Raw genomic sequence first — 144,179 nt, 5'->3', positions numbered from 1 at the left:
TTAAAAGCACAGTTGTTGGAAGAAAGAAATTGGGATATATAACAGTAATATCCAATGATCATTGTTAGAGAGGAAATGGGCTTGTGGCACTCCAACTTTAGCTAAACCAAACTTTTACAAAAATAATAGACCCATTAAAAAAGTAAACAGCCATTGCAGAAAAACTGCCATAAATAAAACATATTGACAAAACATTAGCCTACACATAAAAAGTGGATGGTGCTTTGTGGACATAATACAGAATACACCTAAATACACTTAAGATTTAAAAGAAGAGTGAGAAGCTAATCAAGTATCTGAGTATTTTCTTCATGCAGCAAAGACTTCAGGCTCTGTTATGTTACTTGCCTTCTTTGTAGAGAACGTACAGTAATTACAGTCTTTGCTACATTTAACAAGAATTGAATTAACCAAGAATTAATACAAACCGTAGTGGCTGTCAGTTTGGATGCCACTTCAGATTTAAATTGATGGCAAGTCATTATTAACAATTTAGGCATTTAACAGATGCTCTTATCCAGAGCAACTTACAAGTGCAAGATCTGAATAAATGGCATGAACCCTAGTTAGCAAACGACAGGGCTTGGTGCCTGTCGAAAGATCCCTTCTGAGAAGAGGTAAAAAAACAGAGTGATAGGTAGAGCCAATGTCTCTTTCAGAGTTTATTAGTGAAATGTGTCCTGTCCATATCTTACATCCTTAACTACAGAGGTCTTACGTGAGATGATGATGAATGATTTGTGCTACCTTTGACTCAGACACCTTGCATACCCAGAAAGTTGGCTTACTTCCATCACAACATGAACCAGGTCACTGGCTGGGAAGCTTTGTGCTATTTTGGCAACAGAATCAATCACAAAAAAAATTAAAGTCTCTTGAAATGCAATTTAATTTGTTTTGAGTGTGTGTTTTTGTGACACATTACCATGTAAATGTTCAAATTGAACTCCTTTTCATTTTTCCACTCGTCGCCCGGCCTTTTCTTGATTCGCTGCCATAATATTACCTCAGCCTTGTTAGCCTCGACTTTTCTCATTTCCTTCACAAGTATAATACGCAGCTTGTTATTAAACTGAGGAAGGCCGCGAAACGCATTCATTCCTATTTATTTTTTTTAAGTACCAAAAGGACATTTCTGCTGGTGATCTTGGTCTTCTTTATCAAATTAACTTCTTCTGAATAGTGCACCAGGTAAATAAATTACTTGTTCAAACTTGAGCCATGCTCGCATCCTCTTGAGTATTATCATGTTCTTTAGAACCCTTCTTCAAGTCATGCTATTGGATTTCTGTCTAAATTATACGCCTAATTAAAAAATAATAATAATTTAAGAATAAAGGCTTTCGGTTTTGATATACAGCAGTGCAGTAAAGCACCCCAGGCATGTGCCTGTAGGGTCAAATTGAAACATGTTTTTCCCCACAGAACCATTTTTTGTACACTGCTAAAAATTAAAATACAGTCTCATGAGAGCTCATTGCTAGGCCTACAGCATAATGTCACCATTGTTTGAATAAATCTTGTCAGCACAAAAGGGAAGTAAGTAAATGCCAAACTTGGGAATAGAATCAATTACCTGTGGCTGCTTCTGCCACAGTAATTGCATTCACTCACTCCTATGTAATGTGGTAAGAGCGCTTTTCTCCCTACTTGTGATTTATTTTGCATCCATATCATCCAGGAGGATTCAAATTAATTCAGAACCAACTGGGTGGAAATATGGCTGAAACAGTATTGGGTGGAGTCTTTGGACTGTTGACTAGCGTTGGGTTTGCTGACATATATGAGTTTCTCTGTGTGATCGCTTCACCGCTTTGCACTGCACTAAAGTCTCTCAGCTCAAACCCTAAGCACTTTCTCACCTACGCAACTCTTAAACTGCACTGCCCACTGCACAAACAGTAATCTATATGGAAATTTTTCTCTGTGCATTCATCAGAATACTGCAATGCATTTATTGTCCACTGGAGGCCAAAGAAGATAGACCTTTGGTACTATGGGGCAAAGATGCTTCATGTTTATTAGAAGAAATATGTTTTTGGACGATGACGTTCCTGCAGTACTCAGATATGTATTGATTCACTGCACTCAGAGCAGTGAGTATAACAGTACATTCACACTTCCTGTTCCCTCAAAAGCCAAGACTCTGCACTGGTGCTAAAACAGATTAAGGTGCCATAGTCCCTTAGGTAAAAAAGGATGACATTATCTTTGAATTATGTCCCATATACACAGTTGGCTATGACTGTGACTTCTATTAAGACCCAAGGCACGTGTCTAAGTCAGCCATTCCACGTCTTCATTTACAGTTAGAATTAGGAGTCCACGAACACAAATCTATAATTCATAGCTAAATGTAAATGTTGGACTACATCCAACACTAATGTGCCTGCCCTGGTCATGACAGATGTCTCTTCCCTAAGCTAACATAAGTACATAGCACTCCACAAGCATCTGTGCCAGCATCTATGTCAGACGCTGCACATCTAACCTTGAGCAAACTGCTCAGTTCATGACTCAACATTACTTGACTTTTCATTGACCTTCTACAGTATTGGCCTGCTTTTGTATGATATAAAAGGACCGACATGCAACGCTCCACTGCTCACTGCTAGCCCCACAAGGTCTGACTCTGGGTAATTGATATTCATGCAAAACATAGATAAGATGCCATTGCCTTACCTTCACAAGCCACACACCACAGGCATACAGTGAATGAATCATTCAACCACAGGCTACAGCGGCTGGCCTTGAATCGCATGCCGGGAGAGACTGTAGCAGCTGTCACAGACACAAACGAGAACTCAATTTGCATCCTTGGAGAAATTCTTGTGAAATGGCTGCCTGGGCTCCACTTTTTTTCTTTTTCACCCATATTCATTCTGTTATGTAACTGGGTCTTTTTAATATCAATCATAGGGTCTCTGATGTTGAAAGACCCCAAACCACCCGGTGACCGCAGGTTGCAATTGGCACCAGCACATCTGAGTACATCAGAAGAACAGGTGTATAGGCCCTTGGGTGGCGCAGTCGTTAAGTGCCTGCCAGTGGGCACCACCGCGGAGGTTGTGGGTTTGAATACACCGTGGTGCATCCGGCTTTGTCGAACGTCTACACAAACGCATTGGCCCCATGTTCGAGAGAGGGAAGCCGGGCGGGGAGGGTGATAATAGTCACTGCAAGTAATCCTACGGGCTGGGGGCGGCACCTGTCAGCAGGGAGACTTGGGCGGGAAGAGTAGGACGAAGGTTCTTCTCTCCCGGTGGTGGCTCCTCACTAACAGATGAGTCAGTAGGATACAACAGCACTGCAGTGACAACACAGAAATGTGTGTGGGGAGGAACAACTAAATTGGGGAGAACAGGTATTAATAAATCATGGTATGCTATCACTGACTTTGTCAGTTAGTTTTCTATTTTTCATCTTTAAAGCTGCAATACTCAACTTCTTTTAGTGAATAAAATGTTATTTTGTCCAATCTGTATGGTAGAGTATGTTAATACATTACAACTAATCAATATCTGCAGTGGTTGGAGGTGGTCTTCCTGCTCTTCCATTAAGAAATGTAGTAGGCCAATTCAACCTTTATTTCTATGTAACCTTTATTTTAACCGCCCTGTGGTAAGGTAGGAACACAAGTGGTTAACACAAGGTATTGCCTAAAGCTCAAAGCTCAGTATCTGCCCTCCTCAAGCAGGTGTTCCCATCCAGAAGACCTGGGTTCAAATCCCGGCAAGAACATAAATCTTATGGATTGCAGCTTTGAGTACCAAAAAAAACTCAGTGAGTGTAAAAATGGAATGGTTCCATTTGTACACTCTCGGAGTTAAATTAAAACAAAGGATTTTACAGTGTAGGGACCTTAAAAGGACCCAGATAATTGATCCATATGAGACTGATGAATATAGAGGAGCGCATAGATACGACTGGAGAGAGTCCCTCAGAGAAAAGGGATCCTTTTTAGTTTCCATAGAACACAACCAGCCACTTTATCAAACTCAAGCAAAGATTATTCCACCTCCCTAGGCACTTCTCTGTAAGTAAGATATTTTTATAGGCCTCTCATTCAGCATTTATTCGAGATTAACCAAGCCTTGGTGTTCCGCATGCAAATCACAAAACGGCCTTTTGAAAATTCAATACCTGATGTGACAGTTTAAATATTGAATCCTCTGAAACCTACTTGGTATTTTTCCAGAGATGTAACAAGTGTGTTGAAGGGAGTCATGGGTTGACTGTCAATGTTTCAGGTAAGGTCAAATGAAACCAAGAGTTATGGACAGGCGTCCAGCTCACCAGTCACCAGGTGCAGCATACGTGCTGAACACGATGCTCGCCAGGGAACGCAACAGGCAGGAGCAACCCAAGTTTGCTTTCTATCCATCACTGCAGCACTGCAATTTACTGACACAGTAGGGAGGTGTCACAAAGAAAACAACTACAGTAGCCCAAGCAGGTAGCAGCAGAAGTAAAATGTCCTCAATCTGTTATTGCGGGGGTGGTGGGTGAGGAGATAAACAACTTTTCAGAGCAGGATTACTGTATTACTGTGTTTTGGACAGAATGCGTAGGCCTTCTCTCCAAAGGGGGAAAATAAATGGTGGCGTCAAGCGAAGCCTTTGTTCGTGAGAGATAGCTGTCCATGCGGCAGGCATAGGAGTGAGAATTCATCTGATCAGAAGATCACAGTTGTCAGTGAACGTTGTTAACTGCAGCATGGTAGGGAAGAGGATGGCTCATTATGGAAAAGCAAGCGCCACTGGCTATTTGAGCTTCATTGGCCAATCCAGATGGCTTCCCGTATGGCTAAACAAGGTGATAACCATCATTAAGGATTTGGGAATGTCATGTATAATGGTTATTTATAGGAAATAATGTGTCATAAATGTAAAACGTTGCTATGACTTTACAAAACAACCTTAGCATACAGGGAATTTAGACAAAAGACATTTGTGCAAGCTGGCAAGGTGTTTTCCACTTCCACATAGTGCATTATTGGAATTTCTTTGTCTTCAAGTACCAGTCTAATGTAAGGCTGCAACTAACGATTAATTCCATAATCGATGAATCGGGCGATTATTTAAACGATTAATCGATTAATCGGATTATCGCACTTATTAAGCAATTACCTTATAATGTTGAAGTTTTAGGCATGTTCTGTCTAAAAATAAAGACAATACAGATGAATAATTAATTTATATCAATCAATTTGTAGTTTTGTAGAAATATTAGACCTTAATTGTCGAATGTTTAAGCATGTTCTAATCATGTATACTTTAATTTACTTAACACTTTCCAATTTTTTTATTTATTTTTTAACATTTTGGATAAAATAGACAATTTTACATTGAATTAATTACATTCCATTATCGATTAATCGATTATCGATTAATCGATTATCAAATTAGTTGGCAACTAATTTAGTAATCGATTATTAATCGATTAATCGATTAGTTGTTGCAGCCTTAGTCTAATGCCATTCACTTTGCTAAACGGCGCTCCATTTCCATAATGAGCTGCAACACTATGAGTAAAATGCTACTGCTACAGTGCCCTCTACTGGTGATGTGGAGAGAGTAATTCCAGTTTGGTATGTATTCAAGTGTGGAGGCAGACAAGATGAAATCAAATACTAAATTCCCAATCGCCCACCAGGCTCCTCACATTTTGTCAGCCGTCATTTAAAGCAACAAATTGGTCTCAATTGCCCTAGCCTGGCAATGGACTGCTCTTGCTGCCTTAATGATTGTGCGGTTTCCCTAAAGGTCCAATCAATCATAATGTACAGTATCATTCATTCAGACTCCATGCGACTAAGGCAACAGAAATGATCATTCATTCACTTCCATGTACTTCAAGGTGCGATTCAATCCAAAAGTAAATCTATTTGTCATCCTACTTTAAAATGCACAAAATCTGTCAGTCTGTACTAGTTCATGTATCTCGAGAAACGCCATAATGACCGACTTCAAACTCTGCGTGCACGTCGCTGTATCTCCATATACAGTATGGGCATAACAGGGACACAGGCAGGTACAATGGGTAACAACGGATACTGCATAACTGGGTGGTGTGTGTGTGTGTGTGTGTGTGTGTGTGTGTGTGTGTGTGTGTGTGTGTGTGTGTGTGTGTGTGTGTGTGTGTGTGTGTGTGTGTGTGTGTGTGTGTGTGTGTGTGTGTGTGTGTGTGTGTACACTGAGAGAACAGGATTTGGGGGTTTGACACAATCCATTATTATGGGAATGTTAGTTTTAACTTGACTTGGAATACCAGTTGAGTGGGGTTCGCCATCTATGACTGGCAGAAACATTAGATAATCACAGTAAGGTATTTAAAAGTAATCTGAAAATATGACACATTGAAAATGTTTCAAAACACTGCAACCAGACGCTCGACCCTCTTGCTGCCATAGAATGGAAGTGAACTGAAGCTGGCGCTTCTCAAGCTCATGTGTGATTCGTGACCGTGCCCTCAAACAAATGCCTAAATACTATACTATTTGAAACAGGTATGACAGAAAGCACAGATTAAACTCTCTCTCCCAAATACATGATAAATCAGCTGCAGAGGTGCAGACACAATGAATGAATGACAAGGACATACAATTTCCCTGTCCTGAGCGATAACAGTGTGCATTACTGGTGTGATAATGTGAGCATGTGAGTGTATTTCACTTGTTCGTGATTCTTTATTTATTGTTTTTTTATTTGCCTGATGAAGACCTAGATTAAGGTCGAAACATTGCAAAAATAAAAAGTGAGTTTCTTGGAGCTTGAGAACAGTGTGACTTCCTTCTTCTTTATTTATTGTGAAATGCGGATGAAGATGTGGGAATTCATGTGCGGTAGGATGATTGTGCAGAGGGTTGTGTTGAAACACTTCCAGAAGTATTGACTCTTAGGAGGGTCTTAGTAGTAGCAGGGAGGTGATTATTATGTAATGTAGTTTGCTGATATGAAGTATATGTAAGCAAATAATGATAGGTGACAATTGCCATTTTCAACACTTTACCAGCAACATTTCAACTATTACTTAATGAAGTTTAACTGACTTGGGTAACTTTGGTATGACCTCACTTATAAAATCTTGTTTTCTGTTTTACCTCCTGACTGTACAATCAAGGAAATGTCTAATGGAATTCCTAGTGATTTGTTTGTTAAAAGAATGTAGTCAGTGACGATAAAACATGTGGGTGACTTTTGGGCTTCTTTTACATGCAGTGGCATCTTAATTCTTCAATAGGCATGTCTGAGCGAGAGAAAACAGTATGTAAATCTAACTGCATCATTACCTACCCTCTCCAATTAGCCTCTGCTTTGTTGGTCATGGAAGCCTTCAGGTAGCCATGGGACCCTGCCTGCCAGTCATGCAGAATCTCTCTAAGAACATCTGATGGAACAAAGACAATGTTGAGATAAATTAAATAAATATTGCTCAGTTTAGTTAACAGTTCCATTATAGCTACAGTACATGTAGTTGTTTGAGAATTCTTCAACATAGTGTTCTAGTCACACAGCAAGGTAACTGTGACGGTTGACGGTCTCCCATAGCAACCGCTCACTGGTCTCATGTGTTTAATTTGAAACCTTCAGCTTTACATCTCCTCGGTTTCTACCCCAGCTGCTGCTGAAATGTGCACATTTGTTTCCTAAAGTTAACAATGCTTTACCTTGACAAATGGAAAAGAAGCTCCTGGTTCCAGAGGCAAATTTTCGTGCTCCATAGGCTTATTCTGCACTCCATCTTCATGTCACCCTGTTGAACAAGGTGGATGAGAAGTCTACTGCAGCAGCATGTTTTGGTTTGGGCTGTGCATCCATGTCAAGGGAATAAAATAAGACTTGTTCAAAAGTCACCCATAAAAGTAGGCATATGCATGCCTTTGTTGTGTGCATTTGATGTTTTAATTATTTAAATTCGTCTTTGAAGTATTACATTCATAACAGTTTGGACCAGACCTCTTTCACAGCAGCCAATTTGATTGTAAATAGCTGGGTAAACAGATGTTGCTAATACTATCTTTTCCATTCACGTCCATATGGTGCTGCTGACATGTTGGCTCACTAGGCTCTGCAAACAGAAAACTTAATTATCATTGGTAACACCTGTGTTTACCCTCCTATTTTATATCAGTACAGCGGTTGTTAGCTGCATTTACACATCTCCCATAACAAAAATAGCAATAATTTGTGTTAACTGTAACTGCTGAGAAACATGTAGCATGTGTAGCCTATAAATGTTTTAGCTCGTGTGTAAATATGAATGACCGCCATTATCACTTTTTTCTAATACTATACTGCGGTCATTTATTAAAAGCTTTTGTCTTTCTCACCATTTATTTGTGACTCCTTATTTTTCGCTAACCTTTACAAATATTTAAACACCAAAAAGAGAACGTGGCGTCACACCATTGAAAGTAATAGCTGAAACCCTAGATAGAGCCACCTGTCCATTTAACTCAATGGACGGGGTTGGGGCGGTCGCTTGTTCTAAATTGAAGACGTGCGGTAGGCAACCTTGGAGAACGTTTAGCGAAGGTTAGCTAGCTTTGAAAATGCACACCTACTCCTCCTGCAGGAACCATGGATATGAGTCCCGTGGATGGGGTTCCGGACTCCCGTGGCCCATGGTGACGCCGCGCGGCAACCAGTAGGCAGGCCTCTCGCTGCAGCGCCCTCTACTGGTTAAACTACTCAGCTAGTGGGTTTCAAATACTGGCTAAAAATCTGAAATAATTGTTTTAAAACAAATTAAATAATGCATACAGACGATTTAAGTCAGTGATTGATTGATTCAGGATCTAAAAAAAACAGCATCTCATAGAAACATGGCATGATCACAGCAAACTGCTAATCCTCATATTTAGATATGCCAAATACGTGTTATTATATACATTTAAAAAAAACGATGTTGAATGTCAGTTACAGCCAAACAGTATGGAATAACAAAACCCTGTTTGACAACCTTTGTCACATCACATGAGTTCGAGATCATTTGTACCTCACTTTGCTCATAGGTTAATCGAGAAGCAGGTTTCCTAAGCAGGTTTTCTAGTTTTATATATATTATTTTTTAATTTCTTATATCAACGAATCGATTCAACACAAAACAGTTTTGAATAGATTTTTTTAAAAGATTTCTTTATAATCAACTAAATTGATATGGTCCTGATTAACCACTGCATTATACTTCGTCGTGTACAATGGCTTACAAAAATAGCCCACCTAGAAGCTCATAACACAGCATGTAGATCTGTTATTTTCACATTAAAAAAAAAAAACATTCATGAATCGTTAGAGGTTTGAAATCATTGTGATATTATCGCCCAGCCCTACAACCACAATGAAAAGAAAACTAGGGGGCATTTTTTTTTTGATAATGCTGATAATAATCTTGAAACCGTCAAGAGGAATCATTGAAGCACTCCAAAGACAACGGATAGGTTTACATGTACAAATGGCTTCTTTAATTTGTCATTAAATGTTCCAAGAACTTAAGAGACAAATGTACAGGAATATTTTGCCATTTTATTAATTTTTTTCCACATTATTGCTTTACAGTAAAATGCATCAGTTGGATATGTCCAGTATAGCAAGACAATACATTCATATAAGTTATACAGATGTCCTCAATAATGTTTCATAGGAACTAACTTTACATTAAATATATTATAATTATCATATTTTTTTATCATTTATTATTGTCGACAAACAACTCCCACATCACATTGAGCTCACAGTGCATCAGGTCGCATTCATTCAAGAGAAAATACATAGTTCCTCTCTGTGTTCTGTAGTCATATCGACGTGTGTTCTCTGTGTGCGCGCTCATTTTGTACACGTTTTGATACAATCTGGATCTTATGCAGAGCTACGACATTTATGGCATCTGAATTCTACTCGTTTATTTCATTTTTAAAAAGTGACTCGATAATAAAGACGCACGTCAAGAGGACCGGTGAGATTGTACACGGATGAGTAGAACAAATAGGAGCAGTGTGACCTGCTGTGCTGTTACCATGTAAACCCAGCCAAGGAGGACATGACCACACAGGTGAAAACACAGACCCCCGCCTGGCCAAGACCTTCCGTCCCATGTCGACAACTTTGAAGAAAATCAAACAAACCACTTATAACCACAAAAGGCATTCTGAATCAACCTAGGGTACAGCGCAAATCCCCCTATATATATATATCCTGTATATATATATAAAAATAAACTCAAACAATATTCAGAATGGCACAAGTAGACAATGGTCTCAGTGGAGGTTGCTAATAAACTCCAGCAGGACCCATCTAGAAGAATTCACGGGGTCGGGTACCAAAAGGTGGTGCAGGGCTGCGGTGGAGTCTTGGCTGCCCATTAGTAGGACCTGTGTGGTCACCTCCTTCCAAGAGAACACAGCGGTTGACCCCCTTATGAGTAGCAGCTTAGAGGCCCCCCACTTTTTGTGTGTTTAGTTTTGTTTTTAAAGTCTGCTCTCAAGTTCATCAAGGTAGACATCCAAAGTTATTTTTCTTGGAGGAGCTGACTAAAGTTCTTCAAGTGACAAAAGTCCCGAGGACCAAAAGTGTCCATGCGTTCCCTGTTGGAGTCCAGACTCCCACCCCCTCTGCTCCTTAAGCTAGAGTTTGGTGGAAAGTAATGCCCTTGCACAAGAGAGGAAGCGATAGGGGGAGGGAAGCAGGGTTAATTCTACCCCTGCACACCAGCAGTTAGTTTCAAGAACATTCTGTCCGTCTCAATCCTCAGGCTTGGTTCCTCGGCTGTCCCACGCGCACACCTGTGAGCTCGCACATTAATACTAGACAAACTGACATCACATCTCCACAGGATCCCCAAACATTATGGCAACCTTGCAGGGGGCCCTCCGTCATATACTGTATAATTCTTTACATTGAGATTGCATATACAAGTGCCCTTCTGCCAGCAGTGTGTCAGAGGAATTAGACATGTTTTCAACACTCAACGCTCCCTTTCTTCCCCACAGTAAACGTTTAGTCTCTGCACTCCATTCAGGACTCATCACAGGCAATTTTTGCATGATGTCAAATGACTGGAGTAGCTCGTAGCTGCCGGTTTTGTAAAGTGGGCGGTGGGAGGGGTGACCCAGAAGCCCTCAGCCTTTGCTGTGCTGTGGAGGAGTTGCATTTTAATGTCCCAGCATGCACTGCAGACAGAGGCGGGTGTGCTCACGGTGTTGGGAGGTTTTAAGTCTTTTTCTTTTTTCTTTAAGAATCAAAGTGCCTCAGTGAGAGAAATGGAGCGCAGGCCTTATACTGAGGACGCACACACTCCCCAAATGCACACATACCAAACATACTTTTTAAGACACGCGCGCGCACACACACACACACACACACACACATGGAAAATACACACTCACTGAAGGAAGCACTAGTTGATTCAGAATGAGAGGACGGCTTGCTGTTAAAGTGCAATATCTACATGGAATTCAAATCAAAAGACCACCACCTCCTGGAGCTGTTGAGCTCCAAGTTTCCCTGATAACCCTAGGTTGTGGTTGATACCGCTGCCATGCACACATCAGGTGGGTTGCATTGCCCCCTGGTGGCCTGGGGGTGACGGGTTTATACTGTAGCAGACAATGATAAGAACCGTCCCGGACCTTTGCGTTTATAATATATACATACATATATATATATTTTTTTTTTCTTACCGCAACTGTACTGCCTTGATGGTGGAAAAAAAGAAAAAAACACCTGATGCATTCCGAAGACTTGGAGCAGGTGTGGGTTTTCTTCTCTACTATTGTGCTTTTGGAGGAGTTCAGGAAATCGATACATCTCCAAAAGAAAATAATACTGAGCTTGAGCACAATAGTGTATGGAGTCGCAACCACCAGCCAGTTACCCCCTCCTCCCTTTGGAAAGGGGGCCAAATCTCCTCACAGCACAAAGCAAGAAAAGCTAGTTCAATGTGCAATTTGTTTCTGTGGAAAAAAAAAAAAATAGGCAAATGTCCCTATGATTGCAACAAACTCTTGTCTATATATTCACACTAGTCAAAACTCAAGTTTATGAAAAAATAAATAAATACAAAACAAAATGTATGTTTACAAGTTTTTACAACGTTGTGCAGTGGTGCATATACAGAGCGCTCTCCGCACAGTCGGCTCTGATTCGGACTGTGACTCGTTGAGACAAAGCTTCCTGACAAATGTCAATTCATAAAGTGAGAGAGAGAGAGAGAGAAGAAAAAAATAATAAAGAAAGACAGCAGATTGGATCAAGCACATTAGGGGCTAAGAGAGAGGGATTGCAGAGAAGGAGTTAAGTGGTGCGCCATCAGGACCTGCTCCCTGATGCCAAAGGCCATGCCAGGGAGTGGCAGGTGGGGTGAGGCCAGGTCCAGGGTGGAGGAGGGGAGCTGCCGAGGAGAAAAATCCTCCTCCAGTTGGTTTGAAGAGTAAGAGAAAAGGGATGGGGGGGTGTACTTTCCGCTTTGGGTATACGGTTAAGTTACTTAAGTCAGTAATTCTTTTGTAAAGAATTTGCTTTAAAAATCTGGTTTTGTATGAAATGAGATCCAGTGTTTTTTTTGTTTTTTTTTGATTTTTACACAGACTCTGGTTTGGTTTGTGGAACAGGCTTTGGGATGGTGTGTGGAAGTCTACAGCGGGTAAATTGTTGGAAAAATATTGACTAAAGTCCACAGGAGGCCTAATTCCAAAAAGGTCCCCTAACATCTAAAGCCATGCTAGAGACGGGTAAAGGTAACAAGAAGCACTGCGGGGATGGAGGGGAGTAAAGAGAAGAAGACTGCCAGGCTGGGGAGTGCTATAAAAGGACTGGCGCTGTGTGACAAGATGACCATTCAGAAACACGGAACGGTGTCCCACATTCCTACAGCAAACAGCCTCTTGGGAGGAAAAATGAGACGGAGACTTGAGATGAACAGGGACATGAGGAGGTCATAGTGGAATATAACAGGAGTCTCGGACCATGACCTTAGTGAGAGAAAGAGTCTGCAAACAGAGTGAGGTCCAGTGTTGTCAGGAGATTGAGGGGGCTTTGGGGGTGGGTGGGTTACGGATTTGGTTTTCCAAGGCGCGCTGCCGTGTTCTAGTCATCCACACACATGGGCAGGTTGACAAAAGTGAAGACGTTGTACTCGATCATGATGGAGAAACAGAGGAAGACGGCGTACAGGACCAAGACGTATATACCCAGCTTCACGTCCAGCCTCCACTTGTTCAGGTGGATGCCCCCCACCTGTGTACAAACGCACCACGTTAGAAGGACATGTGCATGCTGCAATAGTTTACACTTTAAGTTGATTTTGGCACAACTTGCTCAATTTTCATACCAATTCACATACTGTAGCATGGTTTGTATGTGCTTATGGATGTATTGCATGTCAAGCACAATGAGTGCTTGACATACAAACAAAACAAATGTTTGTATTAATGCTATACAAATAAAGTTAGTTTTGACTTCCATAACTTGATACCCAACATGACATGTGCAGTGTTAAAGCTAATACTCCACCAGGTACACCAGTATTCCACTGAAACGCTTCTCTGATAACCCTCTGTATCATATGTGATAATGATAATCACCAGTCATAGTTTGAGTCAAAACTAACTTAAATGTTTTAATAGAAAACTTACTTAAAAAATTACTGAACCAATAAATGGCAGTAAATGCTTGTTTGTTAAAGGATTGGGTTCTTTCATTACCCAACCTTGATCGTTAGCCTAACTGCAGTAAACATTAATTGTGCATTGCATTCACTTAACAAACAAGCCTTATGCTATGCACAAAAACGTACACAGCATTAATCAAGGATGCTATTCTGAACAACAGTCATACATGGTACTAGTTTTGTGTAAACATGAGTGTGAGTTGCTCACCGTGAGAGCCACTGATCCCAACAGCAAGACCACCGAGTACACCAGCCCCTTGCTATTAATCATGACCTACAGGACAGGACATCAACAGAGACACTGGTTTATAAACACAGGACCAATGGTTTTCAAACTTCAAGTAAAAATCACACTTTTTTCTTTATTCATCCATATGAAAATTGGCTGATGGGAGGACCGTCAGCCGTAGGGCGGAGCACGGCCACGTCACCATGACTCAGACATAACCATAAACAAACCTGATACGCCCATATATATATATATATATATATATATATATATACACATATAGGCATATGGAGATCTGGTTGTCCAGAGCCACAGATCCGACCGCTATGCCCATTATGGTCATGCACATATATGGGACTGAGTGACTTCAAATTCGGTGTGCATTAGCAAGGACTTGAGGGACAGGGAGTGCGGAGCTTGCTGTCGAGCGTTCGGATACGCAGTTGTCCAGAACTGCCAACCTGATAGATATATGATAGACAGGTACAACGGGTACTCTGACAAACCCCTTCGGATCCGCGGTGCGACGTAGGTGTGAACATCTAGCAGTGAAAATAGCCGATCTACAAGCTGCTCACAGTGTTGCAATGCGACACTAGACTTACTTGTCTCACAGCACACCCATTGGGAACTACTGCTATAGAGAACTCCTCTTATTCCTTCTCAGAGAACTCGGCTTATTCCTTCTCAAGCCTAATTTATACTCCGTAGCACAGCGATGTCGCTTGTGACAACTGATTTATTTATTATGCATTACATTGTGACTCAACGTGTTGTTACTTAGAAAAGGAGGTCTTAAGCTTCAGAATTCTAAAAAGTGCTTTATTGCTAGAGTTTGATGTTAATGCAAGATATTTATGTTGACAGTGCAGCGACAAGAACATAAACCACATGAACCCAAGAGTCCCTATTCTGGGGGCGAACATTCAGGCAAAAACAGCCAATGTACAAGCTCACGTGTGTAGATTGGGCATTTTCTGCGAAGTGATTTAGTGTAGAGGGGAAAAACAGGGGACCTAGTGTAGACCCCTGGAGACACCGGTTAATAAAGTATAATAGGCTTTAATTGGTTAATGATGAATGCATATCAACAAACTACATGGATGTACCTCCAGGACTCCCATGTAGTGCTCACAGGATTTATTTAAAGTATTTTTCAAGATCATGAAGGTTCACATAGAGCCTGTTTGCCAAGAGGCTGAAAATGTGGGTGTTCTGTTGTAAGATGCTGAAGACTCACAGTCCTAATTAATCATCAAGCTCGAGTAGAAACTGGTCCGTTACCTCTGATCCATAGCTGATACACATGGTCTGCATAGCCCAGGGAAGCCCCAGTCCCACCAGAATATCAAACACATTACTGCCAATAGTGTTGGACACTGCCATGTCACCCAGCCCTGGAACACACCACAGCAAATCACATTCACATAACTTTGAGTCAGGAACTTTTCATTATATTTTCTTATTTCTGGCTATTTGTAATGGGAGGTTTGATGTTTGCAAAAATTATCACATACCTATTGAGGATGGGATTATGGTTTGCGAAGATCTGAGCAATAAAGAGCATTACTATACAGAACAATAAAGAAACAAAACATTTATCAGATGTGTTACCTTGCCGAGCGACGATTAGACTTGCAATACAGTCTGGAACACTGGTTCCTGCTGCCAGGAAAGTGATGCCCATAATGACATCGGGGATGCCCAGAGTATAGCCAATGATGGTTACCTGCAAGTATACAGACAAACAGAGCTTACCTAGCTAGCTCCGTATGACTAAACATGTTTACTATACAGTATGTGCACGTCTTTAGTTAGTCTGTAGTCTGTCTAAGACCACTTGTCAAGCAAGGTGTTCAAGAAAATGAGGTTTTAAATAAGAGTCTAAAACCCCACTAGTGGATCCTAGAGATCATGCTGCCAATAGTATGTTTTTAGATGATCTTGTTTGGGACCCAAATGTCGGATGGTCAAGTGTCATATCATTAACAATCTGCACATTTGATTATGAGACGTCTGGTGTGTAAAGTTGACATTTTGGCAATAAAGGTGGCACTAGCAAAAAGGCCATGTGGTCAACAAAATCTTTTGAGCAATTGGATTCAGACAATTTTATTGATCCTAAAAAGGGGCAATCATTTGCAGCTTAACCAGTCCATACACATCACCATACACATCACTTAAAAAACCCACAAGCAAGGTTTTTCTGTAACAGATCAATAGAAGCAAACAACAGGAGTAAAGACAATAAAGCTTTTCATATAGTTCATATAAATAGCCAGATTTAGAGGAAATGCAGTAATTTGTTCCAAGGGACACATAATGCCGGCCTGAGGGAATTATAGTGAATTCACTGGACATGATCAGATTAGTTGATCATTCCTTTTACTTTCAGGGTTGTGTCAGTGTAGCTCAGTCGGTAGAGCACTTTTGGACCCCAAGGTTACGGGTTCGATCCCAGGCACCGCCAATTCAGCATATGAGTAGTATAGCTTGAGTAACTATTAACTAAGACATACAGTAAGTACTGGGAGCTGATGGAAGGTGTGCGCTCCACCTCAACAATCCAGCTCCCAGGGGTCTGCCAAGTGCATTGTGCAGGGGATAGATGCCCTCGTTGCTCAGCTGATACAGATGATAAGCCACTCTGACCTTACTTACTTCTGGGCCACCTGGTAAGGGAGCAGACTTTCAGAATACCATTTAGGCTATTCTTGTCCTTCACAGACAACTCATTAAACCAGCAAATAAATGAGAAAGTTAGAAGACTGGCCAAAGAGTGGCAACAGTGGTTTTTAGTAGGACTAAAATGGTGGACATACTGTATCGACAACGCCATCCTAAGAGCCACGACGCTAGGGGGGCTAAAACGCAACCGCAATGAACGGATTCATTTGAGTCAGTATCATTCTGAAGTCTCCCATTATCAGCTTTACTATGGGCTATGCCATTTCCTAATTCACTGTAAATGCTAGAAATCATTGTACACATTAAGCATTAAGCATGTCTTTAAGAATTTGTCCTTACATTCAAGTATTGTCACAATGTCAGCAAATGTGTGTTGCATTAATTCCCCCTCTCTGCCCCGAGCTTCCCATCTCTCCGCACTCTCCCGTTTAAATACATTTATAGACTCACCATCCAGACCATCAGATAGGAGAAGACAGCAATCCAGACAGTAGATAGGATAAACGAGGCCATGAAGAATTTCTCCCATCGCGGCTTGGCACAGTTGGGGATGGTGAAGAATAATACGAAGAGCAGAGGCCAGGAGATCAACCACTTGATCTTGCTGCCACAACCAGCTGAAATTAGACACGGCAGAGGAAGACAATCTTTTGTATTAATTCCTGCCTTTTCAATGTTAATACAGCTTTACTCAATTTAGATGGAGCGTATGAATTCAGCCGACAACAGATGCCCTTTTTTTAAAACACTAATAGTTAAGGATGGATAAAGTAGCTGTCACATTGGGAGCTGTCAAAGAGAACGATCATTTGAATACGAAGTCACGGACTAATTTCAAGGAAGGGATTTAAAAGAAATGATTACACAGTTTGCATGCATGCATGAAAGGCTCCCGTCACATGGATTTTAATTATTTTTTTCTTTTAAGTAAGCAAGGTTTTGGGCAATACAGACCATTGTGCATTTATTTATTTTTCCTACCTTCTGTTAACACCTACCCAGGTGTTTTTTTTGGATGTGTGTATGCTCTTATTGAAGAAGGGCCTCAAGCCTCAAAAGAAGCTATCAAAAGAAATATACTAGGAAGATGAAGCAGAGACTTAAAATGAGCGCTCAAGCTTTTGAAAGGGACATGTACTGTAAGCCATGAGTGTCCACTATGTGAATTCCATTTCCATGTATTTTGCATTTTTATTGCTTTGTTTTTCTTTACTCTGACCATATTTGGCTGTGGATCAAATGTAGCCCTATATTGCATATAAATTTCCCCAGGTATGCATTTTATGTATGCATGCACTGTAAAGTGCATGCATACAGTACGATGCGATGCAATGCCAGAGTGTGGTCTAGCTAGCTAACACCAACTTGGGACTCCTGAAACGTTGCCCTCCACACTCTCCTATCTAACATCAGGGTCTTGAGCTCTACAGTGTTGTTAGCTAAGCTGTCGCGCCGCAGTGCATTTACGTAGGTGGTGCGCTTCTTGCCTTTCCTGGCTTTGCCCTGGTACATAGTGCTAATTTAACTGTGAAAGTGTACAAAAGAAAGCAAATGGAAGTTTCCTTTTCTACACACTCAGTCAAATTAAGACTCAATATTTCCATTTGATTCCTTTTCTACACTCTCAGAGTTAAATGAAGAATCCGGATTTTATGATGTGCATCTGTTTATACCGTATATCCATACAAATACAGTATATCCATACATTCGTTTATCCAAAATTATAAGAGTCACATACCTGGAATATGAAAGGGAGAAATGGTGTCATTTTCATCCTCCTCGCTAGGCTTGTCCTCTGAGTCTGGCACATTTCCATTCTCGATGTCCACCTTCCCATCAATCACTTGCGTCTCCACGCCATTGGCTGCTTGGACCAACTTCTGACGCTTTCACAAGAGAGAAACTAAGTCAATGAGCACTCCAACAAACATTGAAAAAAATTACTTAAGTAGAGGACTCAAGTAAATGTACGTAGTTACTGTCGACCACTGTTAACGGAACAACAATCTCGTCTGTACCTCTGTGATGATGAGACGACTGGCCATGCGGAGGCGGGTCTTAGGTCCAAAGTGGCTGGTGACCATGATGCGGAGCCCAGCCTCTGGAAAGCGGAACTTGGGCGGGCTAGCGTGCATCATCTCGTCCACCATCACGACCGAGCCACGGCTGAACTCCTTGACAGGCTGGGGCTTCACTGGGGGTGGGGGGGGGGGGGGTGCGTATTACAATTGTAAAGTTAATCTCGATGGACTGTGCACATAACTGGTTACTGGAACTGGACTCGCATTCATAGAAGCAGATTTAACGGTAGTTCAAGGGTCAAGGTGTTTGTCACACATACTATACACCAGTGCTTTCAAAAGTTTTTGTGCCCAAGCCACACCAAAGTGCAAGTAAAAATCGCAAGGCACACCTGACTATCTATAACATCTCACGTGCTATGGATTTTCACTCAGACAAATGCCAAATAATAAGTCTTAAATGTACTTTTAGGGTATAGCATTTGACTCCATTAGGAAATGAGCGCACACAAAGTACTGATATAGTAAACTGGAAAATCATAGGTTTTTGTACACTTGTATATATTGCAATAATAATATGTGATTGTAAAATTCGCCATGAGTTTAGTACTACCTCTTACATGGTGCATGAGATTATAAAGTTCTACGCTTATTAGTTCAGCCCTAATTTAACTTATTATACATGCATGAATGTGCCTACATTAACTATGTAAACAGAACCAGCACAAACATTTCCTCTTGTGAAATTCATTACCACCCGTGAAGTCAGTGGGTTACTTTGGACCCCAGAGAGCAGCAGATTATAAGCAGCATGCAGGCAAAATTAATCACTCACCAACACATAAGCTCACACAAACACAGTTAACAATAAGTAACAGAGGTTTAGTAAGGCTAAACAAACAGGCATGTCAACATGAATGCAATAAGAGTAGGCAGGAGTGACCGAAGGCCAATAAGAACTGTTAAAATCACTTGTGGTAAGTTTTAGCTGGGTCAAAAAAAAAAGCAGGAAGGTACAGTACATACCGTAGTACAGTCGAGAGATTTGCCTGAAAGGGGATTTATACTGAAACTGACTTAAGGTTATTTATGTACTATGACTTCAGTACGCGTTGTCAGAGTACTTAGTGTACCGTCAGAGTACCGTCATTTGTGGGCGACAGCCACCTTTGCGTTGACTGTGCATGTAATTGTGGTGCACGCCGTTTCTGGAGAACCACTGATCCAACCAACTTCACACTTGGTACTGCGCTCCCTTGGGGCGTCAGCAATACACACGCCAAATATGGTATAGACGGCCGGATGGTTGACGAGATATGCGAAGGACACACATACACACCTTTTGTGGAATTTATAGAAATAACTATCCAGAAGATTCTCTCAATGGCTTCTGGCCATGGGATTGCATTTCCTTTATGTTCCAAACTCAAATCAAATCTCATGCAACGAAGAAATGATGGCCAACTTTTCCAGAATAAGAGACAAAAAGGTAATTGTTAAAATTCCCTTTAAGTAGGCTAAAACACGGCCTGGGCCGCTGGCGTAGCGGTCCAGGCACCTAGGCTCAATGTAGCCTGACAGCGCGTCGCGGGTTCGAGTCCCGATCCCGACGGCCTTTGCTGCATGTCACTCCCCGTTTCCTGTCAGCCTACAGTCCTATCCATAAAGGCATGAAAGCCCCCCACCAAAAAAAGGAAAAAAAAGTTGGCTAAACCAGCTCAGGTCAGTTATGCAGGAAGAGGAACAGCCCCGGTTATGTCACGCCCCCTTTAAAACCGCAGTCTTGCAGACCAGAGACCAATCACCCAACCCATCACCGCCAAAGCAGCACCATTATCACTGCAGCATAGCAGATACGCTGCGTCTCCCGCTAGGAATGCGTCTTGCGTATCCAAGCCTGTTTGGTTAGCCTTACCTGTTGGGAGTAAAGGCGATGATGGGTCGTCAACCCAAACATAGTCATAACTAGCATTACCGTCCTCCATCTCACTGCTGGCTGCCGCTGCTGCTGCGTTACCATTCGCCACGTTCTTGTCCTTTTTCCCCATGAACAATCTCTGTAAGGACTGGTTGAATCTTGGCACAAGAGAGAGCACGAGTCATAATCGGAAATGCTCAGCAGCCTTAATCCAAGGGCCAATTTTGAAAAATGCGTTCAAAGACTGTGTAAAGTTACCACGCATCAACTTTTGATTCATTTATCACTACCCTTTGCCTCCATTTGGTAAAGAAGATAGTAGGCTACTATATCAGACTATGTTCTATGCCTGTTAAAGATTATTTCAACCAGATAATACAGATTAAGTGGTCAATTTTGTACCCTCTGTACAAAAACATAATTTGGGGCACCGACTTGGTGCGATTCCTTTAGTGAAATGTTCCAAAAGATTCTCTTAGAATGTGTGCGTCAGCTGCTTTAGCTATCTGTGCCCATCTGTGAGTGGCAGTCCACCTTGATGACCCTAAATTGGTTATGACCAGTATAGGGAGCTAGGGATGCTCTGTGAGGCGCAGGGTGGATCAATTTAAGCTAGGTCATATGAACAACATTTTTAATGGTTATAATGCCCCTGCCAACCCTAGAGTAATGCGAAGTTGATTGTACATCAGTATGAAACTATGGCTAACCAAACGGTACATAAGATGCCAAGAGTTAATGGAGTAGTTCACCCAAAAAATTACTTATTTTCTATCAATTGCACACCACATGAAGCCTTGAATTCATGATTTTTTTTTAAATGTTGTCGCATTCCTAAGCTAATAATTTGATTCCTGTCTCCTACCGGCTAATGTATCCGGTAGGAGACACAAAGTAGATTATTTGTGTCTCCTACCGGAAATACACCCAGTCATCAAATTATTGGCTTAGGATTGCGACAAAAACAAATCCAAATCCATGAATTCAAGGCTTCATGGGGTGTGCAATTGATAGAAAATAAGACATGTTTTGGGTGAACTCCTCCTTTAAAGGTTGTGTAAAGAGTTCTTTGATATATATGGGTATTTTTCTTTGGAATGAGCTGCCTCTGTGTGTCATGCATGTCATGTCTCAATCTAGAGGAGAGGCCATGCACAATGGTCATCAATACAAACCGTGTTTGTACTGGGCAGATCCTCAGGTATGACTGTGTGAAACCACAACTTTAACTACCCTCTCTGGATATTCCTGTGAATATATTAACTCACTCGCCAAGGGATTTAAAAACGTTTGCAATGCCCATTTTAATTATGAATTACATGCACAACTCACTTCATGATGATGATGTATCCAACATACATAAGCACCAGTACCAAACTCTCCCACCTGAAACAGAGGAAGGCATGGGATAAACATACCACAGCTACAGTAAATTATACAGTCCTAGTGGTGTCACCAGGGTTGGGAAGTAATAGATTACATGTAAAGGAGTTACAATTACAAAGAAAAAAAAGGAAATAAATTGCTAATCAAAATGGTTGGCAAATACAATAGGGTTACTCTCGAATATCTTTCGACAGCAAAACATCACCATAATACAAAAACCTAAAATGATATTTCCATGCTCTAGTCTAGGCCAATCACATTTCCACATCTTGCAGGTAAATCAGCAAAGACCACAAGGCAGGTAGCAGTAATGTACAATTTTGAGTAAAAGATTCAAGGTACACAATTTTGAAGGTACTCAGTCAGTTTTGTGTAAAAGATTCTTTGTCATCATGTGTTGTACATTGCTCGATTTCATGGGGTGCATAATTATACTGTACACACTATACACTATCATATACTGTAGTGTACACACTACTTATTAAACGTTTAGGAGGGTAATCGATCATCTGTTTTTCCCAACCCTGTTTGTCACTAAACCTATGCTTAGTTTTGTACAATTTGTAATTGAAACTGAAGTCCAATCTTATTTAGCTAGTCACAAATATCACATGGGACATGTCGAATTGTCGATCATCATTTGACATTTTGTTTCAAAGTTATTCCTAGACCAACAAGCAGCCTGATATAAAATGTTGTTATATTTTCTGTGACTGTGTGAATGTTGGGTCCTGCACTAGTTCTTAAGAGTTATCTCCCAACCCTCTGGCTTCTCACATTTTGTTTTATAATGCCATTTTAATTGGTCCTGGGTCATGGGTGGGGATAAAGTGGTATGGATGACTCACTTACCAAACTATCTTCTCATCATAGATGAACTGTTAAAAAAAATGTTCAGATCAAATTATTATATTTTAGATGACAAAGTACAATTTAACAACGGATTAAAAGTAACTGCTGGTGACCATAAACTGTGTAATGCAGTCAACTTACAGCGATAAGAGCGATCACAGACAAGGTGTAATAGAAGGAGTCCCTGAAGACTGACCACCAGGTCAATACCACCACCTAAACAAACAGACATGGCCATTGGCCACCTTAAATCGTTATTGGCATTTCACTCTGCTGATGCTCTTTAAAGCATTTCACTTTAACCATGCACATGAAACTGTGAATTTATACTTATACCTGCTTCTATTTTTATATGCTGGACATGTTTTCCAGCTGAACGTGAAGCATTTCTGACTTCCGTAGTGCCACCTATCCATTGCTCAACCTTTTAATAATGCACCTTATATTGGATTGTGCCTTCCTGTGTTATTTGACTTGTTCTGTGCTCCTTTCTGCTCTGTTCTCTCATCCCTATTCTAACTCTTCCTGTAACTGCAATGTTGAGAGATCACATTAAAAAAAAAAAACTCTCACTATTTTACACCTGTAATTGTGATCAATTTGATTCTGAACATCGTTAAAATAGTATTACAAACAATAATATTGACAGTGCAAAGAGATGAAAAATAATTTAGTTTGGATACCAACATTGTGTTTGTGCGTTATGTATATATTTCAAGAGATAAACTCACTGAAGCAGATGGCCTGATTGTCCTTAAGAACTTGAACCCTAACGTCCCGATTGTGGGATAAACATTTGGCCAAAATAGCAGATCTATAAGCTCGCAACAACACTTGACAAGTTGTGAACTTGTAGATCGACTATTTTTTGGCAAAGAGTTTTGGTGTAGAGGGAAATAATAGCAGACCTAGTATAAAGCCCTAGGGGACTCCGATCAACTAAGTACCGTATATATTTATATATATATAGGGTTTAAAGTGGTTAATAATCAGAATCACCACAGGTTTACAGGTGTAAAGAAGTGGGTGAAATATTTTTTCTCGAGTGGTAAGAAGAAAAGAAAAGAACACAGGCTACAAACAGGTCAAAGCTGCATGTGCTGCTGTGCACTCCCGTCAACAAAGAATGCAGCAGCCGCAGCACAAAATCTCACACCGATAAAAACACACACACACCTGTCCAGCGAAGATTCCGCAGACGCCGATGATGCAGAGAATGTTGAAGACGGCTGAACCCACGATAGTGCCCACGCCCACGTCTCCGTGGGTGATGAAGACACCTGAACACAGGGAGGCAGCCAATCAAAATCAGCCGCAGACAACCACCATCTGCATCTGCCTGTGTGTGGGTGGGTGTGTGTGCCCGTGTATAGGCACCCAAGTGCACTCATGTATGTGTGCGTGTGTGCGTGTTTGTGTGTGTATACCAATGACAGAGGCAAAGAGCTCTGGTGCAGAACTGCCAGCTGCCATGAATGTAGCTCCAGCCACGTCCTCACTGAGGTCTAGTTTCTGACAGACGGAGGGAGAAAAGGAGCTGATTTGTCTAAAAACAAAAACAACGCCACCATACACACACAATGAAAGCAGGGTATAAAAGATGACAGCACTGAGAGAGGATGATGCCTCAGTACCTCGCAGATCTTCTCCAGCGATGTCACAAAGTAGTCGTCGCATATTATGGCGAGGGCCAGGAACATATAGAGAGTCTACATAAGAGAGAACAGGAGTTGAGTTTGGAATAGTGTGTGTGTGTGTGTGTATATGCTTGTGTGCACATACGCATGCGGCTGTCTACATACAGTGTACTATATATATATATATATATATATATATATATATATATATATATATATATATATATATATATATATATATATATATATATATACAGTGTATGTGTGTATAATATATATTTATGCACAGCATATATACAGTGTATATACTTTACACACAGTATATACTGTACATGCATACTCACATTGACAAATTAGCTGACTTAATAGACAATGGCGCTGTGAGATATTTTCTTACTCAAGGACAACTGAAGGACAAAGCTGAAGCATAGCCCCCATTCAAATGTGGATTTGTGGCTCATTTAAAACCGCCAATACCTCAGTTTTGTGCCAAGGTGCTTTCCTTACAGCGTGAAAATCAAAGCAATCTGCTCCGCACCCCCACACCATTGCGAGATGATTGGGGGGAAAGTGGCCCATTTCAGTAGCGTGACGTTGGGATCTATAAATTATAGATCAGGTTGTGACATCATAGCCTTACAGCTCACGTAGTGGGTGCTCTGCTCTATGCTATCCACAGGGGGCAGTGCAGGACCACAGCTGAAGTGAAACATTAGTGTGATTCCTCATCTCAGTATTGCAGCCTTGACCCAATATTAAACACACACCAATGTTTCAAAGAGAAGGCAGTTAAATTCACACAATACGACTTGCCATTAAAGTCACACTTGGGATAATCGCTTCTGTGTGTCTTTATATCTGATTCAGAAGCCCCGTGCAAATAAGTTAACAGAATATTACACACATACGACATACATATATATATATATTATATATATACAAAATAAATATATTATATATACGACATATATATATATATATATATATATATAAAATAGACACACACACAGTACATACAGACACATGCACATGATGGAGTAAGAACTTGTCCAGTCTGCAAAATCCAGTAGTTGCTGGGAGGTGGTTTTCACATGCTTATTATTCCACATAATAACCTCATAACCTAGCCATCACATTTAAAAAGGGTTCTAATAATTTGAGCCCTACTTATACAATTAAGGTGACAGCAGTTGCCAAGATGTCAAGGAGTATATAGTGAGCTTGAATATACCGTTTCTGAAAGTTGAAAGTTCTATGCATATTTTTCATTCTGGCATCCCTATTTTGGTCATGTCATTTGTCAAAAATTGTCGCACACAAAAAAAGCGAAAGTGTTGCAAACTTGTAGATTACCCATTTTCGCTATTCATTGTACGACAATTTATATAGGGCTTAAGTAGCTAATGTAGCCACTGAAACTACTACAGACTTGTATGCTGAAATGGTCAGAACAACAATGTTCTATCCAAAGACAGTGTCGAGTTTCTGCACCCCATTTCTGGAATCACATCACTCGTTTATTGGCCTTGGGGATGAAGGTTCTCTGCCAGGTATTGTCTATTGTATGGGCTTCTCCCCCTGCATTGTTAAAGCCGTTAAATCTGGGATGATGTCCAAATTCATCACAGCCAAAGACTGGGCAGATGACACAACCACTTTTGAAAAAAATCCTCCAATGAAATCCACAGGTGCATAGAGGATCACAGTCAAATCAATGGAGCTGAACATGGCCAAATGTGGAGGGCAATGCACCATTTCTAGTTGCAGAGCTAGTGTACACCTCCAATATATAATGCTGAACTGCTCATCCCAAATAAATAAGATTAAAAACAAAACAGAAAAAGGTATATCAGTCCTAAATCCCTGACCTTATGAAATTGTTCAATTTGTGGAAGTGGTACAGAAGGTTAGGTTTTATGGTTTGAGGTTTATTCCCATTAGCTGGCATCAAAATACTGAGTTACTTTTCCTGCAGAACAAAATATAATCCAAATCATATATTCTAATGTGCTAGCTCACATTTCCAATTGAAGATACACTCTTAAGTGGATGTGTGTATGAATGACCTACACAGGCAAGTTTAAACACTGCGACAGCCCACCAAGCCCGGTTTTAATTGTTGACTTGGGACTGGATTCTTGGCAGTGGTGGACAGTAACAAAGTAAATTTACTTGAGTACTGTACTTATGTTCATTCTTTGAGTATCTGTATTAAGTAAAAAATCCAAAAATACATGTTCAATTGTTTTGGATACTGACTTACACTCCACTACATTTCAAAGACAAATATTTTACAACATAGGAAGGGAAAAAGGACTTACGCTCCATTTCAAATATAGTGAAAATAAAAATAACTCTGCTATTTTCACCATTATTGATATGTATTTCTGGAAAATCTGAATACTTAAGTACTTTTAAAATCATGTACTTTCGAATACTTAAGAATGTTTTAAAAGCAAGTACTCCATTACTTTAACTCAAGTACACATTTGACTGAGGAACTTTCATTTGTAGTTGAGTAATATTTGAGCAGGAGTATCTATACTTTGACTCAAGCACTGGGGTTGAGTTCTTTGTCCACCACTGATTGTTGGGAGCAACAGGTGTGTGCCCTCTTACCGCCACAATGTGCAGGAGAATAGCCCCACTCCTTCTCTCATCAATGCTGAAAAGGTCTTCGGGGAACTCGTGTATTGCTGAGGAGATAGAGAGAGAATGTCACCGTCACTACACATCAGCCACATGACAGCGAGCTCCACAGACTCCACCCTACCCGAGTGTACCAAGTGACCCCATCATGTGTGTCATTTTTTAAAAGGAGAAGTTGGTCCTGGCAGGCTAAGGGCACATATACCATGAAACCAGCATGTGAACTACATCAGGTGTCATTTCCACTCAGTCAGTCCTGGCCCTCCCAGCTTTTCGGCTTTCCTGTTTCTGCCCACTGTGTTAAATTTACAAAAACAATTAGGGATGTCCGATATTGGCTTCTTTGCCGATATCCGATTTTGCAATATTGTCCAACTCTTAATTTCCGATTTCGATATCAACTGATAACGATATATGCATATGCAAGCTTTTTTCACCAAAACTAATGTCATGTAACAACAGCACATATCTCCCGTCGTGGAATTAACACATTATGCCTAATTTTATTGTGATGCCCCACTGGATGCATTCATAAATGCAACAAGGCAATATTTTCAGATTTCCGACGATTGAAAAATAAAATAAAAAGAATAGTACCGGAAAGTGTAAGCATAAAAAAGAAAAACAACCCTGATACGTTTCACATGTTCATAAACATCTCTACAGCAAGTTGGCAGTGCGACTCCCATCATCCCAAAAAAATTCAAGCTGAAGAACCGCACGGAAATCCTCAAGAGAGATGAACATGCGTTGTAGTGAGCGAATGAGCAAGCTCAAACAGCTGCTCTACATTTTGAAAAACAGAAAACATCCCGAGAGCACAGCATCTTCAGCTCACAAATTCACATCAACACGTCCACAATGCAAAACAGTAGAGATCAAAGGTACTATAGCCACATACTGTATGGAAAGGCTCTGGTACATACTGTATGTTCAACTCATTCAGAGACACGGTGCAGATATCTGGGACGAGCATGATCTAAGGCTAAGCTCATAGTTTTATTTTAACTTAATTTATCTTGGTTTGGTTCTCATCTCTATCTCTCCTGCGTTTCAGTCTCATTGCTGTTGCCATTACACCTGAATTTCTCTTTGGGGATCAATAAGGCTTTGTCTTATAATATCTTTAAAAAGGACCTGCCAGCTTTTTGACAGTGCCATTGTTTGGGGAAGGAGCTAAAACACAGGCAATTATCATTATATATTAATATCACCTAAATAATACAACAAAAACATTTAACATCAGACATTATAGACGGTATCAATATCGAGTGGGGATGTGCACTGTTTCAAATGAGCACTACATTAGTGGTTCCAGGCATACAACACTAACCAATGTCATCTATTCAAGCCCAAGTTATACAAGGCTCAGCCGTCACCGATCTCCTGGAAATCTGAGGCAAAAGCCAAGGCTATATTAAGAGCCTGAAGTCATACAGAATTAAAGCAAGCAGGCAGAAAAATCCTCCATGCTGAGGACCCATCATCCATCATCCAGAGCCCCAGCTGGGGCACAGTGTGACTATGGTACCACCATACGGCCTGCATCGCCGGCATCACAGCTACACCACAGAGCACCTGGCTGGAGACAGAAGTCAGCCGTCGCCCTTAAGGGAGGTGGGCGTCTGGAGGAATGGCCCCCATGTGACCTATTCTTGCTGTACCCACATGACAAGGTCATGGCTGTTATTTGGAACAGCCTACACGACTATTTTCGCTTGCACAGGCCATAACTACCAGGGTCGTTCCGAACAACCAGCCGCAATTATTTACTGGCTGATGCTTGGTCAATGTTATTAGATTGGTGGCCTCAAATTTGGTTGGTCCATAGAGCAGTTTTCTTGACATTTTTTGTACCCCTATTATTGGTTTCTGTCCAATCTGGCTAAAGGAAAGTGATCCTTAAACTCCTCTCAGAAGGTGTATTAGAAAGCAGAGACAATATGTCTCACATATGCAATATGTGTTTAACAGCATTTTATAAATGTGCTCATTGTCAATATTTACCAAATTCCTTTGGCATATACTATAAGCTTGTCTAAGATGCAGCACCTTCGTCCAACACAATGAAAGAGTTTTGGCACCTATTCAAACCTAGATTCAAAGTTATGGGTTACCACTTTGCACATAAACAAACATATTATGTGTGGCCAAAATCCAACAGTCTTTTAGCCAGCATAACAATGCTGTTCAAAACTGAATTTGGGCCTTTGACGCATATGGACTGAGGAATTGGAACACTGTTCACCTGAGACTCGTCAGTGCACCTGTCCCAACCTCAGTGTGGTCTGTTCTTCTGACATTTGATGACATACATGCATGACTGACTCAGCGCGCCTCTTGGAACACTGCACAGGCAGGGCAATTTACAGTACTTATTTCACAGGATAGAGCCCAAGCCCACTTAACCCCCCCCCCTCGGATTGTATACCATTACATCACATGCATGCAGTGATGTTCTGCAGTCGTGTCTATCTATGTGTGATTTCTGTTCTTTTGTCCAAATTATTTGTTCAGGAAATAGCAAAGGAAAAACTCATTGAATGCTCATTGCATGAAAGACAATAATCCATGACTGAGTATATGAGGGGTTTATAATATTTGAAATCTACAGTAACTGATAAAACCATTCAGGCGAGCATATCTGTGATTATTTCTGGGTGATGATGCACAAGATGAAAACAAATTATACCCGTGGCTGTTAATGAGCACATAACAGGGCAATAGGATAAAATTGTACACTGTGCTTGCAACAGCTTTAACGGGCTAAATCTATAAAGCCTTTGCTCATTTCATTTCTGACAGTTTTATATGGTGGAACGACACGTGTGGGCTTAGCACGCTGCTCTCGACCACAGGTGCAATCAATTATAGGATTTGTCAGCTGTGTCCTTGACAGGGATGGAAACATAACTGATGCTGATACAGTAGGCTAAAGACATATTACATTTATCCTTGCAGCTATGACTTTTATTTTTATTTTTCATTAGAACAACCTCTCCTGCTACTATTTACATAATGGCAGTTATCAGGCCTCTGTAGGTTTGCCCTGAATCAATCATTAAATGGTACAGACATCCCGTCTGCCACTGAAGATAACTGAATTCCAAATAAAACTGTTATCTTCGGTGAGCGATGCGGTCGCACGATGATAATGTTATTAGCCATGAGAGAGCGAACAGAGTTGAGAGGCACATTCAGAGTCACCTCGGAGGCTCAATAAACATTGAAACAGACACCATCTGCAGGGGTTCGCCCGTGTGTCCCCCTCAGCGCCGAGGTCAATCTAGACATGAACGTGCTTCCACAGCTATTTCTCTACGTGAGGAGGAGAGGTGAGAAGATACACCACAGAGGCAGCACAAAAGATCAGAACAGCCGTCTGTACAGTAGATGGAGTCAATTATGCAGCCCACGCACTCTCCCAGAATAGCACGTCAATAAATAGCTTCAATGGGTCAAGGTAAATATGAAGGTGAATATTTCACTCATTAATTGGAGAAACCACATCATAATGATGGATCATCCATTACAGAAATCTATGTAGCCATCAATATTTATTGCCACCCTGAGGACTATGAACTACCACTGGTCTACCAATAAATTGTGTCATGTTCCTACAAATGAGCCTGAAATACAAACATCGACTACATTGATTTGGTAAGTGACTAATAGGGCCATAATTAAAGCTACATTGTCATACTTTTGAAAGAGTTTTATTATTCAGAGGGAATTACCATGTACCCTGCAAGTCTACACAGTAATGTGAAATCCAGTTAAATACAGGCAGCAGTACAGTACCTCCTCCAAAATAAATACAGCTGAGCTACGCACCTAAGACTGCAAAACTTATTTTTTTGGGGAGAGGTAGGAGAGTTGAGTCCTGGCCTGGAGCACAAACAAAATCCAAGCTACACCTCTACTATATAAAGTTCAAGTTGTGGCAGGCGGAGGGCGGTGTCTGTGGGTCTTGTCTGTAGCAGGCATGTAGATATGCCCATATATGGACATACTGTATATACATGCCCAACGTCAGAGCAACTTGGAAAAAAACACATATATGAACTGGACAGACGTCAGCGCAAAAAACTTTGCGCTGTGAGGTAATGGTTATGCCCCATATGTGGACATGTCTGATGTCACAGTACGCATATTAGCGTTGTTGGGCAGCGTAAAATCGCTGTTAGGTTTATGTTGCGTGAGACGTCAGAGCTCAATCAGTGAGAGAGAAAGATAGGGGGAGGGAGTCGGGAGTTGAGGGAGTGAGGGAGAGGGGAAGGGAGGGAGGGAATATAAGAGAGGGAGATTGAGATGGGGATGGTGGGAAGGAGAGAGCCTATTCCACCCACGCAGTAACCCAGCCAATGCTGGGTACCGGAACCTGAACACGCTGAGCAATGCGTCGCTTGTCAGCGCAATAAACCCCGGCAACGCCAGACAACCTAATAACGTAGCACGTTTTCTGCTCGTTTAAAAATAAACCTCTAGACACCTGACTGTGCTTCTTATGCAAGAAATTAATTGCAACACTTCTCCTGTCCACAACCATGCACCCCCCCACCCCCAATCTCATAATCAGCCCCCGGGAGTAATTACTTGGTCCACACAGAGCGAGTCCTCACTCAAGAGGACTCGAGTGGGTTAGGTTTAACACAGCTCAAGCCAGCCCCGCAAACAGCGTAAACATTCTTCTGAAGCCAGCATCACTGCCCAACAGTGGCACAGGAAGTATAAGTTCAGTTATTTAAAATGGATTGACAAATTCTCTCACAAGCACTCATTTGACTCCACAAGCAACACTGGCCACTGTGGGCACATGTTCAAGGTCTTACACGTTGCATAGTAGAAGCAAAAACGCAATTTGCCAGCCACCATATTAAAGACAGAGCTGACTTTTTTTTTTGTAAATTTGTATAATTAATATTCCATAATCTGTTAATCTTTCTGATGTATGCCCTGGCATTGCGTAATAGAGATCAGTATATGGTAGAGTCTGCTGTCCCAGACCTGTGAGAGCAGTGATCAGAGCTAACACCAACCCCCTCTGTTAGGGCTCAATAGCATTAAGGTGTCCAAGTATGGATTCACACGGAAATGCGCATTTTTATAATACTGTGTGGTAAATACTGTGTGTGCTGTACATTAATGCCATTTGTCTTCAGTGCAAATTCATCTTCTGGTAACTTCCTGTAGTCATGGAGTAATTTGCATTGGACAACATTAACTGCCATCAAATATTATCTTGTCAATTAAAATTATATATAGAACACTGTGTGAACTGGGTCAACTGCCTGGCCCAACCCAAAGACATCAACCAAAGAAGGCCCGTTGTCATTAGCTAAGTTTGTCCACTTTCTCTTGACCACTGTGGACAGAAGTGCGATTCCTTTTTGGTCATTTTGAATAAACCCTCACATCTAGAGTTCGGGCCGACACCTACATTGCATCTCCCATCCGACTGATATGCCCATATATGGAGATCTCTGCATCTTTCAGTTCTTGTCCCTTTTAATCCCATCTATGAAGATCTGTGTATCCGTCAGTCCTTGTCCCTTTTATGCCCATATATACGGAGATCCCTGATGTCATGAATATATGCCCATATATGGGCATGCCCCCTTTTGTGCCCATATATGGAGCTGACTGATTTGTTGAGGTTAGACAACACACTCCATATTTAGATGAGTCAGATATATGGTGACATGAGCGTGACGTCAGAGGTGGTATGTTGTCATAGTGACGTGGCCGTGGTTTGTTTATGGTTATGTTGACATAGTGACTTGGCCGTGACGTCAGAGGTCCAGCCGCCCGCCCGCCGGTCCGCTGGCTGGTCCTCCCTTAAGACAGTTTTAATATAAGAATTACAGAATTAGCTATCCCAACCAAATATCATTATGTGAGCATGACTGCTTTTGCTAGAGAGTCCATATTTGAATAGATGTATACTAATATCAACTAGATTACAGCCATGTGTTATCTTGCTGAAGAATCCGCATATTGGAACATGTTCGATGTTCATCATTCCTAGACATCATGGTTTAGTTTGTTTTACCCAAAACTGTACACACATCATTCCCAAACAACATGCATATTATTCTATTGCCACATTAACATGACCAGTTACTGTACATGGACACACACACACACACACACTTTACACTTATACCATTAGCAGTCCCATCAGACTCCAGATGTGATTTTAGCATGATAGTGCACCAGAGTAGCTGGGGAATGTTTAGCAGGGCAACTTGCTGGAGCAATTAGTCTCCTGGTTCAATAACCTAAAGAGGACACAACTGTGAAGTGCATGTGTTCAGCTGTATAACCCCCCCTGGGTACAGCACAGCTCTGCAGCAACAGAGGCAGAACATAATCACTTTCCATACTGTAGGTGATCTTTTACAGGAGTGACCCATATGCCTTTTGTACGTGACGCAATTAGACTTTAGCCACTCGCGTAAGTAAATCCCAACAGAAGAACTCCCTGCTAGCAAACAGCATGATGCGAGGGAAAATTCATAAATACCATAATGCAAGCAGTGCTGAAGCGGAAAGGTGTGAGAAGAGAATGTACAGTAAATGATGAATAAATACATGAAGAGGTGTACAAGCGTGTTGAACAAAGTGCTCTGTGCAGCTGCTTTGGCCCACACTAACCCCCACCACCACCACTCCACTGTATTGTTCTAGTGTTGGCATGCAAGCAAGAAGCGAGGCGAGGTCAGTTTCCATTATGCACAGCAGTATAATCCTCCGCTTGTGTAATTCCCTTTTAAAAAGCCTCCTTCTGGTGTTTCCCTGGAGTCGACAAACCTGCATGCCACCGCAGAGCAGCCGCCAGTCACAGTCAGCCTCCCCTTATCTCTCCACCAACTTTGCAGGCCTCTGCGCCGTCTGAATACTACTTTCTTAACCCTCGGAAATCATGTTTACACTTCGACTTGCTTCGTCCGAACTGGATTTTCAGTACCTACCTGTACCATGAGAAGGTAAATGAGGTCAGAGAGAGAGAGAGAGAGACTCCAATACTTGCGCTTGCCATACCATGGAAAGAAACACGCAACCACACCAAAAAACATGCAACATGCACACACACACACGCACCCCCATCCACCCCTGAGCAGATTAGTCCGATGCCGTATCTAAAACCACTATAATCAAATCCTGAGGGATTATTGCATAGTGCAAACCAGGCCACACTAAAACCCGTGTTTTGTTGTTCAGTTCTGTCCAGTTTTAACACACGCTTAAGCATGTTAATTATGCTACTCAAGTGGGAATTCTCAATATTAGCAACATGCTTATTAGAGGGGATGCCTGGTGGCTCAGCCAGTTAGTGCACAGACCATCTGCTTCTTGTGGGCATGAGGAGTCGGGTTCGAATCACACCTGCTCTCACATGTCTCCTCTCTCTGCCCTTTGGATCCTGTCCCGGAACTGACCCATCTGAAATTAACTCTTTTACTGCCATGGACGCGATAACGTGTCCGTTGGTACTTGGTCCACAGTGCCATGGACGCGATAACGCGTCGAATAGCTTTTTTATTGTTTTATATAAGATCACACTGTGATCTTCAATCCGGAGTGACCACTTAAACTCACACGGATACAGAAATAACGTCAATAACGTCTGATAGAATCTCCTTAATCTTGATTTTATCATAATTTGTCTAGTGTCCTAAACCTGCTTTAAATGTGAAATTAATATAAATGGTGTCATATTGGCCTAAATTCAGTCATGTACTCTATTCTGCTATTTCTCTATCTATGCAAGGTCAAAGCCGCTGGCTACAGGCTTTCCGTGGCTATCTGTTGTCTCCTCAAGTTATGTCAACATGGAAATGTTTTGAGAACACTGTATCTAGGTGTTCTCCTCTACGCTAACCCTTCTTTTAGTATCACGAAGTCACCACTGACCAGTGACTGGTCAGAGCCGATGTCAACGTGCTGTTTGAGACATGTGGACGCTGTTTGTCCAAAGATAAACTGTCACACCATCATCATCATCTTCATCATCTACCATCATCAACCTCATCTGACGACGACGTAATCATCACTCTCATCCAATCCAAGAAGTCGACCTTCGCCCGGAAACTCATCTATGTCACATCCTATGATGTCATATGTTTATGTTAACGGACGCTGTTAAAGTCCAGTGCTTTCTCTGTTCAACGGGAGAGAGACACGACCGATGATGCCTTCCATACCTGTGATACTGTAACCTTCCCAGTCTCTCTGTCTGTCTGAATATATTTCACTACATCCAATGGCTGCCTGTGTTCTGAGTCTGAATTGTCTTTGTCGCCTTTTATGAAAGTTACCGGTACTTTGTGTGGGTGATAAGGAAAAAACAACTCCATCAACGTCATTTACGCCCCATCCACTCTGTCTATTGGTTTCCTGCAGATGCCAGTAACTCAAGTTAATATGTTTTGCCCTCGTTTCGACGAGGCACAGTGTTTTCAATGGCCTCTGGCTAAGGGAGCGATAGTTCCGGTTTAAAAAAAGAATTCTCTGGGTGACGAATAGTGATCCCTTTGCGTTTACCAACCGTCTTACAAGCGATCATAATGTATATAAATGTTCTGTGGCCAGTTGGGGAGGTGGGAAAGACGATCATTTTTGACAAAACATGGTATTTTCTGCGTGCAAAAAAGGTTACCTCACAGGTGAAATTCCTTTCCACTGGGAAGGGGACAGATCCTGAATCGATCAACCAATATGGATCTACATCTTCTGTGACCACTTGAAAAGGTTATAAAACACGAAATTCTCTGGCATGGGTGAGTTTATTAATGTATATACTCTGGCAGTGAAAGAGTTAAACATAAAAAACGCCAATAATAACAAAAAACATGCTCATTAGAAGCAAATTATTCCTTCCATGGCAACATTACCCACAATGCTCTGCCCCCAACAAAAGTGCTGTATGCTTCCGATTTGGCATTAGTTAGGCCCATGCAAAGGAGGGTGGAAAAAAAACATTTAGTATTCTGTGTCCCTTAGTCAACCTCAACTACTCTGTCAAGTACAAACCACATTCTTCACCCAACATGTATTATAGTAGCTCATAAAATGTTACAAATTCTACAATAAAGGTACAATGCCTTGCCTCCCAAGAGCTATTGTGACCTGCCGAATTATGGAGGAACACATAAAAGTGAATTTGTACCATTAATCACTGGATTGCCATAGACTTAAGAGGATATAAATCTCTGAGCACACACTTTAATTAGTTAACACTACAGTGGCGACAGAACGACTTAAACTCTGCCAGTAATGGTTAAAACAGTGTAATGAGCACTTAGTGGCACTATCACAGTTCTGCAGTATGATTCGTCTTCATAAATTACAACAAGCATGGTATGTAATGAACTTGCTAGTGCAATTAAGGGTTTGGATAACGTGAATTATTGCTGAATGATCAATAACAAAACGGGGGACTTATGATGAATGGCTGTCTTCGCTAGCACAGCACAAGTCTCAGGATAAGCAAAACAATATTAGCACCTCATGGACCCTGGAAATGGCTCCCTCGCCAAGCAAAGAAATAATGATGAGGAAAAAGGGAGCGAGCAGGCCAAGTATAAATCTATGCATTCCACAAACAGCAGCCTAATTAAGCAGAGCTTTAGATGTGGGTACACACTCAGCATAAAACAAGAAGTCTCTGATAATAACTCTCACACAGTCCTCGCCTGGTGCATCTCTCTGCCCCAGAGTCCCTGTCCCCCATGGACCAATTCTGAGAAATTAATAGATCCAGGATGAAAGCAGCGAGCACATCACTTAACTGAAGAATGGTGCTGGCAGTCCAAACCCTAAAAAAAGGAAAATGAAGCAAGTACTGCACACATGAAGTTGCCTCTGCAACCATTTATTGTGCCCAGGCAGAAGTCGGACCTTTCTGAAATATGCTGTACAACCAAGATTAATGTATGACTGACACCTAACAGTATGAGCTGGTGGGTCTACTCTGAAATAGGACCAATCTCAAGAAATGGCCATGATGTATGATTCTAAGGCATATCATCAGCCCATACTCAAGGTGAAACAGTGGGTGGTTCTGGAGAGGGGGACGTGAGCGGTGTGAAGTGCAGTCTGTTGCCTGCAGTGGGCAAGACATTTGCAAGGGGGAAAGAAAAAAAAAGGTAATCCCTGAGGATTAGGAGGAAGACTTCCAGCACATAATCGTGTCAACTGGCACTCATTTCAGTAAGACCCCCACTGAGACTGTTCAAAAGTTGACTCTTCAAATTAATGTTTCAAAACAATGGACAGCTTGGATGTACTGTACATGAATACAGTGGCTGCTAATGCCACAGTAATGTGCAGGGGGGGGGATGCAATTTGACAATGAAAGGTGAGAAAAGGCTTAAATCAAAAATAACAGCACTGTTTATGCAACTCATCCCCTTAAGGATTCTACCTGCTGTGACAAGTAATGAAGAGATAATGTCAGTTCTCATTGGGTCAATAGTAGAACCACAAGAGAGCTAAATACAGCACCTCAAATTACCATCAGAAATCCCTGTCCCATGGTGTCACCCTGCAGGTGCTGTCGAGTGCAACTACACAGTGCACAAAACATTAGGGACACCTTCCCACTATGGAGTTGCACCTCCTGTTGAAAAATGCACTTCTTTACCTGGACAACCTCCCCTTCTTCAGGACAGGAATTGATTTAAGCATGGATCAAGCACATTCATCTGATAAGCTTAGGTCACGGACAAAGCAGATGTTACTATAATTGTGTGCAGTAAGACAAGATGACTTTAGTGTGGACACTTATTTTACTCAGACAAGATGCCATTTAGGGTAGAAACCTATAACCACAGAATGATGAGTGGATTAGATTTTTTTTTTATGGACAGCCCAAATGTCCCCAGCAGTGAATGACCCCAGTGAGTGTTTAAGTTCGGCATCTTTGTGCTCTCAAAGGTAGTGCATATTCAGATGTTGCACTGGTGGCAGCTGTAACAGCAAGGGGAGATGTGAACATCATACTTCCATTTCACTGTGAACAACACCAGTCTCACCTCAATGTTGACAGTGTTTATGCACAATTAAGTTACATTAAAGTGATTTTACTTTAGTGTTACATCATATTATTTTAGACAACCATAGTGGTCTCTTCCTGCTTCAGAAAATGTGTTATTTGGGTAACAGTTACCCAAATAACAGTTAATCTTGTTTATCATAATTTGTCTAGTGTCCTAAACCTGCTTTAAATGTCAAATTAATATAAATGGTGTCATATTTAATTGGCCTGTCATGTACTCTATTCTCCTATTCTACTTCTGTGTGCAAGGCCACTGCAACTTCATCTCTGCCACTAATGTTGTTATAAAATGCCGGCTCCTGGAATTTAATAACAATAAGTAGATAGTGAGTTAATCTCGGAATGTTTTGAGAACACTTCATCTCGGTGTTCTTCTCCAATGCATAACCCTTCTTTCAGTGCCACGAAGTGACCACTGACCAGTGACCGGTCAGAGCCGAGGTCAACGTGTTGTTTGAGACATTTGGACGCTGTTTGTCCAAAGATAAACTGTCACACCATCTTCATCATCTACCATCATCATCCTCATCTGACGACGACGTAATCAATAAACAGCTCTATCAATTACCATTAATATTAGCCGGTGCAGGCCTACTCAGGGACCACACAAGTCGGGAACGATGCAAGTCAGCAACAAACAATGGAAGTTGGGAACGCATGTCCTACCCGGTTATGCAAAACCCTCAAATCTTATAGAGTACCCAGTGTGGTACCCATTACCACAGTTCGGCACCGGCCTACTCGGGAACAATGCAATTTGGGAATGCATGCATGCCCCACCCGTTTTTCCCTTGTACTTCTTGTGAGAGTACCCGATGTACCCTTTTCCAGAGTACCCAGTGCGGTACCCACTAACATATGAACGATTGACAAAATATGGAGATAGATATGGGGATCCCTTATGTCATCTGAAACTTGACATACACGAATGGAGTTCCATTGTACACACCACCACTTATATTGGCACAGCGGCAAAAATGTTGACGCAAAGCTCCATCAATCCGTGAAGCCAAAAGGTCAGGTTGGCCAATCAGAATCTAATGCTTACATCCCTCCAAACACACCGATTCGGACACACAGATTCACCAAGTTGCCACTCGACACTGTGACTGCACATCCTCGGATCATCTGCGACACACACACCAAGTTTGAGGCCGAATGGACTGTGTCCTAGTAATGCCCGGGACAGGCACACACAGACAGGTTTGTGCAATGTATGTTTAACACTTGAAACCTGCCGGCAACTATTTAATGTTGTCTCTAAAACATTTGGGGTAATTAGTGTAATTTTCTTATAAATGTTTTGGTTGGGAAGCAGCTTTGAAATGTAATGACTGCTACCAATATACACATAAACCAACCCTATGCAACTCAAACGACTACAATCAAGTGTGTCCCATTTAGTCTCTGAATTATGCAAGATGAGGAATCGTGCATTTTTTTTCCTTTTACGCAGTGCCGATGTCAGCACTGTTGGTAGAATTGTCAGCACAGTATCCACCATAACTAATTACAGAGTTCACTAATACCTTTAAGTGCAGCAAGGGTGTACTAAAATAATCTATATATGACCCTTTTATAGTCTTCTTAAAACAAATTAGAATGCTGCAAGTGATCTAAAATGATTCAGAGCAAAATAATCTCAAAATGGTGAGGTGAGATAAACCATGGGATTAACTGATCAGGGTATCAGTGACTAATAACATTGATTAATGCTACAAACCTAATGCACCTCCCCCTTCTCACACCCACACAGGACCCATAGCCCATGTGTCGTCTATTAGATCAGCAGTGGTTCTCGGTTCTCCAGTATCATATTATGGTCCCCAAAAGATTAGCATTCATTCTAGACGTTTAGTCGCCTGGGGCACAAATCAACCATGTGGCATGAGAAAAAAAGCTGTTTTTGCCGTTCAGATCCACTGATTGAGACAACATACAGTACAGTTGTTGTGCTACTTTTGAACACACACAACAAAATGTATGTAAAATTATGAACAGGTGTTGCCCAACAAGTGTTTGGGCAACACACACACACGTTAGACCAGGGTTCCTAAACATTTCCATGCCCAGGACCCCCAAATAGCAATAGCCTATGGCTGCGGCCCACCTATTGCAAAATAGCTTACAATAAAAATATATATATAATCTACAACGTCATGCAACACACTGTGAGCTTGTAGATCTGCCATTTGCATTTTGGAAAACCTATACATTTTTGGGAAAAAACGTAAGTTCTTGAAAAGATTTTACAATAATGACATGCCCAAGGGTCGCCAGGTTGAAAGTGAAAATGGCACAATAATCTATTCTAATATGAACTAAAATAACTTTTGTAATATACTGAAGTTATGTTTATCACCCCCGCCCACCTGGCGCCCCCGTTGGGCACCACAGTCCCCGCTTGAGATTAGACTAGTGTACCTGGTTCTGTACAGTTCTTCTGCTCCGTTTCATTGTCTGGTGGCGAGGCCATGAGTCTTCTTCCCCAGTGTTCATGGTCCGGGTGCAGGTGCCCCTCCACTACCATCCCATAACCTGGAACAGAATATGAGCAGTGTCATTTATCAACCATCAGACCGTATTCATAAAAAATTAAATCACAAGAAGAAGAATACCAAACTGACATCGACGTTAAAAAAAACCCTGAACAGTTGTGGCACTTTTTTTTTTTTAACTGCTCCTGAAATCAAACATAAGTTCTTGTGGGCTTATTTTGAATTTCAAATTAAAGACTACCATTATGTGCTGCAGTCCCAAGGGTGTTGTTAAAACCCCCAAAGATGCTTAAAAAACCCACATGCTTTTATAAATCTCTTTAAAGTGCGCTTTGGGATGTTTTTAATTTTGCATCCGTAAACATCAAAATGCATCAGGGTTGGAGGGGAAAAAACGGATTCTGCAATTAACTGCCTCTGCTAGTTTAATAGAATAACTACAGTTCTGGAATCCATTATGTAATATTATAAACAATTCAAGTTTAAACAATTGCTATAAAAGTCAGTATCATATCAGAGCACAAACTGCAATAGATAATTATAATGATCACTTGAAGAACCATGTGTCAGCATCCCAATTCCAATTTCTTCCAGTTCTACAATGCTTGAGCATCAGAAAATGAATTTAGATGAGAAACTAGCTTCCAAAGATCTCTGGTCTCCCTGATTGTGACCATGAATGAGATTATTACAGTCTCAACAGGCAGATTTAACTATAGGCTCCTGATTTATTTATTAGGAGGACAATGTGGTTACTTACAAGTCTACGGATTTAATTCTAGGGCGGGAGAAAAATCTTGCTAAACCTCCATAAATAAATCATAACTTGTGTTACACAAAAACATTTTTTATATATTCTATAACTATATTATTCAGTATATCATATTACATAATATCTTAAAACATGCGTAATAATGCATGTCATGCACCCTTTTAAACTGAAAATCTAGGGTCTGGGAGTTACTAGCTTGCCACAGTACAGTGAATAATGTACAGCAAATTATAGCATACTGTGTAAAAAAAAAGAACAAACCCAAATCATTTAAACTCCCTACTCAAACCACTGAACAAAAATCTAACGACTCTACCACAACATGGGTCGTTTTTCGACAGCTCTAGCATTCCAGTTCGTGTTTTTCCCGGATATGTTCTCAAACAAAAACATGTCCTGGTATTTTTAGCATACAGTCATTGAAAGTAATTCAGCATTAAATGGCACACGTCGAGTGATCAGCAATCATCTGGACGAGCTGACTGATGATCCACCTCCTCCTGACACACCCTCCAACAATCACTCACACCTGCTCCGCACATCACTCTCAACACTGTGCATAGTTGAGCTGCAGGGCTCATTGCCAAATTGCTCCAAATGTCAGATACTGAGTTAGAGATCTAATGTATGATGTTTCATGGCCTTGTGTTCTGCTTTGATGATACAGTGTATTGAATCATTGCGGAAAGAGTGACATGAACACAGACACACAGCCCAATTACCATAATTTTGCTCTCTCTCCGCAGTGCACACCTCAACTAAAACTGTCCAGTTTTGTGCCACAGCTTTGTTCTGGAGAGAGAAAGACCTTTGTTGGTCCCGTATTGACTTCTGTTTCAGCTTCACCCAGCTGATTGACTACTCATATGGTTATGATGAGTGCTCCGGGGATGTACATAGTTAGGGCCTATGTGCCATGCTCAGGGAGGGGCCGGGAACCAAGGCTCGCAATTTATGTCCAAGAAATTGGAATGACATGAGCAATCACAGTAAAATCCTGTGTTACATTTGTATTAAATTAATTTAAATTAAATGAACACTTTATAAAGAAATTCTGCTTTCAACTGGCTCCGTAGTGGTTAGGCAATTTCAGCTGATCTTGAAAAAGTCCAAATCAATAAATATAATTTCTTAATGTAATTACATTTATGTAATATTCTGATCTACATTTAAACCACTTAAAAGTAAAAATGTTGTTCCTTCATGGTGTCATGTATGTTTTGTTGTGTTCAATGACATTCTAGGTCCACTAGAACATTTAGACAGACTGAAAGTAAACTTTAAACCACAAAAAAAAAGAAAGAAATACATCCCAGAACCACAGAAGGACAGCGTCTCAGTGCTTCGCATACATATCACCACCAGTATGCATACTGCACACAACACGAAAACAAAATAAATAGCAGCCGTCATCAATATTGTCAGTACATCAAAAGAACATTCTGTCGTGAACAGGGGTGAAAAGTAATTCTAGCTTCACTTAAGTCATTTTTGATATAGTAATGTACTCAACTATTTTTGAAAAGGCAATTACAGACCAGCCTACGGTTATGCCGTTTTGGCACCGTCAGGAGGCGATTCTGTTTTCACTCTTTTCACTTCAAAGTCAATCTTTGAGAAAGCTTCTTTATAAAGAATAAATGGTCACTACTTGAAGCGAATCAATTAATAATAGAAGCATTGATGGGTAGGATGCATATTGAAAGGGTTATATCAGGATGTAACCATTGGAATCCCATGGTTCCCGGGTTCGACGCCCAGCTCCTCATGGCTATATGTCCAAGTGTCGTTGAGCAAGACATTTAACTACTTCTGCTCGTTACGAGCCGGTCGGTGCATGTTTCCTCCGCCGTTTGTGAGTGAATGGGTGAATGTAATGCACATTGTAAAGTGCTTTGGAAAAAGGCACTACCTCTGTATGAAATGAATGTACCTTTTATTTTTACATAAGCACTCTGAAAGTGAATGTAGAAGAAATCTCACCATAAATCCATCCTCCTAGTGTGGTATTAGAAAAAAACATTTCAAATGTGGGTCAATAACACTGTGTCCGTCTATACCTACATGTACTGTATGGTATTTGATCAATGAAAAATTCTGAAAACTGCTGTGCAGAATACGGTAGATGGCAAAGAGCTAAACTGATATCAAACGCCTTTGCAGACTTGAAGGAGAAGTAAAAATTAGCCCAACAGCATGGTGTCTGTCTGCCTCCAAGGAGATTGTATTGTGTTGTAGTGAGACAGAGAGCAACAGTAACCTGGTAGTAATGTCATCCCCCAGCTCTGTCCAATCACCTAGGGAAGAGGTGGACCAAGGACGCTCATAAATCACTTCCACTTCCTGCAATGTGAGCGTATACTCGTACGAGAGTGCACCTCCTCACAGGCCTCCTGCTGCCAAAAATCATCCCTCATACACAGTAAAATCCTTAGTGTTCATTTAACTCTACTCTGAGATTAAGTACACTCTCAGTTACAAATGGATAAATAACACTGAGGCTTTTACTCTGTACAGCCTCCCTCCTCACATCACCATTGTTCTGCCCTGCACACACCTGTCAGACCTGGGCTCTGCCCTGCTTCCATAAACACCTGTTCTAGCCTCCCATGTGGTGCCCCACTACCATACATGTATCCAATCAGCATGCAGGATAAAGCACCACGTGCCACCCCTCTTCATGAAGACATAACCCAGAAGAAATGCATCTCTTCCCATCTATTTTGCCCAGTCAGCCACGGGTCACAGGTAATTAATTATTGTGACATAACAAATGCTTGTTTCTTTTCTGATATTTGAGAGATGTGAGTACTAACAAGGCCATAGAGTTAAAAACAAAGGGGTTCCACCCATAGAGTTAAAAATGGTTCCACCGCATCTCAAGCCAAGGTGCATCTCAGTAGCAGGACTGGTTTGTGTAGCAGAAGGCACTGGAGCAAACTCGGAAAATTAAAGCCTTTTTTATTTACAGGGTGCAGGCAAATACTGTGACAACGTTTCGATGTCAATACATAATCTGATCTTCATTATGACCTGATGAAGATGTATTGACATTGAAACGTTGTCACGTTATTTGCCTGCACCCTGTAAATAAAAAAAGGCTTTGTCTGAGTTTGCGCCAGTGCAAGGCCATTGTTAGTTTGATCTGATTAGTGTGCAGCAACCCGACCCATAGGTCCAAGAGCGTTCCATTGCCTTAGATCAAACACCTCTCATCTGGCACACCTTTAGATGGCCACCATTGCTTCTACAAGTCACAGCAGTGCATCAGGGCTGACATTCACAGAGCACACCCCGTGTCAAATACCCCTGCATGGCAACACTCACACTTTGGGTCAGGCAAACTTGATTAAATGAAAAAAGGCAAGCCATTACTGACCAGGAGGCTTAGTTTGGCTCCCAGAGCGTGCCTTGTGGAGATAATAGATTTTGTGATTTGCACTTGCGTGCATGATATCATTTGATAATAATCTTTTAAGCCTCTTGTTGTTTTAATGTAATTAATAAAACTCCCCAATACATCCTTTAGAGACATATACAGGCCATAGAGTGCTGATTTACTGATGATTTCAGGCCTGGGCCTACAGTAAGTGGATGCAGATGGGCAGATCCCACACCAGGCTCTGAGGTCTGAGGGTCAGGGTTAAAAGCACTTTGAGGACCAAACAGATTGAAACCACTTTTGTCCCTACGTGATGGCTGAAATTCAAGGTTTCCATGAAACAGTAATCCCTGTGTTGCTGTGGCAAACAAAAAAATGTGCAATATCCATAGTGACACTGAACATAGCATTCCAGCCTGAGGGGTATTTTTTTGAATATGCAGTAGGCCTATAGATTTGTTTTTTTTAATGCTTTTGCAGATACAGGCTTCATGAATACCTGTCCAGAGAGCCTATCACTCATGTTGATGGATATAACCTCAGTTATGATTATGAACGACTGGTCAGGTATTCTTCACTAGATGTGATGAATGTCAAGGTTAATTGTCCTGGCGTCGGTGACTATTACATAACCAAGAGACAGCTGAGCTACTACTCTGCATGTAAAGTGGTTCACCTCGTACACGTGCAGTGGTTTTGACATACCGTAGCCCATACACGCGTGCGGCGTTCTTTGTATATGTGGGGCTTGTGACATATGTCACACAAACACACGGTGCGTGATGATGCATGGTGAATAATCCACCGACCTCACCATGCACAGCCACACACACCTCGGAGAGCAGCTGTGAATAATAGATCAGCGAGAGAGAGTGCCCCCCCCCCTCCATGTTATTTCCCAAATGATCGTCCTCTGCGTAATTGTATCACTCGACCCTCATGCAGAACCTAAAGCGTGCGTTATGGCATGCAGGAGGAGAATGATTATGTGTAGGCTGTGTGTGTGTGTGTGTGTGTGTGTGTGTGTGTGTGTGTGTGTGTGTGTGTGTGTGTGTGTGTGTGTGTGTGTGTGTGTGAGAGAGAGAGAGAGAGACGCGATGATGCCAGCATTACCACGGGGCAACGCTCCAACGTAGTGACCGCTGTCCGCTGATGCGCCTGGCACATAACGCAGATTTTGCCATAGAGAATGACTCAACCCAAAATTAGACTGAATGAAAATGCGTCCTGTCGTCGCTTATATGATGTCTATCTACAGTGAACGTCGGTAAGGGGGGTGTGTGAGTGTATGCCGTTGCCACGGCGCGCACACTGCGGCATAAGGACAAACAGACAGACGCATAGAAAAGACATATGACCTACATCACCGATATGGACGCAAGTCTCCCCAATGTAATGTACAGTAGAACAAAAAGGCACAACCATAGGCTGCATCGGTCGCTGCAGAGGCAGATCGTCCCCTAAATGACCAGAAAAGACTCATGCAATGCATGCCATTAAATCAGAGCCACCGTAGCCTACAGACTCTGATTTAATGGCATGCATGCATGAAATGCAAATAATGAATGAGGCTTTCTGGTCATTTGTACAAGGTAACATTCCTGCTCCATCCTATGGACCTTATATGTTATTCCGTATTTGATGCATACGAATTCCACGATGGCTCGGACATTTCTCTGACCAGGCTATATACATGCCCTTGACAGTGTGTGGGTTACTTTCTGAGATAAGACAATTATTTAAATACAACGCATATTGGGTTCGATTGTGCACGATTTATCCTGCAGAATCCTCAGCTGTTGGGCTCTGCATGCATGTCCTCCATGACCCACGTTCCTCAGCAGTGTGTCTGTCTGTCCCCACCGGTTTCTGGTCCCCATCATGCACTCACCTGTCTTTGTGAGCAGAGCCGACATGCTCCACGCCACGAACAGGACACTGCAGATGAAGCACACTTGCACGAAAAGCATCTCTCTCCTCTTGCGAACTTTGAAGAGCTTCGCGATGATTGTCTTTTTGGAGGCACTCATGTCGTTGTTGTCGTCTTGGTCCTGCATGCTTGTGGCTCTTAGTGGGCCAGCGGCCACTTCGATCCTCTCGTCCTCTCTCTGATCACTGCGGACGATCCGAACAAACTGCCCCCCTCCTTGTCGGCTCCTCTTCACACAGAACAGGCTGATCGGGACGAGGTCCTCATCTCAAGTGGATCTGAGGACAGTTTGACAATATACCGTTCAGCTGACCGTTGGGATTGATGGAACGCGGCCGTTAATAAAAGGTTCCGTGCTGCTGCTACTATACGGGCAATGATATGATATGATATGATATGGTAGGGCGGGCAACTCCTGTGTGTCTCCAATCAATTCAGCAATTCTCCAAAAATCCCCAGATTTATAGATATCTATCAGCAGCTAGACGAGCTCCCACAGCAGCATTATGCGGAAAAGATCGATTCCAGGTTTGTCCCCAGAAAAGCCTGCATTAGTCCTTCTCTTTCCCTACTTTATTTATTAAGCATAGGGCTGCGTCAAAAAAAAAGTATCCTAAAACATCAATACAAAATCATTCACCTGTTAGGCTTATCATAAGAGGTCGCAGACTACACGCATCAGTTTGGTCCGTCAAGTGAAACCAATCTGTGTACATCAAGGTTAATTGTTAAATTCGGGCAGCAAAGTCATATGCCAGTCGCATCGCCTCGGTCTGTCGGACGGGCACCTCCCCCTCAACCCTCAACATCAATTCTTTAGTGCAGCTGTGCTGCTGCTGATGAGGACCATCAACTAACAGCTGCGATCCTCCTGCATGTTATGTACTGTAGGCTGTCATGTCATTTTGTTCCATGTAAAACACATGTGTTCCATCGGATGCAGGACAGGTGGGCACTATAGGACATGGGCATCTCGATGTAAAGTTGGCTGCTCTGTCCAAAATGTTTATATATATATATATATATATATATATATATATAGAGAGAGAGAGAGAGAGAGAGAGAGAGAGAGAGAGAGAGAGAGAGAGAGAGAGAGAGAGAGAGAGAGAGAGAGAGAGAGAGAGAGAGATATAGATATAGATATATAGATATATATATTTGAAAAATGGTCTTCATGTAAAGTAGGCTACTTGAACATGCATGGTACATCATTATCAGACTTGATTTTATCCTTCAACTTCTTGTTTATGCCCCCAAAATGACTGGATGTATAGGTTTTGTAGCAATTCTAGAAATATTAGACCTTAATTGTCGAATCTTTAAGCATGTTCTAATCATGTATACATTACTTTACTTAAGACCATTTTCCAAATGTATATATTATTTTTGGACAAAATAGTTTTTTTGGACAAAACATTTTTGTATATATATGTTTGGACAAAATAGCCCATTCTACATCAAGGTGCCCAGGTGTCCTTAGTGCCCACCTATCCTGTTACCGTTTCCAACGGCTGCTATACTTTTCTGCGGTGGGTGTCATGTGCTAAAACATCTGATGTTATCACAGTCCCTAATTGTAACAACTGGAGGTAGGTACAGAACACCTTGAAGCCCGGACATCGATCAATCCCTGGGGTGTGACAATCTCACGTCATTTAGACCAAATATAGACTTTGGCAGTGCGACGAGGCAAGTGTGCTGCTCCCAAAGCAAGTCAACGAAAGAGCCAGTAGCAGTAACCTAAACCAACTGCTGTGTTATGAAACTAAATCCAATATCTTACTCCATGCCGAGCAGAGCCCCTTTAATAAGTGCCTGCATGGTTCTAGGGGCAGTGTCTGCTGCTTATCCTCATTTTTGTTATCACAGAGAATAATTGAGGTTATAGATCGTCCAGCTTGAGGGCATCAATACCTGCTGAATGCTGAATTCAGAATCCACAACCATGAAATATAGGCGTATTTACTGATAACCTCTAGGTTTTACTGAGATAGGACTAATGGTTTATGCTTATGGCTTTGTAGGTTTGATAACCAAACACAGTGTTCTGTCTATAGACATTATAATCGAATTGGGATGTTAATTTCTAATAGTTACAGGGTTGAGAGTGTGGAATCAGACAAAAAAAAGGTCCCTGGCATTTTTGTTTCAATCGAGTCCTACCAGTAGGCTATAGGATATCCTTCCTTGTGGTCCCCTTATGCATAGCCTACCTATTGTAGGCCTACCACAACAAACCTGAGTAGTATGTGTCATCATGGGCTCCCTGTGATCAAAGGTGGAGTATAGCTACACAATCTCCATGTAGTAGTAGCCTACAAGTAATGTAAAGAACAAATACTTTAAAACACTTCTGGGGTCCTTTTAACATCGACTCTGGCTTTTGTGTGCAACCCAGACAGTTTTTAAGTTCCTTGATTCAAAATTTTGATATTTGATATTTATTTGATCAGACACCCTTTAAAACCCCATTGTAACTTCAAACTAAAATTTAACCACGTTAGACTCATTGAAAACACACGTCCCTGGCTGATGGCTGATGTTGTCTTTCAAATGTGTGAGGTGTCTGATTAGATAAATATCAAATATCTAAATATTGAAGCAAGCAACACAAATCAATTTGGGGTGCACACAAAAGCCAGAGTAGATGTTAAAATGACCCCAGAAGTGTGTCAAAGTGTGTGTGTGTGTGTGTGTGTGTGTGTGTGTGTGTGTGTGTGTGTGTGTGTGTGTGTGTGTGTGTGTGTGTGTGTGTGTGTGTGTGTGTGTGTGTGTGTGTGTGTGTGTGTGTGTGTGTGTGTGTGTGTGTGTGTGTGTGTGTGTGTGTGTGTGTGTGTGTGGGGGTGGGTGTGTGGGGGGGGGTGGGTGTGTGGGGGTGGGTGGGTGGGGGGGTGTGTGTCAAACTGTAGGCCTATACAAGTAGTTTTGACTTGTGAACTCCACACCATGAATAGCAAGCAAAGATCTGAGAGTGAGAGGGCGAGACAGAGAGAGAAAGTTGAGAATGATAATTGATCACATTAGAGTATCTTTAATCTAGAAAACTTAAGGGGTGGGGCAGGGAGAGAGATGAGTTCAGATGGTATTTGTTCTAGTTCTAGAAACATTTAGCAGAGTTAGATTGTAAACACCAGGCTACCAAATAAAAAAGCATGCCTGTGACTTAGTCCAAGTAAAAGTAACTGCCTTAGTGCCTTCTAACTAAGGCCAACCTTTGAGAGAGAGAGAGAGAGAGAGAGAGAGAGAGAGAGAGAGAGAGAGAGAGAGAGAGAGATACAGAGATAGAGAGAGAGAAGAGGGGGACTGAGACATAATAATTTAGTTAATCACCGTAATTTAATGATCACAGTACCGGTATCTCTTAATCTATAAGAATGTAGAGAGATATTTTTGCACATATTCGTGGAAAAGGCTGTATGGCCCTCTGAACACCCTCTACAACAATTAACTACTCAAGTGAGGGCGTCCTGAGGGCAGGGGCGTAATGAGTCATATGATCTTCAATCTAAAAAGCTGCTACAGGCAGTACATCATTATGAATAATTTTATAATATTATCAATCATTTCATCTCACCTTACTATAACAGCAGTTTCCTCAATAGCTCACTCTACTACTGTATGTCAATTACAGTGCATTTGTCCAAAGCCACAAGGACATTCTTTTCAGTGGTCGTCAGTAAGTGATGGGCAAAGTACTCGACCCCAGCACTCAATAGATACTCCTGGTCAAATATTACTCAACTACAAGTGGAAGTTGCTCAGGCAAATTTGTACTTGAGTACAAATGTACAAAATGTACTGCAGTACATCCAGCTACCCTAATAGAAGAAGGCGTATGTCGTTTATCCGTGTGCCTTCTTCTAGCACACCATAGTGCAATTGCCTACACACACTATGCACACATACTGTATAATGCATGCCATTAGTGATCCAACGCGATTTCCGTCACATTTTCCCGTAACACAGCGCATTCTCTATCCAACGTTTCCGAGGTGGAGTCAAAAGTACAATATTTGTCTTTGAAATTCATATGTATCAAAAATAACAAATACTTAAGTAAAGTACAGATACTCCAAAAATGTACTTCGTTACTGTGCACCACTGGTTGGTTTCCAATTTAATGGCACTCCTGCTGCTCCTCAGTATGTTTTTGATATATTTTTAAAATCAAAATACAGTATATCAGTTCCGGATTGTATTGATCACAGAGTTGACGTTTTAGATGGTAGAGAGATGCGGAAACCTCTGTGTCCCTTGATCTTGTTGACATGACACATGCAATTGTTTGCTCCTCTCAGTCACATTAATGAGATGCTCTTTAAAGCACATATACTTTCTCAATAAAATGATCAGCTCCAAAGAAATTATGGAAATGATGTCCAGGGTATACACAGCTTTATTCGTCTACTATCTGTAACTTTAATAGGACCCTCTCCCCTATAAATCTTAAACCTGACGCCTCTTCTTGACCTCGTCTTTGTGTGCTGTCAGCCGTCTGCCCCCGGCAGGTTGTGCATATCAGCTTTTGAGCAGTTGAGAAAAATAAGCGTTGGCACAATTTCCGTGTGCCATGCTTTTATCAGGCTCTTCCGTTCTCTGGGGCACATGTCTACTGTCTGAAATTCCAGTCACAAAAATGCTGGAGTCAGTTGCCTTGCTGAAGGCCAGGCATACAAAACAAAACAAAGCGTGACGTTCATGTCAAACACTACCTGCTTGTGCCATCTCTAACTGGTGATTACTTCTTCAACACACAGAGCATCTTGTTTGGGGTGATGATTTGAAAAGTTGCAAGTTGCAAGCATTTTCAAATCATCACCCCAAACAAGTTGGGGTGATGACTGTAGCAGGCTCAGGACAGGTAAAGTATAGCCTGGCATTGGCCAGACTGATAATGTGGATTCACTCACATTCCTCCCGGTATCAGTCTGGACTTCGGCCCATAGGAAGCGAGTATGAGAAATCAGAAAATGATCTGGCCAATCAGTGACTGCGTTTCAACTGCTGTCTGTACAACAGTGAAAAGCATCAAAATCATTTTCTGATTTCTCATACTCGCTCCCTATGGGCCGAAGTCCAGACTGTCCAGTCTGGCCAATGCCAGGCTAGGTAAAGTAGTCTACAGCCTGCTCCTTCCCGTCTCTCTCCTCCACTGCTAACACTGCTAACAACCTGTCTTGACTAGACATGACAGAGAGAAATGATAAAACATTAATTGGTATTAAAGGTAGGCTATACACCATTTTGCCTTACTGTGTCTTCTATTGTTGAGGTATTCCATTCTTTGATTGCTGATTGCTTCAGGTTCAGATCCTGCAAAGTTGCTTCCATTATCAGAGAAGTATAGAAACCTGCCCACTTCTAGCTGCATAGGTGAATTGGGGTTCATCTGGTAGGACTTTATCTTGTGGTAGGCCTGTTATTTGTTGACGCACTGCACATCCTTGATGCCTCCAATAGATGACATATTTAGACAAGATCTTTCTGATAGCTGCTGCGTTAGCTCCTGGAACCCAATACAGAGTGCAACTTGGAACACATGATTATGACCACAATGACCTTTAGTCCTTCTCGAAAATGAGATCTATGACAGGTGTTTTATTAGGCAGAATAGCATGAATGCTTACATTCCTCTGGCATGGTTGCTTGACACAGTCTACCTCCCACCATGAGAATGCCTTCCAGAAGAACATGGTCTGATGCCTCTCTATGTTTTTAACCTTTTTTAGGGCTAAATCCCCTCTGTGAAGTCCAACCAGCCAATCAACCTACCAGCTATTTAACCAAACTACCAGTCAACTAACCAAACAAACAACCAGCTAGCTGATCAGACTGCCTGTCAATCAACAAATCAGCAAGTTAACTAGAAATGGGCTCTCAGTGGAGTGCAAATCTTTACCAGGAGGCACGCACATCCCTACCTCCCTCCACTGTTGTGTCTGTATGGTGTATGTGATGACATTGCCTTGGCATTGTGCCCGTGTATGAAAAGGTACATGGTGTGGAAAATAGAAGTGCAGCATTTTCTGCTTGTCCGGGATTGCCGGGGTTATTTCGCTGACAGCGCATTGCAAAGCAACGTGTTGATCAGGTTCCGGTACCAGCATTGGCCATGGCAGGTTATTATGTGGGTGAAATAGGCTCTCCCTCTCCCTATCTCTCTTTCTCTCCCTATCTCTCTTTCTCTCTCTGTCTCTCTTTCGCACACTCTGGTTTGACATCACAAACAACCTCCCAACCTCCTTCTCCCTTTCCATAATGCCCCTCTCCCTCTCTGTCTCCATGTCTCCCTCTCCCTCTCTAACTGATCGAGCTCTGGTCTGATGTCTTACACAACAGAAACCGAAGCTTAACAAGGGCAAATTGTGCAGATGTCAACCGTCAATGCCGATTTGCGTCTCAACATTCACGCCAATGACATTGATCTCTCTTTATTCTGGAAAGCAGATCCAATGTATTAAGCATATAAATAGCCTCAAAATCGACTCGGAATTTCTCTGCTGGGAGTTGAAATATGGCCACCTCTAGTTTAAACAGTCATTTTGAATTTTGAAAATGAAAAATTGATTTAGTAACCCACCAAACCCCTCTAATATTGTCCAATATGGTTATGCAAATCAATGCAAATTACTGCAAATTATGCAAATCTCCCAACATATGCAAGTTAGCATGTGGCAGCTTCTAAATGCTGCCATACTGTACATTTCAAACATAAAACTATAGAGTACTCAATATTTACAGCTTCACAATCGCGCTCTGGCTAACAAATACTTATTTTTTGCCTATCTTATTTCTATTTTCATACCACTCTTGCACTTTTGTTAATTGAGTTTGACCTCATTTTTATTCACAGTTGGGGGGGGGGGATAAGACATGTTAATATTGCAGTCCAGTGTCAATAAAATGAACCAGTAATGGGCCAGTAGTTGGCCGTATATATTTTTTTAAATTACTATATTGGTGCATTACATTCCAGACATACAAATGATTTACTGATCATATAACTGTTACTGCTAGATGAAGAATTAGTAACATTTTACGTTCTGTGGTTTTGTGCTTGGTAAGGTCAAGTGTCATTTGTCATCTATTGTTTGGTGTGTTACAGTAGCTGTTGTCACCTTGTGTTAAAAGATGTATCCTGTGTTCTGGTTCTTGCTAATCTAAATTGTCCTTGGTTGTCTGTATGTAATGGTGACTATGGTTCTCTTAAGTTAAATCACTAAAGACATAATGGAATTTCCTTATTTGCAGATTTTTCCATATACTTTAATTTGTGCACTTTTTGTCTTGTATACAGATATACGAAAACAGTGCAGTTCAGCGACAAATATTTGAAACCCTGTTTAAACCCTGTCTTTCTGTATCCCCAATAGTACATAAAAGGAGATCCAAAACAACAGGTGTTAGCTGGGATGGTGGAGAGTGAGCAACAATTTGTAATAGGGCAGATTACGAGATAATGCAGCCAGCTAGCAAATGAGTAATGCAAATTCCCTGTTTTAATGAGGTGCTCTATTAGTGAAGTGTGTATGTGATTGGTTGAGAAAACAAGCTCAGAACCCAGATTGACTAATGGTTGGCCGCCAGAAACTGCAAAGAGTTTCCTGACTGAACTTGCACTGTGCATTTCATGCGTAACACTCATTTCCTGTGATAATGATCTAAATTCCCATTGTTGAGCTTTTAATAGCATGCCATTCAATTAGATACTGCATTACCACTTATGAAGACATGGGCACTTAAGTACCACCACTGTGACACACCATTAAAAACAGCACACACCTGTCGTATGTCATGAGGTAAATGTAGCTATGAAATGACGAGGCGGTAGAGTTGGGACTGTTTCACTCCCTCCGGGCCCATGCTCCCTAAGGTCACCTTAACTGCCAATATAACAGACATAAGAGCAGTAGCTCTTATGTAGCAATCTGCAGGGACAGGTTGTTGATGAGTCTGAAACAGCTTGTCAACCGCCCGCTACTCCCCGACTGCACTCTTTGCAAAAACACTGGGCAGAATGCATGGGGCAAGGGTCAGCACAGTCACTCCACAAGCTCCTGTAGACCCAGGTTATATAACATCAGTACAGTTCCCACTGGTGCAGTGGGAGACACACACACACACACACACACACACACACACACACACACACACACACACACACACACACACACACACACACACACACACACACACACACACACACACACACACACACACACACACACACACACACACACACACACACACACACACATCAACATGTGTGACCCATGCCCATGCCAAGGGATTAGTCCCCCGCAGGCCCCTGCCCACAGAGCAGGCAGGCAATCAGGGACGAGTGCCAGGGGCTGCTTACCGAGATTTATCCACTGCTTTACACTCCCTTATGTTTGCTCAAACACGCACACGGCTTCCCTTGCGTTTCACAGGTCCTGGTGCATGGCCACTGATTGCAACGACAATCAGGCGATAATGTGTGTGAATTATCTGTAGAGACTGTGAAAGAGAGTGTCAGAGAGATTAGCCTCATCAGCGTGTTTTAATAGGGGAGATTTCAAAAGAAACAGCTGTATGCAGCATTAGGCATTAGGTTTTGACATAAATGCCAAGCATGTCTCACGTCATTCACAGCACATCCATGATGACTTAATGTCAAGGCCATTGTGTTGACAATGGACTGTGACACTCAACAATTACCGTGTTCAAGTAAGCAGTGTTTACTTGAACACTTCTATTATTGCTGCGATGATTCATGCAGCTCAGCTACTATTCTAATTTGGCAGTGTTTGCTTGTATCTGTAGAGGCCCAAGCCATAACTGTGGTAGTGCATAGCTGCAGCTTTGTTTACATGATAGTGATTTAATGCATGGCAGACATTTTCCATGCTGAAATGAATTGTAAAGTCGACTTTTACAGGGAAAAACTGAACTAAAGTATATCTGCATTTTGAGTTATGAGTGGTTATGGAGTTTCCTAGGAGCTTATTTTCCATCTACAACTAGTCGCCTTCAAAAACAAAAGTGAAATCAGCTACATTTTTAATGCTTGCATTCATTTAAATTTTTAACTATGAAGTCTCTCTGGCCATCTGATCTGAAGAGGAGAAAAGCACCCCAGCAGTACAGCATGTCCTTTTGCAGTGTTACACATTTGCAGCAGCATAGTAGCTAGACTGAGAGCTGGGATATCCCATGCATAAATAGGTACTCATTCTGCAGAGTGTGTGTGTGTGTGTGTGTGTGTGTGTGTGTGTGTGTGTGTGTGTGTGTGTGTGTGTGTGTGTGTGTGTGTGTGTGTGTGTGTGTGTGTGTGTGTGTGTGTGTGTGTGTGTGTGTGTGTGTGTGTGTGTGTGTGTGTGTGTGTGTGTGTTCCTCCCTGGAGTGTGAGATGACTGGGTGACTCACTGGTGAGGTGAAATACTAAAGGCTGACATCTTGTGTCAATGCACCACTGGCATTGTGACTAATATTTCACGATTTGTTTTGAAGTTGGTGGGGGGAAGCATAAGAGGTCGTCATCTCCTGTTCTGTTAATAGCATAATGCAGAGGACTGTCCCCCCAGATATCCCTACGCTTTACCACTTTACAAATGGATGCCATGGGCAGTACACTACAGCTTGGTGCATGCAAACAGGGAATGTCCCCAGAGACCTGCTGATTTTACTCCTTGCAAAAGCCCCTCAGTCAGCTGCAGGAAAAAATGAAATATTCATCATCGGCGTTGAGCTTTCCGTCGCAGCACCAGAGGTTTATTTGTATGCCTGCTCAGGTGTGAAGAGTAAACAGGGCAGAGAGGAGCCACAGCAAGCCTAATCTGTGTTCTGGAGCCAACAATCACTTCCTGTACTACTGACTTCATTGCCTGGACTGAATGCACTCACCCATTCATTTCCAGCCATCTCAACACATGGAGGACCATAAGTCCAAGAACATCACGTATCGCATCAAGTATCTATAGTATACCCTCTTGTACAACAGATAAATTGATGCTTGTACTGTGCTCAAAATACAGACGGGTATCTTCCTTAACAATCTGGTCTCATTGAATATTAATATCCAGGTCTAGATTTGGCTTTAGTTTTTCACCACTACAAATATGTTCTTTGTCATAGTACGAAGCCCTGGGACCTGGGTTGTCTTTGACGAACTTGACTAGAGAACCAAAACACACTATTTGAAATGTTTGATGATTTGTGGCTTAACATGTTAAACCTATAATGTCAGTGAAATGGCAACATTCCAGTCATTTCAAATAGTCCTTGGAGAACCGCCATAGGGGACCTTTGATGCAAATCTCAAGCCACACAGACAGGTGCTGCCAGGGTCAATTCATTTTAGCACCTCCATCACCTCCATCCCTGGGGCCCAATAACATCCATTGACTATGTTTTTGAAGGGTTTGATTCATGTGGGCCAAAACTTAGGACACAATGAAATTGGAAGAAGCCTTTACCATCAGTGGCACTGTGCTGTGATGTAAAATTGCTGTGAGATGATCGGGCATTCACGATCAGCATGCACATAAATAACTTCATTCTTTTGTATGCAGAGCATAAAAAAGGACAGTCAAGGTAAGAGCATCATTTCCCCTTGCATAGTATGGTGTAGTCCCATTGAGACAGATCACTGAGATTATGACAACAGAACCCCACAGCCCATTTATTCTGGCCAGATAGCATCAGAGTCACAGATATGATCCAAAATACGATGCATCCTGCTGTTCTATGGAACAGATAGAACAAATGAGGGTGAGTTCTATTTAAGTATAGTTCATGCTGAGAGGCTTGCCTGTGCCAATAAAACCAATGAGCCGGTAGAATTTCTTGCTGTGTGATTTCATCACCCTCCAAAACTCTGTGAACAAGTTAACCTGTACATTTTGGTGGATGGGGAGTGAGGTGCACTGTGCAAAGGTCATGTCGGAGCATGTGCTTAGCATGTACAATATTCTTCAACAAATATTCGTTAGGATAACTGACATCGAGTTAGGACAACGTAATTGCCCTGATGCTGTAAACCGCAACCAACCTGTGCTCCAGCTAGTTAAAAACACTGAGTTATTAGCAAATATGATGATGTCCCATTCAAATCTTAACTGCAAGAAAAGTGGTTGTAACACTATGCCAAATGAAGTCACACTCCTCACACTGTTTTCTCGTTTTAAAACACCCTTAATACACAGTGAATAAAATTAGGCTTATGGGCAAACTCCTCTCATTCCCCCATGGAGCTGCTATGTTGTGCACAACATGCAGACTTCTGGAGGGGTAAACAAAGTAAGCTAATCCTCATCATGTCGCTGAGCTTGAATTAATCATCGGCAGGGTCTCTCCTCTCAGCTCTCAAGGTAGTGTCAGCCGTGTCACATCAGATAAGCCCCGATTCCCACTGATGCTGCCGTACAGAAAGAGCAGGCCAGCCAGGTTCTATTCTGCTGACCTGCTGGAACCAAAATGACAACCTGAGTGCAGTTTGCCACGGGGCTAATTCTGCCCACATCCAGGAATGTGTTCCCTGTCCTGTCGCCTCAGGTGACAGAAAGACACCACTCAGGCTGGTTTTGACCTGACCTAGAGTGAGTGAGATGTGTCTTTTGTATGTATTCAAGCCAAGCACAATTTATTGTGATCTGGCCGCACACACACCCACCCACCCACCCACTCACTAAGTAATTCACACGCCCTGTCAGAGACAGTCAGACCTGGTTCGAGCCCTGAACTCAACAAACGCTAACAAAAAGCATTACAAAAAATATATCACAAACAGCAATATGGAAGCCCAGTATTGACAGTAGATGTATGTCTGTTTGTAGTTTGTAGATTGGTGTGAAGAGCAGCAGTTTGCATGAAAGGATCACCAAGGAGGATTCCTGCTCAACCCAGCCATTTTTGCGTGTATCGTAAGTGTGGGCAGACACATCTGGTTGTCCCTCTGAGGACCATTACTGCAGGAAGAGGCTGGCACAACAGGGATTACCCATGATGGGAATTGGAGAAGAATTAGAGATGTTGAAATGGGGAAATAGCAAAAACCTAATAAGGAGAGTACATGAAAAGATAAGTTGGAGTGCTCAAATAAAGATAGTCTATTTCAGATCCTGTGTTTCTCTGATGATTAAGTGGCAACTCACAGTTGATTTCACCCGAGATGCCCGTTACATTGGTGTGGTCGTCATTCTGCAAATGTTTTCCCGTAAATTCACAACACTTGTGAGTTATTTGAGTTATTACATTTCAATGGATGTTTTCCTAAACAGTCATTTACTGTAGATATAGTGAGCATCTGAAATTCTAGAATGAAATGTAGATAGTATTTACTAGGTATGGGGCATGGATTTCCTATCATCCATCTCAGGCGATTGCAATTTCATGTCACAGGATTGTGTTTAGATTCATCTTGAGAACTTGATTAATGATTAATGTGCATTGAACAGTCAGAAAAAGCTTGGGAAATATAAAGAAAATGCCCACTTTAGCAAAAATGTCAACCCACGTCTATTTTCAATGGATTTTAGCATTGAGCTGAATATTGTGGGATATTTTTGACTTGGCTATGTTTGAATAATCTGGTATTTCAAAGAAACGTGTACAGACTGTCCACTTTCAAATTCATGTCATTCATGTCATTGGCATTAAGTGGTCTGTTTAGGAATTCAAGGGGGTTGGGATTAAATGAATGTATCCTCTACTCCACAAAAATAAATGGTTATACTGAAACATGATCATTGCTGTAATATGTTACAGCTGTCAGACCGTGCCAATGAGCGTGTTATTAAAAAAGTGTACACTACTCAGAGCCAGTGTATATAGATTAAAAATGGGATGTGATGTGACACAAGGGTCTGTGCTAGTACACTTGTTGAGCTGTGAGCGTGCACTTGGGGGGGTACTCCCAATGGCCTCCAGGGGGCAGCGTGGCCTTTGCTGCACTAGGGTAACTCTGTCCATTGCTCTGGGCTTATCTGCTCGTTACATTAAAACAAGGGCTTCTGTGACAGTCAGCATTATGAAAGCTAAGAGGATTAGTTGATGGACATTTGTGGCGTTCCCGGTCAATTATCAAAATGAAAAGCAGCAACTGGGCAGGGTTGGCATGCCCCTATGGCACAGAGGAGTAACTCTCCTCCTTATCTCCAGTTCCCTCACTCCATCGCTCAACCTTTCTCTTCACAGGGTATCAAGGGTATCGTCACTGGAAAATAAATAACCAAAGGCGTTATTGGTGCAATTTTGTTATATTTTTTTCGGTCTGTGAGAGCCATGGATTAAAAAAGAGCATCTACATTTTTATGTTTCTAAAGTGAAAAACTGTATGTTATGCATCTGTATGAAAGAAAAAATAAAAGAAAACTTGGATGTCAGGCAGCATCTATGCCCAACTCTTCCAAGCATGTGCATGACCAACACTACCACACTGCTTGTGGGTGGGGTGTGTCCATTTTGTGACTCCCTACCAGGCTAGTGGTGGGTGGGCAGAGACTGTGTGATCCAATGTGATGTCACGCTCTTGGCACCTGACCATGCAAGGTTGAATCAGGTGGGGGTATTTGTTCTGTTTTTTGGTATGGTAACCCATTAAGACCGGGAAAGCATCTGTCATTTTAGATTTTAACCATTACAGTAGGTGGCCAGTTTCACATTCAAAACCTTTGCATCATGCATGTCACACAAACAGAATGCGATGCATTTTGTTGATATAACAAGTTTGTTCATATACAGTCCTATCCACAAATCCACCATTTAACTTCCACAATCCACATTATAAGCATGGTGTTGTGTGCTGGATTCGAACCATCATCATCTCGGGTCACATGCTTAGGTGGCCAAGTCATTTGGCCACCTACTGTATCTTACACTTAGGCAGATATACAAGCTCATAGCGCGCTATGAGCTTGTTTTTTTGTTTTAATTTGTGCAAATCTTTGAATATAGATTTTTTTTTAAAGCGATTTGTAATTGAAAATCTTTGCTCGGGGGATTCTATTTGAAAAAAAACCTATGTTGCTATAATCAGTGGTTCTCAAACTTTTTCATGTCAAGGGCCCCAAAATGATATCATTTGGCCGCATATCTACAAGCTATAAAATAGCAGATCTACAAGATCATAGCACGGCAGCGCTATGAGCTTGTATATCTACTATTTTTTAATAGCCAAAGTATAAAGTAAGTGGTTACACAGATGCGTTCCCGGTTTTAATGGGTTAGTGCCAGTGCTGCAGCTCTCCACATGCCTCCCTACATCCAACCCCATGGGGGGGATTCACACGACACTGCAAACGTAATCAGCCGGGGCGACTGTGCTGCCACCACCACCACCACCGCTGCTGCAGATACACATCGCTTCGGCAATTACACCCCGCTGAGCCGAGAGACGACATATTCACGTTACAATCTATCCCATCCCCAGTCTCACGCCAGTAACACTCTCTCTTATCACCAGAGTTATATACCATGTGCCTCTGAATATCAATGTGTCCAGAAGAGATAAGACAGGAAACCCACTGGAACGTTACATTATTATATATATTTTTTTACCTGTGAAAAAAAAAAAACAGACTGAAGGTGAGGCCAAATGGGTTTGGATGGTTACCTGAAATATTAATCCCCACTCATTATTTTCACGGAAGGCTGAATTAAATCCTAGCTATCACTTCAGGGGACAATGTCATCTCTGCCCAGAATTACAGACAGCCCCATCCTGTGGGGGACATGTTTGATATGGGCATTCAGAGGCGGGCGGCCACGGCTGAAAAATGGCTCCATCTGCTGTTATCGTGCTAACTGGTGGGGCCCGGCAGGCAGCGAGATTTACACAGTGCCAGTGCTACAAATAGCACATGTAAAAAAAACATCACACATCTTTTTCATCCATGTCAGGACACAGGACACAGATATTTTACAACACAGACCATATTTTGGAAATGAAAATAAGAGACTGTTTTAATCACAGACTGGCAGAAAAAAGTGAACATAACTCTCACACCCCTTTTCATCTGCCCCATGTAAAAGGATGACGTTGGACCGTGAGGCTGGCCTACACCGCAGGAAGCTTTTGAGCACGAGACACCCCCCCGGTGTTGCAAAGAGCTTCCCGTAGTCATGAGAAAGCATCTGCCCTTCACCGGAGGGAGGTAAACTAACAATAATAATAAAAAATAAAAACACAAAGTAAACAACAAAAAAGCTCCAACAGCTGGAGCCGCCCATGGGGCCAGAGTGCGGTACGCTCTTTTCCTCTGGGTAAAGTCCTCGGAACAAGGGAATGTTGTCTCTGTTGTGGTCATGGCGCCTGCTCCAATGCGGCGTGTGCTTCTATGCTGGTGCTCCTACACCACGGCGTACTGCTGATACAGCAGCTCTCTGATCTTATAGTAGTCATCACACAGGCAGCCTTCCAGACCGATGCGCCCGGCCTCTGTCTGCACAGACACGAGAGAGAGAGAGAGTGAGTGGAAAGGGACAGAAATGCACATGTCACCAAGGTCCTCATACCACCTTCACAGTAGCACATTGCCCAACACGGCTGTTCACCGACTTTCTCAAAGAAATAGGCCCCAAGCCTCCGCCCACACATTGTTGAAGGCAATTACGGGCAAATGGTATATATTTTTTTTAAATAAACGGGCCCTGCCCGCACATTTTGTTTGTCAATCGTAGACAATGATTAGCTACTTTCCCATGCATTAGGAATGTATTAATTTAAAGCATGGTCACATTCTTCAACTTTATCCAGCGTCAGGAGAGTGGTTGCACATTCAAGTGTCTGTGCGCGTCACATGACCGTGTCGCTCTACACTTGAATCTCTCCCAAGGTATATTTAAACACCTTGGCTCGCTTGCTTGAAAGGAATAATAATATATATATATATATACATATTGCTGAGTGGGTAGAGAGGCCATATGGGAATCAGAAGGTCACCGGTTCGCCCAGACTCACTCAGTCTATGTGTCCCTGAGCAAGACACTTAACCCCTAACTGCTCCCCAGGTGCCGTATTAATGGCAGCCACTGCTCTTAATATTAATGCTAGGTAAATGCAGAGGGCAAATTCTACGTACGTATGTGCAGATGTACAGTAGCAAATACCCCATCAACATCTAATTACGTCTTTAACTGTAAATACTACCAAGTATTATGGAGACTTCTGTCAGCAGCACACTATTCAATTCTGATGGCTGACGGTAGTCAGAGAAAGAGCAAACTGAAGCCAAAGAACACTGAGTAATGTCTGATACAGTCATCCTCTGCTTCTGTTCAGCAAAGATGGATTATGCATGTCAAGTGAGCGGTGTGTCTGTGTAAGCTGTTTTTCCATACATGCAAGAATACAATGGCAAATGGAATGTGCAGCAGTGAGGAGGACACAGAAGCGTGCATGTGAAAGACGCCAGTGTTTGGTTTTCTTTCTTTTTCTCCCGGTCGCGCAGCAAACTCCTGCATGCAAAATGATGCTCGAGTTTGGCTTTTAAGCTTCTTTTTTTTGTTTTGTTATCTGGTCTAGACAGCAGGCTTTCTAGGCTTTGTATGCAGGCAAAGCAGTGCTCTGTGATGACAGGGCCTTTTCATAAAGAAGCCTCATTTAGAAATTCCTCTCAAATCATTACAAAGCTTAGAGACACTTAAATGTGTTAGAACAATTATAAGACTACACACACATGCACACACATTGAAGGTGCATAATTTACCTACATTAAAATATTACTGAATAGTGAATATCATAATGATGAGCTAATAATAAAGAGCTGCTAAGCATCTCGATACGATGTTTTGGGTGGAAAAACATGGCGTTGCCTGTTGCCTGCTGGGCTGTCGTTCCAAGTCAGGTGGGTGAAGGCCTGTCCATTCACGGTTATAGACAGCATGCTCATCGTGCAGGACACCTACCCTGCGGACGGCCACCAAGTTGTTGCAGACCAGCACTCCGCCTACAAACTCAGCTTGGATGCCCTCTCTCAGCAGGACCTGCTTGAAGTCGGACAGGCGCGGCTCGTTGATGAACACCGACTGATGGCCTGGGGTCTGCCGGGGGGAAACCACAAGATATGAGTCACATTCAGAGAATGACTTCTATTTAACCCGGTAGTGTCCATCTCCCAATGCCGCTTACTGCAGCACTACTGTACTATGTTGTTTTTCCATTGCTCTAGTATTATTGTTGTTGGTGTATAATTTGTTTTACCTTTGCATAACGGCAGGAGCCATTGTATTTGTTTTATCTTCACATAAAACTCTGGGGCATGTGCTGATATCGGTACAGAATGTCGAGCTGAAATATCTTAACTCACCTGTTTTACTAGGGAATATATTGTGATGTATTTCCGAGTGAAACAGGTGAGGCGGGACATCATATGTTTTCATAAACATAATTTAGAGTACCATTTAGCTCTAAAATGAGATTGTTTTTGACGCAGCCGTCATGTTGGAAATGGCAGTCAAAAACCAAGCACCAGCCAACTCAGTTCTTCACTGCATATAGAACCATCTCTGGTGTCTGTAGCATTATGAATCTTAGTTTTATGTGGAAGATTAATCAACGATCTCAAGTGATAATGTTATTTGTTGAAATTAAGGATGGGAATGAACATTCAAATTTCTCAATATTCATGCTATTCTCCAGTTTTTCTTATTCAAGATTTCATATACAGTATGTGTGTGTGCGTTTTGTCTGTGTTTTAATGAATGGTTCAGTTACAACCAAAATATAAGCTAATACTAATGTGTACAGTAAATGGCCATTGATTTATTGTCAGTCGTCAGAAATGAAATGTAAACTTTGAGAGTAGAAGAGAGGCTGCTGGCATACACACTCTCACACACGCACACACACACAAGTGCCCACATGGAGAAACCCTGCTTCTCATTCGCAATGCTTGTCTCCCCAATCGAGCCGTTTCGGTTCTTAACTTGATAAAAAGCATCTTCTGACACATCATCTACGTAGCATTGCTAAAGCATAAATGAAAACAAGGTCAAATGCAAGCTGTGTGATGCAACACCAACTTAGCATTAGAAGATGAAGCATCCAACTGTCCATTAAATAGTTCACTGTGGGGTCTTATTGTTGTGTTGACAACCGTGTATGGAATAATACACAGTATAAACGGCCCATCCCATTAAATTATTACCACTCGAATTGAAAGGCTCTGTGAGGAGAGGAGATTGAACAGATCTCTGCAAAAGCGTAATCAACTGTCCCAAAAGGGTACGTGTATTCACATACTAAATCTTCTGTTGCCATGACCTGTGAGTATATTTAGATTTATTGCTGGCCAACTGAGCCAATCAACGTTATGAAAGATTATTCTGAAGTGCCTATTGTTGTGCACTGTAGCACCCTTTCATAACAATCTATTCCAGTAAACAAAATAACATTTGCCTTTTTTGTTTTCCCCAGGGGTGGTTGGGAAGGACAGTAGAATATTCTGATTTGACTTTGGTCAGTTCTTGGTTCTTGCTAATGTAAGCAAGTCATATTTTCTTTAACAGGAAGAAGTCATGGTTTATTCATATAAAAACATTATGTTTAAACAATTGGCACGTATTGTTAAAATGGTGCACAATATAATAGAGGATATGTTCTAAAAGTGTTAAACATACAATTTTAAGGGACTTTAAAAGAACCACAAAGGATATTTACAGTTGCTGCTAATTGGGGAAGAGCACAGAAATGAACCTAGGATTCTTGTTTGATATCATTTTACAAAAAAACATTGAATGGAGCATCTTTGGTAAAGCATAAAGCAAAGAAAGTTGTCATATCTTAAAAGCAATGGAAGTCTTTGACATTATTTATTCAGCACACGTCACACTGTGGCAAAAACTAAAACAAAAACAATTATTACTACTATTGTCGAAAATAAGAACACTGTTCAACACAGTAGAGATGGCCAAATATCAGCTGTTGCCCAAAGGAATTGCTTCTGTGCTTGGCTCCATTCATTTTTCTCAAACAGGTTAAAGACTATACTCCCTCGCGGCTTCCTCGGGTTCAGTGTAATGTCCACTCGTAGACCCCTCTGGCTAGTACGTGAATGTCAAGGTTAGCTGTCCTGGGATCTGCTCTCTTGGTCTTGGACGCACCTGGGGCTGACTCCTGTTCTCAGTGAGAACAAAGAATCTTTCCTGGGCACTTGGGCAGTGGCATAATGTAGTTACAGGATATTTACTAAAGTGCGGGCTATTTAGGATGGCCAGTTGGCCACTATAGTTACGCCACTGCTCCTGGGGCATAAAGGTGTTACCAGCTACGTCTATTTCTCCCCACCAACCTAACTGTCATAATGCTGGATGAACCTCTGCTATGTTTGATGACCAGCCAAGATTACCGGCAGACAAATTCATAAGCTGCAGCCAAAAGTTTCCAGAATTTGGCTTTTGCCCAATGCTTGTTTAGTCTACTATCCTTTTCTTTTGCTCAGCATTTCTGAGTGAGCTGAATTACATAAAGCATGCCATTCTTCATTCTACTACAAAATATTTTTTTACTTTAAATAATTGTAACAAATATTATTTTTTAATTCATAATAAGAAAATAAATATAAATAAAGCACACTGTGCATTGTATGCCCTCACCTCATGTGGTGGCAGGGGCTCCAGCGTGGGGATAATGTCGCTCTCTTCCGATGGCTCCCGCTCATCCTCTCCGAATAGGCTCTTCATTGCGCGCTGTGCAGCTACCGCTGCGGTGACCAAAGCGGTGGCGCTTTGGTCGGCCTCCGGGTCGGCCGCGACCTCCATGGGCAGTTCGCCCTCCTCGGTCTCCTCCTTGATGCCCTCCTCCGGCAGCACACCAGTGTCCACCTTCACCACTCGCATGTCCAGCACGCCATCAATCCATGCCAGCTCTGTGTCCTTGGCCTTGCAGAACTGCAGCGAGCTCACCAGTGAGTCTTTCAAGCGCACCTACAAAGCGGGAGGTCAAAATGTGACATTGGCTGTTCACAGTGCGTCCATGAAAATTTTATTTTCTGTTAAAACAAAGTAACTAGCGTGACTTTGATGACGGCTAACCTGGTAGATGTGTGTCTCGCTGGTGGCGTCTACGGTCTCCTGTAGTTTGGGCGTGTAGATCTTGATGTCCTTTGTGAAGGCCTTGCAGGACTCGGCCAGTTCCAGGCTGGCCTCGGGGGGCCCATGGACTATGACCAGCTGCCTGGGCTTCATCTGGTTAATAATTTTCTTTATGGAATCTCCATCAGAGCGACCCTCATAGTCTATGTATGTTACTCTGGCTCTGTGAAGGGTCAACAGGAAAGTTCATTTACTATTAACCGCCTTTGCGGCATTGCACAAACTCATACTTTAACAAGAATTATTTCATACTGCACAGTGCACTGCACACCAATAGGCACTTTAGAATAATCCTTCATAACGTTGATTGCTCAGTTGGCCGGTAAATCGGTAATAAATCACAATATAATCACAGGTCACGGCGACAAAAGATTTATTGGTGAGTGCCGTTAGGACTTTATAAGTTGAGTGATAACGGGACGGGTTTGTGTATTCAATGTATACATCTTAGTGATTAGCAGGAGCACCATGGTTTCACATGCATGCTTGTCGACGCGACCATGCAGTAAAGTTGGACGCTTTTGTGACCTTGTCTTCATAACATTTTTGTAATGCTTTGTATCGCTCTTTCAAGTCATGTCATGTTTATTTATATAGCATATTTAAAAACAACTGCAGTTGACCCAAAATGCTTTCCAGTAGACAAAAACAGCAACCTATAGACCAGCGTTTTTCAAACTATGGGCCCAATATCCATTATAAAATGAAAGTCAAATATTTCAAAAAGTATTTAACATACAGTATGTGAAAACAAGTGTGGTTCTACAATAGCCTAGTGGCAGTGTGCACAATTTGGTGCTGATCAGTCCGGCGGTTTGTGAGATTAGCTCTGGAAAAACAGACACACACAGCGTTCCCTCTAACGTGCGCCTGTGCGTGCACAGCTCAGGAATGTGCCACGCAAAACAAATCTATGTAGTGCACCTTAATAGATAGATTTGTGTATTGTAGTTGCCAACTTTACTCTGTCTGCCTGCCCATACCTGCGCTTTGCATAAACTATAGGTCTTCACCTACTTCATCACACACACACACACACACACACACACACACACACAAACACACAGTAAACAGAGGGAGTTTAGCCCACATGCTGCTAATAGTGTAGCTATCCGATTGGACATGCTGCAAGATGAAAATCAAAACAAATGTTTTCCATCACCTGAAAAACTACTATCCCATTGTAGCCTATTTATGCAGACAACATTTTGTCAACATTTATTCCACTACACGTGTTCACATATAATACTGAATAATAATGGATATGCAAAAACTATTCTTTTTCTGTTTCAATTTAACTGACCTAACGTTATTAACCGCTTTTACTTCTGTAATTAGATTTGAATAAGCCATAACTTGACATGACTACAGTGCACATGTCAGATGTTGCTCAACAGTTGCTCAAGTTACACTCAGAGGTTTAGAGTGTTTGCTCAGACCAATGAAAACATTTAGGGAACAATGCACACACACTCACCTGATCTCTATATTTTCTACACTAGAGTTGCATTTGGTGGGAACCACAGAGAGGTCCTGGTCCATGGGCTCGTCACCGTTGGCCATCCCACCTTCCAACTTGTTTTTCTCCTCCTCTGTGGCCTGCAGCTCAGGAACCAGAAAGTCCTCTGGCCTATAAGCACCACACGTCAATGGCTTACTCATATGGTATGAATGTGCCCAGCCAGTCCAGTCTATTAAACGTCCCTACTAAGATTATTAAGTACTAGTAAAATGTATTCTGAAAAAATACATAGTTTTGAAATTAAAATCCCACTGCTGTAGAAGCAGCTCTCCATTAACTTCCTAAAGTGCTCAAGGTAACTTATTTCCAGCGAGTTATTTTAAGCAATCATGCCGCTGCATTCAGGGACAAAATACTATCTTCCCCAATGTAAACATACCAGCATGGATAATGTCAGAATGTTCGCTTAAGTACACTACCATGCAGCAAAGTTAACCATGGTTTTCCCCGTTTGGATTTCACGTGAGAAAGATAATGAATGAATCCGAATTAAACCATTTAGCTGAATCAACAACTTCTATTTGTAGAATAACAATGAGCATAATGCATGATGGCGGCAAAATTCCCTAATTCTTCAGTGGCATTTACAAGCAGATTTACTTATCAGAGTATATGAAATGTTTGCCATATAGATAGAAATGTTTTCTAAGTGTAACCTTAATTTTAGACTAGATGGAGTCGGTTACAAGGTCATAATTTAATCGTCAGGGAAATTAGTCACTGCGCACATCGCTTAACACAAGTCTCAGAGAGGGTTTGGATTACTAAAATAAGTCACACAGTGTGTTGGTTATGTTACCGTCTGTCTCTCTTTAATCCTTCATGCAGACAATCAAAACAACAAGTTGATCTGTTTTAAGTACCTGATGATTTCCCCGTATTCGTCCCATTTGATCCTCTCCTCATGTGTGGGGAACATGATGTAGGATTTCTTGGCCTGTTTGAAGAAACTGCCCTTACGGTTCCCCTCTCCCTTCATCATCAGGTCATGGTGTTTGCTTTTCGACACAGTCGGCTGGTCCAAGTCGTCCTCCATGTCACTCTCATCGCTGGAGTCGACATCTACCCTGCACACGAGCACGTCAAATCAAACACGCACCAAATGTACAGCGGTTTCATTTTATAAAGGGCAAACGTCCAAGAGATTTCTGCTCAACCGTGAAAAAACAAAAACACAATGTCAATGTCACCCGTTTGGGCCCAGACTGTAACACAAGTATGGAAAGAATCAGGGCAAAGATGAGAAAATATTTTCATAGCATCCTATGCACACCTTCCTTAAGCACCTATATTTAGATGTAGCGTTAACCAAACAAAAATGTCAATTTCATAATAAGCCATGTCATGCTTTACATATTTTGCTGTCAAGACTTTAAAAGGAACAATAAAACAAATATAACGTGGTGTCACTGTCACTAGCTAGTTAGCAGCTCCCTGCACCAACCCAGGTGAATCACGTGTCTACAGGGACTTACTCCTTTGCTTGTTCAATTTTTTTGGCAGCCTCTTTTTTCATTTTGTCTTTTTCAAGGTATTCCTCCAGCTCCTTGCCTTCCAGCTTCACTCGTTTCCTAACCTGTCATAAGAACAGAGAAAATGTGAAAGGGTGTTAACACATTCAATCCAGGAACGCATTTCTGTCAATTTAGATTTTTTTGGCTATTCAAAAATAGCAGATATACAAGCTCATAGTGCGGCACCGTAGATCTGCTTTTTTTTTTTATCATAAAACTTTGTGCAAATATTTAAATGTATTTTTTTTTAAAGCAAACATTTGTCAAATATTTTGTTTTCCGGGGACCCCCAGAAGAAAAGATTTGAGTTACAAATAGATGCGTTCCCGGATTGAATGGGTTAACACTGGAGTGACACATCAAGCTGCTTCCTCGGCGGGGGGAGAAATGTATGAGACAGCAATAGCCCAAGGGACACGCTGCGCGAAGAGATAAGTCCCTCCCCCCCCGATCCACTCTGCTGCAGCGAGCAAGCACCGTGGATGCTCCTCACCAGTGGTGGAAAAGTATTCAAATTCTTTACTTAAGTAAAAAGTATCAATACTGCAATGTAGAAATACTCTGTTAAAAGTAAACGTCCGGAATTCAAAATTGACTTCAGTAAAAGTTCAAAAGTATTGGTATCAAAATGTACGTAAAGTACCAAAAGTAGAAGGTGCTCATTATGCAGGATGTCCCATTTCAAGTTTTCAAATGTACAAACATCTTTTGAAAATAGCCGATCTACAAGCTCACAATGCTTCGCACCGCGACACATTGTGAGCTTGTAAATCGTCTATTTTCAAATGGCCGAAATGTATACAGGGCTGAAGTGGTTGATGTATGTTTTGTAATAATAATCAAAATCTGTAAAGTAACTAAAGATTTCAAATAATTGTTGTGCAGTAAAAGCACAACATTTGCCTCTGAGATGTAGTGGAGTACAACTAAGAGCACTGGAAATTGGAAATACTCAAGTTAAGTACACATACATCAAAATTGTAGTTAGGTACAGTACTTGAGTAAATGTACTTAGTTATTATACACCACTGCTCCTCACCTCCAGATCCAGCCGCGTCTCTCCGGGGTTGTCGATTAGGTAACGACCCAGGGTCCCAGGCGTGGTGCGGTAGGTGAGGATGATGGAGTTCTTGGGATCCGGGCACCACTGGATGAACAGCTCTCTGGAGAAACCAGACTCCAGATCTGGCTGGCTGCACAGCACCACCTTTGGGCTGGGCACCCGTGCCAGGTCCGCCAAGCTGTGGCACAGGGACAGGTGGCGGAATTGGAAGGGGTTGTTTCGTTTGTCCTCAAAGCACCTCATGAGTTTGTCACTCATCCACTCCACCTGCATGGGGAGATGGATGTCACAGCTAGTACAATGCTGACAGTGAACTTGGGTCAGTATAGCGCAAAAAAAACTGCTGTGAATATCGACAAAAGAAACAAATGCTACAAATCTGGCTTTACCTTGTCTAACCCATTAAGACCTGGAACTGTGCCATTTTTAGATTTGAGCTAAAAAGCATTATTTTACACTTTGGGCTATTCAAAAATAGCAGATATACAAGCTCATAGCGCGGCACCGAGTGCCGCGCTATGAGCTTGTAGATCTGCTATTTTTGAAAAATCGTGAAAACGTGTGAAAATCTTTGAATATATATATTTTTAAAGCGAACATTTTTAACTCAAATCGTTGCTTCTGGGGGGTCCCTGGAACAACATATTTTGATGGGGGTCCGCGGCCAAATACATATAATTTTGGGGGTCCTTGACATGAAAAAGATTGAGCACCACTGATATAGAAACATACGTTTTTCAGAAAACTGTTGGGATTTAGGAGACATGTAGAATCGGCTTCAGGTCTCAATGGGCTAATGACCATACTCTTCACACGGTGGCCATTTTGCGCATACTTCGTTCATACTCGGAAGTAGGTTAGTATGAAGATTAAGTGCAAAATGGCCCGGCGTGTGATTATTATCCATTGCACATCTCTGTCCCCTTGAATCCCTTGGTGTGAGAGATCCCGTTGCCAGTAAGCACTGCCACTATGCATATTGTTGTTACATCGCAGTGCCAAATTTCTGTCCATTTACTGTATTTGGCAAAAAATGGTGATTATAATTTCAAAATCAAATGTCAAGGTGAATGAGCAATCCATTATGCATTTCATGTGGGTGGCACAGTGGTTAGCACTGTTGTCTAAAATAAATAATTTGCCCTGCCCAGCAGGGGTGGCCTTTCTGTGTAGAGTTGTCTCGCTGCGTTTGTGTTGGGTTTCCTCCCACACCAAAAGACATGCATGATAGGTACAGTACATACTCCTGCCATTGCCCTTAACCAAGTAGTTAGGATGGGTGAAGTACAACTTTACCTTTAACCTTTATTACACAAATATTATTAACGGCAGTGAAACATATGTGGCTGAGACCTGTGACTTGGAGAACTCCACAACATTGTAGCTGACATTGTTGAGCAGAGCTAGTGAGTAGACCCCCAGTCCAGCATCCTTCGTTCTCCAAATCTGGTCCAGGAGCTGAGCTAACTCCAACACACGGCCGGCCGTATCCACAGCAATAAGAACGTTACCATCACCGCGGAGGGTCTCCATTACATTGGCTGTGTAAAAAAAGAAACGAAAAAGAAGATCATCACTGGACTATTTGCTACAGTGTTGTTATGGGGGGGGGGACATTTGACGGAGAGAATGAAAGATGCATAAACAAATAATGAACAGGATCACTGACAACAATTCAAGCTTGAAAATTGTGCTTCAACAGGGCAGAGGTCAAATGATTCACAATGCAGGGATCGTAAACCACTAACTGTCTGCTAGGTTTCACTCAATATCATAAGACTGATCATCTCAAAAGGATTGATATATGAAGATAGACCGTCATATTTTCTCCAGAAAATTTGAAAACATAAAAAGAATCCCAAACACTCTTCAGTCTCTTCAGTTCAGTCTCTCACATACACACACAAACAGAGAGCTCTACCCCCACTCTCCACCCCCTGCTGTTTCACGGGCGACACCGATTGAGCTGGAGAGTAGAGTGAATGACGCCTCGCTATACCACCGACGGCTGTGTACACACTGAACATTCAACAATCGATTTCTCGGCCACAGGCACTTATCGACACCCCAAAGGCCCAGGGTCGACTTGGTTCAGTATGTAGAAGCCTTAAGAGAACACAGTGAAAGGTGACTTACTGAGTAGCTGCTCATCCCTTTGTTTGCGACGGGGCTGAACATATGTAGCATTGAAGGAGTCTGTAATGAGGAGGGATGGACGACTTAGGCTTTCCAGTGTACAACCGTTCAGGTGGCTAGAACAGAACAGAGTGAAATGGCAGGTTATGAAAGAATATCTTCATCATGTGAAAAAAACAAAGGTTTCACTTCGAAGTCTGTTTTTCTCTCTGCTCACATCTCTCTTTTGTGGTTGAAGTCCACCGCATAAACTATCTCCTCCTCCCCATCCTTCACAATTTTCCAAATTGTGCCTCCAATCATGTGACCAGCTGGAAGTGGAGTGATGGACAGACCATGTCCTTTCCCTATCAGGTAAAACAAAAATAAGGTCACGATTTAGTCCATTAATGTGTTTTTAACATATGATAAAGTTGAATCATAATCTGCAACTCACTGACCTTTCAAATTGACAATCTGGGAATATTTCAACTGCTGGATTTTGTCAAACGCACAGTCCACATCATCCAAGGTAAACAGAGTGAAGTCCTCACTGTTGTTTCGAGACTAACATGAGAGGCAGAAATTATTAAGGAAACACTTAATAATCATGCAGTCCTTTTCTAAATGAGACCTCAGCATGTGTGCAGATTAGAATATCTCAAGCTGCCCCTGCTCACCTGGTACAGATCATACATGAACATCTGGCCCATCTTGTAGACGGGGATAGTGGCGTAGATGGTGCAGTTTAGACCCAGCTTTCCAACAGCATACGGCAGAGCTCCCAGATGTAAGGGGTCAGGGTGAGACAGGAGTACAGCATCAACCTGATGAACATATCTGAGGTACGGACAAACACCAAACCCATCAATTATACGCTTGTTTCTATGCACTGTGATCTGTTTGTGACCTTATAGGGCCACTTTGCAGATTTGTAAGCTGAATCCAATCATTCTGCTGGTTCCTGGTTCGAAGCCCGGCTTCTGGCTGCGCATTGACGTTTCCTTGAGTAAGACACGGACCCCCTAACTTCTCCCGATGAGCCTTGCATGGTTTTCTATCTTCGATGTGTGTGAATGTATGGGTGGATGATGTAATACACATTATAAAGCGCTTCAAATAAAGATGCTCTATCAAGACAAAGAACGCAATGAAAGACGTCAGATATTCACATATATCCTCCTCCACAACAGAATGACAGGATTCAGGTTGGAAATCAGTGGATTTTACCTTAACTCGTTAAAACCGGGAAAAAAATAGCAGATCTACAAGCTCACAGCTTACATCTGCAATTTTTCTCTTTAAAGTGTGAGAATTACTTATCTAGAAGGCATTTCTAGAATCGGCCTCAGGTCTTAATGGGTTAAAGTAAGCAGTGACCTAATGGAGTTACTTTTACTTTTTCATGGCATCAATGATGTCCATGGAGAAGCACTCGTCCCATCCACAGTCCAGCAGGAAGCGGAACTCATCCACCTGCAGCAGGTAGCAGAGGGCCGACTCCTCCTGCACCCCCGACACCGCTGTCAGCTTTATGATGGACGTCATCGTGCTCGGCTGTCACACTGCAACAACAAAAAAAGGGTTGTTTAAACCAGTGTTTCATTTTCAAGTCAAGGACCCCCAGATGAATATATATGTGTCTGCAGAGCCCCATCTGAAAACATTTCATGCCAAGGACCCCCTGGCATTTGCTATTTGGAAAATAGCAGATCTACAAGCTCACAACGCGTGGTATTGTGAGCTTGTAGATAGGCTGTTTTCATACAAGAAAACGTCTGAAAATAAAGCACACACACAAAACACATTAAAAAAAAAACATGCAATTGGAACCAACTATCTTCAGCACCCTTAAAGCAATATTATATGGCAACACGTTTCTTGCTGGAATAGCTTAAGTTAAGTTCACCAAAGCCAACTAACTAAAAGAATAATAATAAATGGTTCAATAAACATGTTGGGACATGGTATCTGAGTAACAGAATAATTTATGTTTATTAATTATCTTCCTGGGGTCCTGAATAAAGAAAATACAATACTCAAATGAACAACTAAAAATACAAATTAAAGTAAAAAACAAAAAAAATGAATACAAAAAGACAAATTAACATTATGAAATCAACAGTCCAGTCATATTAACCTCATACGCAAATAACAGTTACATACTTGACAAGTTATTTGGCAAGAATACTTTATGTTGTTAAAGGAAACCTGATAAATGTTACAGTGACATAAAACTAGCATGCTAGCTTGCATGCACTGCATTGTCTGGCTAGTTAGCATAGCGTGCTAGCTACTAGTGTACCAATAAGTGGGTTTGCCTTTTTTATTATTATTATTATGACAAACACGTGTAACGTACCATTAATTATTAAATGATATAAGTTCACGTCTATTCCAATAGAACTAGAACCAACTGAACGGTCTGTAATAACACTATCAAGACATTTCGACCAGCGTTTAGGAATCAATGCACTCTCAACAGGACTGTTTGCCGCTAGTACTACCACTACGTAGAGATGCCAAGGATGAGACAGATACGTAAGCAAACGGAAGCTTAAACCGGTCCATGTGATCCTGTTTAGAAAGAAAGAAAATAACTATCGTGTTCCGGTGGTGGTGGGTTCTGGTGGGCGTCGCATTGTTTTTGTTCCCCACATAATGCCTCGCTAGTCACGCTAGTTAGAATAAAAGTTAAAATAAAAGATGGACATACCAAACCATTATTATACCAAATAAACGAAACGATTAAAAAACGAACCAAACTAAACACATTTTAAACAAGGGGAATCATTTTGGAAGTGCTCACCACTGGAGGTTCCGGTTGTGGGTTCCGGCCACCTGATGACGTAAAGCTGCGACCGGCTCCGACCGGATCAGAAACCCTAAAATGGTATTGATCCCAGGCTAGGTCAGAATGGAAAAATTAGATACAGGGTATAGCAACAAATACTAAATTATAAAAATGCATAAGGTACAAAAAATAAGTGTCAGCAGGGTCTGGTTAGTTTAGCCCCTTTCAGAATCCAAATACAAAAAAGGTATAAAGGGTTCTGGAAAGGGGCTAAATGTCCAAGTAGTAACGGCTGCAACCTTGGATTAATGATTGGAATAAAATACGTATACAAATAGCCACATTAATACAAGAAAACGTGTGATAGCATCTGTGCAGAACATCATGTGTAAAATAAATACATAAATAAATAAAACGAGTGACATCACTGTCGAATCCTTGGTATTTTACCAAAGGTTTGCCGTACGTCATGTGTGAAAGGTCAACAGAACGTACCACCTTGGATCAAATATTTAATGTTTAGATTTTATGTTAAATATGCTCATATATGACATGCCATTTTAAAATACTTTGTTTCGGTGCAGTTGATTTCTTGGGGGATATATATATTTCTTTACACCAACAGACATAACAAATGTTCAATGTTTTTGTTAATATTATTCATAAGAACCCTGCTGTATTAAGGCATGTGGTATATTCCAATGTCCTCTGCCTGCCTGGTGACTGAGGAACGATAAGGCCTCGTCCTAACGTAAATAACAGGTAATATATGTTCTATCGTTGTACATGTGTTGTTGTTTTTTGCTTCTATATGTTACTACGTTAGGGCTAATGCCGCTGTCATGCAGCAATAACATCGCTATTTATTTCGTAACCCTCAAATAAATGCCAGGCTATCTTTGCTAATGCTAATCTGCTATGTTTGTACTGCAGGCACAATCACTATAGTAGTTTGATTACTTTTTAGCAGTTTGCAAAAAAAAAAGCAAGTACATTTCAATACAAGGTCTGCTAAGAGGATTATACCCAAGAAAGCGCTATGGCTGGTTGTTTCCATTGGTGGTAGCAGTAGTTGATTTACCCCTGATGGAAGAAGTACTCAAATTTTTTACCTAAGTAAAAGTATCAATATTGTAATGTAGAAATACTGTTACAAGTAAAAGTCTGGTATTACAAATTTACTTTAGTAAAAGTACAAACAGATCGGCATCAAAAAGTAAATTGGAAACACTCAAGTAAAGTACAAATACCTCAGAATTGTACTGAAGTACAGTACTTAAGTAAATGTACTTAGTTACTTTCCACCACTGGATTTAACCTCGTTTGATGACTGAAACCTGCAAGAAAACATTAACCAATGATCATCTGCTGTTCTGTATAATTCGCCTGGTCAAATTGTTTTGCTGAATATTATATTTTAAAAACATCACTAATCGTGACGCTGATCAACTTGGGACCCATTGAATTTAATGGATTGTATTAAAATAAGTGGTGTATGAATTTCTCAGCATATTTTCAAAGTCAGGAGGAAGAAGTGGACAAATGAATAATTTCTCCCCTGTAAGGATAGGCAGGGGAGACAAAACATGTATTTTCTTGCTGTGGAAATGTATAAAATGTATAGTTTGACAAACATGTCATTCATGCAACAATGATAATTTCTTGCAGAAAACTTAAAACACTTCTCAGATCAAATAATTTCAGAATAGGAGGACCTTCGTCAGAATCATGAGTGCCTTTTCATGTGTGATGGAGGCAAACTCTATAGCTACTGTACATGCAAGATTCTTCAGTATTTCAATTATTCCATCTGATGTCTCCTAACCATACATGCATAAGAGTACACTGGAGAGCAATATGGCATGTCCCATAATGACCGGTCATGTGCTACCATTACTGTAGAAATGAAATTTACTGTATATAGAAAATGCAATGTACAGGGGGCAGAATCTGTGTCCCTGCCTTGATGTTAATACAGGTCTAATTACAAAAGAGAAATCACCTAAGTATACATTATGTGACCAATGTTTCAACTGTAGCCTTCGTCACTAAGAGACAAACTAATTTGGCATTGCATGTGTTTTTAATCGGTAGGTAACCATGGTGAACTTCATAGCACTAGCACGTGAACACTGGGTGAACATTCTGGTGCCCATGGGCTTCGTTATGGGATGGTACATGGATAAACAGCAGGACCAGAAGCTAACAGCTTTCAGGAACAAAAGTGCTTTGTACAGCAGGTAAGAATAACGGTAGCGTGTCAAGACAGTATTGGGTCACCAGTCATAAGACATCAAATGACATTTCAAAGAAATGCAATACACATTCTTTGATCTTCAAATCTTAAACTATGCACTTGTCATGCATTTACTGTCACAGCTTTGTAGCTCAGCAATGAAGCACATAGATCCAAAAGGGTGCAATACTGACCTATCAAATATTCTTTTGAAATACAGCATTACACTAACCCTATCCCAATCTCGATTTTCTGCCCGTTTGGTCCATATCTGAGCTAGTGGAGGTCAGTTTGCTTGCAGCAGAGTAAGGGTTTAATTGTGTTGGTGTAAAATTATAATATGTAAGTTACTTTTTTTTGTATACCTATATATTTAATTGAACAAATTTGAGTTATGTATTTAGAGCTGCAAAGCATTTGTGAAACTATAGTAATTCGGCTGTTTGTATCACTGTCCACAATGATTCAATACACCAACATCAAATCACAGCACAAGGCTATATGAACACATTATTGTACATGACTCCCATTTATCATAGTAGGATGAGGCTGGTTACATTTGAAAGCTTGCATAAAACCTTTTCATTTTCCTGCATTGAGTTTCCTAGGTGCTTAAGATAAGGAAGTTTAGCATTCACAGCTTAACATTGTACACCTCCCAGGTTGCTCTTTTTTTTTATAGTGGCTGTAGTTTGGGTCGTTCTAACCTCATATTGCTTGTCTCAATAGGGAACTGAAGCCTGGAGAGGAATACACCTGGAAGTAGAAGGGTTGGCGCTGAAATGTACTGTCCTCAAGCTTCACCCTCTGTACGATTGTTTGGCAGCCCTTAAATCATATTATTTAAATAATTTTCCTGTCTGAGTTGTATCAACCAATAAAACATGTCCCTTTCTAATCCAAAATTTGTCCTTCATCAGTATGTGTTTGCTGTTTGACATTACAATGACATAAGTTGAAACATTTTACAAAAAAAAGATTTATTTTATATACCGGACATCCTTAAGAAACAATGGGGAGAAGAGGCTCCCAAAAGGCCACACAGAACTAATGGGGACAAGGTTTGGAAGCTGTTTGGATGCAAACTAATAGTTATTTCTTTGCTAATAGTAGCACTTAAGTGCATAAAAGTGCTGATTTAACACAAATTAGGCTTGGAATACAGCCACAGTACTTGGTTCCAATGCTGCTAGAGTAAGAGGGATAATTCATTCGTAGCATAATTCCAAGCCTATTTAATGCACTTTGTTTAGCACTACCACCAGTATCAAATGTTAGTATTTTTCCATACTGCGGTAGTGCCATGACAAGTGAATGTCCCTCATGGGATCAGTAAAGGTTTATATCTTGCATTCAAGTGGCTTCTCAACCTCTTTAGTAACACTGAGGAAGAAAGAAGGAAAAAAAAGGAATTCATAAATGCTGTCCACCATAACCACTCCAACAGAGGTAACAGACCAAGCATAATGTAAATTAGTTTGCAATCAAGATGTTACTTCAATGTACAAATACAATTTCAGTCCAATTGTGCAGTCACCAGAACTATGAACATAGTGTATGACCTCTACAGGCGTTTTGCAGTGTGGATAATCCCCCTCTCAAATAGCAGCTCAACCAATTCGATCTGGAATAAAAGAGTGTTTGATGAGGGCTGGTTCACTGACAATGACTCAATCGAATGGATTGAATATGTGGTATTCTGTTAAAGGACAGAGCTTGTATAATTTATTTAAAAAATGTACTGTACCCCGTCTTCTGCATCGCAGGGTAAGCTTCCCACCGTCACAAATTTAGGATATGAATGGATCAGAAACTCCATGGCATCAGTATACTGTAAAGAGAGGGGGGGGGGGGGTTAACATTACCACATTTTAAATCAAAATATGGACTACATAATTAGGGATTTTAAGAATTCCTACTTCTGCTTTTATTCCAAAGCTCTTGACTTCATCTTTGTGGTACACTCTGGAGTTTTCTGTGGTATAGTATACATGAACAGTCTCTCCTTCGCTGCATAGCCTGGAAAGAAGAGCACATTTACGTAAAACAACTAAATTGAAAGTCTTCAACTTAAATCGATTATACTTTTGCTTTATTTGATAGAGAATGGCAAGATAGGGGGAGCAAGAAAGAGTTCACATGCAATAAAGAAGTACGAGTCCAACTTATACACAAATCCACGGATTACTGCCCTGTAGGGGGCGCCGCCATTGCTGTGGTGTCAGACTCGGTCAGCTGCTGTCACCGACTGCTCACGTTACTCTTTTAGCTGCTTTTTACTAACACTAACATTACAAAGATGTACAGAAAATCGGGACGAACCTGTGTAGTTTATGGCTGCTCCAACAGCCAAGCAGGTAAAGAGTAACGTCAACAGACGGACAGAACCACAGCAGAAGCTGATGAGTCTGACACTGCAGCAATGGCGGCGCCACCTACAGGGCAGCGCTCCGTGGATTTGTGTATCGGGGTCAGTTATTGAGTAGTTTGTGTTGTAACTCTTAATACTGTGTTGTATTACCTGGCACAGCCGGCACGAATGAGTCGAACCTGCGTCTGGCTTTTAAACTTCCCACCCACACCTACAGTTTCTCCATCTCCCCACCTGGCAGGGGCGCCCTGCACACTGGTAACAAGTTCCTCTGTGGGAGACAGACAACACTACATCTGTTACTCAAGCAGAAGGTATGACTTTAAGCTTTGCTGTGTTAAATCATCACAGCCTAAATGAATAATCTTCAATAACAAAAACTTGTGGTGGGTTATTTACTTTTTATTATAGCCAATATAAATCAGAGAATTAAATATCTGCCAAGGTTAAATGCACTCTCACATTTCAGATAAGGGGCATTGAAAATGAATCGCAATTAATTAACCCCAATCATGACGTATCGGGGTGGCAGTGGCTCAGGAGGTACAACTGTCATCTGGTAACTAAAAAGGTTAACAGTTCAATCCCAGTTTCCCCTGCCATCACACATATAAGTGTCCTTTAAGAAGGCACTGAACTCCTATTCAAGTGGCTTGGCAACTTGAAAGGCTGCCTCTGCCATTGGTGTGTGGATGTGGGTGAATGTGAGGCATACATTGCACAGTGCTATGAGAGATCATAAAACTAGAAAGCTACTAATGCTGCTAGGTACCTGGAGTAAGCATGGGTGGCAGACAGTCATGGAGAAACCCCCTGGCCTTCTGATCCACGGAAGCATCCACGGGGGCATAGCCACTCAGCTTCTTCATCAGGCTCTCGATGTGAGACATGAACTCTGCCCTGCGTGGGTCATCCTATATAACGACACACGTGGATAAGAACTGGTAAGAACAGAGGGGACGGCGATGGTTGCAAGAAGAGACAGTTAAACAGAATAAAAAGTAGCGTACCTTGTCAGAATTTTGTACCCCCATGTATGTCAGGTAATCCAGGGGCAAACCGTGTCTGAACTCCACGTCCTCCTCCATTGCTATTTCCAATGCTGCTGGGACCATCTGGCCATCAAAAGAGAGAAATCAGCAGCTGATAGGTGAAAACTCTATTTAAACACAACCTTGATGCGTAATATACGATATATCATTTCCAATTACAATTTAGGCATGTAGCAGACACTTTTCCAGAATGATTTACAAAATGCAACCTAGGAGTAAGCAGGGTGAACCCTAGTAAAGGGTAAGTGGTCGAGTCATTTGAGTGTTGGAAAACAATTATGTGCTACTAAGTAACTAGGATAGCAGGCTTACCAATATGTCTTGTAGGCACCTTGTAATTTTAATTTAAATGTCTTGTATTTAGTATGTCTGCAGGAACTTTTTAACTACATTTTAACTTGAACAATAAAAGTATGTCTAACGGAATTATCAAAATAACTGATAAAAAAATCCCCCAACATGCATTTAAACACATAATGAATTTTGTTATTTTCAGCTAATATCTTGGAATTGTCATTACAATGTCCCTTACGATCCCTCCCTGACATCAAGCAGTTTCGACACAAGGAAAAGGGAGAGCAGAACCTTCATGAGCAGATCTCCCCAGCTGTTCTTCTGGTATGAGGAGATGGTGATGTGCAGGGAGTGGGCGTCTGGGAGGCAATCTCCTTGGTGGATGAAGCCCCGAGGGAAGTAGAGGAGGTCCCCGGCCTCTAGGACCACTTCCAGGATGGGCTTACCGATCTCCTTCTGATCAAAGTTAGCTGGAGGACAAAAGCAAAATGGCCAGTGAGACAAGATGGGTTCAAACAGCATTACCTATGATTTCAAGTGCATCTCGCAATTATCCAAAAAATACATTTATGAAATTCTTCTATACATTTCTACTATATTTTAGTGTAGCCCTGCTATTGATTTTTTTTTAAATTTGCATCATGTCTATAAGCCCAGTTACTGTATGCATCCTTACTTCAAAAAAGAGCAATAGATCTTTTTTTCTCCATTTGACTGTTGGGCACTTGAGGTTTGGCACTACTGTAATTGATTTCACATAAAGAATAAGGCATTTTAATTGCATTCATTCATGTTTCCTGGCACATACAAATGTCTTCAGCTAAGAAGAATGATGAATCAGACTATGACTACTCACAGAAACACAAGCGCTTTAAGATAAAATATGATCCATTTAACTGACAGATTGATGAGTTTGTCATATAAAACAATGACAGAAAGTATTTAGATTGTCAATATTATATACAATTTAATTACTTGACAACTAAACTAAATTACACCATCTGAAATGTTCTGATACAGTACCACCTGGTGCATTAAGCAGATTTAAAACAGAAATAATCCTATATTAAAATTGGCTTAAGGGAGGACCGGCCGGCCGGCGGACCACGTCACTCTGACTCAGAAATAAACATTAACAAACGTACGCCCATATATAGGCAGGATCACAGCCACATCCCTCTGACTCAGAAATAACCTTAAACAAACCCGACATCAATACCCGAAGGACTCGAGGGAGTGCGGTGCCTGCCGCAGAGTTGTTCGAATATGCGGTTGTCCGGAACCGCGGATCCGACTGATATGGATATCCAGTTGTCCAGAACCGCAAGAGCCAAACAATATGCCCAATTGCCCATATATGGCCATGCCAATATACAGGGTATAGGCATATACTAATGACATCAGGGATCTCCATGTATGGGCACAAAAGGGACACAGACAGACGGGTACAACAGGTACTCTGACAAAGCCCTTGACACTATGACTCAGACATATGATATTGGTCAGATTGGCGGTATGACGTAGGTGTGAACTCTATATGTTCGGGCCTCTAATTTTCAAAATCAGCATTTTTAAGTGAGACATTTATAGACAGAATATTAATATCATGGAGAGCTTCGATCATATTCTCACAATGGATAATAAATCGGTCAGATCGGCGGTGCGACGTAGGTGTGAGGGCCGTATAGCAGCCTGAACCTTTAGTTATTTAAAATCACTATTTGATCTTGGTCTATGATGAAAACAGTTTTTAAGTACACTGTAGGTCAATATCACATTTTACTACTCACGACTTGACAGCACTGGCAAGACTTCATCTTCAGACCTGATAAAAACAAAACATCTTTGATGTGATCTTTCCTCCCCCTAAGCATTGTCAAAAGACGGTTGATAACATGAATGGGAAATGAAATGTAACAAATACCATAATAAAACGTATTCAATCATAAGGATATTGGCTAATAAGAATTGTGTCATTGTTATGTAAATCTATTGTACCAGATGCTCTAACAAGTCAAAGTAAACTTTCCAAAAAAGGGAGAAGGAGAGGTCGCACAGACTCGCAGCCACGATGCAATAAACTTTTTTATTTATAAGTTACCAACGTTTCGACATATTATGTCTTCATCAGGGTATGTAAGTAAAGTAAAGTAAACTCTCCAACCACATACATATATACACATACACATACATACATACATACATACATACATATATATAAATGGCTACTTGAGTCCAACTGAGTCGCCACCCTATCCAGAAAAGTTGTATTAAATAAAAGGTATAACTATCAATTAGTCTTGTTTGTTATACAGTTCTTGTGTTTAAATATAACAGTTATGTTTTCAAACTCACCTCGGGTTGTAAACTCTCCAATGCTTCTTCCCCTCTAGCTGAACCACAAAGGCCTCGATGTCATCATAATGTGGAGCAAAACCCTGTGTTCCGGGTGGCGTCAGATACCTGGATGAAAACATTTGACTAATTAGTTGGCCAAATTTAAATGTACATTTCACACCAAGACCATTGGGCGTCCTCGATCAAATTACTTAATCATTGTAAAGGGCAGTCCACACCAACATTTTATAAATAATTCTAACTCATTAGTTACTTACTACATACCTAAATACTTAGTAACTCAAGTGGATGACAGAGTCCACACCCCAACTATAATGACAACAGTGGTGGAGAATATAGTTTATAGTTATATTGCTTGGGCTGGATGGCCCTTAACCACTTTCAACCTGTTGGCCCTGTTTTAGGCATGTCATTATCCGCAAAACATTTTTTTCTTAAGTTTATAAAAATAGCATGTAGACCTGCTATATTTTCAAATAGGGTGGTTTAATACTCACACATTGGCTCCTGCCATGCTGCCAAACTGCTCTTGAAGGATGGACAGAAAATTCCACACCGTGGAGGAAAACGCCTGTGGATTCAGCATGCGGAGGGAGCAGCCACTCTGGGAAGAGATCAGAAAACAAGTACCATAGTATATGAGAAAACAAGTACCATAGTATATGAGATTGCTGTCCAATTTTCATAAACCTGTCAACCCGCCATCATTTGGGGTCCAAATGGAATGAAATAGCCTAAATGACTTCACATTTCAGCGTTCTGCATCCAAAGACAGAGCGAGTGAATGGGGGAAAGGAAAGCCATTTCATATATTTATACAAGACGAGTACACAATATACAATACAACAGGGTGAAATGCTATGGATGTAAACGATCTCTGCAGCGTGTTCTTTATTATTTGATGCAATACAAAATATCGCCCTATTTATAAGTTGCGTTGCATCGTGATGCGTTGTGAGCATGTAGAGCGGCTATCTTTTATTCGATTTGATTAATAGGATTAACTGTTGCGCCCCTACACCATACCTCATAGAAGTCCCATACAGTGTACGGCAGAGCTCTCCCAGGAGGATTGTGTGTCGTCCTCTTGCCATTTGTGTAGCTGGTAACATCCAAGTTCACTCCATACTGAACATCATCCTGATACGAGACATTTCAATGTCAGATCTGTTCATTTAGCTCTGAGAGTGTACAAATGTAATTTAACAAATATAACCAATTTGTACCCTCTCAATGGTGAAAGGGTTCAAACATCAGTGGGTCAAATGTAGCAAGATGGATAAATAATGAGCTGTGTGTGTGTGTGTGTGTGTGTGTGTGTCTCTCTCTCACATTTTTCAATATGTGATCAAACTCTGCAGTGGAGAATAGTCCCTTGTAGTAATCTGGATTGTTACGTCTGACGATAATAGGTTTACTTTCCCAGGTATCCCTTAGAGAAAAAAAAACAATAGAAAGAAATCATCCAGTGAGCATTCCGATCAATATACTGGGTTTTGTACAGGTTTTAAAGGTCAGAAATCCAGTCTGGTCCAGTTTAAAGACATGTTGTTATTATAACATTGTAAAGCATTAGATTACGTTTGGCCCCATACACCGTTGAAAATTAACGTTTCTTTCTTCAGCCACACACGACAATAAACTTCTATTTCAGAGTATGAAAAGCTTTTCATCATGGCTAATTAGCACATGACCCTAAGCCGGCTTGCCTTTTATGCTATGCAAATCAACATGCACAGACACGTATATCCCATTTAGGAACAATTTGCATTCATCATCTGGTACAACAGGGGCATGAAATCAAGGTAATCCATACGTTGGTTTTTCGCAAGCGCTTTTCTAAAGAACAAAAGTAAGGAGAAATTAAGAAACATTTTGTGAATGCAACCCATTGTCTACACACCTACATCAATTCTATTGAATTCAAGCGCAACCCTGTTTATACAAAACAATTATAAATGTAGGCAAATTCAATGACTTCCCGCACCTACAGTATGTGAACCCAGCTATGATCCCAGCACAGATTCTATACACAAATATTAACGTGATCAGAGAGGGCGAGGGTGCACTGCTTAGGAAAGTAGTCCATTTAATCCATCACTGAAGAAAAACAAAACCCTTTTCTTCAGTTACAAATATTTGTGTTTGAGCAGCAATTATTGTCTTGCACTGCCACTGACATCAATATTATACATGGTCATCATCAGTAGTACCTGAAGAAGGCCTTGGCAGGGACCGGGTTGATGAGCCACTGGAACAGTTTACTCGCTCTCTCCCTACTGTTGTTCACTTTTGTCAAGTCAGCCAGAAAAGTGTCGAGGGATTCACCAAAATTATTCACACTCGCCTCTTCCTGTATTGAAAGAAAGAATATAACAATGGTTGTCTGCACCTGTCTTATTTGTTGTCATGTTTTTATGTTATGTGTGGACCACCAGGAAGATTAGCAGATGTTATGCATCAGCAAATTGGGATCCTAATAAACTCACCAAACTCAACTCACTAAGTAATACATCAGCGTTGTTAAGCCTGATTTAAAACGTTGTACGACGTTGTCACATGGCAAAATAACCGATCTACAAGCTCATAACACTACGGCTGTAGTACTCAGAGACAGGTCTCTGTCTCAAAACCCTATTTTGATGGTTTCGGTTTCATCTCAGTCTCGCTTGTCATTTTACTCTGACTTCACTCGATCTCGGACCAGAGGACTCTCTGCTTTTTCTCCAAAGTTGGCTACTGCAGCTATAACCACTTAAACCCTCTAGTCTAAGACTCTAAGTTAAACGGACTTAAGTTACAACTATACTCTGACCGCTGTTTTAGTGTTTTCCTGTCGACACCATTATTTTTGGCTATTTTTGGAGACTGTTCCCCCCAAAATTGGGTAAATTCTCCGATTTTATCTCGAAATACAAAATTATTACCTCTTTAATACTTTCCTCAATACTCAATCAGGAGGATTAAAAATGATTCCGTCTTGGTCTTGACTCCCGGTACCCAAGAGACCTTCATAAATTGTGGAATCCCACTCTCACTCGAGGACTTACCTCTGGAACACCGTTTGAAGTACGCTCTTCTATTTGTGGAGGTTTAGAGAGCTTCTTTCGCATTTTGTTTTTGGCCTTTGTGCTGGCTTTTGGGATGACTTTGGTGGTTTCAACTGCATTCTCCCTTCTCTTTTTCTTCTTGGCCATTACCTGTGAAGCATACAAGTTAACAAGTAAGCAGTGGTGGGATGTAGCTAGTGCATGTACTCAAGTACTGTACTTGAGGACGGCCACAGCTTGATGGGCCAGGCAGGGGAGAGAGGCCATCTGGGACACAGAATGTCCCCAGTTCACCTGCCGGCCCCAGCTATGTCACATAGCATAATATAAGTGTCCCTGAGCAAGACACTTACTTCAACTTCACCCATTTTGAACCTCATCTTCATTGGTCCTCAGATGGCACAATTTTCATCTACTCACTTTGCATCTCATTGGTGGGCTATGGACAGTTCAGAAACCTGCCTACCAATGACATCATCGATGGCTAATAGAAACTACAGCCTTTCTCTTTACTGGAAAGTTAGCATGTTGAAATAAAATCCATTGTTCTTAAATAAAAAATAATCAAAAGTTTGAAATCTTCTTCGATTATATGAAGATGGGTTGAAAAGGGGTGAAGATGGGTGAAGTGGTCCTTTAACTGCTTCCCCCGTGCTCATCATTATTAGTTATGATGTTATGCTCAGATGGTTATGATGATTTAATAATCATTTTGATTGATTATATACTTTATTAACAGTTTGCAAAAAGTACAGTGGTACAATTATACAATGATGCCAAAAGGATAACACAAAAAGCCCTGAGGGCTTGTTTCCATCTAAGCAGCCATCAGCTGGGTGAAGCTGAATTTAACAAAAGGTCTCCCTTTCCTTTTCTAAAAAGTACAATTTAGAGGTACTTGTACTTTCCCTGAGTATTCCCACTTCATGCTACTTTATACTTCTACTCGTTTTCACTACATTTCAGACAGAAATATTGTACTTTTTTTAAGAGTCAACAGCAGCAGTGGTGTAAAATAACTGAGTACATTTACTTAAGTAGTATTCATTTCAATTTGAGGTACTTTTACTTTCCAATTTGTTACACTTTTACTTTTACTCTTCTATTTTCTAAAGATTATTATATAACCTGTGAAATGGGACAGTCTGCATAATAGGTACTTTAAGTACATTTTGATGCCAATACTTTTACATTGCAGTATTGATACTTTTACTTAAGTAAAAAAATAAAAAATAAAAGAGTAATTTTACCACCACTGAACAACAGCAGTAGGATGAGGAGGATCCCTCTTTGCTCTGACGCGTTTGCCACGATACTAAAGAGAACCAGACACTGGGCCAGATTACCTCCTAATCTGTAATAAAGAAAAGTGTATATATTTTACCTGCAAATTGCGCTTCTTGGCTGCAGGAGGAGAACATTCTGGTTGTAATGTTTGATACAGTTCAAATGCTGACATGTGTTTTCTCTCCATGTTCCACTGGAAGCGTCATCAGCCTGCGACTGAGTGCGTCATCGGTTTATAAACCTCTACCGCCCCCTACCGCCACATACTGGCCACGATGAGACTCAGCATGGGTTCTTTCCTTGAGGCTCTCAAGAGCAGTGGTACTCAAACTTTTTCATGTCAAGGACCCCCAAACTGACACTTATTAGCCCGCGGACCCCCATTTGAAAAGATATGCCAGGGACCCCCATAAAAGAAGATCTTTACGGCTCTAGCAGTGATTCTCAACCATTTTAATTTCAAGGACCCCCAGTTTGACATGTATCAGGGCTACAGACCCCCATGTAATGGCATTTCTATCTCTGGGACCCCAATTTATATTGTAAAATCAATGTTAATTTAACTCTTTGAGTGTACAAATGGAACCAAATGGACCCGTTAGTGTCCATTTGGTTCCATTTGTACACTCTCAGAGTTAAGGCCCATAAGGGTCCATTTGGTTCCTATCCATCATTTACCTGGGGACCCCCTGGAACCCCCTCAAGTACCCCTGGGGGTCCCCGGACCCCACTTTGAGAACCAATGCTCAAGAGCACACAATTTAAACACATAAATAAGCAGTGATGGAAGAAGTACTCACATGTTTTACTTCAGTAAAAGTATCAATTCAGCAATGTAGATATACTCTGTTACAAGTAGAAGTCCCGTATTAAAAATGTACTTGAGTAAAAGTACAAAAGTATCATCTGCATCACTTTAAAGTACCAAAAGTAAAAGTAGTCATTATGCAGAATGTCCCATTTCACAAGTATTCAAATGTATAACAATCTTTTGAAAGCTAGCAGATCTATAAGCTCACAATGCGTCATCATGAGGCATTGTGAGCTTGGAGATTGGCTATTTTCAAATGGTCGAAATGTATATAAGTGGTTTGTGTGTTTATAATAATAATCAAAATCTACAAAGTAACTAATGTTTTCAAATAAATGTAGTGGAGTAAAAGTACATTAGTACAATATTAAAAGTATTGGAAATTGGAAATACTCAAGTAAAGTACAAATACCTCAACATTGTTCTTACAGTACTTGCACTTAACTAATGTACTTAGTTACTTTCCACCACTGTAAGTATGTAAATAAAATAAATACATCACTGCCTTCAATCTGCAAATACCTTGTTGATCATAACACACTGACAAACATTTCTCTTTGGTTTTGGGACATAACCCCCTTGCCTTCGCTAGCCTACTATTACTTAAATTTAAAAGGTTTTACCCATGCATGTTTCTTCTTAAAGACAGGGCAACATATCATTTTAAATGCTAGGCCTACATGTTATAATTTTGCATTGTCAAACAATAAATATGAATATATCAGTTCTGGAAATTGCAAGTACAGCTGTTTTGAATGCCAGACATTTACAATGTCTACACTAAGTACACTTCAATATTATTCAATATTATATAAGTACAGTCGTCCACTCATGTCTGATTCTTCATAACTGGAAATCTGCTTTTTCTGTGGAGCATGCCACACCAACATTACATTACATTTTATCCACTCCAGGGGAGGGGGGTCCGGGAGGGTCCCAAATGGACCCTTACAGGTCTGTGTAACTCTGACAGTGTTCAAATAGTTCAATTTCTACACTCTCAGAGGTAGGTTGTCCTTAAAATGTAATGGTTTGAGAACCACTGATTGTATCCATGTGTGTAGTAGTGTAATGAGCAGTGGTGGAAAGTAACTAGTAGCCTACATTTACTCAAGCACTGTACTTAAGTAAGATTTTGAGATTTTTACTTGAATATTTCCAGTTTTCAGTACTTTAACTCCTACTCCACTACATCTGAGAGGCAAATATTGTACTTTTACTCCACTACAATTATTTTAAAACTTTAGTTACTTACTAGCTACTTTGCAGATATAAATTATTATATTCTAAAACATTCATTAACCACTTTAACCCTTTTTATAGGCTATTCAAATAACCCATCTATAAGATCTGCTATTTTCAAACATTTTAGTACTTTAAGTACATTTTGATGCCAATACTTTTGTACTTATACTCAAGTGCATTTTTAATTCCGGACTTCTACTTATAAGTACGTATTTCTACATTGCAGTATTGATACTTTCACCTAAGTAAAAAATGTTAGTACTTTTTCACCACTGTCCATGTGTGTAATAATGTAATGACGAGTGTATAATAAAATCACTTGGTAAAAGATGCAGTACGTCCTCTGGCCACCAGATGGGGCAATGTCCCCACATTCCTGAACCACGGTTTAATCAACACCTCCTCCCAGAATGCTTTGGTGTTTGCTATTCGCTCCAGCCATCTCTCTCTCTCTCTCTCTCCAACAATGCAGCTTTTAATCGTGCTGCCGCTGCTGCTGCTGCCAGTAGGAATGTACTAACGCGCGCGCATACACACACTCACAGACAGACACACACGCACACCACACCAGCGCACGCACCTCGCCGCCGTACGTGGTGCGAACAAAACCTCCTGGACGTCTTCTTGTGTGTTGTTGTGTCTTCAATGCGGGGACATTGTGTGGACTGAGACTGAGGGGTGAGTAGCTATGGAAGCTAACATGAAGCAGAATGCAGCTTGTGGTGTTGTGACCACTAGACTAGTGCTGCTGGCTAACAGGCTAGTAGCTAATTGGCCAGATGAGACATATGGCCCCCCCTTTCTATGCCTCCACCGCCCCCCCCTCCTCCTCTCGGACCCTCTTCCCCCTGTTAATTTCTATCTCGTTTTGTGTGATGTGGGTGTTATCCCCCCCATCACCCCCCCTAAAAGGAGCATCAGATGTGGAAGGGAGGTAGTTGGATTTAAGCAGAGACTTTGGGTCAGTTTGTTGTGTTGTGTGTGCTTGTCTGTGCTGTGTGTTCCTCATTGGAGCTGCTGCTGAAGAACGTCGACACGACACGACAGGGGTTTGCTTTGATCTCACACACTGGGTACTATAGCACCACGTCAACCTTGCAGGCTTGCACCGGGTTGGTGGTGGTGGTGTGGTACAGGCAGTACAGTAGTAGTAGTGTAGGTGCGACGTCGCTCTGTGGTCGGCGTTTAGGTTTTTCAAGGGGGCCTCAGTCACATCCATCCATCGGTCCCATTGAGCCACATATCACTGGACCCTATGTGGGATTGGTACCCTACTACTAGTAGTCACCCCATTAAAAGTGTTTTTTTGGGGGGGGCCTCCATTATGACCCACTCCGAGGTTGTTACATACACAGCCTCCTCTGGTCATAAGCCGGTACTTTATCTCTCTCTCTCTGTGACTGACTGAATGGGGGAGAGAAAGAGGGAGGAAGTGTCTGTCTGTATGTTTTGGAATATATTTCACTTCGACGGTGTCCAAATGGTGTTTGTGGCAGCGGTGGCCTAGTGGTTAGAGGGGCGGCCTTGATACCGGAAGGTCCCTAGTTCGATTCCCCAATTCATCACATCAATCATGAATCACCGCTGAATAGCCCTTGAGCAAGGCTTCCATGCAGGGTCCGGCTGGAAACAAGCTTCGTGCTTAGTCCGACACCCTGGGTAAACAACAAACTTTGCTTTGCTTTGCTTTGTTTACTAGGGAGTTTTTTTCCCTCAGTGATTCATTATGAACTTGCTCTGATAGAGCAACCAACTACCTCTTTGAGCAACCAACTATCTTTTTGTATTCATTTAATTGTTTTGCTTTGGGTGATCACTGATCATTGTTTTAACAATTATTTGGTCAGTTTGGTAGTGCTGTTTTTCTTGTGGATTTTTAAATATAATAACATTTGAAACATCCCTGTTGTTTAGAGAAATCAGATAACTGTCTTTGCAGAATCAAGAGAGTGGGGTCTGACACAATCCCATCCCATTCACCCACCATGGCCACTATTACCTTGGTGTATTTAGGCAAAACAAGTACATTGAATTCGTGAATCATACACTGAATAGTCTTTTCCATTGTAATAAGAAGTACTGAGTGTTCAAAGCTGGTTATTGATTAACGGGGTAGTTGGTGGGAAGCACCTTGTTGTCAGTGTACTGTATGTTCCATGAGGTATCAGTCAGGTAACTGAAAGGTAACACAATCATGACCTCCCTTAATCTGTGTATTCTTTTATTTGACTGGTCAAGTTGCATTTTGTAAGTGCGTTTATATTTTAACAAAATATGGTGATACAAATAGTAGTAGCTGTGAGTACACAATAAGCTGTTAACTAATTTTGGATGCTAGTGACAGACTATGGAAATGGAACAATTGGGTTACCTCCTGCAAAGAGACAACCACCAAACAGAAGTTATAGAAGACAATTCTATTAGTTAGATATTGCACAGCATTGCAGCTGAGTACGTAAACTTATTTCACTACGACCTATAATTGCTTGAATGCCACTGATGGTAATATTTGATCAACTGAGCTTCTAAAAATTAAAGTACGTATTCATTTGAATAAATTGTGTGTCTCACTCAAGCAGTTGGGCAAAACAGCATCTGACTGTCATTGCCGTGATGTGCCCTCTGTGGAACTAAGGATTTATTGGGTGGATCACATTTAGTATCCACCCAAATGTATTATTGTCTTCTTAAGGGTGGTTTATACTTAGTTATGTACCAGTGTTGCTCACTGAAAATAAGCAAACTATAAGCTCACAATCAGTCGGCATTGTGTTTTGATTTTGATTTACATTTCTGATTTGTATTTTGAGTTGTTATGGGTTCATATTTTTTCATTTATTTTTATTGAAAAGTCATACCTATTAGAATGTTTTATTTAGGTCAATTCTGCCGTGTATAATCATCAAATTCTATTCACGGAAATTGCCCTAGACAACCAGGGAAGTGATGTTTTACAGTCTGTTTGGACCTTAGCACTCATTAATATGGAACTTGTGGAACAAAACTGTGGACAAGGATATTGATCCTTTCCGTTGTACCTTGATTGGTTGGACCTCTACCTCTTGGAATGACTTTTCTGTTCTCGTGGTCAACAAGTAATGATCCCTAACTGCTGCCAGCGGGCATAACATAATCAGGCTTCTATTATTTGACAAGACTGCATCGGCATGTGCCTCGCTCAGTAAATGCTATGAGACACATGCTTAGGCTGCAATATTACGTATTCTGAATCGGAATACTGTGTGCGCAAAGAAACACTTCGACAATATTTATTTGTGTGTGTGGGCATATTCTAGTATCAATGTTGAACTTGATAATGGAGGATTTTTCACATAGGTGTAGGTGATGTGTGTGTGTGTGTGTGTGTGTGTGTGTGTGTGTGTGTGTGTGTGTGTGTGTGTGTGTGTGTGTGTGTGCGTGCGTGTTAGGGACTGGGGTTCTCAGTGAACAATCTTAAGCGGCATTGAAAGATGTTTGATTTATTTTAAACCCCTGTAAGATTTTGAAACACCTATACTTTAGGTTCATGAATTGGTTAATTATCTCAAAATCCAATTAGTAACTGTGAGTAGTACTGTGCCAAATTGACTCTGCTAATTGAATCTCACTACTTTCTTTGGCATTCCTACAGAAATGACCCTCTTCCTATTGCTCACAAGCAGCTTGTCATAAGTTATAGTTCATGAAAATGTAACCAGATCAAATTTGTCTGGGGACTTAGAATGATGCTTGGGCTGTAATAGTCCTCTCTATGGGTTTTGAATGAAACCCAGAACAGAGTTGTTGACCAAGCTTTTTGTTATGACCTGACCTGCTCTGTGATAAGAACTGGCACTACTTGTCTATTCTAGATTAATGAACACCTGTTTTGTGTTATACAAGGCTATATTAACCAAGGACAGTTTTTTTTCTCTGTGGTGCTAAATGACAGCGTGATGTCTTTTTGTACATGGCAGGAGAAAGATAAATGGCTCTCTGACATGAACAGATGTAGCGGGAACTCTTAGCAGTGTGGGAGAGAATGTTGGGGAGAGATGGCGACATTAGGCAGAGCAGCACACACATACTATTGTCGTGTTGTATGGGGATAAGATTTCTCAAAGGATTTCTCCAATCCATTTCTCAGTGACATTTATTTTTCCCTCAAATAAAATTCCTATTTTTCCCAGCTGCAGTCAGTGGACATTAGTTACAGCATGTCAAACTCAAGGCTATGTGTAAAGATGAAAGCAGTTAAAAATAAACATCTTGTTACAGGGCAAAGTAAATATTTGAATGCCAGCCCGTTCTATTAAAGCAAACGCAGAAGCTGAACCTGGCGTCCCATGGGAAAAAAATAAAAGCATTTCTGACAGCAGTTGTCAGTGAGTCAGATTTTTACAACACCAAGCACCACTGTTTTATTTGCTTTTATGTTCCTTGGAGCACTAGTTACTGTGATGAAGATGGATCAATGTCTCCATGCAGCAGTCCCAGCTATTGTAACTGATGGCGTGGCTCGTCTTCGGCTCATTTGTCTTACACTGAACAGTAGGCGTAAATGATTTTGAAAATGTTTTACTTTGCTATGTTTTTGTTATATACTGTTTATAATCACCATAGCAGGTGATTATACTCATACTCATTTAAAGGTTACATGCACAATTCCACCCACTACAACAAGTGATTAAACCAGACTGGCTCAATTATGTTCAGATGGACTAGAACAAACTTCAATATAAGTCATGATGACTCATGAAAAAGTTGAACCATTGCCAGTTTGTGTTTTCTATCAAGCAGTAAATACTTTAAGCATAACATGGTCCAAATTCGTCATGCATTGCATCATTTGTAAGGGTTAGGCTTACCTATTGCGCTTGCATATATCGCAATGTTGTCTCTGCTGAAAATTATATTATCCACCTCGAGTTACTTAGCAGTGTTAATCAGTGCCAGCCCTAACTCTGAGGTACAATCTCTTTTGAGGGGTGGCACACCATGGCTGGGGCTAATCAGTCTGGGTTCCCTCCCTAAATCCATCAGTGTCTGGAGGACAAAGTATGTCAGGGGGACTGGCAGCTGTTGTCAAGGGCCTGAGTCAATCTGTTATGGTCTCGGCCTGCTAGCATGGGCTTTGGAGGGGAGGAAAATGCTTTCAAGAAGCAACAGCAAGTGGGGTTGCTGCCACAGCTGTAGTGAGATAACAAGGGGATTTATTTGTTAGGACTGGCTTAGATGGGCACGTCTATTAATTGTTCTGTGTTAACACTAACTGTTTCTCCCCTGGATGCTTGCAACCAAACCTGTTTGGACCATGCATGGCCAAAGGATGCAGAGTAAAGAAATGACAAGGGTCAAATTTACTGTAGATGGAACCAAAAAAGGGGAATTATAATGTTGATTCACATGAAGCACATGGAGCCAGGCTTTTGAAATAATGCAGGGATATTTGGACAGGTATCTTTGATTTAATAAAGAATAATAATTGTATACTCTATAAAACCCTTTATGTCAAAACAAGTTCAAATCTAATTAATTATTCTTTTTTGGAGCAAGCTTACTGACAATTTGAACACTTGTGCTGTGGATACTAAAATAAACTTTGTCTTTTGCACATCTCAAAGGACAAATTGGTGGCAGTTTAACATAAAGAGAACCTTGCTGCCAGAGCTGCAAAGTGGGTTGAGTTTAAATTGGCCTACTGCAGAACAAGGACAGTGTTCCACACATTTTAATGGCTCATGAGTTTCATCTAGACTTTGACTATCCTATGTCTTTCTGTGAATATCATGGCTCACAGGCTGGTCCTATTTATGGCTTCAGCCAAAGTGTGTTGAGTTTGCAGTGCTTGGCAAAGTTGACACAGAGAGGTGGGAACTGGGAACACTATGAACAGAGATTGGTAGAGACCTCTGAATTCGATTCACTTGTTGAGACTGAGTGCAATTAATATTTGAGAACACAGTTCATTTAGATAAATAAACTTGTTGTGCTACAGTCGAATAAAACCTTAGTTTGCCATCAGTTTACCTGAGCTTCACAAGTTCCTGGATGAGTTCAAAGTACCCCACTTGCTGCTGCTGTGCATATTCTGAGAGAGGCTGCCTTCCGTCAATATCAAATATGTACTCATTGAATTTGTTTTAGGATGTTGAGTCAATTCCATAAAAGGAGATGTAGAGAGGCCAGGTTTTTATTGGCAATAGTCCTTACCTCCAATACAGGCTGATTGAGTTGCACCCCGTGTCCGTTCCTAACTTCCTACATTACATACACTTAAGCTTCAATGTATTGTATGAGAATATCAAGCTCTACAAGCTTACAATGCACCACGATGCGTTGAGAGCTTGTTTTTTATTTTTGTGTGTGTGAAGATATTTTCACCTATGATAATGCCCAAAACAGGAACACCACTGTAGGTTGAAAGTGGTTAATACAGAGGTGGACCTCTGCCCTGGCCTGGGCCACATCACTCTCACCATGGACATTGCTACAGTTAAACAGTAGCAAATGGGGAGAGAGAGGGAGCAAGCGAATGCACTGCAGCACGTAACATGCAAGAGAGATTTCCTTTGACACTTTTTATTTTATTAAATCACTGAAGCAAGCCTCCACTCTGGAATAAAATGTAGACATAGCAGACAGACACTCTAATCCAGAGGGATTTACCAAGTGCTATATAGGAGTGGCATGAGCCATCGTCAACAAACGGCAGGATAAATGGTCACTTAAATAGAGTGCAAAGAAAACAAAACAATCAAGTGCTACAATGTAACTAGGATAGCAGGTAAACATCATGTTTACAAACCTAGTATCTGTGTAAAAAAATCTAAATAAGCTCCTATCATTTGTGGCAAGCAAGCAATATACAGTATATCTACATAAAGTACATGTGAACAAGTAACCATGAACATACATCTGCTTAGTATAATTAGGATCTATCAAAAGGGGCAACAAGAAGTGATATAAATATACACTTCAAAAAGGCCCACCCCTGCTTCTTGCTGTCTCGTAGGTACTGTGGTAGTGCTAAAGCTGTTGAAGTGCTCGCTTGTTTTGTGACGGCTGGATTCCCTTTTCCACTGATAATGCACAATTACAGCTCAGCGGACTAATTAAGGTCGCCCTGCCCTTGAAAATTGCATAGTGAACGCCTGTGCGACATCCCCAGCTCCTGATTAATTGTGGTGGGGGAGTGTTTTCATTTAGCACAGCACAATGGTAGCACAGCTTGTTAGTTACTTTGCATTGCATCTTGGGGGGGGGGGTAGTGTCCAGTTTAGGGGCCAACAGCAGTGACACCAAAATCTCTTGAATTACCAAATACAACAATAAACAATTTGTCATTGTGACATTGGCGCAAACACAGGGATATTTTTATTTACAACTTACACACTGACACATGGGGTGCAAGGACAATGGACACCACACGGGCAAAGAGACAGAGTGAGCCACACTACTATGGATAGGTAACGCTGACTGTACATGCACCACCAGTGGTGTGTTGTAGGTTCTTTCGGAGGGATACGATAATCATTCCCTGCATGACATGTGTGTGGTCGTGTGTTTTCAATGGATGAAATGGTTAGTAGAGGGCTACGCTTGGCTACAAAAATGTTCTGCAGGTCACACTACGTATATAGCGTAACACGGCAGAACACACCACTGACATGCACCCATACGTTAAATAGTGCATAATGCTTGAGAAGTATCAGAATACAGTATGGTTGCAGCTGTTGTGAGAGTGAGTGCGTGTGGGGCAAATTCAGGCAATGCACGAACATTGTTGCATTATGCGTTAAGCCTTAAATCCATGATGCTCATGGCAAGCAGTGCTGTTAACGGAATGCACAAGTCTGTGTGAGAGAGAGGGCTGTGATTGGAATGCAGCTGCAGGGCGGAGGACCAACGCAGTTCATTTCATTCCATTTCATTGTCATGTCCTCTGTCATACAGTGGCCTTGATTCTCCTGCTGAAATGTACAGACACTATCTGGAGCAGCTCTGTGTTACGGATGTGACTGTAGCTCGCAAGCTAACAGGGCATGAAGCATGTGTTTATTAACACAAAGTGTTGGCAGGTTTTCCCTCCATAAATATTCTAGTGAGAAATGGACTGGAACCAGTCCTTTCTGTATCAGGGGATTTTCTTTCTCTTGCAGATCCTCTGCTGTGGGCTTCAGCTCCAGTTGAATTGAGGCAAGAATATTTTTAATAGGTAGATAGAGCAAGCCAAGTAATCATATCCTTACTGTAGCTACCTGTTATAACAATTTTCTTATTTTTAGTCAAAACTTTGTCAAAATAGACAGAATAGTGTCATATTTTGAGCTTACATTTCCTCTCACAGCCAGTGTCTAGACTATCAGCTCATTTGCTGTGTTTTTTGCCTCTGGCTAAAGTTGAAGCAAGGCTCTACGTAACACGCTCTTCGACATAATGTGTGGAAGAGCTGGTGTTGAGTTTTACCTGGCTTGAAGTTGTTTGTGTCAGTAACACTTTTTCTTTTGGCTTTTTTTTTTATCATTCAGGGCAGAATCTCGGTATAGAGACGTTTTTGTATCCTAAAAATGACTTCCTCTCTTAGACTCTTCAATCCCACTTTCCTTTCCGAGTAACCTAATTATGCACACTTAGAGGGTTAGATGAGTACCGTGTGGCAGCCTGTAATTAGATTTTTGGTAATGAAAAGGGTCATTTTTGGTAATGAAAGGGTCAAATGCCAATCAGCTATCCAGCTAACTCAGGAATGCCCGGTGAAGATGACATGACAGACAATGAAGAAGGCGCTTTACATTGCCACATGAACACACCAGAACACTTGGGGTGAAGTTTCTCTTCAGGTGCAATGGACCTAAAAACGTTCTTAGATGTGTTTATAATTCACACTGAAATCAAGTAGAACGCCACATGGTATGGCGGGGCAATTTATCAATATTCCATTGATATCGTGATATGAGACATTGTCTAGGATCTAGGATATCATGATATGGCATAAGTGTTGCCTTTTTCTGGATTTGTACTTAAGCATTTCCATTTCTTCAAGAATCTTAAAAAAGAACAGAAATAGCTATTTTTGGTCATAATTTCTCATAAATATTGTGATGTACGATTTGTCCATATCGCCCATCCCTACCGTTCAGCTAACCCTTTCCAGTGAAAAGAAAGCTAAAAGGAGTTTAGGGTAAGTAAAGGACATGTAGAAAATGTAGTAGTCAGTGATGGAAAATGTGCAACAAAAAATCCTTTTTTAAAATGCTCCCTTTTGTATTTCATTTATTATTTAATATAGATAATGCTATCTATATTGATTTAGTCAGATGAAGCTCATTAGACAAGGTTGTGGAGCTGTTCTGTACTCTGGAAAAATATGGGATCGATGATAGATGCTTGTCCAGTCTAATTGTCATCTCAGCATGTGGAAAGTGTGAAGCCTCACTCTGGAGTGGCAGTTTATGCCACAGCCCGTAATGCAGTCAAAGCGTTGGCGTGTCTGTCAGACTACCTACCACTGGTTGTCATGCCAGCACGATGCATTTTGTCTATCATCCTTGCAGCCCCTACAAACCTATTACCCAGGAGATGACAGATACTGTCACCACACAGCAAATTTTCTTTTCCATGTATACCAGTGTTTCTCAGTGTGGGGTCCAGGGACTCTCAGGGATCCTTGAGGGGTTTCTAAATGGACCCTAACGGGTCCGGTTGGTTCCATTGGAATACTGTCAAAGTTAAGGGGGGTCCTTCACATTTAAAAGTTTGAGGACTACTGATATGCTATACTCACCACCTGCCCCTATTACCACGCTAATCACACATTTCACAGTTTAGTTAGTTTACCAGCGTTTTGGACTAGATTTTCACCTTGGTTTGTGTCCTTTGACTGGCACACATGTGCAGTCCCACAAGGACATGTTCATTTGTGAATCGTCCTCCTGGGTGAGCTGTATCACACTGAGGGAGCTTTGGGTTTTGAAAGGCGCCTAAGGCCCATCTGTCAGTGAGAGTGCATCCATGCACTCCTTTTTCTTTTTTTACTTGCACTCGTATCTAACTCTAAATCCTTATTTCACTTCTGTCTGTCTCACACACACACACACACACACACACACACACACACACACACACACACACACACACACACACACACACACACACACACACACACACACATTGATTCTGTGGTGAGTAGAAAGTAGTTGGCATGCAGAGCCCTCTAATTGCTTGTGCGCTGGTTTATAATCATGCAAAGCCTGCCCATCATAACAAGCCTCATTGTCATTAGTTGCAAAGCAATCTGCTTTAAATGACAGCATTAGAAGGGCAGCACGATATAGATTAGATTTATATACCATATTGGGCCGTTATGATATCTGTTTTTCCGCTACTTTGCATTCAGCTGACACTGTCATCCCAAACGACTAGCAATAAATGAGCAGGTAGGGGTTTTATCGTCTAAAGAGGGTCGATAAGAGTTAATAGCATTGTTATTAGGGGGACGGTCCTCTAGCCTTTCCCATGTTGCATAAATACCACCCAGTGAAACAACAATCTAGCACAGCTGAGCTTTAAGTCTCAATGCGGGAGACTGCTGGAGAGATATCAGAATATGTAAATTAGTTATATTCTTAGTAAAGTGATTCACTATTTGGCTGTTACATTACACCCAGCTATCTAGTCTGGTTTGTACTTTGTGAACTCCACTGTTAAGTCACAGACATTTGGTTTTAACCCATTTAGACCGGGAACCCCTATATGTAACTATACCTTTCAATCCGGGAACCCCTTTTAGGGTTGTTGTTGCTACAGTATGTACAGTATATAGCAACATACATTTTTTGTAGTTTTTGAATCAATAAAGTTTTTAAGAAAACTTAGGTCAGGATTTAGAAGGCGTTTTTATAATCTGCCTCAGGTCTAAATGGGTTAATGTAATGCATTATTTTGAGATACATTTTTGAAACCCAAGATTGAAATTCAATAGGATGTTGATGGGTAGGGTTTTTTGATGGCAATGCTTGTCTCCACTGCAGCAGGGAGAGAGGCCCTCAGGGCAGTTCAGTGAGCAGTCTGCATATGAGCTATGAACCATGGTGGGAACAGCTGCTCTCCTCACATAGCCCTCTGACTGCGCCCTCCCCTGCAGCTGCCCAGCCCTCCGTTTGTTCTCTCCACACCTCCGCAGAGAATAGCCTACCTCTGTCTCAACCATGAAATTACAATTAATCAACAATTTGAGCATGCTGAAGCAGAGGGCCATCAGGTGGCAGAATCGGTGACGATGATGATGACTTGAATTCTGAAAGTGCAGCTGAGGTACAGCTGCTCAACATCTCCACTGGAGGCCTGTTCCAGTTACTGCATTAGCAAGCACTCTACTGGAACAGTGCGCTAACCTGAGTTATACTTATATGGCCGAAAATAGCCGATCTACAATCAAGCTCAAAACATGGCATAACTATTTTCGGTGCGCGACACAGGCACACAACTAACTAAATATAAATCAGGCTTTAGCCCACCCATGATCATCATGAAAATAGTCTTTCTCACTGTTTCGATTTGCTAGCACTGCAGTGACAGCAAAGGGTGGCAATGCATTTTATTTCATTTTACAAAACACACAGGTCCAGCTTATGCTGTATGGATTGTGTAGGAAAGTCACAACAATATCTTTTACAATTGGGCAGCCCTACCTGAAAGATATTATCTATTGAAGACCGGTTTTGCAAGCATCGGTCCAGAAATGTAGTCTACCCCGGCCCCCACCCCCCTCCCGCTTGAAGTTCATCGGCCGTGGTGTGCAGGAATACCAAAAAAAAAGGAAACTCAATGGGCCACCTGCTGAATGTTTCACTTGCTCCGGCAGCTCCATCGCTGGAGCCTTGCCTATTAAAAAATACAAGCTCTGTGATCTCCCCCTCGCTCTGCCCTCAAATCCCGCTGTCCATCTCGCTTTCTGTCAAAAGCTCAGTCTGATGCTTCATGGGCTGGTAGATAAAACGGCAAGCTGCTTCACTGTGAACTCTGAAGCAGCAGGTTTTGTTATCTGGCATCCACTGCCTTCCACTAATAAATACCCGCCCCCCACACTCCAGGGCCGGTTGCCCTGGAGTGTAGTTGATCCCAGACAAGTCATTGCAGTTGTCGGATATGTTGTCAACGCTCTCCTCGGGTTGTCTGCTGCTTTCAGAGACTTTCAGGACTCTTAAATATCCCTCTGCCAGTATGCAGAGCAAAGTGAGGCTGTTCAAACATCTATAGAGACACTTGTCACTTGCCCTGTGTTATTTCGTTTTTTTGTTTGGAGAGTGTGGGAACTGGAAAGAGGAGGCTTGTCCACACTGCTGATTCAGCAACTCTCAGTCTTGACAGTCTGGCTAGCCAGAGGCCGAGCTCTGAACACAGCACCTACTGAGGTGACGTCGTGAAGGTCCCTCGCCCAGACCTGTCGGTGCTAAAATGCTGGGACAACACTATCTTGACGCCCTCAGCTCTTTGATCTAGGCCTGGACAGACACCTGAACAGACACACGGCATTTGTGCATTCCTGTTGACTTGAAACCCTGTCTAATTCGGTAAAATGTATGGCAATGTATGGCATGTTGTATATTTCCCCACATCAAATTAACTGAGACCACTGAAGCTGCTTTGTTCACACATAAGTTCAGTGTTCTGGCTGACTTAGTGCTGCTTGCTCACCATGTAGTACAAAAATGTCTATCTGGGTCATCAGCTGTGCTATGCACCCACCTCAAGCCAAAACCGTCCGATTTGAAAATGTTGCAGAATTTTGCCCTCCGGATGGAATAGGGCGGAACAATATGTCACATTCATACTGACATTGCAGTACGAAATTATAATATAAATCCATTTTTTGTCCTGTTGGCAGCGGGACTCCAAGGGTGGCGAGGTCGGTCTGTCCACCACTTTGATAACAAACAAATTAAATCGTAATCAACGGGAGTGAATAGCGTGGAGTTTGCTGGGCACCATCATGCTCCATGAAGGATGACCCCTACTGATTTGGCCAAGTCCATGGCCTTTCCTGTAGCACCACTCTCAGGCCAAAATATGCCAAAATAAACATGCAACACTTTCATGCTTCCTGGAGTAGGAACCCTACTAATTTTGGCCTTGTGGCCTTTTCTTCTAGCGCCATCCTTAGGCTGACATGTCCACTCGCACAACAGGAACCCCTTTTGGGGTTCCTGTTGCACAGTATATAGCAACATGATTATTTTCTAATTTTTGAATACATATTTGAAGTTTTTCAGAAAGCGTTTTTAGAATCGGCCTCAGGTCTAAATGAGGCCGAAGTGAATGAGCCATTTATTCCACCCCAATTCTGCCTCTGCAGAATCTTCTTTGTTTGTGTCAAATAGTTTGTGCTAAAAGTGTGATTTCGAGACCTATGCAATGAGAGCGAATATAATTTATATTATATTTCCAGGTTTTTCCTCACAGAGCACAGGTCTCAGGAGCAACAGATAAAGATGATCAACAATAAACATATTTTTTACAGCATCCTGTCATATCTCTATCTAGCCTAGAATTGACATACGTCCTGACAGCTTTGCCTGCCAACCTGCAAGAATTCACACTATTTACTAGGAATACTAGGAATTCGTGTGTGTGTGTGTGTGTGTGTGTGTGTGTGTGTGTGTGTGTGTGTGTGTGTGTGTGTGTGTGTGTGTGTGTGTGTGTGTGTGTGTGTGTGTGTGTGTGTGTGTGTGTACAATTAAATAATAGTAGCCTCCTGGTTGATATTGACAGATTAACACCCAATTGAAATAGCATAGAGGTCCAGGATGTTGGCTTTACGTCAGGTCACCCACCCATTAAAAATGTTATCTGGGGGCAGGAGAAGTTTATCTATAAAGTTATGTTTTGGAAAACAAGAAAATACCTTATTGCATGGTTATGGGGAGATTTTCCTAGCAGCCCAGGAGTGTGGGAGTTGGTGGTCATTTGCGGAAGACTAAAGCCTTTTATAAAACAGATTTACAAGCTCGCAATATGTTGCAGCGCGATTTGTTGTAAACTTTTAGATCTGCCATTTGGTGCACTAACACCCACAAGCAACTAAGTATAAATCAACCTCAAGTTCCAGGTGACTTGAGGTGTCTGGGATGCAGTAGTCAAATGATAATCATTAAGCGGACACTTTGTTAGCGTTGTCACTTGTTCACTAGTATGTAATTGGCCTGTTACATTGGTAATGAAAATCCATGCATGTCCTTTGCACAAAGGAATAGAACCATTCATTTGCTGCCTGGACCATTTACTGTGTGACTGCGTCTTAATACCGACTGTGACTGCAGAGCACAATTGCCTGCTAGCTGTCTGCACTCATTCTGGTACATAGAGCTCTGCCTGTTTGGTCTCAGCTGTGTTTATTCTCAAGGCCGTCGTCGATAAGGACTCACAATGTAGTGTACAGGATTTTTTTTTTTCACAGTCGATGAGTCTAGAGTACAAGGAGACCATTATGAGTAAGAAGATATTCTAACGAACACATCAAATAACCATAAAATAGAAAAATGTCACCCTGCATACTGCAATTGCAACACTTGAAATAATGGCATACTACATACTGTCCATATCTTGCAGGCAGCCATGCCCTGAAATGGTGGGCTCAAGTTCTCTCACGGTGTTGCCCAGCAGTTTCATGTTTTATTGTTGATGCAGGCAGTTTAAGGTCAAGGCAAGGACGGGCATCTCAGATCGTGTGTGTGTGTGTGTGTGTGTGTGTGTGTGTGTGTGTGTGTGTGTGTGTGTGTGTGTGTGTGTGTGTGTGTGTGTGTGTGTGTGTGTGTGTGTGTGTGTGTGTGTGTGTGTGTGTGTGTGTGTGTGTGTGTGTGTGTGTGTGTGTGTGTGTGTTCATGCTCGTGGTGTGTGTGTGTGCGGGGCAATGCACTTGTTATCCCTCCCACTCTGTCATCCTGTGCTACTTTTCACCAAAGCATACATTGTAAATGGATACCATGCCAGCCTTTTAGTTGCTTAACATGAAACGGTTTGGTAGCCAATTATAGCATTATCATTGACCCCCATGAAGTGGGTCTGGTGGGATCGATGCTTGCTTGTGCACTGTATACGTTCCACACAAACTCACTCTCAGACAGACCGACAGACAGACAGACAGAGACACACATACACACACTCCAGATTCAATTGAGTCTGGTGAAAAGAGGACACTCGGCAGATTAGAGGGCTGCAACCAGGGTAGTGTGCGAGAGAGAGAGATTGTCTGTTTTGTTCTCCTTCCCATGGGCCGCTGACATGAGCAGAACTCTAAATGGGTGTGTTTATGGTCCCAGATTAGACCTAGTGGTGGTGTGTGCCAGCATCTGTCTCCCATTACCCTTGGGATGCTGACAGGCCTGCAGCAATTAATGTGATTGTTGTGTGATGGCTTTCTGTCTGTCTGCAGCATGTAGGTACAGTGCAGCGTGAGAGCTATTGGTCACAGGGTCACCTGTTAATGATACTTTGATGAAGCATACAAACAAAGGGAAGCCGCCTTTTCTGAAATGTTAATACATTAACTTGCTTCATTCAGAGATAACCTTGGTCATTTTGTTGGCCCTGCTACAGCGTCTCTCAAGGATTGTCCTTCGGTCCATCCAGCGATCCCAAACAGCTTTCTACTCATTTGATGACCCCTTTTGATTTTGGTGACCTATGGCCTTTCCTCTAGTACAGGCCAGGGGTTTTCAGCTGGTGGTCTGTGGACCACTGGTGGTCCGTGAAGGTATTGCATGTGGTCCCTGACCATGCATTCAGTAAGGAAAGTGAAGATCATTTTTTTAAGACTTTGTAATTTGGTATTTGTGTGATATGAAGACAGAGGAATTAAAGACATTATGATCGTTATCAGTGGTCATTTGAGGAGGCTTGTGCTTCAATTCCAAAAGTATTCAAGCTGAACTACTATAAAAGAGTATCGGCTCATTGACATGTCTACAGACTCTGTCATGAGGTGTGTGAAACACAGTCCCTTGTAAAGTTCTGGACGAGTTCTCAGGCAGAATTGCCAGTGCTTACAGTAAAACATATTTTACCTTTTGTAAGTACATATGTCTGTGAGAGTGGTATTTCCACACTGGCATACCTGAAGAATATGTACAGGACATGGTTGGAGCCAGAAAATGACATGAGACTCTGTCCACCACTATAGTCAAGAAGAGACAGACATGGACCACCTGTAATCATGCCATGGATGGACCACTAGTGGTCCGTCGACCACTAGTTGAGAAACATGCTCTAAATAATCTGGTGACCTACAAGATGATGTGTCAATGTACAGTAGTCAATTACTGGGAAGTCAGAGGTCAATTAATTCCACAGAAAAGGGGGTTAGAAAGAATTTAAAGAAGTGGAATTGTACCGGATTGCCTGGAATCATCATCAGCAAGAAATGTGCCCATTTAATGACATGTGTCATACATAAGTTACAAATAACATGAGTTTAATATGGAAGGTTAACCATGGGATAGGATAGGAATAGATCAGTGCTTCTCAACCTTTTTTGAGATCCTGGGCCCCCCTCCCTTAGTTTTTTTTTATAAATAGTTAACATTAATGATCTTAAAGCAGGATTTATACTTAGTTATGCACCACCAAAAATGGCACATCTACAAGCTTACAACGCATTGCAGTGTGATGTGATGTAAACTTGTAGATCAGCTGTTTTCGTTGTGCGATACTACAACAAACAAATTATATCAAGCCTTTAACAGTCATTATTTAATTTCAAGCTTTTCCCCCCACATCACACCTATTATTTCAAATATTTTATTACATTTGATGGACTTATTTATGTACATACATTAAACAAAGGTACAATTTCTTTATTTACATATGAACACTTTCCCATGGACCACCTGTAATTATACGTGGTTGAGAAACCGTGTTATAAAGCAGTATGAGTTCTTATAACTACAGCGTTATAAGCAGTTTATAATGCATTATAAGTATATTTATAATGCATTATATACATGGGACGCATATTAGCAAGTGTCACAATAAAAAAAACTGAACAAATCTTAGCCCATATCCCCTCCCCACCCAACACAACATTGGTCCCCAGGTTGATTCTTAGTCAGGGTGGTACGTGGTCCCTGGTTCACAATCAGTTGAAAACCCCAGCTCTAGTAACACCCATATGCCAGAATGTACAATTGCACCAATTATCATCAGCACCAAACATTTTGTGCACGCTGTAAGTAGCCTAAGGAAGACACCCTCCGAATATTTTCCTAATCTGTGAACGGTAAATGTGTTTAATATTTTTGTGCATGCATTACCCCCCGAGTCCCCGACCACCTCGCCTTTCAGGGTTTGGGCCATGATGTCACAGTTTCACATGGAAGTGTTCCATGCTGCACGCAGGTTGTCTTGATGCATCCTTGTGATGAGGCCGTGTGTGAAGCATTTTCCTAAGCCAAGTTTATGCTTTGAATTGTTTTCAATGGGAGTTCTCACATATTTAGAGTGTGCAACAAAAAGCAGCAGCATTGTCCCCGTTATAACCGCTGATATGCTCTAAAAGGGTGCATAGGTTTTTAAGGAGCAGAACAGCCTCTAGAGTCTAGAACAGAATAAAAACCAGACTGAAAAGGACTTCTCGAAGCTTTGCTGAAGGAATTTATTAACATCTGAGGCCTTCAGAGGATAACAGGAATGCACATAAATACAAGATAGAGTTAAACTAGGACAGTAGACCTCTTCTCACAATGGCCTCTTCTGCCATGTCTCAATTCCTTTGTCTGGAAGAAGGTCATTAGGTTGTGCCTTATGGGTGCAACCCATGTAGCTTTTTCTGTATGCATCGTCTACAGACACAAAATTGTAGTATTCACAGAACCATGTCCGCTTCTGCAGACCCTCACGGTCACGGCTGCATGGACGGTCAAGTATAATCAGGCTTTTAAAGAATCTGTCTGCTGGACTGATGATTAATACAAATCTGTCTGCTGGACTGATGATTAATACAAATGTACTGGACAAGGCTGAGATGACGTAAATGTCAAGCGGGATTACAAGGAAAAAGCTGGGTTAGTCGTAACCATTAGCATCCATTTTCCTTTTTTTTTTAACCCATTAAGACCTGAGGCCGTTTCTACAAATGTCTTTTTCATGCCAAGGAGCCCCAAATGGATATATATTGGGCCACGGACCCTCCATCTGAAAACGTTTCGGAGAAGATTTTTAAGAAATTCAAAATGTTATATGTGTATATATATATATATATATATATATATATATATATATATATATATATATATATATATATATATATATATATATATATATATATATATATATATATATATATATAGAGAGAGAGCTCTGTGCAAATATTCTGCAGTTCGAAAAAAAAGAAATGCTATTTTAAGGATTTTTTTTTTTTTATAATCATGAAGCCTCATTGGATGCTAGCTAAAGACTACGTGAGTCCCTACGTCTGTCAGGTGACCTGTTGGTGAGAGTTTCTACTATACAGTATGTGGTCTAACAGCCAACGTTATTATGAGGCAAAGCTGCACCTCTTCGCTCTCGTGTCCTACCTCTGAACGGGGAAGCAGGTGTATGAGCAATACGGCAAGATGCTCTGATTAGGAAGAGCTGCATTCTCTGCCCACTCATCCTTTGGATGCTGAATCTGACTCCAAATCGCCACAAGGCTGCTAGTAATCTCTGCATGTTGGCCTGGCCAGTCAGATGGAATCAGCAGGGAGAATTCCTGTTCTTCCTGGCACCCAACGGTGAAATATTACAGGCTGTTTTTGTCATGCTATCGAGAGATGGGTAGTAATTCTTTTACACCTGTTTGAGATGCGTATTTCCATTACTGTGGAGTATTTTTTAATTTGTATTTGTCAGGCCTGAAGGAAATGTAAATTGTAACAATATACGGTACTTCTGAGAACAGTATTGTCTTATTTTCGAAATATACAAAATGAATTACCTTATTTTTGTTGCAAATCATGCATCTTCCCCAAGGAAGTTCTGGGCTGCTTAGAAAATATGCCCAGTTCACATCGCCTGACAATAGTTTGACATCCAGCTGAGTGCATTGAGTACATGCAGCATCAGTGGCATAAATCCAGGAGGTGCACTGGCTGAGGATGCGACTCACTGCACCTGCAGGGGGCCCACAGCCAAGTACAGTGTTGTTTTTTTGCACTTACGCTAATGTAATGAAAACAATTAATTCTATTTCTAAAATCTATGTAGTGTTTTCTGAGGAGAGCAATGTGACAGTTCATATAGCATTTCTCTCGCTAGTTCTACTGAAACTGCAACTCCGTGAACCCCTCTTTGCAGAAGTTATTGTAATATTTAAAGTCCTGCTTATTATTGTAGGCCTATATAAGCAGTGTCATGAAGCATCAGGCGTTGTGATGCATTGTGAGCTTGGAGATCCATTGTCAGCTGCTCTTATCAATGATGGACAAACCACTTGAGCTGGATTTGGGTAAAGTGGTGATAATATAATGACACATGCAAAGTAATCTGACAATATATAAAGTAGTGCTGCACAATTAATCGAAAAAAGATTGTGATCTCGATTCAGACACCTATGCAATCTCGATTTTAAATTATTATTTTTCAATATAATATATATATATATATATATATATATATATATATATATATATTTTTTTTTTTTTTTTTTTTTTGCTTAATATTTGTTTCATATTTTTATATTTACAAGAGAATCGTGTAAGAATCGTGATCTCAATTCTTATGGAGGAAAATCGTGATTCACATTTGAGCAAGAATCGTGCAGCACTAATATAAAGTCACAATACCAACTTTGATGTGGCAGTATTGCTTTGTTTTAAATATATAAGGTTTTCTTGATTTCCTGAAAAAAATCTATTATGTTTTTTCATTTACTGAAAAATTAACATTTGGGAGTTAGCTGATTCTTTTGCATTCGTATTTCTTTATTGTATTTTGATAGTTGTTTTGGGGGTATTTTGTATTTTATAACAGCATATTGCATTTTGATGTATTTTTGCCCATCCCTGCTTGTATCAGACAGCATGTCACACCAGGATATGTTCTAAACACGCAGCAGTGAGAGTGCCGCTCCTGCAGAGTACCAGTAGCCCAATTAATTATAATCTCATCCCAACACAGAATTTCTGGCTGATCAAGTAAGCTCTGCTGCTGCCAAGTTAAATTGCAGCTCAACCCGGCCATGTTGCTTCGGGGTTATCAAGCCTCTCTGTTATGGTTTAGTTGTGTATTTGATAAGCCTGTTTGGCTCTCTGCCTGTCTGGTGACATCCTCAGGGCAAGTATTGTAGCGTGATAACTTGAGTGCAAAAAGCAGCATGGCTGTTTCTGAAGTTGAAGTGAGCTGCTAAGAAATGTATAAAACCAAAGGTTTTGGCTGCTGGTGTGAGGATTTGCCTTGGGAATTGTGCCATTGTTTGAGACGAGCCAACTTCTAAAATAATGATGCCTCTGCCCATCTGCTAATCTATAAATAATAATATCTGCTGATTGGTAATGAAATTCTTAAGAGCTTCATAATGTTTCTCTGACATTCCTAACATTAGAAGATAAGTATGATAAAGTCCCACGTTCCAATAACTTCAATTGTAAAAATACATTTTCCAAGTCTTATAGAAACTAGGTAAAACATGAGTTACTGATTTGGAGGAAGTATAGTTTTATTTCCCTTTTGCATACCTGCATCATATATTTCATCCTACCTACTCACTTGAATTAGATTTTGAACTTGAACCCATATCGATTTTATGCTCTGTAATGTTCAGCCAATTGTGTTTGAGCCGGTGTGGATGTGTTAGACCAGTTGGTAATTGGGGTGTGATGCTTTTGAGGCTAGTGTAGAGCAATGCAAAATGGGAATTAGAGTTGTTATTTGAGTGGAAACAAACACATTGTGCTTACTTTTGCAGACATCCTATTGTTGCTGAGGCATTTCATTAAAAATGTCACCATTGATGCTGATGCTTTCAGGCTTCAATTCTACGCATAGTTAAAATCTATGTCTGTAAATATTGAGAACATTTTTTAATGTACAGCTCACACACTGCGGCCTTTTTAAATACTGTTTTTCTGTTCAGACAAATTGCTCTATCCTATTCAACAGTACTGAAATAACTTAATAAAATATGTAGGCCACACCTGAAACTTGGTCCAAGCAACATGAAACACCCACTTTGATTAATAATTATTAGATTCAGATGTCTCTACTTCACATTCACAGTATTTTGCAGGAATTCTATTTTCAGTGATTGATATAAATTTCACCATGGAATTATACTTTGACTCATGGGTTTCTGTGAATCTTTTTTGCAGGTGCCTCTCTGGAGAAGAACAAGGGGAGTTTGGAGTCTCTGGGAGAAGCTTTTATCAATATTCAGAACATGAGCACAGCCCAGATGAAAGAGATTGAGCCACCAACGCCTCTCGGTGACCTGTGACCCACCATGCCCTCTCTGGACCAGCCCTCGAGGGGCACCGCTACCCTGACGTGGGCCCTTATTCAGACATAGATCTGGAGCACTGTATGACCTTGCTTTGGAGACGATATCGGCTTGTTTAGACTATGATGACACATTGTCAGAGCACTGGTGAGGCCAAACTCCTACTCAACACCCAGAGCAGTGTAAAGACTGTTTAAATCATTAGATGACCTTTCCCGAACGACAAGACGGCATTGTTTAGCGTCCCTTCAGCTTGTCAATGAGGCCGCACCATGGCTGCTGCTGATCCCCGTAGCAAAACTTCCTGGATGACGATGTTGGGAGCAGATTGAGTGAGTGGATGATGCAGCGTAACGGCGGCGGGGTGGGGGCCGGCGGGCAGCCGTGGGTGCTGCGCCGTGTGCGCCTCACCTGGCTCAGCTTCATGCTCTTCTTCATCCTGGTCTTCTTTCCACTCATCGCCCACTACTACCTCACCACCATCGATGAGGCGGGCCCCGACAAGCGCATCTTCGGCCCGCGCCCCGGCGGCGAGCTGTGCGAGGCCAAGCACGTGCAGGACCTTTGCCGTATCCGTGAGTCGGTCAGCGAGGAGCTGCTGCAGCTGGAGGCCAAGAGGCAGGAGCTGAACGGGGAGATCGCACGGCTCAACCTGCGCATCGAGGCCTGCAAGCGCAGCATCGACAGCGCCAAGCAGGACCTGCTGCAGCTCAAGAACGTCATCAGCCAGACGGAGCACTCCTACAAGGAGCTGATGGCGCAAAACCAGCCCAAGCTCTCGCTGCCCGTCAGGCTGCTACCAGACAAGGACGACCCTGGGCTGCCCCCGCCCAAGTCTGCCCGCTCCTGCCGTCTTCGCTCCTGCTTCGACTATGCCCGCTGCCCGCTGACCTCTGGGTTCCCAGTGTATGTCTATGACCCGGCCTCCTATCCCTGGGGGGAACGCATCGACCCGCTTGTCAGGCAGGCCTTCACAGCGGCAGTAAAGAGTAACATTTATATAACCGATAACCCCAGCGTCGCGTGTCTGTACATGGTGCTGGTAGGGGAGCTACAGGAGTTCCCCTCCACCCCGCTCCAATCTCCTTCTGAGCTGGAGAAGCAGCTGAAGGCTCTTCCCTACTGGAGGTCTGATGGCCACAACCATCTGCTGGTGCACCTCTCCAGAAAGTCTATGACACAGAACTTCCTGTACAACGTAAGCACGGGACGTGCAGCGGTGGCTCAGTCTACCTTCCTGGAGCAGCAGTACCGCGAGGGCTTTGACCTGGTTGTGTCCCCACTGGTCCATGCCCTCTCAGAGCCCAATTTCTTGGAGGTGCCCCCACAGGTTCCCGTTAAGAGGAAATACCTGTTCACCTTCCAGGGGGAGAGAGTGGAGTCACTGAGGAGCAGCCTGCAGGAAGCCCCGCCTCAGTCGTTTGAGGAGGAGATGGAAGGGGACCCGCCGGCTGACTACGACGACCGCATAATTGGCACCCTAAAGGCGGTGCAGGACAGCCACCTGGACCAGGTGCTGGTGGAGTTCACCTGTAAGAACCCCCGGCCCAGTTTAGCCACAGAGTGGGCCCTGTGCGGGGAGAGAGAGGAGAGGTTGGAGGTTCTCAAGGCTTCCACTTTTGCCTTGGTGATCGCTCCAGGGGACGGACAGCTGGTGGCCTCAGCAGGGTGTGGGATGAGGCTGTTCGAAGCCCTGGAAGTGGGGGCCATCCCGGTCGTGCTGGGGGACCACTCCAGACTGCCGTACCATCACCTTATACGCTGGAGCGAGGCGGCTATTTTAGTCCCCAAGCCTCGTATCACAGAGCTCCACTTCCTGCTTCGTAGCCTATCAGACAATGACCTGCTGGCCATGAGACGGCAAGGCCGCTTTCTGTGGGAGACTTACTTCTCCACCTCAGAGAACGTCCTCAGCACAATACTGGCCAGCATCAGAACCAGCATCCAAGTTCCAGCCGCTCCCATCAGAGAAGAGCCTGCGCAGGAGATTCCCCACAAGGCCGGGAAGTTGGCAGGAACCGACGCCAACCTGGCTGACAACGGTGACCTGGACCTGGGTCCTGTGGAGACAGAGCCTCCATATGCCTCACCACGCTTCCTCCGCAATTTCACATACACAGCCGCAGACACCTACAGAGCATGGAACCGTGCACCAGGTCCTTTCCACCTTTTCCCCCACACCCCTCTGGACCCGGTTCTGCCCTCCGAGGCCAAGTTCCTGGGCTCTGGTACTGGCTTCAGGCCCATCGGTGGAGGCACGGGAGGCTCGGGGAAGGAGTTCCAGGCGGCTCTGGGAGGGAACGTGCCCCGGGAGCAGTTCACCGTTGTCATGCTGACATACGAGAGGGAAGAAGTGCTGATGAACTCCTTGGAGAGGCTCAACGGGCTGCCGTACCTCAACAAGGTGGTGGTGGTTTGGAACTCTCCCAAGCCTCCCTCAGAAGACCTGTTGTGGCCAGACATTGGACTGCCTATTGTGGTGAGTGCTGCTGTTGTTGTATACCAATTAGATGAGAACCGTATCTGAAGATCAGCATCCCCTGTTAATTTACAAGAGTTATGTAGCAATTTGTTTTGCTGACATTAGTGTCTGGGTTCTTCAGCAAGGAATATAATCTTTGAAGCTCTCCGTTCTCCTTACCTCTCCCTGAAATGCAAATAGGGTAACAGCTTTATGCTGCCGTCTCAGAGGCAGTGCGTAGGTGTATTACATTAAGCTGATTGAATCAGTTTTCTGTTTGAACCTTTCATTACAATGCCAAATTAAAGCAACCTAAAACAATACGATGCAAGAATGCAACAAATTAAAGCAACCTACAAAAAATACAATACAAGAAAATGTAAAGCTGTGATTTTGAATTAAGCCTAAGAAATCAAATAATCATATTATTCACCCTGTAAGCTAGGGAGAGAAGCTTCAGTGGAGATAATTGGTTGTGACACGTGAACTGAGGGGGTTGAGATCATTTATGATTTTTTTGTGGCTTATTAACAGTTACATACATGTGGTTTATCTTTAGCATTCTCACTGCACTTACTTTGTGATAAAGTAAGAAAGAGAAATATATATTCATGTTTTTGTTTTAACCCATTTTGGGCAGGAACCCCTATTTATAACTATACCTTTCAGGACGGGAACCCCTTTTGGGCTATGTACAGTATATAGCAACATACATTGTTGTAATTTTTGAATAAATATTTGAAGTTTTTCAGAAAACTTGGGTCAAGATTTAGAAGGCGTTTTTAGAATCGGCCTCAGGTCTAAATGGGTTAAGGAATGATCTCCAATTTGATAGGCATCAGTACTACCACTGTTGCGAAGGACTATGGGATTTTTCTTTTTTTTTGTTTTTCATGATATTCATGGTTTCTGAATTCTGAATTCAGAGTGTCTCAGCTAAAAAATACCTTCTAAAGCATCTTAATTTCACAGTCTGCTCCAAAAATGTAAGTGTTGGCAAAGATTCAGAAATGGATAACTTACCAGTAATGTCATTACTTTCAACAAAGGCATAGTGCACGTCATGCTGTGAGACTATATCATTAGCTAAGCACTGTAACACCTACAGTAGATCATGTATCTAGCTGCTCTGCACCTGTGAAAACCCAATGACAAGACCATCACCTCCCTTGTAGGTTGTGCGCACAGAGAAGAACAGCCTCAACAACCGCTTCCTGCCCTGGGATGCCGTGGAGACCGAGGCCATCCTGTCCATCGATGATGACGCTCACCTCCGCCACGATGAGATCATGTTTGGCTTCAGGTCAGTGGTGGGGACAGACAGCTGGGATGAACCGAAGAGCACAGAGGGGTGATAGGCACATGTTGTGCTGAAAGTTGAACAATGTACTATGTAATCAGTAACAACAATGCACACAATATCAGCAAGGGAAGTGATGGTAACAAAAAGCAAGAGATAAGATCACATTTTGCTGCTGTAAGCCTGGCTAATATTGCCAACCATCTCCCAGAGTCTGGCCACTGGAGAGCACTTGTTCCTCTAGTGCTGTGAAAAAGGTTATGGAGTGGGTGTGGTGTGAGAGGATTTTGCTATGCTAACTCCACTAGCTTTCTGAGATGAACTATCTGTAAATAAAAGTAAAAGGAGGAATGTAGTAAATCAAATTCTCTACATAGATCCTGAAAGGAAGGCAAACATTCGTCTCCATACATATCCTCCAGTGTATGAACGTCTTTCTCTCTCCGAGAGAACTGAATAGGATGGCCACCAATCAACAGTCTGACATCATTAAATATTGGGGAGCATGGGTTCACTGCAAAGGGACAGCCACTCTTCTCTGTCACCCTGCATACAGAAAGCAATTGCGAAACAATGGGGCTAAACCTATGATGATGACACAAAGTAATGGGCCGATTAGAGTACAGAAGATCTGGATATGAGTAAGGATGCACTAGATTCTCTTCTAGAGCCCACCACAACACAGATCAAAGGTCTATAGCCCCCTTTATCCAAAGTGCTTTACAGTGTGCATTATATTCACCCTTTCACACGCACAACAGCGGAGGCAACCATGCAAGGTACCAACCTGCTCACCAGGAGCAGTTAGGGATTCAGCATTTTGCTCAAGGACACTTAAAACACAAATCCAGGAGGTTCCAGGGATTTAACCCAAACTGCCGCTCTAGCAACTGCACTACTGCCGCGCCTTTGCTCCTCAGGCTGAAGCCAGGTCAATAAAGGCCTTTACACACTGGAGCTTGATGAATAAAAAAGAAATTCTTGCTGGTGAATATTTTGCCTCAAGAATTCATATTGATATCTCCTTCAAGGGTTAGGGTCAGACAAATTGACCGTTTTCCGATTACATATGTCATCATATTTGCATTGTGAATCTAACCATGACACAATCGGCATTTAAAAGAAATATATATATTTTCAGCCGCATGACAAAAACAACCCCCCAGTGTGTAAGGAATAGGATCTCAAGAGTCTAAGGCTTAGACCCTTTTAAACACAATTATTGGGTCTTTACACTTTAGACTGTAATCGTAAAGTCCCAAAAATAGTGTTTTGGAAATACCATTCTCTCACTGCATTGTAGAGAGCTTGATGCATGGTCGCTTCCCTCGCCATATCAATGTTTCTTTTTTACAGCTGTCTGTAGCTTTCTCCTGTAATTGTTTGTGGGGGAAGAGTTGGTAATGACAATTGAATCCGTTTTGTGGTGCTTTTATTTATTCCTCATTTGTTTTTACTTTTTACATGTCAAAGTATCATGGAATCGAACATCACAGGTTTTATGCATATGGTTCCCAGATCTTTGACCTTTTCATTTGCTAACAAAAACAGAATCCATTTGCAAATGTTTCCACTACGCAGTCAACACAGTATTTTAGGATGTGAGTCTTGTTTCTCAGACAAACAGTAGGTGAGGAAGTTTACTGTACTTCACTGTGAAGTGACTTCAAGAATGGCAACACAGAGGAAACGGTGTCTAAAAATAGAATCCAGGAGTCCTTACAAATCTTACAAATCCTGGAACAAAAACAGTAGTAAGTCAATCAAAGATGGTATAATGAGACTTATTCTAGAAAACTCGCATCCAAATTAAAATACACCTGTGTACACTTTAACTTGTGAACACGAAGGCCACATTTAAAACCATGGCAGCATCAAGTCGGCTGGTTGGTGCTGTTGCACCCCCCATCTCTTCGTCTCTTAATGTCTGAGACTTGCCACTGTTGCAGCAAGTCCAGGCAGGTGGAATGCAGCTCTGTGCGAGCGGGGTCATTTGTCATGAATTATCTCCAACTCCCCCAGAATTATGCAGGAATGTTTCCTCTATCTCCACTCTCGCCGCAGAAGGGAAATTATACAGTGTCCATCTAAGTGTTCGGTCTCAGATCGGCCTGATAAGAGGTCCCGAGGTGTGCTTTTTGAGATTTATTCTGTCTATTTCAGGGCTAGGAATTTCAGGCATCTCATCTGATTAAAAGAGGCTCTTGCCTTTATTTTTCACAGAACAGCTCTGCCTTCGTGTAAATATGAATATAAGCTTTAGCAGCTATATTTTGCTCTCCTAGGCCGTCCCACAGCTATAGTTTACATGACAAAATAAAAATGAACAACCAACCAACCCATAAAAAGCGGCTGCGCACCTACAGTCACAGCAAATAACTGCATCCATGGCCTAGGAAAACGATCATCAATCACCCAGTCAGTCCAAAACCAGTGAACGATGAGAAACAGTGCTGACTGCGCTCCTCTGTCTGTTGTGTTCCCCAGAGTGTGGCGTGAGGCCAGAGATCGCATCGTGGGTTTCCCTGGGAGGTTCCACGCCTGGGATGTCAACCACCAGTCCTGGTTGTACAACTCCAACTACTCCTGTGAGCTTTCCATGGTGCTGACGGGTGCCGCCTTCTTCCACAAGGTCAGACTCTTGACAACGCCCCCCCCCCCCGCACATCATAGCAATCGAGGTTAACCCATTAAGACCTGAGGCCGATTCTACAAATGCCTTCTAAATCGTTGCTTTTTTGTAATTCTAAATTATTTAACATTTTTCAAACACTTTCAAGATGTTTCAAAAGTGTTCATAAATAGCAGATATACAAGCTCGCAGCGCGGCACTAAGTGACGCGCTGTGAGCTTGTATATCTGCTATTATTGAATTGCCAACGCTAAAATCTAAAATGACACGGATGCTTTCGCGCTTTTAATGGGTTTAAACAAATTGAGCTCATCGCCTTACCCAACATAATTCATCATTTACATCTATCTCTTTGTTATAACCACTTTCCTGGTCGTGGTTATTGTGACTCACATCCACTCTCTGTATTTGCAGTACTACGCCTACCTGTACTCTTATGTGATGCCCCAGGCCATCAGGGACATGGTGGATGAGTACATCAACTGCGAGGACATCGCCATGAACTTCCTGGTGTCCCACATCACCCGCAAACCACCCATCAAGGTCAGTGTCGGCAACGTCTAGATTGGAGCGTGTGATTCTGGTCACGCTCATTGCATCGCTATAGGAATTGTATCTCCCACAGCTCTTGCGTTTTTTTTTATATTTCTATCCACTTAGCCTCACCATTACTCATACTGACACGTCCAATATTCTGTACAAATTATAAATCAAAACAGAGGATGGAATCGCTATGCCTGCATTTCCTCCTTATGTTTTTATTGGTAGGATGTTTATTACCATAGTGCATATTTATGGCCAGACAAATAATCGTACCACTCAAGCCCAGGAAAGCAGCTGCAGTAGAAAGGCGGTTGCAGTCCTCTTGTTTAAGTATGATCTAGCACGCTGTTAATATTCGGTGGTGTTTCAGGGGAATTAAGGATGAGTTTGATGGAGTGCGCTGCATGACCGCAGTTCCCTGCCAGGATTAAGCCTTTTTGATAGTATCCTAACAAGAGAGAGGAACTTATACAAAATGGTCATTTATGCATCTATTGTCAGATGAAAAAACTGACGGTAGTGTGGTTGTCTCTACTTCCCCCCTGAAACACCACTGAATATCAGACTTAAACCGAGGACTGCAACTGCATTTCTACTGCAGCCGCTTTTGTTGAAACTTAATCGTTGTCTTTTTCCTGAAATTCACAGAGTCACAAATCCCATAATTCCTGTTGAAAACACATTTAGTTTTTTATAATTAATAATAAGTAATTTCCCAAATGCATGGTCAACAATGAGAAAGCAAACATTCTTTTGTCAGGAGGTGGGGAGGGGGGACAACAAAAACTTTGTTGATGTGTTTATTTTACTAACAAAGGTAAGCTAATACATTATAGCCACAGTGCTAAATCTTATTATCTGCAATCTTGGTATTTGGAAATAAATAAATAAAAGTCTTTCTGACACAGGTCACATCTCGTTGGACCTTCCGCTGTCCTGGCTGCCCCCAAGCCCTCTCACACGATGACTCGCATTTCCACGAGAGACACAAGTGCATCAACTTTTTTGTCAAGGTGTACGGCTACATGCCACTGCTCTACACGCAGTTTCGTGTGGACTCTGTGCTCTTTAAGACTCGTTTGCCCCATGATAAGACCAAGTGCTTCAAGTTCATCTAGTGTCCGGCCTCGGGCTCAGCAGCCCAGCATACTGTGCTGAGTCACGAGGCAGAGTGGATTAAAGGCTGTACAGGGGAGCTCCTACTGCTACTAATGCTGATATCGGTGGGCAGATAGATAGATGGATGGATAGAAGGTTGAACAGACTGACGGCCAGATGAATGCACCGAATGCGGGGCAAGTTAAATGTGTGCGGGGGTTTTGGGCTGGACTAAGGGATGGACATGTTAGAAGCTGTTGGCTGAGTGTAACTGGAAACCCTGGGTGTGGAAACAGAGTACGATTGCCAGCAAGGAAGCCTCGCCAATGGATGCTACCCCACTTTCCACCCTGTTTCTTCTCCTTCAAACATGTTCCATCAGCAACCACTATGGATCTCATTTTCACCACTTAACATGCCTGCTGAGAAGAGAGAGGCTAGCTTGTACACTGCTCGGTAGCGACTTTCTAAGCCAAACTCTTGACTGATAACGGTTGCTGTCGGTTACTGGATGAGCACCGCCACAATGGGCGGGGCATGGGAGCCGGCCGGGCCGACTAACTGACGAGAGCGGTTCGTCATTGGGAGAACAAAAGTGTCAAAGGCACGTGGTCGCCATTGCACTCTTTTATTATTGTTTTTGGGTTCCATTTTACATTTACGATCTTGTACGAATCTTGTATATGAAACATGAGAGAAGCACTGACGGTCAGAAGTATTTTATTGAACAATATCTTTTTTTAATTAATGTTGTTTAAAATTGTAAATCTATGTGGAATGACCATGTTCCAGAAACTCTGTCCTTGGGAGATCTGATATCAAATCAATGAAACAGCACACTAGTATATCCACAAGTAGGCCCGAACATACATTAATTTGAAAATTAAGTGACCGAAAGGTCACTTAACGGTCACTTAATAGGTCACCATAACGCCTCAAACCTCACCTCAAACCTCACGATGGAAGAAACACTATCAGACATTTTTGTTTTTGTTTTATGTTACAGAGGGCTACACTGTCAAGGAGTAAGTCAGTAAAAATTGTCTTTTTCTTTTTTGCTTTACACTATTATGTAATGCATTATGACCAATATGGATGCTTGACTGGAATAATATTGGTCATTGACCAGTTATAGTATCCCCAATTGTTATGTTAATGAAATGCTTGTAAATATGGTTGTCACTTTCTGGCCAAGCCACAAAGTCTAAATCATCTGCATCTTCAAAAGTCATTAATAACATTGTTTTTTTAATCTGTATTTAATGTTCGGGTTAGACTCGCTGGCTCCTGTCAGTTTTAAGGCTAAGGTTTGATTATTAACGTATTTTGTAGGTGAAAGTTATGAGTAGTTCAGTTTTGTAGCGGGCCAGAAAGTAATAACCTACAAACAAAATATCAAGTCTTCAGTGTTGTAGGAACACCCCACACCCAACCACCCCTCCGCTGCTATGGTCTTATCTTTATTCTTAAACGTGTCTGCAGTCTCTGCACAGAACCTGCCAACTTCTAACAGAAAAGCCACCTTACCACTGTGTTGGTTTCACCATATTTGTTTTTTTTACCATATGCTTGATGAATGTTTCTTTGCCAAATACTGTAGGTACGATATCTGCTGATCTGCAGCATAATTTTGCAAGGTGCTCAATGTGAATTCTTGTTAAAGGGATGCAGTCGGGTGTACTCTCCTCCATTCTGCATGGTACTTGACAAAGTGTCAGTCCATACGAGTTCCATGTCCAGGTTCCCCTCTTTAATGTCGTCTGTAGTTCCTTTAATTTGACCAGTGGATTTACTTTAACAAAACAAAAGATACTCAAGAGATGGTAACCGTGTTATCAGATGATAGGATTATTTTCTTTCTGCTTTTATGGAAGGAAATCTCATGAGCCCATGGTTTCTGTATATTTATTAAATATATTATTAAAAAAAAAAAGAATTGAAGAACCGAAGCTCTCTTCTCAAGGAGAATAACTTTTAAAATGGTAAACACACATGCAATAAAAATGAGTTGGACCTTGGGGTGCATTATTGCAATGAGCAACGCCACCGTACCCTGACTGACGGCACTCATCAATAAATGAAGGAAAACCAGCGTGTGCCACTGAAAGCCCCGTTATACTTTGTTGCATGCCAGTGTCGCACACCTAAAATAGCCAATCTACAAGCTCACAACGTGGCACAGTGTGACATGTTGTGAGCTTGAAGATCTGCTATTTTCGGCGCACAACGTGGCCCCAGGTATAAATTAGGCATGAGGTGAAATACTGCAGCAGCATGCAGGGAGGGAAACATTCTGTAGGTGGGAGTAAGGCATGGTGTGTCCAACCCCTCAATCAAAATGTCATACATTTGACCCCTTCTGCAGAAGACTGAAGTGTCCTTGAGCAACCTTCTGAACAATGCGCTGCCTCTGTATGGCATCCATCTAGATGAGTCTCAGAGGAGCATTTGAAAAAAAAAAAACTAATTATCAATTCCACTGTGCGATTAAGTGCCCCAAATATTTGTATTTTATTTTTTATTAATAGACATATTCATTGTGTTTGTGTTCCACATGAGCTCAAAAGCCAGCCGGGCGTCTGTCGAGTCTAGCTTTGTCGTGCAATAACCCAACCTCCGATTTCTGTGCTTTTTATTGGAGCTCCAGGGGCCTCATTAATTACCTGCCTGACTACAAACCTGTCCCCGGGGCAGGAATGGGTCAGCTGGTTGTCCCAGGCGGCTGTTTGGAAGTAATATCCCCAATTCCTCCCCTCCATGTTATTTCCCCCTCCAGGGAACAGTGGCACAGCTGGTTTTCTACAGCTCGGGAGCAGGAGAGGCCCCCCAGAGGGGGACACAGTCACTCTGCTAGGTATTAAGGAGTTGTGAAACTATGTGCTCCTTGGGAGTCTGTTCCAGAACTCTGGGAGCGGCTCCAGACACCTGCACCGTACCAGACTGAAAACTGATGACAGCGTCAAACGTACCGTTGAAGGCCAGATGAATGGAAATAAACTCTCTACGTTGTTTAAAAACACTTTTGACTGGTGTCCTGATTAGCTTGTCTGTCTGATGTGGAAATGGGGGAGCTGTGGGCCAGTCCCGGGGGGGGGTGGACACCAATGTCGAGGTAGATGCATGCTCGGATACAGAAGCCCACAGGTTTTTTTATGCAAAAAAAGTCTCATTGTCCCCTTTTTTTCAAATTGACAGATTTCTTAATACCCCCTTAATGAGGAAAAAGTGGATATGACTTTTTACAAAAAATATGAATGTTCCAATTGTAGTTTCTAAGTACATTTTATTGTTCATTCATAGACTTGGAGCAAGTCATTTGTCAAATATGGTTCGCCAATGGCTTCTGGTGTATGGTACTGTACGTAATTTTTTTCAATTTCATATCTTTATTATTTATCTTTATTACTGCAACTTTCTTATAGATAATAATCGCAAAGCCCTGTCCCACTTTATATGCTGTTAAAGCCACCCTTTTAATATATATATATATATATATATATATATATATATATATATATATATAGTTTATTGTTTATATATATATATATATAAACAACCTGTTCTCACAAATCTTAAAAAAGCTGATGTCCCCACTTTTGAAACCAATCCTGCCATGCATCTATATTGACATAGGTCGTTGTATGTGAAAACAAGCTAATATTTAAAACAGGGTTTCTCCAGTTTCAAGGAACGAACACTGGGACCTAAATACATTTGAAAAAAAACAAATATTTGTGTGATCTGTCTTGAGGACGAATTTCCTTTTCTGGTTGATAAAATGGCCTGCATTAGCCCTGACCCAGAGGCATTAGGTCAACTTTGACATCACAGGCAGAGGGTTAAAGAATGTATCCCACACCCCTCGGCTCCAGCCTGGAGGGAGGGGCGGGGGGAGGCGGGGGGGGGGGGGCTGCTATCGTTCTGGTCCAACAAGGGTGTGGTACTACAGTATGCAATGTGATTTTTGTGGGCCTTTTCAGGACTGGGGCGGTTTGAACATGCAGCTTCTATTCATGTCTACTGGGAGATTACGTGTCAGAGTGTGGCTTTCATTAGCATCGGGAGTGTATGCAGACACTTGTCAACAAATGACATCTATAATATCTCCTCTGCTATGTATTGGATGCAACTGTACGCATGCATTGACTTATAATGCTGGAATATTCTATTTCTTTCTCTCTTTTTTTTCTTCCCTGAATTTTTGTGTTCCTGATTACATCTCTCTGCTTCTCACTGAATGCTGTACCTGCAGCGCACCGAGTAATTTGACAGCGACAAGCAACATTACAGTCTGTCATCACCCCTATACCTCAGAGACAAAAATATGTTGGAGGTTCCTTCTCAGCGGAGAATCATGCATTCTGAAAGTTGTCCGAAGGCTGGATGGTGAAATAGGCTTAGTCTTGATGGAACACACAGGACAGTGAAGTTGCTGTCGGTAATTGCCACACAAGTGCTGTGCTCAGCAAAAACAAAAACCAGGCCCAGTGACCACAAAACACTTTGTGTTATCTTATTTAAAATGATGACAAATGCATAGTGTTTTGGATGATATAAGACTGTTATAAAAAAACTAAATTGAGCTTGCATTTGTGTAACACATGCCCTGCAGAGAATAGGAACGGTACACCAGTATGACGTATAAAGCCCAAAACATAAGAACATTAACCAATGCTGTAGGTACTGCATAATGCCACATGCATGCATGTAAACAAACTGAGCAAAGCATAGCGTGTCAGCACAATTGCAGCATGTAACAGGCCGTCTTGTTAACAGTCTTTCAAATAGTATCCCATTGGCCATTGGCTACGTCTTGGTAGAGAAATGTCTGGTATGCTGGTGGAAGTCAGGTGAGGTCCAGGAGATACCGGGAGGAGCGTCGCTTCTCCAGGACCTAGCTCTTTGGTCCGAGATGAAGAAAACCAAAAGCATAAATTCCTGTCACTTATCAGGGTATGAAAGTGTTTTATCATGTCCTGTAAACTGTAGCATGCAATGCCTCTGTGGGGAGAATTATTGGAAAAATACAATAACGGTCCCATTCTGTTCCTATGCATGTCCAATAGATTTCATTTGACGGATCAACCACTCGGATTCAAAAAATGAACCGGTCAGCTTTCGTTTTCTGTCAGTGATGGGCCTTAAATCTGCGTCTCAGACTTCTTCCACTAATCCAGCCAATCTGCCTTGCCATGGCTGGTTGACGGGTATTAAAGGATAATTCAAACAATCTTTGGGGGTGAAGACCAGAAATCTTCGCCAGTCCTCCCACTTACTTTACAAACCAACACACACCCACCACATCACTACCAGCACCGGGCAGGCCGCGCACACACAAACACATCCCCCCTATCCCTTCTCTGGGGGGGATTCTCAGCCACGGTGTGACCCTATAGGTTAAATAATTTCATCAATTTCAAGAACATCTTCCTTCAACTTCCTCTTCCCTCTCGCCTCCTCGTTCTACGTGTCTGAGAGTGTGTGCCAGTGGCAGACCTGCTGCTGTCCCTCGGCCTCCTTCATCTCGGCCCAGTGGGCCTGCTGGTCCTCGCCGCTGCTGCTGTGCCCCAGGGAGACCCAGCCCAGCCTCTCCCTGGGCTTCATGCTGCTCCTGCAGCAGAACACGGACACCACCAGGGAGACCTCGGACAGCTGGAACAGCGCCACCTGGAACACGAAGGTCTCCTTGTAGGTGGGGTTGGGCTGTCCTCGGCACACAACCGTCTTGCACTTGGACATCTCCTTCCCCTTGGAGTCCAGCATGGTCAGCTTGACATAGGTGTCTGACCAGAGGTGTGAGAGAGACAGTTTGGTGTGAGTGAGACTGACATCTTGTGGTCGCATATTGGTAATGCAGGAGATAATGCCGCTCTCTGGGAATTTGTGTATTTTTTTGTTCTTTTTTTATATTTGATGGATGATCATTATTCTAGAAATGTGTGGATGTGTGGAGGATGCTTCTGAAACATTCTTTACCCGAGTAGTTTTGCACAACATGTCAAAACACTTTTTGACAACTGGGCTAGGTTTTATACTGTTTTCTGTGATGAACGTTTGCGAATAGAGAGAAGTCAGAGACAATATTTGTGGGGGAAAACAAACCCACAAAGGAAGACATATTTGTTTCTTTCCAGCATTACCACAGATCAGATCATCATAATTAATCATAATAAGTAATTACATGATCCGACATGAAGGTGGCCTTCAGTGACAGCTGACTCACCTCTCATGATATAAAGCTGTCCTCCTACGAAGTGTTTTATACAACAAAACAGACCATCTGTGACGCACAGCACAGCACACACAGAGATGGAAAGAGGAAAAAGTCAGAGAAGAAACAGGACGTGAAGACTCAGGTAGAGATACACAGGAAAAGTTTCCCAAGAAACTTTGCTGAACAACGGAAGAAGTTGTTTAGCATTATTGCTTTAATCACATTGAAATATCTAATTTCTAACATTATTGCATGTTGCTTGGAGTAATGCCAGTTTGCACTGCAGAAATGACTGCCATGTGTATCTCTAGCAGGGATATATATACACTGAATGTAAAATTCCCATATCTACACAGCAAAATCCTGAACATTCATCATCTTGCTGTGTAGAAAGGCTCACCATCCATTGTAGAAAGATCTTTGTGTTAGAAAGAGGAAATAGACAAAAGCCAAGGACATCTGCAGAGGGAGCTTTGTACTCACTTGTAGGGCTGTGACGGTATGGAATCTGTATTACCGCAGTGAAAAAGCAACGTATCCCAGCGGAAACTTCTTTTCCATTTAAAAATTAATTGCTTATCGCTATAATAAGCTGTAACCCGCGTCTTTCAAATCTGTTTTTGGCATATCCAGATTGGAACCAGATTGATTTATTAAGTGTAAACAGCACAAAAAAACATGGAAACTAACCAATTTTGTACCATGTTCATAGATGGTTTGAATTTGAAATGTGATCAAAATCTGGTTTCTAAAGATATGTCTCAGTCTGGACGCTCTAGCCACTCACAGTGAATAACAAACTATCCATTATGTCACTCACCACATGACGCGTGAAGGATTTTTACATAAGTTATTAACATGTGAGTGGTAGCGTTATGGAAGACATTGAGAACAATAGCCCCTGGACAGAGGGAGATATTACCTTTCTGCTAGCACTTGGGGGGATGCCTCAGTTTAAGCGAAGCTTGAAGGAATGTACAGGAACAAGACCATATATCAAGACATAGAAGGACATGGCTGCAGTGCCAGAGGAAAATAAAAAAATAAAACTCTAAATATAAGGAGATAAGAGATAGAAACGACGAAAGCGGGGCAGGACGAAATAGTTGCCCATTTTATGAGCTGATGGACATCATGCCATCATTACCACAGCAACCAATGCAGGTCGACGGTGTCGGAATACGCAAATCCGGTTTGATCACTTGCAAATACCAGTGTGGACACAGGACAGTAAGTACTAAAGATCGTATTTGAGAAACAAAACAGATGTGCCTACAGTCTGAACAAAGCCCATAGAGAAGAGAGTTCTCTATAAGCACGTTCAATCTAATGTTTACTTTGTTGCTTCTGTTTCACTTCTGCTTCTGAAGTAACAAGTGATACGTTTTGTTTCTCCACAAGCCCTTGAACATAGGATTGAAGAAAGTCATTGATGATAACTAAACAATGATTAGTGTTTATGGTAAGCTATTGTAAGAAATTATCATTATTATTATTATTATTATGACGGTAATTAACTGTATGCATCAGATGACCGCGGTAATGCAGTTACTGTCCCATCCCCACTCACTTGTAGGTTTGTCAGAGGCCGTGGTTCTGAAGTGGCTTCCCTGGATGACCTCAGCAGACAGGCGACCCGTGGCCGCGTTGTAGATGAGACCCAGGAGGATCTCCGGTAAGGAGTCTCCACTTGATCGGTAGGACAGTGCTCCTGCACTGCGAGACACGCTCACCAGAGAGCCACAGCCCTGCCAAGACCAAACACCATGGAGGTTACTGTCAATCATCTGCTTAAAGGACGACTTCAGCCATTTTCAACCTACCGTATCTTCATATCATTTGTTCTCACAAATGCTCATTATAACATGGTACCATTTTTGTCTACTCACTCTTGTGTCTCAGAGGAGGGCTGAGGACAGTTCAGAAACCCACCTACCAGTCACCAGCAGGCTTTCTATCACTGGAAAATTAACATGCTATAATGGAAGCCATTGTTCTCTCATTAATACAAATCTAAAAATAAATCTAAAATAAGAAAATCAATTATATGAAGATAGGTATAAAATGGCTGAAGTCGTCCTTTTAAGAAGCATCAGTATATGTTTTTGGATAATAAGAGTCAGTATTAAAATATGAATACAGATGAATGTCGGATGCTATCAATGCATTGAATGGGACATTATCACCTTTTATTAGACCATTGAATGGGCGAAGTAGGCGACATACTGACCTACCCGCGATTTATCAGACCATTCATTGGGTGTTATCAAGACATACCGACCTACCAACGGAGATGACTTAAATAGTTCAGTTTCGGTTTTGGTTTCGGACCATGACGGAGGCGCGCAGTCTCAGGCGAACTGGTGTGAAGTTCGCCTGAGCCTACTCAGCGCCGTTGGAGTTATGTACCGATAGGCACAGAATCGTAAATCTTGTTGTGGGGACTGCTCCGCCTCCAAGTAGGTCAGTAGCTCCTGATTACGCCCAATGAATGGTCTGACAAATCGCGGGTAGGTCCGTATATCGCCTACTCGTCGCCTACTCGCCCATTCAATCGTCTGATAAAACGTGATAATCTCCCATTCAATGCATTGATAGCATTCGAAGCCGGTCTGTTTACACTCTCTGAGTTAAATGAGCACTCTAGAGTCAGAAAGCCTCTCACCGTGAGCTCAGAACCTGGCTCCAGGGTCACGGGCAGCGCCATCTTTCCCTGCAGGTTGAGTTTGGTCAGGTAGAAGATCTTCTCCCCCAGGACCTTCTCCTTCTTCATGCGTCGGACACTGTAGAGACGGAAGCGCACGGCGTAGTCCCCCAGGGCCTCCTGCTCCACCCGCGAAAACCTGAAGGTCTCCGTGAAGACAGGACATGGACCCTTCTGGACCCCCGTCTTGGCTCGCTGTTTCTTGGTGGGCAGCAACACCAGGTGCACCTGCCAGGCGATGTTGCCTGTCTGTTTGAGAGCGGGGATGTCCGTGGCCGCCGTGACGGTGACGGCCAACCACTGCTCGCCTGAGTCATACTCGAAGGCCACGTCCAGCGTGCCATACTTGGCCATGGGCTCCGGCTCGTAGGCAGAGGGAAGCATAGGACCAGAGCCGTCCTGAGAGAGGGAGAGGAGAGAGAGATGAATTAAAGAGAGATAAATACACGTGTCACGAAGAGAGAGAGAGGGAGGGTTGGAAAGAGTTAGGATTAGCATATTCCTGTGATTCCAGATGTTTCCAATCAGATGGTCATGAGTCAGTGAGTCGTGTTCAGTCTGTTATCTCCAACTTACCTGCAGGTCAAATATGTGAGCTCTACATCAGCTTCATTCAAACAGCGTCAGGTAAATCAGTCACAAACACAATGAATTGAGTAACACACACTTTCCAGTGATAATCTCTACTTTGTTGCACTTAGCCTATTGTGTGGCCCTGTGTGTCAAGCTAAAGGAAACAAACCACAAAGTTTGCCAATACCTCTTGGCCTAGCTCTGACTTCTATAAAGTCATCATGGGAGAGGAAGAGAGCCAAGGCTTATTTTATGGGATAATGAGATAATAAACGTTAAATGCTCGCTTGGGAGGGGACCCAAGAGGGAGTGTGTGTGTAAATCAGGGTCATCTGACCTCTGCTCCCAGCACAGCGGTGCTGTCACTGGGTACGTCCTCTTCATAGCCTTTGTTGAGGTAGCTCTCAGTGTCCTGGTCCACACTGGCCTCACTGGAGCCCTTGGAACGCTCTGGAGACGAGCCCCTCCTGACTGCCCGGCCCGATCGGGAGCGTGAGACGCGCGCCAAGGTGTCCTCGTCCTGATATGGGGGCGGCTGGAGCTCATTCAGAGAATGATCTCGCTTTATCCGCTGGATATTGTTGGCTGTCTCAACAAGAGAGAGAGAGAGAGAGGGTAACACAATATGGTGGGTGTGGTGGTGTATGTTACTGGAGACTCACAGTATATGTTACATGAGAACTGTACTGGAAGGGTGTGTATACATACATACATACAGTATTATGTAGTATATATATATATATATATATATATATATATACTAGACGTTCGGGCCGCTATGCGGCCCGAACGTCTAGCGTGACGCGTCGTTCACTTTGCAGTGCCACCTTACAGGCACCTCACAGTGTGAGAGAGAGTTTTGTGCTCTCCTAAATCCACGGCAGGCTTTGAAAGTACCCACTTCAGAAAGAGGTGACGTGCATCACCTCTCCAATGACCAAAACCCACTATGGAAGCCGTCCGTCGAACTGGTGCGATCTGACGGCATCCTAGAATTTATAGGTAGGATGTGATGTCATATACCGTCTCATCGTGATGTCAGATTACGTCACACTGGCGTGATGTCAGATTACGTCAGACGGTCGTCCCGAATATGGACACAACGCCAGTGTGACGTAATCTCACGACAGCATGACATCACATCCTACCTATAAATTCTAGGATGCCGTCAGATCGCACCAGTTCGACGGCTTCCATAGTGATAAATAGTAATAATCTATAACCATAGAAAGAGTCATAAATGCTCATAATCATACTTATAACTCATTGGAGAGGTGATGCACGTCACCTCTTTCTGAAGTGGGTACTTTCAAAGCCTGCCGTGGATTTAGGAGAGCACAAAACTCTCTCTCACACTGTGAGGTGCCTGTAAGGTGGCACTGCAAAGTGAACGACGCGTCACGCTAGACGTTCGGGCCGCGTAGGATACAGAGATCTCCAGATATGGGCATATTGGTCGGTGGTGCAACGTAGGTGTGAGGGTCGCGTAGCGGCCCAAACTCTAGATGTTCGGGCCTCTAACATCTAGTATATACGCCCAGGAGCGCTCCTCGTTTGTGCAATGTTTGAGAATGCAGTGTTTTGGAAGTACTGCCATTACAATTGGATTCATCACATAGATTATATAGATACTGTATCGCTATAACATATAACATATAATATTACACAGAAAATGTATTCAACATTGCTGTTACTCACCCTGGATGGAGGCATCACTGCTGTAGCCCTCTTGCTCAGTAGTGTGTTTCTGTCTATTGTTCCACACAGACCCAGAGTTCTCTGCTGGAACCTTCTCCTCCTCACTCTCTGATGAACCCCCCTCTGAGCAGGACACAAGGCAGTCCCATTACAACATCGTATCATGGACAGTTTTATCAACATTTTATTGCACATTTAAAGGGGAATTTTGGACCGGTTTTCTTACCTTTTCTATGATGTTATGATATCCTTGGATGAATGGTACAGTAGAAAAATGTCTAAAAAATCTAGCGCAAGGCCTATAGACGGATTTCCGCGCGACGTCATCACAGAGCAGAATGCGCAATCTGCGCATGCCCGGGTGAAAGGCGCGTTCGAAAATACAGCCCTGAGCGGCAGCGAGCGCACTGGCCAATACAAACTAATAGGCGAGTGTGCTCCGGTGCGTAATTTCCAAACGCACCCATAGGCTTCCCCCTCCTCTGCGCGGTCATATTCCTCTCATGTTTACTAACAGGAAACCCGTCTATTGCCGCGCGTTTCTGGCTGTGGCGGACCCGGGATGGAGTTATGACATTTTTCTACTGTACCATTCATCCTAGGATATCATAACACCATAGAAAAGGTAAGAAAACCGTGGTCCAAAATTCCCCTTGAACAGAGGTGAAGAAAGACGGGTCATTGGGTAGATTTGCACACAACATTCGAGCGAGAACGATCGAAAAAGGTTTTTTGTTTTTGTTTTACTAAAGGCTATTTCTACAGACAGTCAATTCCAGGCTGAAAGGTCAGCTGCAAAGGCTATACAGCAGGACTGGAAATGAAGAAATAAAGGAGAGCAGCAGTGAAAGACAAACAGCACACCGCTCTGACCTTTGCTGGATTTCTTCTTTTTGCCTTTCTTGCTCTTCTTCTTTTTCTTTTTTTCTGTGTCTGTCTTCGGCTTCTTTTTTTCTTTGTCTTTCTTCGACTTCTTTGCGCTGTCTTTCGCTGCCTTCAAGGTTCAAGGTTCAACTTTATTGGCCCCGAGGGGAAATTTGTCTTGGGCACAAAGCTACACAGTTTCTTCCCATATAACAAATCAGTGGTGGAAGAAGTATTAGTAAGTACTAGTAAATTAGCAATACCATGATGTAGAAATACTTTAAATAATCTGTTGAGAATAAAAGTCCTGTGTTCAAAATGTAGTATTGGCATCAATATATACTTACAGCACCAAACATATAGCACTTACTATGCAGAGTGGCCCATTTCACAATCATGTTATTAGATTGTAATTACAGTAGTAATGCTTTAATGTGTTTATCACTTTAACGTTGCAGTTGGTACTGAGCTTAATTACTTTATGCGCTGCTGGGTAGCTTATATTAATACATCATCATTTATCAATTATGTATGCTTTGTATTAATAATCTAAATCTGCAAAGTAACTAGAGCTGTCAAATAACTGTAAAGGAGTAGAATTTACAATATTTGGCTCTGAGAGTAGAAACTTAAAGTATCAAGAAATAGAAATACCTCAAATTTGTATTTATGTAAAGTACTTGAGAACATTTAATTAATTTCCACCACTGTGAAACATATTAAACATAAGATAAATTGATTATACATTCAACATTGTCAACATGATCACTTAAAAAACAAACTGTAAGAATTAAAAATTGCAATTGCAAAAGTGCTATGTTTTTTTATTGACTATTATCTATTACACTAAAGTACACTTGACCTTCTTCTTTTCTGGAATTTTCTCCTTCGTTGGCGAGGGTGGCGAGACCTTTCCCTCTTTCTCTGGACTCGCTCCCTCTTTTTCCTTGTCCTTCCCTGACGCCCCGGTTCTCGCCACGGGTGCGGGTGGCGGCGGGGCGTCCTCGTCACATTCGTCACCCTGCCGCTCTTCGGTGGGCTCCTCCTCTACCTGTGTGTCCTCCTCCCCACCGCCATCGTGTCCCTTCTCCAAAGCTTTGTCCTCCTTGTTCTCTGCGGCCTCCTTCGGGTCGTCCTGGCCCATCTCCTTGCGCCGCTCGGCCTCCTGGGCTTCCCTCTCCAGCTGCCTTTCTCTTTTCTCCCTCCTCTTCTCCTCGCGCTTCTCCTCCCACTCCCTCTCCTCCTGCTTCTTCCGCTCCTCCTCCTCCAACTCGGCCTCCGTCCTCTTCACCCTCCAGCCTCCGTCCCTCCACTCCCACTCCTGTTGGCTGGCAGAGCTCTCCGTGGTCTCCACGGACTCCTCCTGGTTGCCCTCGGCCTCGCCTTCCTCCGCCTTGCTAATGATGGTGGTGACCTGTTCGGACACCTGGTCGCTGACCGCGGTCGTGGCGTCGCTGACGGCACTTGCCAGTTCGCCCACGCCGGTGGTGACTGATTCCAACATGGAGGAGATGTTGACAGAAGGGAGTTGGCTCTGGAAGCTCTTGAAGAACGCCATGTCTCTGCCGTCACCACTCCTCACACCGCTACAGGTTAGCTCAACACGGGCACTGAACACGGATGGACATGTGATTATGAACGTTTGGTTTGTTACAGCCTGCAATGTGCTGTGCTGTGTGTGTGTGCGTGTGCGTGCGCGTGAGTGTGAGTGCGTGAAGGGGGAAGGGGGAAGGGGGGGCAGGCAGCAAACACTGAAATACAATGTTGTAGATTTTGAGTGATTTGAAAATGTGTGTTTCAAATTCATATGTCCTGTATTCTGACCTTGTGATCTATACATCTAATAATGACATGTACTGACCTTATATGACCCCCCCATGTTGAATATGCTGTGATCAAGATAAACAGGACTACTGTCTCGTGAATGAATATTGAGGGCATTATTAAACGGTTCTTGGACATAGTACAATTAAGCTTGTACAGTGTGGACAAGGTGTACAGTTACACATGTAGAAACAAGCCTTCACTACAAGCAATGGTGAACTTAGTCAAGTTAAATTACAATTAGATTGAGTGCTATACAAAATAAATATATTCTCGTCTCCATATATATGTATGGAGACTAGAATAATTAAATAATGGATTCATGGAACATTCTTTTGTTGACCATTATGCAAATAGGGATATTCTGACATTTTTCACTCATCACTCATTTGAAACATTAGGGGACAAATCCTTTCAAAGCCTTTCATCATTTGGCCTACAGTAACAAAAAAAAAAACACTTTGTGAGCATTGTTAGCTACAGAACTTTACATTTTAAAATAAAGTAGACATCTTGTGCCAAGATTACAATCTAATTTGTAGCACCCATTAATTTGACTGAGGACTGCTAACAGTGAAGGTGGTTTTCAGTCAAAGCTCTAATGCAGAAAATGTGTCAGCTTAATGTACTGTATGTAACAACGGTCTGGTGAAATAATATCTAACGGTGTGAATTTATAGCTACTCCTTTTAATGTAATTACCGGTATTCTCTTATTCTCTTACTTAAATGAAATTAGTTTAAAGGAGTATAGTTCGCCCAAAGAATGACTTATTTCCTGTCAATTACACACCCCATGAAGCCTTGAATTCATGGATTTTGTTTTTGTTTTTGTCTCCGGTTTATTAAAAAATACGTAATTTTTTGGGTGACTATTCCTTTAAAGGGCTTCTTTGCCGATTTTGAACCTGAATCCTATCGCTCTATTGTGAACAGGATTTGTGCAAATCTGACATAACACTTGCCACTGTTTTGTGTGTTGGCAGCCCCCAAACACAGAATTTAGGATTCTTGCTAATGCTATTTGCACTCATGCACACACCATGTGCAATAGGGTTAGTTATTATACACAATAATTATGTAGAATATTGTAGAATAACATTGCGCATTTCTTTTGCAATATAGGGCAGTACAGTATCAAATGATATATATATATATATATGTGTGTGTGTGTGTGCGTGCGTGCGTGCGTGCGTGCGTGCGTGCGTGTGTGCGTGCGTGCGTGCGTGCGTGTGTCATCACATACACTTCCCATACTGTTCATACTGCTCGCACTTGGTCTGACTACACTATACGGATTATATTCCTATTGTTACTTTTATACTTATATTTACTTCCATTTTATACTTCTTTTCTTTCTTTCTTTTTTTATATCATTATTATTTCTTTTTTGTTATCTGCCTAGACCAAGTCAAATCCCTTGCAGGTGAAAATACTGGGCCAATAAATAGATATATATTCAGACTAAAATAAACCGACTACAGATTTCATAAAACAGATTCTGATTGGTTACAATCGGCTAAAATTCCCTTTAACGTGTGCCTGTACATATACAGTATGGGCTGTGGTGGTGAACTGAACACACATGTTTTTACCTGGCTGGTCCTTATGGCCATCAAGACGAGACAGATCGCTGGTTCTCTCCACAGACAGTTTGTTGCTGAAGTAAAGAAAACAGAGAGCCATCAGCGCCATGAAGACGGCGATAGAGGAGAGGACGCCGAGGAGCTCGGGAGAGACTGAAGAGAAGGATAGAAAGAGAAGAAGAAGGGAGATGGGGAAGGTTGAGCATTAGAGATGACAGTGAATATGATGGGTTTCATCATAGGAAAGAAAGAAAAAGGAAATCTTTATTTTTACAGCGTAGCTCTGCAAGACGTTAGTTTATTTCAATTATGTCTTTATGTTTTGCATTTTATATGACGTTTTATGTTCACATCAACTGTAATAATGTAATAAGTATGTAATTTACATAATGTATATACAGTATACTATATATATGTGTGTGTGTGTGTGTGTGTGTGTGTGTGTGTGTGTGTGTGTGTGTGTGTGTGTGTGTGTGTGTTATATTATTTTGCTAATATTGAAATAAAACACCTATCCTATATTTGGGGAATAGAATTAGATATCCTGCAACATTAACATTGCTAGGTTCTTTCCTTCTTTTCCTTGTTTCACTTCAAAGACGTAACAGATGTAATCTACAGCCCTCTAAGTAGGCCAGCAATACTTCATGTAAATATGCAGCCCAGCGTTGCTGATGCGCTATTTTTATTAGAGTCGCAGAGGACCTGTATCTAACTGCAATGTAAGACAATAAAACCATTAGCAAGACAGTGTTAAGACGACAGTACACTAGACCGATCAGACCAAGTGAACCACACAACAACCACAGGGAAACTTGAAACTACCAGCCACAGTGGTTATTAGGCTACGGTTAAAATGTTACCTCATGCAACATTTTACCAGCCATGTAAGTCCCCAAAATATGTTGTGAAAAAGTACTAACAGCTACAGCTATACAGTAAGCAGCATTCATGTAGTTTTTTCCAATCCTACAAATAGATGTGAACTCAACCATTATTATAGGTCATTGGTGGACCATTCATATGCCAGGCTGATCCACCACACAAACACTCAGGCCCCAGGAGGCTAACAAAGCCAGAATGGAGAATGTATACTTTATCTAACCTGCCCATGCTGAATATAGCCTGAACTTATTCTTGAGGACAGGCTGTTCTCGCCACGATAGCATGCAGAGAAGACAGCCAGAGTCCAACAACTAGAGCTGTCTGCTGCACAATGTAAAAAATGATGAATGCAGATGTGTAAGGAAAAACTTACCCAATCTTTGCATGACCGTCCTCTTTTATAGATCTCCATTCCCCCAAAAACACAAGTGCAGAGAATACACTACTAGCACATTACCAGGTATAACTCCATCATAGGGGAAGAACAAAAAAAACAAAGTGGTAACTTGGCCTGCAATAAATCCCTTCTGTGCTTAATCCAGTCCAGCGGTTCAACTGATACAACTATGGTTACCTTTCAACTCTCACAGGTGACAGCTCCGTTGAATGAACCAATGGGGGCCCGTAACCCGTAGCCTCATGTCCAAATAAGTATTGTAGCTTATGACCCTGTTTTCTCAAAAGGTGGTGACAACTCATGCATGGCCCATGGCCCTGTTCTGTACTTGTCAACTGCACATGAATAATGTAGATATCTTTGGTAAGTGGATCCGTCCCTCGGTGCACACCATCGAGGGGAACAGTAGCTTGCCTGCCTTTCAGAGCCTATCCTCGCTGCCTAGCAACTCACTGAGGATTAGTGGTGACCCGTGAAGTCACATCGATTCATAACAACCACATTCATAGGCTAAGTGACCTAAGATGTGTGTCGAAACTAAAGACTCGAAACAGCAGAGCAGATCAGCATGTACTACCTCTGTCTTCACTCTCTCTCTATCTTTCTCCATCTCTCTCTCACACACATACATACACACACACACACACACACACACACACACACACACACACACACACACACACACACACACACACACACACACACACACACACACACACACACACACACACACACACACACACACACACACAGTAGTAGGAGTGAAAAAAGACCCAAGAGAGTGTGTGTGTGTGTGTGTGTGTGTGTGTGTGTGTGTGTGTGTGTGTGTGTGTGTGTGTGTGTGTGTGTGTGTGTGTGTGTGTGTGCGTGCGTGCGTGCGTGCGTGCGTGCGTGCGTGCGTGCGTGCGTGCGTGCGTGCGTGCGTGCGTGCGTGCGTGTGTGTGAGAGAGAGAGAGAGAGTAGATTAATCTGGTTTAGTTACAGCAGATTGAGTTACTGAAGTGGACCTCAGTACTCATACCGGAATCTGAGGTTTAGTTTGTTTTTTTCTCAAGGTAATGAAAGGTGTAACGACCTACCAGTGGTGTAAAGTAACTAAGTACACACATGTACTCAGGTAATGTACTTAAGTACAATTTTGAGGTACTTTTACTTTATTGGAGTGTTTCCAATGTTTAATACTTCTACTCCTTTTACTCCTCTACATCTCAGAGGCAAATATTGTACTTTTTACTCCACTGCAATTATTTGAAAACTTTAGTTAGTTAATTTGCAGATTTTAATTATTATTACAAAACATACATTATAACCACTTCAGCCCTATTTAAACTTTGGCTATTTGAAAATAGCCTATCTATAATCTCACAACACCTAGCGATGCGACGCATTGTGGGCTTGTAGATCTGCTATTTTCAAAAGATTTTAATACATATTATACATAATGATACCTTGTGAAACGGGACATCCTGCATAATGAGTACTTTTACTTTTGGTACTTTAAGTATATTTTGATACCATTTTTTTTTTACTTTTACTCAAGTACATTTTGATTACCAAACTTTTACTTGAAAACAGAGTGTTTCTACATTGCAGTATTGATACTTTTACTTAAGTAAAGACATTTTGTGTCAAACTGCCAAAACAGTTAAATAGTGACGTTTTGATCCAACTTGGATCTTTGTCAAGTCAAAATGCTTGAAAACTGGGAACCACACCTATAATAACATGCTGACAAATACAATACAGTAAGAAGCAAAACCAGGTAATAACCATGATGGGTTGTTTAAACTGACTGCTTGACCACTGACTCTGAAAACAGCACATTAATTAATCACTTGAAATAAATTGACGCTCGGTCTATGTAAACGTCCTATTTCAAATTAACGTCTCTCCAATAACCACTGGCCTAGTCATGTTTCAGCCATCTTTCCAGTCTGTTGAGACACTAATGGGGAGAACACTGTGAACTATGCAGTGACATATTCTATTTGAAGAAATATTTCTTTTGACCAAAGTCTATTGAAATCACCCAGGGTTTGCAGTGCATGTTTAGTTAAAACATAGGTGTGTAATCTTAAAGTCTTGCTTACATATGGCCCTATGGCATATGAGAAACAAAAGCCCCACTCTGAATAAATCATGACCACACTGCTGCCCTCCTCTTGGCAAAGTGTACTAAAACTTGATATGGCATGCATAATTCACACTCAGACATTGCATTTTCTGAAGTCAATAACCATAGAAACAGTGTCTGTGCTGTGTGCGCCATACTTCAGTGCGCATGGAGCGGCAAGGAACTAAGGATGGCGAATAAAGTGCTTTGGGATGTGACCATGCTTAAGCGTTCAAATGGACATGTGTACAGCCAAGTAAGTGGTCAAACAGGTCAACAAACATTACAGACTTACTAATGAGTATGAGTAACATACACACACACACACACACACACACACACACACACACACACACACACACACACACACACACACACACCAACCCGATCTCACACACACACACACACACACACACACACACACACACACACACACACACACACACACACACACACACACACACACACGCCTCACCTCGTCTGGCACAGATGAGCTCATTCACGCCACAGCTCCTCCCCCCTCCTGAGGTAAAGGGGTGAAAGGTTGAGGGTCAGATGTAAACTCTATTGTTTCCTGTGTTCTGTCCATATGTTCTGTCCCCAGAAGGCAGGGGATATGACAGATGCCAGTGCTGGCAGATGTCAACCTAATTAGCTTGAGCCAACTGAGCAAACTGACAATTCAGATGTTTCTTTAATTTTCCAGGCATGGTAGTGTTACGTAATAAAGTATTTGAATAAGACAGGTGCAGACTGCAGAGTATTTAAGTGTAGATTGCATGTGCATTTAGAACAATACACTATATTTAGCACACACCACTATGTCCACACAGAGGCATAAGATAGCACCATGTGACCAGTACACATGTAATCTGTCTAAGAAACAAAATGTTGACGAACGCGCACGCACGCACGCACGCACGCACGCATGCATGTATGCATGCTCAGACACAGGAACACACATGCACATAAAGTACTGCACACAATAAATAAATAAATACAGTTGGCACAACAACATTACCAATTATAATTTTTTCGATAAAAATTACAACCTGAGACAGAAGCATATTCTACTTCCATTCCATTTTCAGAAATGTCTGAAGTGAAGTTGTCTAGTGATTCTCAACTTTTTAAATTCAAAGAGATTTGATAGACATTAGGCTATACAGACCCCTTTTATCTCTGGTAGGCCTACCCCAATGTAAGAAAATAGAAAAGCTTTGTTTTTACATCATTTGGTCCGACATGGTCTGTCATTTGGTCCTTTACTGTCTATGTGTACTGCAGTGCATGTTGATAACATTGAAACTCTGATTTAAAAAAAATGCCATTCTTAAGTTGTATTTACTTTACATGTAATAGTGGAGAAGATGAACTATCAATCTATATAATTTAGCTGGGAACCCCCTGGAACCCCCTCAAGGACTACACTTTGAGAACCATTGGTCCAAATACACCACTGTGTATTATGAGTTCTGTGAATGTGAAAGTATAATTCACAGCAGACGAGCAGAGAAAACACAGAGGGTCATACTGAGATACAAATTACTAGACAGATGTTCACGCCTAAACAATAATAATATATATTTTTTAAACTCCATAAACACATGTTAACCACTTAAACCCCATCATCCGTATTGTGGGGAAAGCTTTCTCTGAAAATAGCAGATCCACAAGCTTGCTGAAAATAGCAGATCGACAAGCTCGCACTGCAACACGTTGTGAGCTTGCCGATCGACTATTTTCAGCTAAAGCTTTCCCCACAATAACAGAAAACTGAAAATACACTAACATAGAACCCTGAGGGACTCCGCAACCATTTGGAGCTTAAGTGGTTAAGCTAGGCCTACTTACTTGCTCTAGTTTAAAAATAGGTTACAGGTACCATTGTGCATGTATGGTATGATAACTTCTCTTTTTTTTAACTTCTCTTTTTTTTATATAGTTTTGTGATTTATGCAAATATTTTGCTCTGTAGCACTTGGTAATTTGTTTCAGATGTAAAGTGCATTATAAACATAATCCATTATTATAATCATCATCAACATCATTATTTCATTATCATTATTATCATTATTATTTTTACTACACAAACATCCTTTGTTTCTCTGCAGCCAGGAGTTAAAGACTACAAGAGAAGGTACAACTACTGTAGCACAAAATAGGTTATCATAACCTAATTTTTAAGTACACCTGTCCTGCCAGCGCTTTGGCGGTGTACTGTATCTCTCCCATCATCACCAGCACCGGGCCATTTTTAGCTGCGGGCCGTTTACAGTGTTGCCAGGGTTTTGCGAGAGAAATAAGCAACCAGGTCTATGAAAACAAGCCCAAAAGAAGCGACTAGGCTACATGAGCCCTTTGAAAATATCCGATCTACAATCTCACAATGCGTCACATCGCAACGCGTTGTGTTGTGAGCTTGTAGATTTGCTATTTTCAAAAGAATCTTGAAGAAAATGTGAAAAGTGTGGAATATTTTTTGAAACATTTTAACAACACAAATCTTGTACTGGGGACACAGGCACAAACAATATTGTCAGAATGGGGGTCCGTGGACAAATACATATTCATTTGGGGGTCCTTGTTATGAACATGTTTGAGAACCACTAGTTTAAACAATATTATGAAACAAGCCCAAATAAGCAACTATACAACTAAACAAGCCCAAACGCAACTACCAATTTTACAAGCAACTTTACTGAAAAAGAAGCTCAAGCTTAGAATAAGCGGACATGGCAACTCTAGTTGTCCAGCCTGATTCCCTGTCAGGTGTGACGGCATCAGTGACGGTGTCACTATACCGAGCAGCGTGCCTGATGGTTGAAGCCAAAAATGTATAACCCGTAATACGACGGTGTCGCTTGGCAATAAAACAAAGAACAGATCTACAAGCAAACAAGCGTTGCATCCTTTTTGGCGATGGAGATGGCTTATAAATTAAGCACACGTGATCGCACTGCCTGAAATCCTCAAACACGGGCATGATGGTTACTGTCTCATTCACTTTAATGAAGAGAAAACCCTCGACAGCCGCAATTATTACATTTGTATTATTGTAGCCTAGCCTATTAGGCTATTATTATTACCTAGCCATGGATCAAGACTATCATAGATGTATTTTATCCAGTCAGACTTTTACTTAGTCTTGGCTAGCACCCCCCAGTGCGTCCTGCACTTTCACTAGTAAAGCCCGTAATACAAAAATACATAAGGTGCTTACCCTGTAGCCCCAAATGTTCACTCACGCTTCGAAGCCTTTGTGCAATGTATCAGTCCATATTTTTCAATAGATATGTGTTATAATCACGTCTGTGGCTGAACGCCATTCCCCCCTCGTTTACTTCCTGTTTACATGGAGTGTAATACTGGCTTTCACCGGATGCGCCCCGTCACTACCACCCATTGAGGAATACATGGAACTTCCGACAGAATCCGCCACAGACGGGATTAAACCACATATTTACGGACTAATACATTGCACAAAGACTCCAAAGCGCGAGTTAATATTTGGGGCAACTGGGTTAGCACCTGATATCATTTTATTTTGCACATGTACGGAGAAGTACGGGCTTTACTGGTGAACGTGCAGGACGCACGGAGGGGTGCAGGCCAAGACTACCGTAGATACGAAAGTAAAAGTCAGACTCGATAAAATACATCTATGATAGTCTTGATCCAAGGCTATTTCTCTCCCATAGTGAAGGCTGACAGCCTGACATAATCCGCGCTGCATGCCACATGAAAGGCACGCTGCTTTAATAGTGTCGCTGTCCACTTCAGCACCACGCGCATCAACTGAGAGGAGCACGCGCGCGTCCCGTCACCGTGGAGGGCACATAAACAACCCCGCACCGCACCACCACAGTGCAGCTATATTTCACATGTTAAAGCAATGTTAAGAAAATATACAAAAAAAACAGCAAATCAATAAAGTAAAAAATATATTTTGGACCTCATACATAATACATCTTTTCATCGATTTACTCGGTTTTCCCCAAAGTATATTTTTGAGCTATTTTTTGGTATTTATTTTGAAACATTTCTTTACCCTATTATTAATCCGGGAACGCATCTGTGTCATTTTCGATTTGAGCTACAACCATTATTTAGCATAATAGCAGATATACAAGCTCATAGCAGGACACTTCCTGCGGGGCTACGAGCTTGTAGATCTGCTATATTTTTTTTAAAGTCTTGAAAAAGAAATAGGATAGCACACTTAAGGATCTACTATCCCAGCAGCACCGAAACACTGCCGTGTGCATCTATACAGTAGCCTATAGTCACGGCGTGTTTTATATAGCTAGTGAATGTGTGGTGCGTCAAAAAAAAATCATAAGGCTTAAAGCATTCTTTTTCTGTCCTATGCAAGTTATAGAGTCCCATACAGAACACATGTGAGCACAGTGTACTTACCATCAATCGCCATGATGTTCTGCTCCTCTGGAATCTACCAATCCGAGGGGAAGACGGTAGGAAGCGATCATTCCGGTGCCAGTGCAGGGGCGCAGGTATGGGCTTCGATCCAGATTTGAGAATTGTGATTTTTTTTTGTTTTTTTTATTTCTCCACTTCATTTCATTAAATATTATTTTAAGTTGTACCCATTATGTGAAAAATAAATACATAAATAAATACATTATTAAAATCCAAACGTAGGCTATAGCCTACTCATAGGCTACTGTTATAGACTACTGATAAAACTAACCATAATAATATCATCATCATCATCATCATCATCATCATCATCATCATCATCATGTGTGCCTGTGTACAATAAGATTGCTGGACAGATGAGAATTTTGAAATATTGTTTGATTTTATATAATTTTAAACTACGGTAATATGAAACCTTTTTGTAGCCTACTCAATATGTGAATAAAATATATTTTTTCATGGTTTCAAAGTTTTATTATTTCTCACATATACAGTTACACAGTGAAATGCTCTTGAATGTGCACTAATTATTATTTTGACCTTTGGTGTATGTGCACAATAATTACATTTGTTACGTTCATTTGTGTCTTTCTTTTCTTTACAGTCCATTTGTCAGCAGCATGTCAGCAGCATTACCCCTGGGGGTCCCTGGGCAGGACCCCACTTTGAGAACCACTAATTATACATTCTACACACTAAAATAACACTATTACTACTAATAATCATAATCATCATATACAAACTAGAATGGGATGCATCCCATGCTATGGACATCTTGCAAGACTAAGCCTGTGTGCAAGAACTGTCATTTACCAAGCAACTGGAAGACTAATTAACTTAATGCTTCCTACAGATTAACCCATGTCAATAAATCAAAAGGGTGTTATTTGTCACTCATACACATGTACAACCAGCAAAAT

At 41.8% G+C, this 144,179-nt stretch overlaps 6 protein-coding genes across 6 annotated transcripts; 2 read left to right on the top strand and 4 right to left on the bottom strand.

Annotated features, from left to right (window-relative positions):
• Positions 1–11,762: 11,762 nt before the first annotated feature.
• On the bottom strand, positions 11,763–46,877 carry slc24a4b (solute carrier family 24 member 4b). Its single transcript, XM_084082892.1, has 17 exons — positions 46,654–46,877; positions 40,535–40,648; positions 27,019–27,095; positions 24,397–24,471; positions 24,190–24,274; positions 23,939–24,042; positions 22,904–22,978; positions 22,763–22,788; positions 21,857–21,910; positions 20,522–20,682; positions 18,604–18,779; positions 18,324–18,471; positions 17,036–17,202; positions 15,512–15,626; positions 15,182–15,294; positions 13,877–13,942; positions 11,763–13,235 (listed from the first exon to the last, which is right to left on the bottom strand). Exons 1-17 carry the CDS (start codon positions 46,817–46,819, stop codon positions 13,086–13,088), a joined length of 1,872 nt encoding a protein of 623 aa, XP_083939018.1. The 5' UTR covers positions 46,820–46,877; the 3' UTR covers positions 11,763–13,085.
• Positions 46,878–61,608: 14,731 nt separating this feature from the next.
• cpsf2 (cleavage and polyadenylation specific factor 2) lies at positions 61,609–75,480 on the bottom strand. The gene is made up of 15 exons (XM_084082787.1): positions 75,342–75,480; positions 74,379–74,544; positions 73,660–73,819; positions 73,441–73,546; positions 73,218–73,347; positions 73,001–73,116; positions 72,218–72,405; positions 70,841–71,131; positions 69,763–69,863; positions 69,151–69,354; positions 68,243–68,395; positions 66,706–66,928; positions 66,268–66,597; positions 63,580–63,714; positions 61,609–62,114 (listed from the first exon to the last, which is right to left on the bottom strand). The coding sequence occupies exons 2-15, from the start codon at positions 74,525–74,527 to the stop codon at positions 62,022–62,024; spliced, it is 2,379 nt and encodes a 792-aa protein (XP_083938913.1). The 5' UTR covers positions 74,528–74,544; positions 75,342–75,480; the 3' UTR covers positions 61,609–62,021.
• A 989-nt stretch (positions 75,481–76,469) lies between these two features.
• Positions 76,470–78,914, top strand: ndufb1 (NADH:ubiquinone oxidoreductase subunit B1). The gene is made up of 3 exons (XM_084081906.1): positions 76,470–76,535; positions 77,868–78,013; positions 78,739–78,914. The coding sequence occupies exons 2-3, from the start codon at positions 77,874–77,876 to the stop codon at positions 78,773–78,775; spliced, it is 177 nt and encodes a 58-aa protein (XP_083938032.1). The 5' UTR covers positions 76,470–76,535; positions 77,868–77,873; the 3' UTR covers positions 78,776–78,914.
• Positions 78,915–78,972: 58 nt separating this feature from the next.
• On the bottom strand, positions 78,973–88,656 carry riox1 (ribosomal oxygenase 1). Its single transcript, XM_084081822.1, has 15 exons — positions 88,519–88,656; positions 87,135–87,284; positions 86,298–86,437; positions 85,417–85,516; positions 85,111–85,224; positions 84,582–84,688; positions 84,082–84,189; positions 83,517–83,551; positions 82,018–82,196; positions 81,391–81,495; positions 81,153–81,294; positions 80,531–80,651; positions 79,929–80,028; positions 79,757–79,840; positions 78,973–79,633 (listed from the first exon to the last, which is right to left on the bottom strand). Exons 1-15 carry the CDS (start codon positions 88,606–88,608, stop codon positions 79,574–79,576), a joined length of 1,635 nt encoding a protein of 544 aa, XP_083937948.1. The 5' UTR covers positions 88,609–88,656; the 3' UTR covers positions 78,973–79,573.
• A 2,294-nt stretch (positions 88,657–90,950) lies between these two features.
• On the top strand, positions 90,951–122,981 carry extl3 (exostosin-like glycosyltransferase 3). Its single transcript, XM_084081821.1, has 6 exons — positions 90,951–91,155; positions 111,801–114,407; positions 115,565–115,692; positions 118,177–118,321; positions 118,736–118,864; positions 119,773–122,981. Exons 2-6 carry the CDS (start codon positions 112,269–112,271, stop codon positions 119,980–119,982), a joined length of 2,751 nt encoding a protein of 916 aa, XP_083937947.1. The 5' UTR covers positions 90,951–91,155; positions 111,801–112,268; the 3' UTR covers positions 119,983–122,981.
• A 2,444-nt stretch (positions 122,982–125,425) lies between these two features.
• syt14b (synaptotagmin XIVb) lies at positions 125,426–133,573 on the bottom strand (the record flags this gene model as incomplete). The annotated part of the gene is made up of 8 exons (XM_084082742.1): positions 125,426–125,745; positions 126,186–126,242; positions 127,747–127,924; positions 128,842–129,279; positions 129,791–130,038; positions 131,152–131,274; positions 132,025–132,145; positions 132,878–133,573. The coding sequence occupies 8 exons, from the start codon at positions 133,571–133,573 to the stop codon at positions 125,426–125,428; spliced, it is 2,181 nt and encodes a 726-aa protein (XP_083938868.1).
• Between the last annotated feature and the right edge of the window lie 10,606 nt (positions 133,574–144,179).

This window comes from Gymnoscopelus microlampas, assembly GCF_963454915.1.
Source record: "Gymnoscopelus microlampas genome assembly, chromosome: 16".
NCBI lineage: Eukaryota > Metazoa > Chordata > Actinopteri > Myctophiformes > Myctophidae > Gymnoscopelus > Gymnoscopelus microlampas.
This window is presented reverse-complemented; position numbering and strand designations above follow the sequence as displayed.

Coding starts and splice junctions, on each gene's coding strand:
- cpsf2 (XM_084082787.1), bottom strand. CDS start 74,527: ATGACGTCCATCATAAAGCTGACAGCGGTGTCGGGGGTGCAGGAGGAG. Junction 73,820..74,378: donor ATCATTGATGCCATGAAAAA/GTAAAAGTAACT, acceptor TCCGTACCTCAG/ATATGTTCATCAGGTTGATG. Junction 73,348..73,440: donor CCAGATTGTCAATTTGAAAG/GTCAGTGAGTTG, acceptor TTTACCTGATAG/GGAAAGGACATGGTCTGTCC.
- riox1 (XM_084081822.1), bottom strand. CDS start 88,608: ATGGAGAGAAAACACATGTCAGCATTTGAACTGTATCAAACATTACAA. Junction 84,689..85,110: donor CTGTATGGGACTTCTATGAG/GTATGGTGTAGG, acceptor ATCTCTTCCCAG/AGTGGCTGCTCCCTCCGCAT. Junction 79,841..79,928: donor GCTTTGGAATAAAAGCAGAA/GTAGGAATTCTT, acceptor CTCTCTTTACAG/TATACTGATGCCATGGAGTT.
- ndufb1 (XM_084081906.1), top strand. CDS start 77,874: ATGGTGAACTTCATAGCACTAGCACGTGAACACTGGGTGAACATTCTG. Junction 78,014..78,738: donor AAAAGTGCTTTGTACAGCAG/GTAAGAATAACG, acceptor TTGTCTCAATAG/GGAACTGAAGCCTGGAGAGG.
- slc24a4b (XM_084082892.1), bottom strand. CDS start 46,819: ATGCAGGACCAAGACGACAACAACGACATGAGTGCCTCCAAAAAGACA. Junction 27,096..40,534: donor GAAGAACTGTACAGAACCAG/GTACACTAGTCT, acceptor CTATCTCCTCAG/CAATACACGAGTTCCCCGAA. Junction 17,203..18,323: donor TTCTCCCTTTCATATTCCAG/GTATGTGACTCT, acceptor GTCTAATTTCAG/CTGGTTGTGGCAGCAAGATC.
- extl3 (XM_084081821.1), top strand. CDS start 112,269: ATGATGCAGCGTAACGGCGGCGGGGTGGGGGCCGGCGGGCAGCCGTGG. Junction 114,408..115,564: donor ACATTGGACTGCCTATTGTG/GTGAGTGCTGCT, acceptor CCTCCCTTGTAG/GTTGTGCGCACAGAGAAGAA. Junction 118,865..119,772: donor CCCGCAAACCACCCATCAAG/GTCAGTGTCGGC, acceptor TTTCTGACACAG/GTCACATCTCGTTGGACCTT.